This window comes from Aotus nancymaae, unplaced genomic scaffold, assembly GCF_030222135.1.
Source record: "Aotus nancymaae isolate 86718 unplaced genomic scaffold, 86718_ANA_hifiasm-v0.15.2.pri h1tg000032l_0, whole genome shotgun sequence".
Taxonomy (NCBI): domain Eukaryota; kingdom Metazoa; phylum Chordata; class Mammalia; order Primates; family Aotidae; genus Aotus; species Aotus nancymaae.
Window position 1 is genome coordinate 12,543,282 of NW_026988445.1, and position 114,227 is coordinate 12,657,508.

General features: G+C 39.7%; 2 protein-coding genes across 11 annotated transcripts; one reads left to right on the forward strand and one right to left on the reverse strand.

The window, feature by feature from the left end:
- Positions 1-2,122: 2,122 nt before the first annotated feature.
- DNAH14 (dynein axonemal heavy chain 14) lies at positions 2,123-69,173 on the forward strand. 7 transcript variants are annotated; one of them, XR_010345086.1, is made up of 11 exons: positions 21,616-21,685; positions 24,535-24,620; positions 29,549-29,705; positions 32,037-32,247; positions 33,598-33,700; positions 44,835-45,034; positions 47,496-47,659; positions 52,580-52,692; positions 53,952-54,091; positions 56,259-56,415; positions 65,614-69,173. XR_010345086.1 is itself a non-coding variant. In XM_064383552.1 (8 exons), the coding sequence occupies exons 1-8, from the start codon at positions 22,082-22,084 to the stop codon at positions 52,600-52,602; spliced, it is 972 nt and encodes a 323-aa protein (XP_064239622.1). In that variant the 5' UTR covers positions 22,068-22,081; the 3' UTR covers positions 52,603-52,733. The 7 variants fall into 7 exon arrangements, 2 of the variants coding, with proteins under 2 accessions (XP_064239622.1, XP_064239623.1); XR_010345083.1 differs by lacking the exon at positions 21,616-21,685 and adding an exon at positions 22,068-22,109 and having other exon boundaries at positions 68,385-69,173; XR_010345087.1 differs by lacking the exon at positions 21,616-21,685 and adding an exon at positions 26,007-26,104 and having other exon boundaries at positions 24,577-24,620.
- Positions 69,174-71,339: 2,166 nt separating this feature from the next.
- Positions 71,340-111,135, reverse strand: LBR (lamin B receptor). 4 transcript variants are annotated; one of them, XM_064383550.1, is made up of 14 exons: positions 111,120-111,135; positions 96,069-96,247; positions 94,279-94,488; positions 91,285-91,368; positions 90,539-90,728; positions 89,284-89,480; positions 86,313-86,367; positions 83,217-83,408; positions 81,802-81,905; positions 80,754-80,879; positions 77,180-77,348; positions 74,606-74,686; positions 74,383-74,505; positions 71,340-73,278 (listed from the first exon to the last, which is right to left on the reverse strand). In XM_064383550.1, exons 2-14 carry the CDS (start codon positions 96,231-96,233, stop codon positions 73,118-73,120), a joined length of 1,857 nt encoding a protein of 618 aa, XP_064239620.1. In that variant the 5' UTR covers positions 96,234-96,247; positions 111,120-111,135; the 3' UTR covers positions 71,340-73,117. The 4 variants fall into 4 exon arrangements, with proteins under 4 accessions (XP_064239620.1, XP_012315195.1, XP_012315194.1 ...); XM_012459772.2 differs by lacking the exon at positions 111,120-111,135 and adding an exon at positions 100,340-100,429 and having other exon boundaries at positions 94,279-94,335; XM_012459771.2 differs by lacking the exon at positions 111,120-111,135 and adding an exon at positions 100,340-100,429.
- Between the last annotated feature and the right edge of the window lie 3,092 nt (positions 111,136-114,227).

The following is a 114,227-nucleotide window of genomic DNA, read 5'->3' on the forward strand; positions in this document are numbered from 1 at the left end:
AAAACATAACACAATGTATGAAATGAAATAAGGTGAAGGATGAATGTAAGGGGGATATACAGTTTATAATATAATTAGACAAAATATGTTTTAACTAACTTCATATTCCTATAACAGAATGAGTTTAAAAGAAATCACATAACATTTTAGTCCTTCAGGTCTTATCCAGAGTGTTTTCAAGAACCTGGTGGTCTGGTTACATTTAAGATAACTAGTGTCACTAACCAGTACTGCTTTACTGTTTGAAGGTGCTTTTATTTCTAGCAAATGAAATCTGATAGAAATGAGTATTATGAACAGCTGAAAAACATTGCTTGCGTTTTAAGGCATGAAAGAAGCTTTATTTAGTGATTAATATTTCTTACTGATCTTCTCTGTTTTGCATTCATTAGACACTCTATTAAGAGCAAATAATTATTTGACACCAGTCAGGGTACAGAAGAGACAAGCCCATTAAAACAAAGTCCTCATTAACCCCACTGCCCATGCTGTACAATATACCTGATTCCATGACATTTCAATAGCTGCTTTTTCTAACACCACTCTTCACAGAAATAAAGACAAAGATGAAGCCCTACAATGTGCTGTAGATGCTTTAATTAATTATTAAAAGAGGTGCCTTATCTCCTGGGTATAATTATTTTTGCACTGGCTCTTTGGCATTCTTGCAGATTTTTATACCTGGGCAAAGCACAATAGTAGAATTCCAGAGGGGTGAGAGCTTGTCTTTCTCTTGTAAAGTGAGTGAAGGGAGATTTTCAAAGAGGGGTTAGGAAAGGTAAATCTTCATGATCTTAGGAAAGAATATATATGAAGACCTGGATCTGTAATAGGATTCCTTTAAAACCATTAGTACCCTCACATCCATGAAAGTCTGGGCTCTGTCCAGAGGTACTGGGTACTGCACCCCGGTTTGAAGACCACTGCTTTGCCTACAGCGGAAACAGTAGAAATGGAACAAAGTGGCAGACTAAATAAATAATTTGTGAATGGACTCCAAAGGACCTGGCAATAGATTGAATTGGGGTAGATAAGGGAATGGGAAATGTCAAGGATGACTCCAGTGATTTTTGGTTTAAGCAAATAGAATTGCTATTTGCTGAGGTAAGGAACACTGGATGTGAAGGTGGCCTTGGGTGGTCCTTCATATTCTGTCTTTTTTGTTGATTTCATTTGTTTTAGACAATCTATTGACTGACATTTTATTAAGTTACCACTCTCAACTTTTTGGCCAATTTTATTCAAATGGCAATGATTATTGGCATATAAAAACATTATTTCCAAAATGATTTTCCTTTTTAATGTGACATATTTCCTTATCCCCGATACCTTAACATTCTTAGATTTTATTGTAATACACTGAATGGTTATATGTTCAAGCTTATTAATATAATAGAAACGGGAAGATGATTTTTAAAATATTAATCACAGCCTTAGATACAGTAGGCCTCAACAAATCTCTACATTTTTTTTTTCTGTGGATTCCACTAAGAAATATGAAGTCACCCAGGTGTTTTGTGTGCCTAGCTCAGTGCCTGGCACACAGTAAGTGCTCAAAAAATACTGTAGTTGTTGAGTGAGTGAAATATAGGGCATTAACTTACCAAATTTTTATAAGGCGTTTAAAAAGAAATAGGGATATTTTAATGTATATGTAATTATTTTTCTTAGAATTTTATACCTCTTAGAGCTGTTTTATTGCATATATACGATCCTTTACTAATAAGTGAGGTTTTTTGATGAAAGATCACGCTCACTTGTTGTGAAAATCTTAATTAAGTAATCTCTTTCAGAGATCTCAGAGTCACCTGTTCTGCAGAAGCACACATTTCTCCCATTAGGCCATACCCAGGTGGTAGAAAGGTAAGACTAGAGTCTTTAACTTGGGCACCGTATCTGATCTGCCTTTAGCGCACACTTCTGGGCCACACGCTGCACCTCCAACAACCCACCTCGCCCCCGACCCCCACCCCCAGCACCGTCGGGGTCACGTCGCGGGCCACCGCGTACCCGCAGTGGAATCTCGCAGGAGCCGGGGCCTCTCTTCACCTGCCCGGAACCCAGCATCCCTTGCGCCGGGCTCGGGACCCCACCCCCATTCTGGACTCTTCACCGGAGCTCAGGCAGGACGCTTGGTCAGGCGGTTACGGCAAGGAGGCGTCGCAGCCCGGCGTGGTAGGGCTCTGCTGCGGGGTTCTTCCCAGTCGCTCTTGCCTGGCGCTGTCTGGCATGGGCAGGCCGCACCTTCGCCACTTCCAGGATGGGCCACGACTGCCGTCGGACCACAGCGCGGCGGGTAAGGGTGTCGGCGCGTCCGGTAAGGGCGTCCGCGCGTCCTCCTGCCAGCGGTCGGCGGCCGGGCGAGGGGTCGGCGGCCGGGCGAGGGGTCGCCGGTGTCGGGCTGGGGGGTGCATGGGCAGGGAGGGCCTGGGCGCTCCCTAGCTTCCGTGGGAACGCCTCCGAGTCCCCGCGCGGAACCCTCGCCAGGCAGAGCTGGCGCACCCTCCAGGCGCCAGGCGCCGGCCACGCCGGGAGCGCCGCCCGCAGGAGCTCTCAATGCTGAGGTCTCCTTAGTTTGCTCTCTGTCAGGCAGGCCGCGTTCTCTTCTATCCTGTATTTCTGAAGGTTTTTTTTTTTTTTCCATTTATAAATGAATAATGAGCTCTTTGAAAAACCTTGCCATCACTTATTGTATAATATATACATATATACACTCAACAAAAATATATATGGATGATAATAAGTGATTTCGTATGTAGAGATGTAACTTTTCTAAGAAGTTGAGAAATTACATTAATGACACTAATGGATATTTTACTCGCATTTGTGGGATAGACTACGCTAGGAAATATATGTACATGTACAGTCATGTGCCTCCTAACAGCGGCAGTCCCATAAAATTATAATGGAGCTGAGAAGTTCCTGTCGCCTAGCGATGTGATAGTCAAGGCATTACTCACGTGTTTGTGGTGATGCTATTATAAACTGTGCTTCCAGTCATAAAAATGTAGCACATACAGCTATGTACAGTACATAGTACTTGATAGCAATAATAGATGAGTATGTTACTTGCTTGTGTATTTACTATGCCATACTTTTAAATAATTATTTTAGTGTACTCCTCTTTAAGAAAATGTTACCTGTAAAATAGCCTTAGGCAGGTCCTTTAAGAGGTATTCCAGAAGAAGGCATTGCTGTCATAGGAGATGACAGCTCCATGTGTGTTATTACGCCAGAGATGTGGTGGGACAAGATGCGGAGGTGAAAGACAGTAATATTGGTGATACTGATCCTGTCTAGGCCTACACTAATGTGTGTGTCTGTGTCATAGATTATAATTTAAAAGTTTAAAAAGTAAAATAAAATTTTAAAATAGAAAAATGCTTATGTTAATAGAATAAAAATATAAAGAAAGGAAATATTTCTGTACAGCTGTACAATGTGTGTTTTAAGCTAGCTTATAAAGTAAAAAAGTTATAAGGCTAAGATTTATTGAAAAAATTATTTTTTTCTTAAATTTTTTTTATTTGCACAAAATTTTGAGGTACATGAGAAATTTTGGTACATGTATCTAAAGTGTAGTGACCAAATTGGGGCACTTAGGGCGTCCATGACCTGAGTACAATATATTTTTGTTAAGTATAGTCATTTTACTCCACTATCAGACACTGAATTTATTCTTTATATCTTACGGAATCTTTGTACCCTTAAATGCACTTCTGTTCATCCTCCCCCTTCTTGCCATTCACTCTTCTCAGTCTCTATTAACTATTTTTGCACTCTCAACCTCCATATATTATTCAAATTTTTAGCTCCCACATATAAGTGAGAACATGGTATTTATCTTTTCGTGCCTGGCTTATTTCACATATGGAGGAAATATTCAGTAATTTAAACTAGAGTTGGAAAACTCTTCTTGTGGCAGAGTACATGTACTCATTTTTGCTATTATCAGAACTTGTTATTTGGTAATACTTAATATTGGTGCCATATAAAATATAGGATGCCCAGTAAAATTTGAATTTCACATAAGCAATATTCAAGTATTACCTATATTAAAAGTTATTGTTTATGTGAAACTCAGATTTCTCTGATAATTTAGCAAATATATTTTTATTTGCTAAATCTGGCAATTCTGTGCCTAGAAGACAGGTATACTCTGTCTTCCAAGTTCAGAGTTAGTTTTTAAAGATATGTGAGAATGCTGGAAGGAGTCAGTTCCAGGAAATATCTGTTGAATATTTTCCCAATGAAAAAACTATTTGAAAAACATTTTTACCTTCTAGTTAAACACTACTGTTAAAAACAAAGCATTTTTCTTATTTTCCACAACTGGATATATCTACTGTAACTAGTGAAACAGGAATATTAATTGAAATGATGGCATACTTTGTAACTGGTGAAACAGGAATATTAATTAAAATGATGGTATACTTTAATTTGTATTAACTATCAAAATTTAATTATATCATTTTAGGCTAATTACAGTTTTATTATAACTAGGTAACTAAAATATATCAATTCAAAAAATTTTGAAAATTATTCCAAATAATGTATTGTTTTTCTAATTATTACTGAATCTACAGAGCTAACATCACTTATCTAAGGCCGTATAACTGGTTTGAGTGAGTGACTGGATTTTAATCTATATAAGAACACAACTATTTAATGATAATGCATTATAATTTGTTTCCTTTAAAACAATATGTGTGTGTGTTTAGGAATGGTCTTTATATTCTGAACATAGTTCTTTTTTAAAAATATTATTATAAATAATTCATATAATAGAAAATTTAGAAAACAAATATCACTGTTAATTTCTTCACTTAATTACAATGTCTTAATATTTTTATGTAATTTTTATAGTCTTTTCCTTTATGTTTTTCCATTGTTGTAATCCTAGTATGCTATTTTATAGCTCATTTTTTAAACACAATGTCTCCTGTATGCATTTTTTATGTTACAGGAAGCATGTGTATAGGTGAGGCACAGTGGCACACTTTGGAAGGCCTAGCAAGATGGATTGCTTGAGCCCAGGAGTTCAAGACTAGTCTAGGCAACATAGCGAGACCCTGTCTCCACAAAAAATACAAAAATTAGCTGTGCACAGTGGCACACGCCTGTGGTCCCAGCTACTTGGGAGGCTGATAAGGGAGGATTACATGAGCCTCGGAGGCTGAGGCTTCAGTGAGCTGTGATTATGCTACTGTACTCCAGCCTGGGCAACAGAGTGAGATCCTATCTCAAAAAGAAAAAAAAAAAGGAAAAAAAGCAGCATATGTAGGTTTAAGTCAATCTTTTTGTGGAGTCAGATCACCTGGTTTCTAATTTCTGATTTGTCTCTGGCTAGTTTAACTTAATTGAGCTATCAACCCAACAGAGGTTGAATAAATTTGGCATGGTGGCTCACACCTGTAATCCCAACACTTTGGGAGGCTGAGGTGGGAGGATCACTTGAGTACAGCAGTTCAAGACCAGTCTGGGCAACAAAGTGAGACCCTGAATATACAAAAAAAATTTAAGAAAATTAGCCAGGCATGATGCTGCATACCTGTAGTCCCAGCTACTCGGGAGGCTGAGGTGGGAGGATCGCTTGAACCCAGGAGGTCAAGGCTGCAATGAACCGTGATCACCAAATAAATAAATAAATACTTTAGACTTCAATTTCCTCATCTATATAACAAAGATAACAGTAATACCTACACCATAATGTTGTTTGAGAATAAACACAGTCAATGCCTGATAAAAATCATCAATCATTATTGGATCTGTTTCCATTGACCTCTTAACAATATTGATTGGTATAATATTTCCATAATGATTAATGGTGTTGAGCATCTTTGTATGTGCTTTTTGGCCATTTGTATATATTCCTTAAGGAAATATCTATTCAAAATCTTTGTTAATTTTTAAATTGTATTAATTAATTAATTAATTAATTTAGATGGGGTCTTGTTGTGTTTCTCATACTGGTCTTGAACTCCTGGGCTGAAGTGATACTCTCACCTCAGCCTCTCACATAGGTGGGACTACAGGTTCATGCCATCATGCTCAGCTAAGTTATTTGTCTTTAGATTGCTGAGTTGTAAGAGTTCTTTATTAGATTCTGTGGGTCATCTTTTCTTTTTTAATTTATTAGATTCTGTGGGTTATCTTTTCTTTTTTATCCTGTGGAGTAAAAAAGTTTTAATTTATAACTTTTTAATTTTTAATTTTATTTTTATTTAACTTTTGTTTGGTTGATTGTGCTTTAAGTATATCTAAGAAATCATTGCCTAATCCAAAGTCTTGAAGATTTGCTCTTGTTTTCATCTAAGATCTTATAACTTTAGCCTTTGCATTTAAGTCTTTGAAGCATTTTGAGTTAATTTTTGTATATGGTATGACATAGGGGTCCAAATTCCTTCTTTTGCATGTGAATATCTAATTGTTCTAGAACAATTTATTGAAAAGAATAACACTATTTCTTTTTCCATTGAATTTTTGTGACACCCGAGTTGACAATCAGCTGACCAAAAATGTATGGGTTTCTTTTCAGACTCTCAATTTTATTTTATTGTTCCATGTCTGTCATTATGCCAGTACCATACTGTCTTGATTACTGTAGCTTTGTAGTAAGTTTTGAAATGGGAATTGGGAATTTTCTAACATTGCTCTTCTTTTTCAATGTTTTATTGGCTATTCTGGGTTTTTTGCATTTTTATATGAATTTTAGAATCAGCTTGACAATTTCTGCAAAAAAAAATTCAGCATAGAATTTTGATAGAGACAGATAAATATGGGGAGTATTTCCATTCTAATAGTATAATCTTCCAATCCATGAACATGGCTGTCTTTCCATTTATGTAGGCATTCTTTAATTTCTTTCAATATTTTGTGGTTTTAAGTGTATGAGTTATGCATTTCTTTCGTTAAAATTATTTGTAAATTTTTTTTATGCTATTATGAATGGAATTATTTTTAAAATTTTATTTTTTGGTTGTTCATTGCCAGTGTATTGAAATACAAATGATTTTTGTATATTGATCTTACATCCAGCTACTTTGTTGAACTTTTTTTGTTATCCCTTATAGATTTTTAAAACTAATTGTTTAGGATTTTCTATGTGCAAAATCATCTCATCTGCAAATAGAGATAATTTTACTTCTTTACCAGTCTGATACCTTTTTATTTCTTTTTATTGCCTAGTAAGTACTTCAGTACATTGTTGATTAGGAACGGTGAAAGCAAACATCCCTGTCTTGTTCCAGAGCTCAGGAGGAAAACTTACAGTCTTCCATCATTAAGTATGATGTGCCTATGGGTCTTTCACAGATGCTTCCTATCTGGTTGAGGAAGTTCCTGTTTTTGTTTGTTATCACATTGTCATAAAGAACTACCAGAGACTATGTAATTTATAATGAGAAGAGGTTTAATTGGCTTATGGTTACACAGTCTGTATAGGAAGCATGTCTGGGAGGCCTCAGGAAGCTTATAATCATGGCAGAAGGTGAAGGGGAAGCAGGTATGTTTTACATGGCTGGAGCAGGAGGAAGAAAAGTAGGGGGAAGTGCTACACACTCTTTAAAACAACCAGGTCTCATGAGAACTTACTACCATGAGAACAGCAATGAGGAAATCTTTCCCCTTGATCCAGTCACCTTCCACCAGACCCCTCCTTCAACACGGGGGATTACAATTTGACATAAGATTTGGGTGGGGACACAAATCCAAACCATATCACCATCTGTCTTTGTTGAATATTTTCATCATGAAATACTGTTGGATTTTGTCAAATGTGTTTTTTTCTGTGTCTGTTGGGATGACCATATGTCTTTTACTTTATTCTATTAATGTGGTATATTACATTGCATACATACATTTTCATAAGTGGAACCAATCTTACATTCTTGGAAGACATCCCATTTAATTTTAGTGTATTATCTTTTGTATATGCTGCTGGATCCAGTTTGGTATTATTTTGTTGAAAATTTTCACATCTATATTCATAAAGGACATTGGTCTGTAGTTTTCTTGTGATGTGTTTGTCTGGTTTTGGATTCAAGATAATAATCACCTCAGAATGAATTGGGTGGGGTTATTACTACCTGTCTTCTGAAAAATGTGTGAAGGATTGGTGTTAATTCTTCCTACAGTTTATTTTATTTTTAATTTTTTTTTATTTAGATTTTGGGGTATTTTTAATTTTTTTATTATACTTTAAGTTCTGTGGTACATGTGCAGAACGTGCAGGTTTGTTACATAGGTAAACACGTGCCATGGTGGTTTGCTGCATCCATCACCCCATCATTTACATTTTGTATTTCTCCTAATGCTATCCTTCCCCTGGTACCCCTACCTCTTAAGAGGCCCCGTTGTGTAATGTTCCCCTTCCTGTGTCCATGTGTTCTCATTGTTCAATACCCACTTATGAATGAGAACATGCGGTGTTTCATTTTCTGTTCTTGTGTCAGTTTGCTGAGAATTACGGTTTTCAGCTTTATCCATGTCCCTGCAAAGGACATGGATAAACTCGTCCTTTTTTTGTGGCTACATAGTATTCCATGGTGTGTATGTGCCACATTTTCTTTATCCAATCTATCATTGATGGGCATTTGGGTTGGTTCCAAGTCTTTGCTATTGTGAACAGTGCCTCAATAAATGTATGTGTGCATGTGTCTTTTTATAATAGAACGATTTATAATTCTTTGAGTTTATACCCAGTAATGATATTGCTGGGTCAAATGGTATTTCTATTTCTAGATTCTTGAGGAATTGCCACACTTCCACAATTTGAACTAATTTACACTCCCACCAACAGTGTAAAAGCCCTCCTATTTCTTCACATCCTCTCCAGCATCTGTTGTCTCCTGATTTTTTAATGATTGCCATTATAACTGGCATGAGATGGTATCTCATTGTGGTTTTGATTTGCATTTTTCTAATGACCAGTGATGATAAGCAATTTTTCATATGTTTCTTGGCTGCATAAATGTCTTATTTTGAGAAGTGTCTGTTCACATTCTTCACCCACTGTTCAATGGGGTTGTTTGTTTTTTCTTGTATATTTGTTTTAGTTCTTTGTAGATTCTGGATATTAGCTCTCTTTCAGATGGGCAGATTGCAAAAATTTTTTCCCATTCTGTTGGTTGCCAGTTCACTCTAATGATTGTATCTTTTGCTGTGCAGAAGCTCTTTAGTTTAATTAGATCCTGTTTGTCTATTTTGGCTTTCATTGTCACTGCTTTTGGTGTTTTAGTCATGAAGTCCTTGCCTATGCCTATGTCCTGAATGGTTTTGCCTAGGTTTTCTTCTAGGGCTTTTATGGTGTTAGGTTTTATGTTTAAATATTTGATCCATCTGGAGTTAATTTTTGTATAAGGTGTAAGGAAGGGGTCCAGTTTCAGCTTCCTGAATACGGCTAGCCAGTTTTCCCAACACCATTTATTAAATAGGGAATCCTTTTCCCACTGCTTGTTTTTGTCAGGTGTGTCAAAGATCAGATGGTTATAGATGTGTGGTGTTATTTCTGAGGCCTCTGTTCTGTTCCATTGGTCTATATGTCTGTTTTGGTACCAGAACTATGCTGTTTTGATTATTGTAGCCTTGTGTTATAGTTTGAAGTCAGGGAGTGTGCTCCCTACAACTTTTTTTTTTTTTTTGCTTATGATTGTCTTGGCTATGCGGGCTTTTTTTTGGTTCCATATGAAGTTTAAGGTGGTTATTTCCAATTCTGTGAAGAAAGTCAATCGTAGCTTCATGGGAAGAGCATTGAATCTATAAATTACCTTGGGCAGTATGGCCATTTTCACAATATTGATTCTTCCTAACCGTGAACATGGAATGTTTTTCCATCTGTTTGTGTCCTCTCTTATTTCCTTGAGCAGTGGTTTGTAGTTCTCCTTGAAGAGGTCCTTCACATCCCTTATTAGTTGTATTCCTAGGTATTTTATTCTTTTTGTAACAATTGTGAATGGAGTTCACTCATGATTTGACTATTACTAGTGTAAAGGAATGCTTGTGATTTTTGCACATTGATTTTGTATCCAGAGATTTTGCTGAAGTTACTTATCATCTTAAGGAGATTTTGGGCTGAAACGATGAGGTCTTCTAAATATAGAGTCATATCGTCTGCAAATAGATCGAGTTCCTGTTTTCCTAATTGAATGCGCTTTATTTCTTTTTCTTCCCTGATTGCCCTGGCCAGAACGTCCAATCCTATGTTGAATAGGAGTGTTAAGAGAGGGCACCCTTGTCTTGTGCAGTTTTCAAAGAGAATGCTTCCAGTTTTTGTCTATTCAGTATGATATTGACTTCGGGTTTGTCATAAATAGCTCTTATTATTTTGAAATACAAACCATTGATACCTAGTTTATTGATAGTTTAGCATAAAGGCTGTTGAATTTTGTTGAGGGTCTTCTGCATCTGTTGAGATAATCATGTGGTTTTTGTCTTTGGTTCTGTTTGTGTGATGGATTACATTTATAGATTTGTGTATGTTGAACCAGCCTTGCATCCCAGGGATGAAGATGACTTAATCATAATGGATAAACTTTTTGATGTGCTATTGCATTTAGTTTGCCAGTATTTTATTGAGGATTTTTATATCAATGTTCATCATGGATATTGGCCTGCAGTTTTCTTTTTTAGTTGTGTCTCTGCCAGGTTTTGGTATCAGGATGATGTTGGTCTCATAAAATGAGTTAAGGATGATTCCCTCTTTTTCTGTTGTTTGGAATAGTTTCAGGAGGAGTGGTACCAGCTCTTCTTTATACATCTGGTAGAAGGTCTACTCCTGGACTTTTTTTGTTTGGTAGGCTATTAATTGCTACCTCATTTTCGGACCTTGTTATTGGTCTATTCAGGGATTCAACTTCTTCCTAGTTTAATCTTGGGAGGATATAAGTGTCCAAGAATTTATCAATTTTTTTTCTAGATTTACTGGTTTATTTGTGTAGAGGTGTTGGTAGTACTCTCTGATGGTAGTTTGTAATCTTCCTGAACTATCTAAAAGATTCATCTGTGAAGTCTAGGCCTCACCTTTTTTTTTTGTGGGATGTATTAAAATTACTAATTAAATCTCTTTACTAGAGATTTATTTAGATTTTCTATTCTTGATAAAATTTTGGTAATTTATGTCTTTTTAGGATTTTGTTCATTTTATCTAACTTATTTAAACTATTGGTATACAGTTGTTTATAGTATTCACTTCTAATTGTTTTAATTTTTGTAAGGTCAATAGCGATATCTTCTCTTTTATTAAAGATTTCAGTAATTTGAAGCTTTTTAAAAATTTTCTTAGTCTAGTTAAACATTTGTTAATTTTGTTAAACTTTTTAAAAACCCAACTTTCGGTTTTATTGATTTTCTTGTCAATTAAAAAAAAAAACCCTAACAAGTTAATTTTAAAATGGGTAAAAGATATAAGCAGATATTTCACCAAAAAAGAAACAGATTACAAATAAGTGCTTTAAAGATGCTATAAATCATTAGAGGTAAGAGAAATGCAAATTAAAATCACAATGAGACAATTGAGCAATTTTTTATAAAGATAAACTTATACTTACCCTGTAATCTAGCAAGCATACTCCTAGGCATTTACCCCCCAAAACCAGAAAACATTTTTCTGATTTTTCTATGCAAAAAACCATGCATAAATGTTTAGAATGGCTCTATTCACAATTGTTCCAAACTGGAAGTGATCTAAATATCTATAAATGGATATCCATGAAATTGAGTACTTCTCAGTAATAAAAATGAGTGAAGTATTATACTTACATATGCAACATGAATGAATCTCAAATGTTAAGTGGAGGAAGCCAGACTCAAAAGACTACATAAGGCCGGGCGCGGTGGCTCAAGCCTGTAATCCCAGCACTTTGGGAGGCCGAGGCGGGTGGATCACGAGGTCAAGAGATCGAGACCGTCCAGGTCAACATGGTGAAACCCCGTCTCTACTAATACAAAAAATTAGCTGGGCACGGTGGCGCGTGCCTGTAATCCCAGCTACTCAGGAGGCTGAGGCAGGAGAATTGCCTGAACCCAGGAGGCGGAGATTGCGGTGAGCCGAGATCGCGCCATTGCACTCCAGCCTGGGTATCAAGAGCAAAACTCCGTCTCAAAAAAAAAAAAAAAAAAAAAAAAAAAAAAAAAAAAAAAGACTACATATTATATGATTCCATTTGTATGATATTTTGACAAACTAAAACTAGAAGGACAGAAATCATGTAAGTGATTGCTATGTGCTAGGTGGGGGTGAGGGGAAGTTTCTTTAAAGGAGGCTGATAGAATTTTTTAGATGATAGAAATAAAGCACTTATCACTTGTCAGATGCTTTGTTAGATCCTGGACATACAATGCTGAAGAAAACAGACAGTTTGCTTTAATGTAGTTTACAGTGTGGAGGAAAGAAGAGATATTAATCTACTGATCACACGAATATATTTAACATTACAATAAATGCTGCAAAGGAAATGTTTAGGGTACTGAATCTGGTCTGGGCAAATATTTATTGATAGGAGTTAATGAGGAAATCAGGAGGAAAGGATGGTCAAGTAATCCCTAAAAAATACATTATATACCCTACAGAACAATAAGCATGTTTGAAAAGTGAGAACAAGATAGTATGACAAGAATAAAGTGATAAGAAAAATAGCATAAGATATGATGTGATTGGCCAAACCTACAAATAATAAATGTCTTTTCTATCATCCTAAAAGTTTCTGGAGAATTTTATTATAAAATCAACTAATACTAAATCATCTTTGCAACCTATGGATGCCAAGTGGACAGTGTTTCAAAAAGTAAAAGTCTGTATATGTTAGGTGATAAAACAGATCTCAATACATTTAAAATGATTAAAATCATACAAAGTATGTTCTCTGACCAACATAAATTAGAATTAGAAATCAATAACAGAAGAAAGTTTGGGAAAGGTCAAAAATATATGGAAATTAAATAACAAACTCTTAAATAACCAATGAGTCAAAGCAGAAATCATAAGGGAAATTAGAATAAAATTAGGTTTTAGTAAATGAATAAAAATGAAAACACAGCATACCAAAACTTACTAAAGGCAGCAAAGGCAGTGCTTAGAGAGAATGTATACATGTAAAAACTACATGATATCTGCGTTCTACAAATATTTTCTCCCAGTCCATAAGTTGTCTTAATTTTCTTAAGTGTCTTTTGATAAACAAGAGTTTTTAATTTTGATGAAGTCCATCTTATCTATTTTTTCTTTTAAAGGTTTGGGCTTTTGCTTTCCAATCTAAAGATTGTTTCCTAATTCTGCAGCATGATGAATTTTTCCAGTATTTTCTTTTAGAAGTTTTATATTCTAGATTTTACATTATATCTGTGATCCTTTTTGAGTTAATCTTTGCAAATGGTATAAGGTATGGTTTGAGGTGTATATTGTTATATATAGGTATTTAATTACTCAAATAGTTTGTTGAAAAGACTAATATTCCTCCAGACAATTACCCTAACATCTTGTAGAAAATTTGTTAGATATATTTGCAAGTCTATTTCTGAATGCTCTTTTCTAGTCCAGTGATCTGTGAATCTGTCCTTTCATCAATACCTCACAGTCTTTATAATTATAATTTTATAATAAGTCTTGAAATCAGGTGGTCTGTGTTCTTCAACTTTGTTCCTGTTTTTCAAAATTGTTTTGACTATTTTAATTCATTTACCTTTTCATATATGATTAGCTAGCAGATTTCTTCAAAAGGCCTACTGAGATTTTGATTGAGATTGCATTGAATACATAGATCAATTTGGGGAGAATCCATGTCTTAACAATATTCAGTCTTTTAGGCCCTGAACATGGTATACTTTGTTTGTTTAGGTCTTCTTTGATTTGTCTCATCAGTGTTTTATAGAACTCAGTGTGCAAATATTGCATATTATTGTTTTAAACTACCAATTTCCTATTTTTTGATGGTATTAAAAATGGTGCCCTATTTTAAATACAGTTTCTAATATTCATTGCTAGTATAAAGAAATATGATTGATTTTGTATGTTGATCTTGTATCTGTAATCTTACTAAGCTCACTTATCAGTTGTAATAACTTTTCTTTGGTAGAAAATTTAAGAATTTCTACTTAGACCAAGTGTCAACAAAATATAACCCATAGGCCAAATCTTGTGGCAGTCAGTTTTTATGAGGTAGTTTTGTTGGACTATAGCCACACCCATTTGTTTACCTATTGTCTGTGGCTACTTTTGCACTACAAAGGCAGAATTGAGTTGTAATAAAGATCACCATATATGGTCCACAAAAATGTAAACTATCTCCTATCTGGCCCCTTACAGAAAAGGTTTGCTAACCCATGCTCTAGAGTAACCACTAAAAGATAGTGATAGAAAGTCTGCCAAACTAATAGAAGGAAAAATATTAAAAGAATAGCAAATTTGATTAATCTAAAAGCAGGTATTCTTACAGGCTAGTACAAATTATTTTTGTTACTTTTATTACTTCCATGATACTGCTAAAACTTTAGAACTCTTTAACTCCGTTTTTCTCTTGCTTTTTACAGCATTCTTTCACTATATTTTAAATAGATTTTTAGTTGTTCATATATTTTAACTCCAGAAGACATTAAAAGTATTGTTTTAAATAAATGGTAAATATCCATTTCTGTTTACCCATATAATTACCATTTCTTGTGTTGTTTCTTTTTATTTGTTTCTGTTTGTGTGGGATTATTTTCTTTCTTCCTGAAAAACAATCTAGTATTTCTTTCAGTTCAGGAATGCTGGGAAACAGTTCCCTCAGTTTTTAATTGTTGAAAAACGTCTTTATGTCACCATCATTTATAAAGGATATTTTCACTGGCTGTAGAGTTCTAGGTAATGTGAGACTCTTTTGAAAGATTTCTCAGTTTAATTTTTTTTTAATTTTTATTTTGGGTTTGAGGGTACCTGTGAAGCTTTCTTACATAGATAAACATGCATCATGGGGTTTGTTGTACATATTATATTATCCAGGTATTAAGCTCAGTACCCAGTAGTGATCTTTTCTTCCCCTCTTTTTCCTTCCACATTCCCTGCTCAAGTAGAACTCAGTGTCTGTTGTTTCCTTCTTTGTGTTCATAAGTTCTTATTATTTAGCTCCCACTTAGAAGTGAAAACATGCAGTATTTTTTTTTATTTCTGCATTAGTTTGCTAAGGATGATCACCTCCAGTTCCATCCGTGTTCCTGCAAAAGACATGATCTTGTTCTTTTTTATGGCTACATTGTATTACATGGTGTATACATACCACATTTTCTTTATCCAGTCTGTCATTAATGGGCATTTAGGTTGATTCCATGTCTTTGCTATTGTGAACAGTGCTTCAGTGAACATTGGTGTTCATGTGTCTTTATGGTAAAATGCTTTATATTCCTTTGGGTACAGGATTGCTGGGTCGAATGGTAGTTCTGTTTTTAGCTCTTTGAGGAATCGCCATACTGTTTTCCACAGTGGTTGAACTAATTTACATTCCCGGCAACAGTGTTTAAGGGTTCCCTTTTCTCTACAACCTCACCAGCATCCATTAATTTTTTTACTCTTTAATAATAGCCGTTTTGATTGGTGTGAGATGGTATCTTATTGTCATTTTGATTTGCATTATTCTAATGATCACTGATATTCAACTTTTTTTTCATATGCATATTGACTGCTGTATGTCTTCTTTTGTGAAGTGTTTGATTATATTCTTTGCTCACTTTTTAATGGAGTTGTTTTTCTCTTGTAAATTTGTTTAAGTTCCTTGTAGATGCTGGATATTAGACCTTTGTCAGATGCAAAGTTTGCAAATATTTTCTCCCATTCTGTAGGTTGTCTGATTACTCTGTTGATAGTTTCTTTTCCTGTGCATAAGCTCTTAAGTTTAATTAGACCCTGTTTGTCAATTTTTGCTTTTGTTGCAATGACTTTTTGTATCTTCATCATTAAATCTTTACCCATTCCTGTGTCCAAAATGGTACTGCCTAGATTGTCTTCCAGGGTTTTTATAGTTTTGGGTTTTACATTTAAATCTTTAATCCATCTTGAGTTGATTTTATATATGGTGTAAGAAAGGGATCGAGCTTTACTTTTGCATTTGGCTAGCCAGTTATCTCAGCACCATTTATTGAATAGGGAGTGTTTCCCCCATTGCTTGTTTTTGTCAGCTTTGTCAAAGATCAGATGGTCATAGATATTGGGCCTTATTTCTGGGATCTCTATTGTGTTCCATTGGTCTATGTGCCTGTTTTTGCACCAGTACCATTCTCTTTTGGTCACTGTAGCCTTGTAGTATAGTTTGAAGTTGGGTAATGTGATTCATCCAGCTTTGTTTTTCTTTAGGATTGCCTGGGCTATTCACGCTCTTTTTGGGATCCATATAAATTTTTTTTTTTTTTTTTTTTTGAGACGGAGTTTCGCTCTTGTTGCCCAGGCTGGAGTGCAATGGCGCGATCTCGGCTCATCGCAACCTCCGCCTCCTGGGTTCAGGCAATTCTCCTGCCTCAGCCTCCCGAGTAGCTGGGATTACAGGCACGCGCCACCATGCCCAGCTAATTTTTTTTATTTTTAGTAGAGACGGGGTTTCACCATGTTGACCAGGATGGTCTCGATCTCTTGACCTCGTGATCCACCCGCCTCGGCCTCCCTAAGTGCTGGGATTACAGGCGTGAGCCACCGCACCCAGCCCCATATAAATTTTTAAATAATTTTTTTCTAATTATGTGAAGAATGCCGTTGGTAGTTTGATAGGAATAGCATTGAATCTGTAAATTGCTTTGGGCGGTATAGCCATTTTAATGATATTTATTCTTTTATCCATGAGCATGGGATGTTTTTTCATTTCTTTGTATCCTTTCTGATTTTTTGAGCAGTGTTTCGTAATTCTCTCATTGTAGAGATCTTTTATTCCCTGGTTAGCTGTATTTCTAGGTATTTTATTCTTTTTGTGGCAACTGAACAGGAGTTCATTCATGATTTGGCTCTTGGCTTGAATGTTGTTGGTATATAGGAATGCTAGTGATTCTCATACATTGATTTTGTATCCTGCAACTTTGCTGAAGTTGTTTATCAGCTGAAGGAGCAGCTTTGGGGCTGAAACTATAGACATAGAATCATGTTGTCTGCAAACAGTGATAGTTTGACTTCCTCTCTTCCTATTTGGATGCACTTTATTTCTTTCTCTTGCCTGATTCCTCTGGTCAGGACTTCCAATACCATGTTGAATAATAGTGGTGAGAGAGGACATCCTTGTCTTTTGCTGGTTTCGTGGGGAATGCGTCCAGCTTTTGCCCCTTGAGTGTAATGTTGGCTCTGAGTTTGTCATGGATAGCTCTTTATTATTTTGAGGTACGTTCCTTCAATATCTAGCTTATTGAGAGTTTTTAACATGAAGGATATTGAATTTTATTGAAAGCCTTTTTATCATCTGTTGAGATAATCATGTGGTTTTTGTCTTTAGTTCTGTTTATGTGATGAATCACATTTATTGATTTGTGTATGTTGAGCCAACCTTGGATCCTAGGGATGAAGCCTACTTGATCATATTGTATTAGTTTTTGATGTGCTACTGGATTCAGTTTGCAGGTATTTTGTTGAGGATTTTTGCATCAATATTCATTAAGGATATTGGCTTGAAGGTTTGGTTTTTACTGTGTGTGTGTGTCTGTGTGTGTGTGCACGCGTGTACGTGCGCGCACATCTGCCTGCCAGGTTTTGGTATCAAGATGACACTGGCCTCATAGAATGATTTGGAGAAAGAAGTTCTTCCTCCTCATTTTTTTTTATCATAGTTTCTGTAGGAATGGTACCAGCTCTTCTTTGTACATCTGCTAGAATTTGGCTGCAATTCCGTTAGGTCCTGGGCTTTTTTGCTTGGTAGGCTATTATTACTGATTCAATTTGAGAGCTCATTATTGGTCTGTTCAGGGAATCAATTTCTTCCTGGCACAGTCTTGTGAGGGTTTATGTGTCCAAGAATTTATCCATCTCTTTTAAGTTTTCTAGTTTGTGTGCAGAAGTGTTTGTAGTAGTTTCTGATGGTTGTTTTTATTTCTGTGGGGTCAGTAGTAACATTCCCTTCATTGTTTCTAGTGATGTTTATTTGGATCTTCTTTTATTCTTAGTTAGTGTAGCTGGTGGCCTATTTTATTAATTTTTTCAAAAACAGCTCCTGGATTCTTTGATCTTTAAAAAAAATTTTTGTGTGTATGTATGTCTCAGTTTCCTTCATTTTGGCTCTGATTTTGGTTATTTCTTATCTTCTGCTAGCTAAGTGGCAGGTAGGTTGTATGTGTCTAGCAATTGATCCCTTTTTTCTAGGATTTCCAATTTATTGCATATAGTTGCTCATAGTAGCCGCTATGATCCTTTGAATTTCTGCAGTATCAATTGTAATGTCTCCTTTTTAATCTCTGATTTTATTTATTTGGGTCTTTGCTCTTTTTGTTCTTTTAGTTAGTTTGGCTCAAGTTTGTCAGTTTTCTTTATCTTTTCAAAAACCAACTTTTTGTTTCATTGATCTTTTCTGTAGTTTTATTGCTCTGATCTTTATTGTTTCTTTTCTTCTACTAACTTTGGATTTGGTTTGCTCTTGCTTTTCTCACTCTTTAAGATGTATCATTAGGTTGTTTATTTTGAAGGATTTTTTTTTTTTCTTTGAAGTAGAAACTTACCTCTATACACTTCCCTTTTAGTTATGCTTTTGCAGTATCCCATAGTTTTGGGTATGTTATGTTTTCATTATCCTTTGTTTCAATAAATGCTTCCATTTCCTTCTTAATCTCTTCATTGAGCCACTATAGGAGCATGGCCATGTAGGGACATATTGATTAAATTCCATGTGTTTGTATAATTCCCAGAATTCCCTCTGTGATTGATTTGTAGGGTTTTTTTTGTTTGTTTGTTTGTTTTTGTTTTGTGGTCAGAGAAGATTCTTGGTATTATTTGATGTTACTGAACGTTTTAAGACTTGTTTTGTGACCTGATGTATGTTCTATCCTTGAGAATTATCGTGTGCTAAGGAGAAGAGTGTGTGTTTTGTAGCCATTGGATGAAATGTTCTGTAAGTATCTGTTAGGTCCATTTTGTTTTTCCTGCATATTAAGTCTGATGTTTCTTTGTTGATTTTCTGTCTGGATGATCTGTCCAAGGCTGAAAATGTGGTGTTGAAGTCTCCAGCTATTATTGTAATTGGGATTTATCTCTCTCTTAAGAGATAATAATTGTAAGAATTAAAGAGAAAGAGACATGAAAGGTGACTTGCCAGTCTAGACAGGTTTCTTTTAGAGAAAACAAACCTGAGAGGAGCCTTCTGGCTGAGTTAGGTCAGAGACCTACTCTCTTACAGACTAAGAGTATTTGTTTTTTTGTTGTTGTTGTTTTTTTTAAGATGGAGTCTGACACTGTTGCCTGGGCTCGAGTACAATGGCATGATGTTGGCCCACTGCATCCTCTGCCTCCCGGGTTCACTTGATTCTCCTGCCTCAGCCTCCCAAGTAGCTGAGATAACAGGCGCATACCACCACACCCAGCTAATTTTTTTGTATTTTTAGTAGAGCCAGGATTTCACTATGTTGGCCAGACTGGTCTTGAACTCCTGACTTCGTGATCCACCCACTTCAGCCTCCCAAAGTGCTGGAATTACAGGCGTGAGCCACCACGCCTGGCCCAAACTAAGAGTTTTTAACAATTCAGGGTGGGAGACTTTATTAGAGGCTTGGACTGTTTCTGTGTCTCTTTGTTGTGCTTATCTAGGAGGGAGAGTTTTGTGTCTGTTCCCATACATCTTTCTGCAGCTGCAGTCATACCCCCGAGTTTTCTTTTAGCTTCCCTATCTTAGTGCATCTGAAGGGAAAGGAATGGGCTTATTAAGGCTCACTACAGGGCCCCATTCTATAAGGGTGAAGTTTGGCAGTTACCCAAGAGACTTTCCTGGCATCTCCCTCTGTAGCCCAGCTGTCTTATCTGTCTTTTACTGTTTGTTCTTTCTGGCTGATTGTAGTTAGTAGAGAAGTGATTTCCTTGAAATTCATGAGGCTAGAAAGGGAGCTGGAACTTAAGTGGTGGTGTTTATTTGAGGTCAGGGTGCTTCTGCTCTGTCAATAATACTTGCTTTTTTTATCTGTATGCTCCAGTGATGGGTATTTTACAAATGTTCTGTCCTCTTGCTGAATTGACCACTTTATCATTATATAATAACCCTCTTTGTCTCTTTTTATACTTTCTGTTGTGTAATCTATGTTGTCTGAAGTATGTATAACTACTCCTCTTTTATGGTTTCCATTTGTGTGGAATGTCTTTTTTTGTAGCTTTATTTTCAGTCTATGTTTGTTGAGGTAAAGTGTGTTTCTTGTAGGCAACAGAAGGTTGATTCTTGGTTTTTCATTCATTTTGCCACTCTATATCTTTTGATTAGAGAATTTAGTCCATTTACATTCAGTCTTAATTAAGTAAGGACTTACTCCTGCCATTTTGTTATTTGTTTTTTGGCCCTTTTGTGGTGGCCCTTTCCTTCTTTTCTTCCTTCCTGTCTTCCTTTTAGTGAAGGTGATTTTCTTGGGTAGTATGTTTTCATTTCTATTTTCTTATTTTTTGTGTATCTGTTGTATGTTTATAGATTTTAGGTTACCATGAGTCTTGCAAATAATATCTTATAACCCATTATTTTAACCTGATGACAACTTAACATCGATTGCATAAACAAACATACAAACAAGAAAAGGAGAGTTATGAAATCTCTATACTTTAACTTCATCTCCCTGCTTCTTAACTTTTATTGTTTCTTTTAATATCTTGTACAGTGTCTTGAAAAATTATTGTAGTTATTTTTGATTTGTTCATCTTTCTACTTAAAATATGAGTAGTTTACACACCACAATTAGTGTTATCATATTCTGTGTTTTTATATATGTACTTACTGTTACCAGTGAATTTTGTACCTTCAGATGATTTCTTATTGCTCATTAGTGTTCTTTTATTTCAGATTGAAGCAGTTCCTTTATCATTTCTTGTAGGATAGATCTGGCATTGATAATAAGCATCTGGCAAAACCCTGAGGTTTTGTTGGTCTGGGAAGGTTTTTATTTTTCCTTTGTGTTTGAAGGATATTTTTGCCAGATGTACCATTCTAGGGTAGAAGGGTTTTTTCTTTTGTACTGTCTGTCTGTCTGTCTGTGTATCACTCTGTCTTGATCTTTGGGAGTTTGATTATTAAATACCTTGGGGTAGTCTTCTTTAGGTTAAATCTGCTTGGTGTTCTATAATCTTCTTGTACTTCCAACCTAGCCAACATTTATTATTATTTTCTATTTTTTTTAAATGATAATAGCCATTGTAATGGGTGTGAGGTAATACAGTATCTCATTGTGTTTTGGATTGCATTTCTCTAGTGATTAGTGATATTAAGCATTTTTTTCTTGTGCTTATTGTCCTTTCTGGTATCTTCTTTGGAGAAAGGCCTGGTCAAATCCTTTGCCTGTTTTTTAATTGGGTTGCTTTTTGTTGTTGAGTTTTAGGTGTTCTTTATATGTGTAGATATAAATGATTTTAAATGATTTTTTTCTTCCCATTTCTTAATACAGAACATTCAAGGTCAACTCTTTTCCTACTGGAAAGATAACAAATGATTGTGAAGAACTTGCTGATAATGTAAAGTCACATGCTATTTCTGTTAAAAAGTCAGAAGTAAAAACAAACTCTGATATTAATGAGGTAAAAAGATTTTTGAAAAAATATAAACATAGTTTTTTTGCTATAAAATGAATACATTTTGAAATTTCAAATGTGATTTATGATTAATACACACAACCTCTTAACCAACATACCCTCCCCTGCCACCCCCACACTCACTTACCTCCTCCGACTATAAAAAGCTATAATGACATTTAGCTCATTTAGTTCATTCATTCATTCACCACATGGTTATTGAGTACTTACTATGTTTCAGGCACTGAACTACGTAGGCACTACCTACCTAGTTCAAATAACAGCAGTGGACATAACAAATTCTCTGACCTCATGGAGCTTATATTTTACCAGGAGAGATAGATAAATGAAGTGATGAGTACTATGAAGAAAAATGATGGAAAAAAAGGTTATGTAGGAGTGATGTTGTATGCTATTTTTCATAGAAATGGTAAGGGAAGACCACCTTATCTAAAGTAGCATCTACCCCTCTTTCTCCCACCACTATACTATTCTGTCTTCGCTTTTGTTTAAAGGAGTTTTGTTGTGTTCTTAACTTAAAAATGGCAGAAGTAAAATAGGAAACCTTTAAAGAATCTTTGGTAAACTTTCATTAAGAAATCTTTTCTTGACAGAATTGTTTTTCTCTTCATTGGTATTTTGTTTTGAGATTTAAACTTTATATATTAAGTTCTTGTCCAATTTGGTAAAAGTATCCTTGTATAATATAGCCTGTATATGTATCTTTTCTTTCTAAAGTATTTAGGTATATTTGATAACAAGGAAAAATAGTCGCATGTGTTAGTGTAAACCAGCATACATACATATACACCATATAGTTTGAATTCTGAAAATATATGCACTGAAATATTAATAATGGTTATCTGTGGGTGGTAGGAATCTTGAGTAATTTTACTTTCATAGTCTAAATAGTCTAAATTTTATACAATGCATATGTATTATTTTTATAATGTTTTTATTAAGTATACGATACCTGCAAAAATAAGCAAACACTTATATAGGCTTTACCCAACTTAAAAACATTCAGTGTCTCCTATTCATCCTTTACTGATAAAACAATTTACTTACCATTCTATTGTTGATGGACGTCTGGGTTATTTCCAGTTTTTGTTTTTGCTGTTATATATAATTCTGCTATGCACATTCCAGTATATTTCTCCTTTGGTGTATATGAACAAGAATTATTTGTTTTTTAACTTAATGCTAAGGAGTGAAATTTCTGGGTGAAAGCATATGTTATTTTCAACTGTATTGAGTAATATAAAATTGTTTTTCTAAAATACTTGTACCAATTTCAGTGACCTTTAGCAATTCATAATTTTTTATTGCTCCATAAGCTTAACCAATCCTCATCAGTATTTAATATCAATAAGGTAGGTATGAAATGGCATTTTGCTGAAGTTTTAATTTGAATTTCCCTTATTACTAGTTTGGTTGAGCGTTTTTTCATGTAACTTGTATTAGTCAGGGTTCTCCTGAGGGACAGAACCAATAAGATTCACACATCTATTTTATACATGTATATATACACATATGTGCTCAATGCAGGCTGATAGAGTGGCGATTGGGACACAGTCTGCATGAATGAGCAGACTGCCACTAAGGTAGCCTAAATTTATATCCACTTTTTTCCCATAGCCCAAGTTTATACTTCCACTAGCAATATGAATGCCCATTTTCCATAGGAATATTTTTTTTTTAACTTTTGCCCATCTGAAAAGTTTAAAATCCTGTTAGTGTTATAGATAATTAGCTTTTTGTATTATTATATGTATTAACATCTGTATTCAAATGTTTTTCCAAATTTTTCATTGTCTATTGAATTTGTTTATAGTACCTATGCTATATGTATTTAAATGTTTGCATAGTCAATTATGTCATTTTTTTCTTTTGTAATTTCTTGATTTCAAGTTCTTATTAAGAAGTTCTCCTCCCCTAGAGTTTTCTCTCTGAGTAATTATCATTTTATTTTGTTGCATTTATCACTAATATATTAGGACCCATAATTTATTATACTACAAGAGTTAGTAACTTTTATTTAAAAGAATTCTTTATTGACACTTTTCGTAAAGATCTTTTTATTTTGCAAATAACCCCAAATTATCCATTTATAGTTAGATCTTCATGTGTCTTGTTTTAAGATTAACACATCAATATTGTCTACATTCAAAAAAGTCATTTCTATAAACTAATTTGTATTTAAAGGTAGACATTGGGAAAATACCGTAGAAACAAGAGGTAAGTATAAATGATAACTGTATCTGGGACAGCTGGAAATGAGGACTAGAAGGCTTCCCACCTTGTAAAAAATTGTAATCCAGTAGGACTATTGTGGTGGTAAGGCGGTCAGTATGAAATATATGTAGATAGATATAATATTTAATTTTTCAAAAATTTAATAATCTGGTTGCATTTCCATTTGATTCTCATTTCCTGTATCTGTTATAGCTGGATTATGAGTAGAAATCTCCAACCTCTAGACTTATTAGTTTACATTCATCAGAAAAACATCACATATACAGGAATAGGTTATACTGCGTTGACTGGCTATGCCTTTTGCTTCTCATTTTATTTCTTCATCTGTCCATCATCTTGTTATATCACTATTCATCCACCACTTCAGCTGGACCAAATTGAAACTTAAATCTATCTTAATGTCTTACCTCTTTTGAAGTGTGAAGGATAGCCAGTGATGCCTCAAATCTTATGGAAATAAAGCTCACTTTAAAAGTCAGCCATGTTTAGAAAAAAAAAAAAAACTTTACAATTGTATAACAAATTTTCATTGTGATATCTTTCAATGGTATAAAGTATTTGACTGTTAAGCCAAGTTTCTTTCTCTAAATTATATCTAGCTGAACTTTTGAATGAAAATAAAGACGTGTGTAATCCTGTATATTTTCCTTGGGAGAAACTCACTTCATTTCAAAGACTTATTTTGGTAAGATATATTATGAGAAAATATTAATATTCTAAATGTTTTAAGTGCTTTATTAGTAACTTAAACCCTTCAAAATTAAAATTTTATAAGCAAAATATGTTTTTAAAAAAACATTTTGTGAATGTTAACGTTAGAGGGAAGCACTTACACTTCACCTTAGTGTTTCTTTCATGCAGAGAGTCCCATGTGAGTAACATTCCTGGAGTCCCTCTGTCCCCTCATTTATTCTTCCCTAGAGAGGAGGACTCATAGCCATTTTGACCCTGTCCCTTTTGGGATTTGTCTGCCTATGAAGAGCATACTTTCTGCTCTGCTTCTCCATGTCATAAACCATACAGAAACAGACCTTGGTCCTGTAGGGAGAGGCCAGTGGCTGACCAGCACTGCTTGTGACAGGTAATCTGTCTAATTCTAGGTTCCATATCAGGGAGCATATTGTTGCTTCACACCTAAACCACATCCACCAACATGACCATTAATATTAATAAAATGATATTTTTGCCCAACACCTCTATTTCTCAGTTGTTCAGAATCTGGCTGAGGTTAGAGTTTGGTGAGTTATGGGTATACATGGGTGTCATTTATGAGCACCCCAACACATGAAAAGTTTAATATGTGTTAAGCACTTTACATATATTATTCTATTTAATCCTTACAATAGTCTTGGAAAGTAGGCATAATTATTTCCCTCATTTTACAGATTAGGAAACCAAGGCTTATAAATTGCCTAATAGGGCCAGGTTGCATCTCAGACAGCGTGGTTCTCATAGCTGTGCTCTTGGTAGTCATACTATATTATACTTTCCAGGGTAGATCATCCTAAATTCATCCTTATTGCCTTAAAAAAGTCTTTATTTTGACATTTATTCCCTAGTTTAGTGAGAGGAAGATCTCTCATGTCATTTAAATTCCTTAAATTCTTAAATTCCTGAAATTCCTGAAAATGCTAACCTGGACAACCAGTAATCCTTTGATTTCTGCCTTAAACTTTATTTTTGCAACACTTTAAAATTCTCTCTAGGTAGAGATTGCAAAATATGACTGCATCTGGCTTATAAACATGTTTTATTTGACCTGAAGTTTTGTGGGTTTTTTCAACTTTTCAAGTACAATTTATTACTAATCAAATGGATTTGAACTCATGATCTTGCCTGGAAGATTTTTGTCTTAATTCATTTGGGTTGCTGTAACAAAACAGATTGCTAAAACCCACTAGATTGGGCAATTTATAAACATTAGAAATGTACTGTTCACAGCTCTGGAGGCTAGGAGTCTAAGATCAAAGACCCAGCAGATTCAGTGTCCGGTCGATTGCTTCATGGGTGGCATCGTCTTGCTGTGTCTTCACAACAAGAAAGTCTTTCTCTTTTTTCTTTTTGAAATTAGGTCTCACTCTGGCATCCAGGCTGTAGTGTAGTGATGTGATTATAGCTCACTGAAGCTTGAAACTCCTGCCTCAGCCACCTGAGTAGCTGAGACTACAGGTATGCATCGCCATGACAGGCTAATGTTTTAAGAGATCAGATCTCACTATGTTGCCCGGGTCCTCAAGACTTCTTTATAAGGGAACTAATTCCAACCCGAGGGCAGAGCCCTCATGACCTAATTCTCTCCTAAGGCTCTACCTCTTAATACTAACACATTGGAGATTAGGTTTCACCATGTAAATTTTGGGGACACACCAGCATTCAGACCATGGCAACTTCCAAGTCTTTAAGTAAAAATAACTAAAATAAATATCATATACTTTTTAAAAGTTCTATATATACATATCTTAAAGTGAGTTTTTCCTGGGTTTTATTGTGATAAAATATAGATATATTATTTCATCTTCATAATAATTCATTTTAACCCTTTAAGTGTGCAGTTCAGTGACATTTAGTATATCTACAATGTTGTGTAACTATCATCCTTATCCATTTCCAAAACTTTGTCATCATCTTAAATAGAAATTCTATGCCTGTTAAATAATAACTCCCTTGGCTCTCCTCCTGACAGTTGCTGGCAACCACCATTCTAACTTCTGTCTCCCGTCATGCTTATGTCTGGCTTATTTCATATAGCATGATGTTTTCAAAGTTCATCCATGTTGTAGCATGTGTCAGAAGTTCCTTCCATTTTAAGGCTAAGTAACATCCCATTGTATGTATATATCATGTTTCATTTAGCCATTTATTCATTGATCGACAACAAAGGTTTGCTTCTGCCTTTTGGCTATTGTGAATAATGCTACTACGAACATTGATACACACATTTGTTTTTTGTTTTGGTTTGAGTTTGGGTAATTTTTTACTTTTGAGCCAAAATTTGAAAGTTGAGAGATTTCAAATAAAAATCCAGATTTCTGGTCTTAATCAGGCAACACTGAGCCCACATTCCTCAATGGCAACAATAGCCAGAGCTGAGTAGTGTCTATCCCTTAGGCCAGTGCACTACAGTCTTCACTGCTCCCTGCTACTTCCTGACACTGCATTTGAATGTTAGTTGCCATCTGCCATCATATTCGCATCTTTATTTTTCTTTTAGAAGGGGATTTTCTTCTTCTATCTAGCCTACTTCTCTAATTTTTTGTTATCTGCCTGACAACTTTAGAAAGACTGATACCTCTACTCTGCATGTGGATTAGTCATAGTCTATGACATGAAAATATCTATTAGTCATAGTCATGACATGAAAATATATTTAGTATTAATAAAAATATGTTTAAGCTATATTAATTAACAAATACAAAATATTGAACAATCTATAGAACAACTTCATTTGTGGAGAAAGGGTGGGGGATAGAGAGATACCTGTATAAGTGCTAAAAATATCTAGAAGGAGCAACAAGAAACAATATATCTGGGGAGTAAGACCTTTATCTGTTCATTTTTACCTTTTTGCATTGCTTGAATTTTATGTAGCAAGTATGAATTACCTGAACAACAAAATAATTAGGTTTTAAAACCATGCCACATTACCTTCCCCCAATAAGTTCCCAGTGATTTTAGTTTATGAACTAGAAATGTTATGAATGTAGTGATCCTATTTTCCAAACCAGAAGTTAGAAGACCTGCTCTGATAAAGTGTTGAATGTACATATAGGAAAACTAAGTTAGATATTTAAAACTGAGCCTGACCTGTAAGAGCTAGAAATTGAGATTGTCACATAAAAGATTAAGTTAAAATATATTAGAAAGAATCTTGCCCTAGAGAAGGAGACTATCTCAGAGTTCCATGAGGACAAGGACTTTGCCTAGCTTTTTCACCCCTCGCCATTGCTATAGCCTATTAAACTCAAAAGGGGGAGAAAGAGGACAATGAGGGATATAGACATGCAGAAAATTTTCAGAACTATTTGTGATTGCTTAGAAAGCAGCTAGTGAAATTGAATTCAACAGAACTCTATTTCTTCTTTTTATTTATTTATTTATTTTGAGATGGAGTCTTGTTCTGTCGCCCAGGCTGGAGTGCAATGGCACAATCTCTGCTCACTGCAACCTCTACCTCCTGGATTCAAGTGATTCTCCTGCCTAAGCCTCCCAAGTAGCTGGGATTACAGGTGTGCACCACCACACCTGGCTAATTTTTTGTATTTTTAGTGAAGACGGGGTTTCACCACATTAGTCAGTCTGGTCTCAAACTCCTGACCTCATGATCCACCTGCCTCAGCCTCCCAAAGTGCTGAGATTACAAATGCGAGCCAACACAACTGGCCTCTATTTCTTCTATCTTCCCTTTCTCTCCTACCTCTCCAAAAACAAAACAAAACAAAAAGCCCTCAAGGGTTAAAATTTACAACAGTAGAGAAATGTAATAAAATCTTGATTGATCAATAGAGTAAAAGAGGAATGTTGGTGACAAAAAATCATGATGGCCATTTGGGGGCATAAATTCTCCACAGTGACGGTATCAGGGAAACATCTAATCATTTGTTTCACTCAAGGATTCTAACACTGTTTCATTAACTGGTTATACTGAGTGAACTCTGCTGTTAGACCTACAGTCTTTGTGTGCTGCCTATTTTCATTTTTAAAAATATATGATGCATATAATTAAAAGAAAATTGTAATAATTTTTCCAAAGCATAACAGAAAAGAGCAGAATTCAGCATAATGATTAAATGTATCATGTTAAACATATAAAATTGCCAATATTTGATAGTTTTTGATAGGTTATAATGGCAACTTCCCATGGTCCAACGTAGTACATCCACACAGACTCATAGATATGTGTAGCTTCAGTTTTGCTTTAAATGATGGAGTCCCAGATGTTGAATATATTCAGGACATATTTTATGGTCATTATGTAGAGAAATATCATATAAGTGATTTGTATAAAATAGTTTTTATGGAAAAGGTCGAAATTTGCAATGATTTCCAGTAGGCCCTGACCCTATAATATGTTTATCACACGTTTATACTGTTTCCAAAATCTCTTAGTCCATCTAGCATTCTTTTCAGATTTGTATTCTAATTGCTTAAACATATAAAGATGTACCACTTTTCATTTTATTTCATTTCATTTTATTAATGGAAGAATTAATACTCTTCCAATTGTGTTATCCTGGATTTTTATCTCTCCAACACCATGGGGTTTTCTTGCTCTAGACATGGATAGCAGAGCAGGAAAAAACCTGAGAAGAAAAAAATTTATTTTTGCAGATTGGAAAGTAAAACATGGATCTTTACAAAGAAAGAAAGAGCTCACTCAGCGTGTGAAAGACATAGAGGCACAAGGTAGCCCTGGTATCTAAAAAGGGCCACATGATGGTCAGGAACATGGTGGCAGCTTCCCCTCCATGCATAGACTCTCATTAAGCTTCTCCAGCAGGAAAACTCTGGCTGAAAAGCTAAAAAATGAATACTTCTTATTTTCATTTCATTTTACTATAGGGAATATTCCCCTGGTTAGTTTTTAATTTTACCTTATCTTCCATTTTTTTTTAGATAAGAATTCTTAGACCAGAACATTTAAAGAATTCAGTGAGAAAGTTTATAACTGAAAAAATGGGATATGAGTATCTTCAAAGAACTGGAGCTAATTTGAAAGATGCATATAAAGAATCCAATGCCAGAACTCCGCTGATACTTATTCAGTCTCATGGTAAGCTATTTGTGAATAGTTAAGATGACTGAGGCCAGGCGCAGTGGCTCATGCCTGTAATCCCAACACTTTGGGAGGCCAAGGCAGGCGGATCACGAGGTCAAGAGATCGAGACCATCCTGACCAACATGGTGTAACCCCTTCTCTACTGAAAATACAAAAATTAGTTGGGTGTGGTGGCAGATGCCTGTAGTCCCAGTTACTCAGGAGGCTGCGGAAGGAGAATCACATGAACCCGGGAGGTGGAGGTTGCAGTGAGCCAAGATTGAGGCACTGCACTCCAGCCTGGTGGCAGAGCGAGACTCCATCTAAAAAAAAAAAAGATGATTGATATGGTTTGACTGTGCCCCATCCAAATCTCACCTTGGATTGTAATCCCCATAATCCCCACATGTCAAGGGCAAGACCAGGTGGAGGTAATTGGACCATGGGGGTGGGTTCCCCCATGCTGTTCTCATAATGAGTGAGTCTCCCGAGATCTGGTTGTTTTATAAGCACCTGGCATTTCCCTTCCTGGCACTCACTCCATCCTGCCACCCTGTGAAGAAGGTGCCTGCTTCTCCTTTGCCTTCCACCATGATTGTAAGTTTCCTGAGGCCTTCCCAGCAATGCAGAACTGTAAGTGAATTAAACCTATTTACTTTATAAATTATCCAGTTTTGGGTATTTCTTCATAGCAGTGTGAGAACAGACTAATATAATGATGATAAAATATCAGCCAAGAAATATGGAGAAGTAGAATCTGTGTCAGACTATTCTGTGTTTAAAATATTTTCCTAGTCTTATTTAAAATTTTTAGGAAAAGAGCTGATTACAATTTTAAACTATATTAAGAATAAATCTCTCTAAAAATATAAAATAACAAAGAGGAATAAAACCTTTCAGATTCACAAACATGGAAAAATTTATCAAGGGTGATTTTTTGCACAGAAAATACCTTGCAACCACGTACTATTGCTCTGAAAGCTGGAATTGCCCTTATGTCTATTCACATTTTTAATAAATACTGGCTTCTGCAAAAATACATATTACAAAATAAACTATCAGAAATTGGCCCTGCCTGCCAGCCCTTGTATTCCTCAAAACTCCAGTTGCTGTGTTGTAGTTGTTGTTTTTCTCATCTTTTGCACCACAGATCCAAAGTAAAATATTTACTCCCAAGCAGAGTATTTTCTTCATTTATCTTCTGTTCCAAAAATCAAATGTATCTTTAGAATTGATCATTTCAAACCTTGATTTTATGACACAAAACCTTGTCCAGAGTGCCTCCACCTGGAGGATTCTTACCTGGAACATTTCCATGTAAAGCACTTGGCTACATGCCTGACACACTCATAATAGGTACTGTCCATTTTGTGAAGACTTACCCCATGATGTTGGTTAGGTCTCCAACCATCATGTTCATGTTCCAAACAACAGAATGGAAGCAAGGAAGAAAGGCACACATCCTCCCTTTAAGGAGATATCCAAAGTATTACACACCACTTTTATTTTTATTTAATTTTCTTTTATTTTAAGTTCTAGGATACATGTGCAAGACATGCAGATTTCTCACATAGGTAAACATGTGTCATGGTGATTTGCTGCACTTATCAACCCTTCACCTAGGCATTAAGCCCCACATGCATTAGCATTTATCCTAATGCTCTCCTTCCCTCAACCCCCAACAGGCCCCAGTGTGTGTTGTTCCCCCCACATTTGTCCATGTGTTCTCATTGTTCAGTTCCCACTTATAGGTGAGAACATACAGTGTTTGGTTTTCTGTTCCTCTGTTAGTTTGCTGAGATAAAGGCTTCCAGCACATCCATGTCTCTGCAGAGGAAATTATCTTATTCCTTTCTGTGGCTACATAGTATTTCATGGTGTATATGTACACATTTTCTTTATCCAGTCTATCATTGATAGCCATTTGAGTTGATTCCATGTCTTTGCTATTGGGTATTACACAACACTTTTGCTAACAAAATTTTGCTGCCAAAATCTATCACAAAACTTAGATGCCCACAGAAGCTAAAAATGTAGTATTTTATCTGGGTACACGGCCATCTCAAACAACACTGGGGTACAGCTGCGGAGGAGGAAAGGAAAGGTAGACGTTGGAGTAGACAACCAGCAGGTGCTGCTATCATTAGATATTATTATCATCCTCATGTGTTAGGCTAGTAAGTGGCAGGGCCAAAATTTAAACTCTGGCTCTAATTTCAAAACTTGTAGTCTTTCCACCATGGCTATACCTTTTGCCACCACTACTCAGTAAATACTGGATTGTGAATTTTAAGAGGGAATTAAATGAGCTCACAGTTTTATGTACCTCTCCACCTTCTTATACAGGGACCGACCTTACCAATATCCTCCTGAGATTTGCACAAGAGTTGAAAGGAACAACCCATCATGTGACCATGGTTTCTCTGGGCCGTGATCAGGCAGCTAAAGCTGAAGACCTCACTTTAAAGGCACTAACGAAAACACAACAATGGGTCTTCCTCCAGAACTGCCATCTTGCAGCATCATTTATGCCAAGGCTTTGCACACTTGTAGAATTGTAAGAGTTTTACATTTACATTTATTTGTGAGGGATCAGATTGATTACCAAAACTATAAAGTAAAACTAGAAATGGCAATTTATTCTGTGTGTAAACAATGACAAAATAATGTGTTGAGCCACTCAGATGAAACGTAAACTATCTTATGTAGGTTTTCTTTTTTCCAGGAACTTGAAAACTACACTAAGAATACTTCAGTTTTTATTCATAGTATAAGTATTTCCTATATAATACAGTATAACTATTTACACAGCATTTACTATGTATTAGGTATTATAAATAATCTAGGCATGATTTAAATTATACAGGAGGATGTGTGTAGGTTATAGACAAATACTATACCATTTGATATAAGAGACTTGAATGTGCAAGAATTTTAGTATCCACAGGGTGTCCCGGAACCAATCCCTTGCGGATAGTCTGGAACCACTGTAACCAGCTTGTACTTTTCAAAAACATCGACATTATGAAAAGCAAAGGTAGAATGAGGAACTATTATAGATTAAAGGAGATTTAGGGTATGGTGGCATACAACAATAGTTCGAGCTACCTGGGTGGCTAGGCTGACTGTGTAAAGTGTCTGTCATTTGGGATTTATCTAATATTCTCTTATGGTTAGATTAAGGCTATGCAGTATTGCAGTAATATCATAGAAGTAATGTTATATCGTTCTTAGTACATCATATCAAGAGACCTGTGATAGCAATCTGTCTCATTACTGTTGATATTAACTCTGGTCACTTGGTTAAAGTGGTATCTGCCACTTGTGGGAACTTTCAGACCATATACATACTTTAAACTTTCACCCACTAGTTTTTAAAGTTCATTAATAATTTTTGACTGAATTTCTACTGTATTATTTACCAAATGGTAGCTTTCTAACTCCACAACTTCTTCTGAATTTATTTAATGATGTTCTTCTATAAAGGAAGAGCTTGTCTTTCTTTTCTGTTATTTATCTATTTATGTCATTATGGCATCATTGATTTCTATTTTATTCAAAAATTATAATGGTTACTGTCATCACTTATTTTGTCATTCAATTGTCCCAAATTCGATCAGTGGAACTCTTCATTTTGTTCTTAATTTGTAATTTTTTCCAGATTTTTTGCAATGAGTATATGATCACTTTTTGTACTTACAGGAAAGAAAGCTACTTTTTTGAAATGGTAACTGATGGGTCTTGTACAAATTCTTGTGCAGTATGGAAGCTCTGATGGTATTATAGCAAGATCTTTGATATTAAAATGATTCATAAGGCTGCTTCAAACATTGAAATGCTGTAATTCTAAGAACGTGTTGCTTTACATTTTTCACATTAAAATATTTTTTTTTTTTTTATTTTGCAGTTTTAATAGTCCAGACATGACAATAGACCCTGAGTTTTTGCTATGGTTAAGCTCAAAATCATACAGTTCTTTTCCAATTCCTATTCTTCAAAAGGGTTTAAAGGTAAGAACAAAATATAACAGATTTAATATTGACTAAGGATCCCTGTTTGAATGTAACTCTGAATTTAAAAGAGAGAGCTAATTCTGATAAATTCTGAAATGCTAAATTTCTGCTTTGTGCTCAGCACTATACTGGGGATCAGGAAGAACACTAAAGTAGATTCCTATTTTCAAGGAATTCACAATTTATGTTATTTTCTCAAACAAGGATGTTAGACCTCCAATTATTATAAACCAAAATTTACAATTTGTGTCCTTTTCCTGACCTTCACTTCTCTAGCATTTCTTATTTCTGCCCTTCTTAAACATTTTACAGTTCATCAATTCTCTAGAAAGAGTCTGACAGAAAGCAGGCTAAAACTATTTACTAAAAAGTCCTCATTAAAGATTATCTGGGACTTCTCATATCCACCATTGAAGTTAAATAAATAGTAAGATAGTCAATTCTGTTAGATTAGGGTCCAGCTGACCAAAAGGCAGAGTCTTAATAGCAAAGAAAACTGACCGATGGCATGGACATAAGGGGTGTACCCAGACTCCCAAGCATGTGCTCACTGCCAGCTTTCACAGAAGTGGGGTGGGCATGGAGAAAATCGGGTAGATGGGGTACTTTGCAGATAGAGCCCCAATCCAGCCCAAGAAACTTCCTGCCATACTGCTTCCCAGCTCTGCCTGGAGGCTCACTTGCCATTTGCTCACATGCTAAGGGTGACAGACTCAGAGAAGCTTGTCTTCCATCTCCTGGAGCCACTTACCTTCTAAGGGTGATGAAACTAAGAGCCATTTGCTTACACTCCAGGGGTTTTAAAAACATAGAGACCTCCTCTTGCCCAGAGAGGATTTGTGTACATTCCAAAGCAAAAGTCTCTCTCTCTCTATCTTTGAGAAGAGGAAAGGTTGCTATGCCAGTCATTCTATAAGCTCCAAGTTTCATAATTTGAATCCCCCTCTTAAGGTACAAATTCCACTATACACACAGAGGACATGGGAATCTGATCCCTGATCCAGAAGTCTCATGTTCATACACACAGACACACACACACACAACTATAGACCGTATATACATACATTAATATATATATATATCCACACAACGTATGTTTGTGTATGTGTGTGTGTGTGTTTATATATGTAAACTGTGCAAGGAGGGTAACATTTCATACCCTTCACAGTGTCAGACTTAACAGCCACACTCTCAAAAATGCCCTCCAATTGATTCTTTCCCCACCTCACCCTCAATTTCAAATCATTTCCATTGTTCTGGTTCCTAAAATCCCAAGCCCTATGCTCAGAGCAAATTAAGAGTGCTTTTAGTCACAGCATTGTACTTCCCATTTCAAACTATGAATTAGAACAATAGAAAATCTGGGACAATCCTTTTAGAGGTGTTTTTACATGGAAAAAGAATAACACAAGATTCTGGATTTGCCGGTGAGTCTTGAAAATAGCTACATTCTTGCCCAGTTCTTTTACCAGTGTTGTAGAAAGAAAAGTGCCCTGGAGACCAGTGCCTCCATCTGTCCTCACATGCCATTTTACTCACATCTGTTTTCAAGATTGCTGTGTAATCTCCCCAGGGATTGAAAAGTAATTTACTTCAGACATTTGGATGTACTGGGAGTGGAAAGGTAACAGAAGAGATATTTGAAAATCCTGACTGTGGACAATGGGGGAAAAAAACTTTTATTTAGCCTATGTTTTTTCAATGCTGTGATCAATGAAAGAAAAAATTATGGAATATTGGGCTGGAATATTGCTTATAAATTTACTTGTTCAGACTTGGGGGTAAGTGTAGTCTCTTCCAAACTAACAAATAACAATAAGATACAAATTGAGAGGCTACTAGATGCCTACACAAATGCTAGTAAGTGTTTTACATGGTGGTAAGAAAATGAACTCTTTAACTAGGCAATCAGGGTTAATGTTTAGAAATATGGACTTTGATGCCAGCTTTTCTGGAATCAAATTGCAGCTCCACCTCTTATAGCTGTACAAGTATGTAATCTATTGGGCAAACTAATTAACCTCTCAGAGTCTTAGTTTACTTGGCCAAAGAAAGCAAACTGGGGCAGACCAAATGTCCATACTGACTCCAGAGGATCAGTATGTAATTATAGGCAAACTTGTTAATATAAGTAAACCACTTAGAAGAGTGCCTAACAGATATAAATTACTATGGAAATGTTTGTTTGTTGGTATGACTTATTCATTTAAAGCAAAAGAGATTCCATTGACCCATTGTGTGGGGAAAAGGTTAGCTCAATTGTCTTTTTTTACTATTCTCTATATGGAACCTTCTATTGGTGCTTTATTGCAAGGTGTTTTCTTTATTGCTAAAATAAACACATGGTAGAATCTGCTTAAATTTTTCCCAGGTTAACTTTCTTGCAATTGTGCTTCCAGCGTACAACATTACACCCTTGATTACCCATTCATTTATATATTAGAGCAAATTGAAAAAAAAAACTTTCTGAGGAAAATCTTGATTCTGCTTCTGGGTATCTATAACCTAGACCCACTCTAGATGGGTAGCCTTCTATGTCTTCTGTATGTCTCCATTAGGCTTTTCAGTTTTGAAGAAAGGCTCTCATACTTACTGCAAGCTCAACTACCTATCAGACTTAATACTTCTGCACCTAACCAGGAACAAAACATAAAACAACTGCATTTGGGATATTTATTAAGTATAAACTCAAGCACACTTCTGTCAAGGCCTTATTCAAAGCTCAATCAAAAGGCAAATATTAGGGGGAAATATTTGAACCATATATTAGACATGTCAGAGTCTAATGGAAATAATTGATACCTTTTTATTTGAATATGGAAATGAATTCAAAGAAAAGAAAAGTCACATTTAATAGAAACAATGTAATGTCTAAATTGACCAAAAAAAGGAAAATAAATAACAATTTGATCAAGATATCAAAATAAAAGAGAAAAAAACAAAGTAAAATAAATAATAAATAATAACATAAAGCAATATGAAAGGAAATCAGTCATTATATTAAGTGTAAATGGACTGCATTCTCTCAATAAAAGACAAGACTATTAAATTGGGTTACAAGGCCGGGCGCGGTGGCTCACGCTTATAATCCCAGCACTTTGGGAGGCTGAGGCGGGTGGATCACGAGGTCGAGAGATCGAGACCATCCTGGTAAACAAGGTGAAACCCCGTCTCTACTAAAAATACAAAAATTAGCTGGGCATGGTGGCGCGTGCCTGTAGTCCCAGCTACTCGGGAGGCTGAGGCAGGAGAATTGCTTGAACCCAGGAGACGGAGGTTGCGGTGAGCCGAGATTGCGCCATTGAGCTCCAGCCTGGGTAACAAGAGCGAAACTCCATCTAAAAAAAAAAAAAAAAATTGGGTTACAAACAAAACCCAGAAATATGCAATTTATAAGAAAAAGAGTAAAATTAATGAAGAAATTTTGAAACTTATCAAGAAAATAAAAACAAGAAAGCAGAAATGGCAATATTAATATCAGTCAAAATGTAATGTGCTATATTCTTCAGACAACAGCAAATACAATAGAAGCATATATATACATACACATATGTATATATACATGTATACATGTACATATAGATGTATATATGTATATGCAATTATTGTGGGAAATTAAAAAAAACTTCATCAGGATTGGACAGCTCTAATACACAAAAATAAGACAAAAAGTAGAATCATATAGTCAACAAACTTGATGAACAGATGAATTAAGAGCCTAACATCCCTCTAATAAAGAGCACATGTTTTTGCAGGTATCCAAGGAACTGTTACAAAGCTCAATCATGAGCATGGCCACAAAGAAAAACCTTTAATGATTTTATAGGCCACATTATCTGAATACCATTTAATAATAAAATTTGATCCCTAAAAATCTTAACAACTTAGATATTAAGAAACATAACTCTAGAAAACCTTTTATTAAAGAGGATATTATAAGAGTAATCTCAGCATTTTGGGAGGCTCAGGTGGGCGGATCACCTGAGATCAGGAATTTGAGACCAGCCTGGCGAACATGATGAAACCCTGTCTCTGCTAAAAAAAAAAAAAAAAAATAGCCAGGTGTTGTGGCCCATGCCTGTAATCCCAGCTACTCAGGAGGCAGGAAAATCACTTGAATCTAGAAGGTGGAGGTTTCAGTGAGCAGGGATTGCAGCATGACACTCCAGCCTGGGCAACAGAGTGTAACTCCATCTCAAAAAAAAAAAGGAAATTATAGCCATAGCAAGCCCCATCTAAAAAAGTAAAAAAAAAAAAAAAAAAGCCTACACTCTCAGCTACTCAAGAGGCTGAGGCTGGAGGATTACTTGAGCCTAGGAGATTGAGGCTGCAGTAAGTTGTGTTTGGGCCACTGCACTCCAGCCTGGGTAACAGAGCAACACCCTGTCTCAAAAAATAAATAAATAAAATCACAAATATCTCAAACACAATGGAAATGAGACTACTTCATACCAAAAATGACATGACAGAACAAAAGCTGTACTTAGGGAAAAAAAAAAATGTATGGCCTTAAATGTCTCCACTATTAGAAATACAGGAAATAAATAATATCTTGAGAAATTAGAAGACAAAAGAAAATAAAGGCTAATAATGGATTTCTTTATTAGCTAGAGTAATAATGCAAAAGCTAATAGTAATTAAATATGCAGGAAACAGTAAAAGCAAAAATAAATTTTTTAATTGAATTTTAAAAATTCTTTATATATTTTTAAAGTTTACAGCTATAAAGTGTTGGATTTTAATAAGACAAAATTTGAAAATCTAGATGAAGCCAATGGTTTCCTAGAAAATATGAATTATCAAAATTGACTCAAAGAGAAATAGAAATTTTGGTTAGGCCAATTGCCACAAAAGACATTGCAAATGACACCAGAATGAGATGGTTTTACAGCTTAATTCACTCTGAATGTTAACAAACCCGATAGTATTAATATTATATAGAGAGTATTCTAGACCTTAGGAAAAGATGGCAGTCTCCCTAGTTTATTTTATAAAACCAACATAATTTTAATATGAATAACTGATAAAGATATTAATAACATACATAAGAACTGTAGATTAATTTCACTTAAGACTCAAGATGTAAAAATTCTACATAAAATATAAATCAATTTCAGCAATGAATCAAAAGAATAATGCATTGTAAACAAGTTGGGTTTATTCCAGTCATGCAAGGATGACCCAATAACTGGAAATTTATAATCCTAATTTATATGATCATCTCAAGAGATGTAGAGGAGGCATTTGTTATGAATTTTAGAGCCATTTCTAGTAAAGTAATAAACTTAAAACAAACTTCTAGTAAAGTAATAAAACCTAAAGTAATAAAATTAAAACAAACCACTTAAATATGAAGAAAGAAGAAAACTATCAAAAAACAACGAGTATTATTCTACATAGTCAAACACTGAAATTGTTTCAAATAAAGTCAAGAATCAGATAAGGATGCCGATTATTACCACTGTGATTCAACAGTGTCTTAGAAGTTCTAGTAAATGAAATGAGTTAAGAAAATTACAATAATTCATATTAACATTGTAAAAAGAGAGAAAACTATCTTTTTGTTGATTATATAATTGTACATCTAGAAAACCTAAGATACTAGTAAAACAAAGTCTATTAATTAGGGAATTTGGTAAAGTAGCTGGATAAAAATGTAAAGATGTAAAGATCAATAACATCTCCCTGGTAATAAACACTCAGGAATGGAAGTAGGCAAAACCATACTTTCACAGTAGTGATGAAAAAATTTAAATACTCAGGAACAAATTTAACAAGAAATGTATGTGTCCTAAATAAAGAATGTATAAATTAGGGAGAAAAAAGAGGCATAACATTTGTTGAGAGCTTAAAATTTTCTAATTGCTTTATATAAATTGTTTAATTCCCACAACAACATTACAGGGTAAGGACACTAATTATCCTCATTTGCGAATAGGAACATAGAGGCACACTACACCTAAGAAACCTGCCCAAGTTACATAGGTAATAAGTGGAAGTCTGATTCCACAGTTTATTTTTTTAATCCTGCCTCCCCTGAATAAATGCATCCATGTTCTTTATGGGTAGACTTCCCATATAACTACCAATTCTTCCAAAATTAATAATATAATGCTGTTCCAACTAAAATCCTATTAGAGAAGTTTTGGAATTAATAAAATTCATAGAGAAGAACAGATGCTGAAGAATAAGCTAGAAATGTACAAAAAAAAAAAAATCCCAAAGGGGTCTTACTTAACCAGATAAGAAAACATAGTAAAAATCCACCATGTTGGGCTGGGCGCGGTGGCTCACGCCTGTAATCCCAGCACTTTGGGAGGCCGAGGCGGGTGGATCACGAGGTCAACAGATCGAGACCATCCTGGTCAACGTGGTGAAACGCTGTCTCTACTAAAAATACAAAAAATTAGCAGGGCATGGTGGCGCGTGCCTGTAATCCCAGGTACTCGGGACGCTGAGGCAGGAGAATTGCCTGAACCCAGGAGGCGGAGGTTGCGGTGAGCTGAGATCGCACCATTGCACTCCAGCCTGGGTAACAAGAGCGAAACTCCGTCTCAAAAAAAAAAAAAAAAAATCCACCATGTTGTTTGACAGATAAGTAGACAATAAATCAGTGGGACATCGTTGGGAGTGTAGAAACAGATCCAAGATCCAAGTTTTTATGAAATTTTAATATTTGACACAGGTAATATTTCAACTCAGGAAAAGGGGATTTTTAAAAAGTAAATGATACTGGCACTACTAGCCATTCAGCTGGAAGAAAATTACTGGTTCTTTTATCTTATATCCTATATAAAAATAAATTCCAGAATGGAATAAAATTTATATCTATAACAATACAAATAACCAAAATCTAGGAGATTACATGTACAATCTTGGAGTTGGGAACAAATATTCTGAATTGAAAACCCAGAATCATTAAAAAAAAAAGATAGATATATCTGATTACAAAAACCTTTTATATAACAAATGGTGGCAAAATAAACAGAAAAGTAACAGATTTAAGATAATGCAAATGACTGACAGAGTTAGTATCTGTGATATACAAAGACCTCTTATCTATTAACAAGAAAAAGACAAACCAAAGGAAAAATAGGCATTATACAGAAGATTGTATTTAAATGACCAATGGACATAAGAAAAGATGCTCAAAATAGCCAGTACTAGGTGAAATACAAATTAACAGTAAGGTACTGCCCATGAGGCTGGAAAAAATTAAATAAACCAACATTTCCTGTTAGTGGCAGGGATGAGAGAACAGTGACGAAAAATTCCTTCACACACTCTTAGTGGAAATAGGAATTGTTACAGCCACTGAATAATGATAGCCAAAATGCATTGTCCAATTGCGGCACCGTGTGTATGCTAAACTGGCATTTGTGGGAATAAAGAAGACAGGAAAGCGGAAAGATAGGGAGAGAGAAGGAGGGAGGGGGAGATGAGAAATAGTTGAAGAGCACAGGGGGGATAGAAAGAAGAGAGAGGGGAAGCGAAGGAAGGAGAGAGAAGAAAAGAAGTCTACCGAAATGCAAATGGAATGTCTCTGTAAGGATACCTAAGAATTGCTGTCAATGGTGGTCTCAAGGGAGAAGATCTCATGGCCAGTCGGGAGTGGGAGAAAACTCGCTTTCTCTTGTTTATCTTGTTGTGCTTTTTGAATTCAATACCACATGCCTGCTTTGCCTATTCAAACAAATAACAGCAATTAAATACCTCAGTGCCTGTTCAACAATAACAAAAAAGAACTAGTGGATTAAAGTGTATGTCGCAGGGTGGGCACAGTGCCTAATGCCTGTAATCTCAGCACTTTGGGAGGCCAAGGCAGGCAAATCACTTGAGCCCAGAAGTTCAAGACTAGCCTGGACAACATGGCGAAAGCCCATCTCTACAAAAAAATACAAAACTTAGCCAGATAGGGAGGCTGAGGGAAAAAGGCTGAGGTGGGAGGATCGCTTTAGCTGGAGAGCTCAAGACTGCAGTGAGCTGAGATCGTTCCATGCACTCCAACCTGGGCCACAGAGTGAGACACTGTCTCAAAAAAAAAAGGTGTATGTCCCAATATTTTTATTTGTGTGTGTGTGTATATAATTTTTTTTTTTTTTGAGACAGAGTCTTGCACTGTCACCCAGGCTGGAGTGCAGTGGCACGATCTCGGCTCAGTGCAACCCCCACGTCCTGGGTTCAAGTGATTCTCCTCCCTCAGTCTCCCAAGTAGCTGAGATTACAGCTACTTGGGAGAGTGTCACCATGCCCAACTAATTTTTGTATTTTTAGTAGAGACAGGGTTTCACCATGTTGGTCAGGCTAGTCTCGAACTCCTGACCTCAAATGGTCTGCCTGCCTCGGCCTCCCAAAGTGCTGGGATTACAGCCACCAGTCACTGAGCCTGGCCTATTTCTATATATTTTTTAAAGAGAAAATATATATGTAGCTGTTTGAGAGTTAAAAAGCCAAAGTAGGTAAGCTGAAAACACATATCGAAATAATAAAGACTCATGGGTTTTCTAAAGGTTGCCATTAAGGTGTTGAAAAATTGCCTGAGAGGACAGCCCAATATTTCGTGGCAAGCACTGCGCTACCTGATCGGAGAAGTGATTTATGGTGGCCAGGTGATTGATAACTGGGACAAGCAATGCTTGAAGACTCTGCTCTACAAATTTCAACTCCTGAAGTGCTGAAAGATGACTTCAGTTTCTCCAGTGATGGAGTAGGAAAATAATTTATCTTCTTGCATTTCTTGGTAATTTTAAAGTAAACATTGTTGCATTATTTAAAATACGTCTTTAAATAAATTTTGATGTTCATTTTTAAAGGCTTTTATTAGCTTTCAGTGTTATAAAATTAATTTACCCGTGACTCTATTAAGTACAACATTATGTAGGGCAGTAAACAAAAAGAATTATTTAAAAATAGTCCATGTCCTTTGAGAATCTATCGTGTAAGATATGAAGCACAAGGAAGCTAACATTTATAAATCAACGATTCCATGCCAGTCACTTGATATATGTTTCTCATTTAATGTTCAAAACAAACAACCATGGGGAATAGATGCTGTTATCAGAAATCCCACATCTTCTCTTGTTCTTTATCCCTTCTCCTCCCCCTCAGTTTCTATCCTCTATCCAAGCCTTCATATTTGTGGAGCAGAAAACTCCAGGTTAGACACCAACAGCTGTGTGTCCCTGTTGAGTGGCTGCTAGCAGAGGAAAGAATTGTACAGACCTCTAACCTTAGACTGTGGAGGGTAGGACTTGATATAAACTTTGATAGGTGGGAATTTGTACAAGAGAGGTGAATGGAAGATGAAAAGGAAGATGACAGCTGCAGGTGATCATCCTGAGCCAGGAGTGGGCCTGGTATAATCAAAAGAAAGAGAGGTCATATCCAGGTTGTCTGTCTGGAGTCTTGAGAATATGGATAGATCAACAAAATAGTAAAAATGATATTTTAGGGAGATACATTTGTAAGGCTTCTATAGAATGGATAGTGATCGTCTATGTTGATGACCCTGAGTCAATAAGAAGGCATTAAATTATATCCTTTATGCACTATTTGTTAAGGCAGAAAAAGCTATGAGGTTTTCTTTTCTTTCTTTTTTTTTTTTTTTTTAAGATTTCCATCTTAAAAAAAAAAAAAGGAAAAGAAAACTATCCTAAGGCCGGATGCAGTGGCTCATGCCTGTAATCCCAGCACTTTGGGAGGCCAAGGCAGGCAGATCACCTGAGGTCAGAAGTCCAAGACCAGCCTGGCCAACATAGCAAAACCCTCATCTCTATTAAAAATACAAAAATTAGCTAGGCGTGATGGTGCATGCCTGTAGTCCCAGCTACTCAAAAGGCTAAGGATGGAGAATCACTTGAACCCGTGAGGTGGAGGTTGCAGTGAGCCAAGATCACACCACTGGATTCCATCCTGGGCAACAGAGCAAGACCCTGTCTCAAAAAAAAAAAAAAAAAAAAAACTGTTTAAAATAACATTTTAGTTAAGTTTAGGGTTCTTTGGCCAACTGCAGTGGCTCACGCTTGTAATCCTGGCACTTTAGAAGGCTGAGGTGGGTAGATCACTTGAGGTCAAGAGTTCGAGACCAGCATGGCCAACATGGTGAGATCCCATCTCTACTAAAAATACAAAAATTAACCAGACATGGTGACACATGTCTGTAGTCCCAGTTACTCAGGAGGCTGAGGCTTAAGAATCACTTGAACCTGGGAAGCAGAGGTTAAAGTCAACTGAGATCGCACCACTGCATTCAAGCCTGGGAGACAGAGTGAGACTCCATCTCAAAAAAAAAAAAAAAAAAAAAAGTGTAGGGTTCTTTAAATTGCCCAAAGAAGACAATATGCATGGTTTTTTATACAGACTATTACATTAAGTATGCACTAAGAAAATAAGCTATACTGTAACATACTGCATACAATTGCATTGGCAGAATTAGATGACAGAAATGTATTCTGAAATTTATATTTCAATTGTTTAGTTGCTTTAAAACACTGGGAATTTTATGACAGTTTCAGCTTACCAGCTCTTCCTGTTCTTTGTCATAATCTTAGCTGCTTCTGCAGGTAGTTTTTGGTGTTTGTTTGTTTGTTTGCCAGTGACTGTTACTTGATTTTTCCCTCTGATCTTCATTAATTCTTTGACATTTTCCTTAATTGTATCAAGAAAGCTACCATCTCCCATTTTCCTGACCACATGAACAATGCATTTCTCTTCTGGTTCAGTGGTCAATTATTCTTAAGATTTCTCACATTCCTTCTATAGTTTTTACTAAAGTAAAATGATTTGTTCAAGCCTTATTGCATTCATTATCTAAGGGTATATTTCACTGAGGTAATGGGTGATCAGAATCACCCTCGCCTTTATAGTGTTTTTTTCTTTCTCTCTTTTCCCAACAAGAAAGTTGTACATGCATATCATATGTACATTACAATACAGTAGTCCCAAGATGTTGCTTTTGACAGTGTCTAAAATATACCACATGCAAATAAAAAAACTTCGGTATGAAATTTCATGGGAAAATACTGTCTTCAAGCATTACTGAAAGTAGGTATCTTAGTCTGGCAAAAACTAACAAAGTGTTCAGAAGTAGCAGAATTGAAGAAAAAAACTAACAAAATGGTTAAATTTTCAGATATGTCAGCCAGTGCCAGGATCTGCAAGCATAAAGGACTGCATACACATTATCCAGTCCTTACCTGATGATGACCCTCCTGAGGTCTTAGGAGTACACCCAGAGGCCATCAGGAGCTGCAGTGAGACCCAGGGCCAGAAGTTTATTGAAAATCTCATTGCCTTGCAACCAAAAACAACCACTGCCAACCTCATGATCAGGTAAGAACTCACTAGGAAAAACTGTCCATCAAAAATTACCAGGCTGGGTGTGGTGGCTCATGCCTGTAATCCCGGCATTTTGGGAGGCCAAGAGGGGTGGATCACGAGTCCAGGAGTTCAAGACCAGCCTGAGCAACATGGTGAAACCCCGTCTCTACAAATAACACAAAAATTAGACAAGTGTGGTGGTAAGCACCTGTAGTCCCAGTAACTTGGGAGATTAAGACCCTATTTCAAAATGAAAAAAAAATTTGTTTGAAAGGATATATAGAAAAGTATAGTCTACATGGCCGAGAAACTAAATTCTACTCCAGTGAGTTCCTTATGTATTTAAGTTCTAAGTTTTCAATTTGTACGTCTAACAAATTTTAACAATTAACTTTTAAAAGATATTTGAATAATATTTGATCTCATTTATAAACTTAAACATTTTCAAATATATTAATATTCATTATAAAGTTAATGTACTTCAATTTGCCTGCCTGCCAGAACTTCTCAAATCTTTGAATAACTTTTATAAAACTAATAATTAAAATATGGTGAATCTTAAATTCTCTTATTTTCTAACATTTTATATCAATTTAATGAGATTTCAACTTAAAATAATAAATCAGTTTCTCAATTATATCTTTTAATTTGGGTCACAAGACTGACCCCAATCTAATACATGGTATTAAAAGGCCCAATTCTCTTAAACATCATAAATATTTAAGATACCAACATATTATAAGGAAATGCTTTTAATAAACATACTGGATATGTTTATTAATGTCCCTTTGGTCACTTTGGGAGGCTATAATTAACCCAGTCTTGCTGCCTTTGCTTATCTTGTTTGTGGGGCTTGATTCAAAAATCTATCATAGTCAATGTAATTTCCTTAGTGGTAGCAAATCTTTGCCCTCTGAAGGTAAGCTTGACTTTTGACACCTTTTGACCTTTTGAATTATTTGAAGCCACCTGGAATGAATTCTACAGAGAAAACCAACTTTAAAGTCAGAACAGTGTGATGACAAAGTAAGGAGCCATGTGACCTCTCAGGCAACCTGTAAACTGGTTCAGAAGCAGCACTGTAGGACTAAATACTTCGTGGCAGCTTTAATGTTATCGCTTACTTTGAAGGATGACATTCATTTGACTGTGAAACCTGGAGTGTTTGTTGAAAAATCAGTCCCTACTAGCAAACAGAACAGAGAGAGGGAACTCAAAAGAGATATGCCCCATTCCCTACTCATCCAATAACTGTCTAAGGAGGTTCTCCCACCTCCCTGGGCCCTAGTTTCATCATCTCTAAAAGGATTCCAAAGAACTCTTCCAGCTATAGTGTTTAGTGGTTCTGCGTAGTATCGCAGCCTCACCTAGGCCTGGACACGCACTCCTCCAGTCACCCCCGCAATGGAGTGTGAGATTAGGAAGCCCTTCCTGTAAACACAGAACGGAACAAGCAGTGGAATGCTGCATGCCGCCGCTTCAGTGTGCTCTGTTTAGTTGCCTCCTCTTTTTCATTGTCTTACAAATGCATTCAGATGATTATTTTACAAAGAAATTCTAAAAAAACTTTTATAATACATGTTTCCTTGCAAATGTCTAAAGTACATTGGACAGTTTCTCATCTGTAAAATGAAATGAATTCCATGGTCTCTGTAAGATCATCCATAGTATGGTTTTGTGGTTCTGTTTATCTTCAGATGGAACTTAAGCAGAGGGCCCTCTAACATTAGATAGATACCTGTAGCTCATTTTTCTTATTTCTTTTTTTTAATTTTTATTTTCCTTTTCTTTTTTCCTTGATTTTTCTTCCTTTTTTTAGTTTTTTTATCTGTTTATTTTTCTTTTTTCTTTTTTTTGAGACAGAGTCTCGCTCTGTTACCCAGGCTGGAGTGCAGTGGTGCCGTCTCTGGTCACTGCAACCTCCACCTTCCAGGATCAAGTGATTCTCGTGCCTCAGCCTCCTGAGTAGCTGGGATTACAGGGACCCACCGCGCCTGGCTAATTTTTTTATTTTTGGTGGAGAAGGGGTTTCACCACATTGGCCAGGCTGATCTCGAACTCCTGACCTCAAGTGATCTGCCCACCTCGGTCTCTCAAAGTGCAGGAATTACAGGTGTGAAGCATCACGCCCAGTCAATTTTTATTTTTTTAATTGACATAATAATTGTACATATTTCTGTGGTACCTAGTGATGTTTTAATACATACAATGTATAATGATCAGATCAGGAAAATTTACATGTCTATCATCTCAAACATTTATCATTTCTTTGTGTTGGAAACTTTCAGTATCCTCTCTTCTAGCTATCTGAAGGTGTGTAATCTATTTGTGTTAACTATAGTCATCCTACAGTGGTGTAGAACACTAAAACTTATTCCTCTGGTCTCCTGGTAATCTTGAATCCTTTAACAAATCTCTCCCCATCTCCCTCTTCCCATTCCATGTCTCAATCTTCTCTTGGTTTCTTTTGCAGACCTGAGCAGAGTAATGAGGAACTGGTGATGGAAATTCTCTCCGATTTGCTGAAGCGGCTGCCACTGACAGTGGAGAAAGAAGAACATGCTGTGGGAATGCCAACCACATTGAAGAGCATGATGTCAAGCTCCATTTGGGAGTCTCTTTCTAAAAATCTCAAAGGTGAGCGTGGGACATGAGCTTTTTCCCTTTACCTCACCCTCCTCAGGAAAGGACTCTGGCATCAGGAGTGAGGTAAAGGTCGGACAAAAATTCCACAGAAGTGGAAAGACTGAGATAAGTAGGAAAACTCGGTCTCTGCCTCCTCTCTCCAAGCTGAAAGACAGAGAGCAGGGAAGAAAATCACACTTTAGTTTGGGGGTTGGTAGCATGTGGCACTGAGATCAAAAGTGAAGAAATAATAAGTATAGCAAACCAGAAAGCAGCAACTCTGCTTGGAAGATTCTAAAGAGCTCCTAGATGCCTGTTCTCTCTGCCTCTCTGTCTTCTGGAGCAGCAGAGGTTTAGATGGACCTTCTGCTGGAAGACCACTTGGCTCTGAGAAGCTAAGGGGAATCAGGACAGGCCCAGGAAAACAGAGGAAGCCTGGTTGCCCAGAAATGGCTCCAAACCCATCTCTAAGGGGCTAAATTGCTGGACTATGATAATTTTCCCAGTTAAATTTTAATATCCATATTCTATGCCTTTCAAGAAGTTTATTTGGGAACCAAATATTGAGCAATAGTCTATCAAAACAGTATTATTGTTGAGTCTCAATCAAGTCAGTAAATTAGGGCTCACAGGCCAAATCCAGCCCACCATTTGTTTTTGTACAGCCTGTGAACTAAAATGGCTTTTGCATTTTTTAATGGCTGAAAAAAATTCAAGGAAGAAATACAGTTTGTAACACATTAATGTTATATGAAATTCAAATTTGAGTGCCCATAAATAAAGCTTTATTGGAACACAGCCATACTTACTCATGACATATTGTTCATGCATCTATACATAGTAGATAGTGTGGCTATACAAGTACATAGTGTGGCCACACCCACACTGCAAGCGGAGAGCCGAGTAGCTTTCACAGAGACGGTGTGATCCCCACACCCTAAAATGTTTGCTATCTGACCTTCTACAGAAAATGTTTATCAGCCCCTTGTCAAGACACACGAAATTCCCTTAACTTTCAAAGCCTAAGTCCCTCCATGTAAAGCCTCTTTTTAATCTGTAAAATATTAAAATTTTATCTCTTTTTAAAATCTAGATCACGACCCCCTTATCCATTGTCTTGCTAACCTTTTTGAAGCAAGAAATTACACGATTTGATAAGTTATTATTTTTCATACATAAATCCTTAAAAGATCTTCAACTTGCTATAAAAGGAGAGATCATCCTCACCCAAGAATTGGAGGAAATATTTAACTCTTTTCTTTTTCTTTTTTTTTTTTTTTTGAGACGGAGTTTCGCTCTTGTTACCCAGGCTGGAGTGCAATGGCGCGATCTCGGCTCACCGCAACCTCCGCCTCCTGGGTTCAGGCAATTCTCCTGCCTCAGCCTCCTGAGTAGCTGGGATTACAGGCACGCGCCACTATGCCCAGCTAATTTTTTTTATTTTTAGTAGAGACGGGGTTTCACCATGTTGACCAGGATGGTCTCAATCTCTTGACCTCGTGATCCACCCGCCTCGGCCTCCCAAAGTGCTGGGATTACAGGCTTGAGCCACTGCGCCCGGCCTAACTCTTTTCTTAATATGAGAGTGCCTACATTGTGGAAGGTAAGCAGTTATTCTTATTTCCTATTTTCTTGCTTGCTTGAAATAAATGTCCAGGTTCAAGGGAATGGTGAAGTTAACTGGTGCATCTGCATGATGAAACATGTAACTATTAAAAGATGCTGATGTACTTTTTCATATTTTCTTTTTTTGTGTGTGTGTTCTTTTTTTTTAATTTTTTTAAATTGCATTTTAGGTTTTGGGGTACATGTGAAAAACATGCAAGATTGTTGCATAGGTGCATACGTGGCAGTGTGATTTGCTGCCTTCCTCCCCACCCCCCGCTGTCCCCACTTTTTCATATTTTCGTATCTCTGAAGTTGGAATGCCTTTTAACAGTCACTGTTAGCCACATGGCACCATCACTTAGTTATCACTATGTGTGTGTCTATGCGTTACGGCAGTTCATGTCCTAGTAGGTGCACTGTTGGTACTACTATAAGTGTTGAATTTAATTGCTTTTAAAATAAAAACAAAGCTAAACAAGATAATGAACAAATTGCTGGGTTGTGGTCTTAAACAGAAAGCCAAATTGTAAAAACACAAAATTTATTAGAGCAGGAATAAAATAAGCCATAGAAGACCTGGCAGCACAGAGTAGGAAATTAACAAGCTCAATGCTGGACACAAACACTATTTCCCTAGAAATGAACTTCTCCCCTTACAGTTAGCACTGGCCTTTTCCAGAACCCTGAAACCTATACCAGATTAAAAACCTGTGTAGACATGTGAAAAGATGTTCAACATCATTTGTTTTCAGGGAAATGCAAATCAAAACCACAATGAGATACAACTTCACACCTAATAGGATGGAGAGAATTAAAAAGACATTAAAAACAAGCGTTGGTGAGGAGGTGGAGACATTGAAACCCTCACACACCACTCATGGGAATGAAAAACAATACGGCCACTTTGAAAATAGTGCAGAAGTTTCTCAAAAAGTTAAACAGATTTACCAATTTACTCAGCAATTTCACTCCTAAGAATATACCCAAGAGAAATTAAAACGTGTCCAGGCCAGGCACGGGGGCTCACGCCTGTAATTCCAGCGCTTTGGAAGGTCAAGGCAGCAGATCACCAGAGTTCAGGAGTTCAAGACCAGCCTGCCCAACATGGTGAAACCCTGTCTCTACTAAAAATAAAAATTAAAAAATTAACCAGGTATGGTGGCAGGCACCTGCAATCCCAGCTACTTGTGAGGCTAAAGCAGGAGAATTGCTTGAACCCAGGAGGTGAAGGTTTCAGTGAGCCAAGATCATGTCATTGCACTCCAGCCTGGGTGACAGAGGGAGACTCCATCTCCAAAAAAAAAAAAATCCACACAAAACTTGCACATGAATGTTCATGGCAACATTATGTATAATACCCAAAAGGTGGAAACAACTCAAATGTCCACTGACTGATGAATGGATAAGATATGGTATGCTCCTGTAATGAAATAATATTCAGCCAGCAAAATGAATGAAGTACTGATACATGCTACAACATGGATAAAGCTTAAAAACAATAGGTTTTCTGTGCTATGTGTAAGAAAGCCATCACAAAGACCATATATTGTATGATTTCATTTACAGGAAATGTCCAGAACAGACAAATCCACAGTGGCAGAGAGTAGATTATTGGTTGCCTTGGTTTGTGGGTGACAGGGAATTGGAGATTGGATGCTAAGAGGGTTTTCTTTTGGAGTCAAGAAAATGTCCTACAATCGACTACAATAGTGATTGCACAACTCAGTGAATATACGAAAACCATTAATTTGTACACTTTAAATAAGTAACTTCTATGGCATTTGAATTATATCTCAATAAAGTTATTTTTTAAACCTATGTAGAAAACATGAAGACAGGCAAGAGGAAATAATGACAATTATAATTCTTTAAAATTGAATACAAGCCATGATGAAAAATTGAAATACAGAGACACATCTAGAATCATAGGACTTCAGAGCTTAAAAGGGTCTTAGGGATCCTCCACTCCAATGACCTTATTTTACAGATATGAAAACTAAAAAGCAGAGAGGCCTTATTACATGCTTAGCAAGCCCAGTGGTGAAATAGCTAGGACTCTACAAGTGCAAAGTAAGGCTAAAGGAACATGGCTGAGTTGGTACACTCTGAATACAGTCACATGTGGCTGAGGCCATTGCTCACTTGACAGAGTGACGAGAGCTGAGATTAGTCAGGTACAAATGTCCAGCTTGGACCAATGGGTAGGAAGACGTGCTTTCAGAGACGGGGTGGGCAGAAAGACGTGCTGTTTGAGGAACAGATGACGGCATCCTGTTTTAGACATGGAAAGTGTGAGGAGCTACAGGGGCTCTCACGTAGAGCTATTAAAAAGCAATGGGACAAAAGCACAGGCTACAAAGCGAGCACTTGGTGTCATCAGCCTAGACAGAGCCATGGATTAAATCAGGGAGAGGGAATGTAAAGTAGCAAGAGAAGAGGGCTAAAGGGACTCTGGGCAACACCAGCCTCGAGGGAGGGAAGAAGAGGAGCCAGTGAATGAGACCTAAAAAGTAGTAGTCGGAGAATTCGAGAGAAAGCCAGGGTGGAGTCTAGTCACAGAAGCCAAAGTGAGGGAGCAGGAGGAAGCAATGAGCTCCGTCAAAAGCTGCAGAGGATATAGGTGCAGGGAGTGAGGCTTGAATATGCAAAATAGGTCACTTGCGGTTTCTAAGGAAGACTCCAGAAGAGAGTACAGTAAACAAAAGGAGAAAGAGGCTATTGGGCTGCAAGAGTCTCCTCCTCCCCACTTGAATCGAACAGGTAGGATTGAGTGTTGGATGGTTTGTGTAGTTAAGATGGAAGGGTGCACTAATAAACAGGGATGGAGGATGGAAAGCGGAATCCACAGAAGGGAGAGGAGGTATGTCAGAAGGCTGTGCAGAGCACAGGGGCAAGGGCAACTTGGCTCAGAACTGGAAGGCAAAGCGGGGAAAGGGATTAGACAGTGGGTGGGATGTAGAGAACTTTGTATGGGGAAGGCCAGAAAGCTGAAATTGCTCATGCCTAATAGCATGTGACGGTGATCTCCCCAGAGAGGAGGAAAGAGGATGAGGAAATGAAAAGATTTGAAAAGAGTGATAAAAGCCTTCAGCCAGGATAGAAGCTTCCAAGCGTTTTATCCAAAGCACTGTTAAGATAATGTTGTTTTGCCCTGGTAATAAGGTCTAGACTTTTCATTGTGTGCTTTCAGTTGGAAAATGACATCCTCCTGCCAAGGTATTTCTCCCTGGCAATTGAGTCTTATTACCAAGGTTTGTAGAAATGTTCATGATGACCCCAAAGACAAGGGAAAAAAATGATGTGACTGTCTTTAAATCCCAACAGAAACATGCCTACACGCCATGTAAGCCACTGAGTTCCTGGATTGATGATCTCATCCAGCCACTGAATTTCTTCAATACTTGGGCCAAAGTGGCTTACACTGCGATACAGCGTCGGTATGGGTGAAAGCTGCTTTACATTCCTTCCTCATTTTTGCTTAAAGCCTAAAGGTTTATGACGTTTCCTTGTGTTCTCACAGTAATGTGTGAATTAAGCAAGGGAGGGATTCTTATCTACCCTTTGAGCTGAGAAAGTGACAACCTAAGGTGTTGAGTCTTGTGTAAGCTCCCTCCACTCAAGAGACAGAGTTATGACTACAACATAGTACATTTCTCTTTCCTAAGAAATGCACAGGATGAAATGTGAAAGGAAAGAATTAGTTACATGTAACTTTTATTTTTATTTATTTTTTTCTGAAACAGAGTCTCGCTCTGTCATCCAGGCTGGGGTACAATGGCACGATCTCAGTTCACTACAACCTCGCCTCTTGGTTCAAGTGATTCTTCTGCCTCAGCCTCCCAAGTAGCTGGGATTACAGGCACCTGCCACCACGCCCAGCTAATTTTTTGTATTTTTAGTAGAAGCAGGATTTCACCATGTTGGCCAGGCTGGTTTCGAACTCCTGACCTCAAGTGATCCACCTGCCTCGGCCTCTCAAAGTGCAGGGATTACAGGCATGAGCCATAGTGCCCAGCCACATTTAATTTTCAAATGTGTTTTTAGTTATATAAATACCTTGAGATGCATTAGAGTAGCTGGCATCTAACAAGTGCCTCACAGGATGTGGAATATTTCTCTAGGAGCTTTACTCACAGTAGCCCACTCAGTTCTCACAGCAGCCCTTTATGTGAAGTAGGTGCTATCATTATCATCATCCCCATTTTAGAGATGAGGAAACTGTCCAAGGACGTGAAGTGCCCAAGGTCACACAACTAGAACATGGAAGTGTTGAGATTTGAACTCAGAATTCATTCCAAAGTCTGTGCCAAGCTGCCTCCTGTATTTATATTTGCTACTGTAAGTGTAGCAACAGAACAAATTCAAATGTCTTTATATCCTTTGTGAGATGTCTGTGACTCAAAAACAATGGACAAGATTCCAAAAGGCACAGGCAGGATTCCCACTATAATAATGAAATCTCATTACCCAAATCTGTTGCCTTCCGGCCTTTGTGCTCCCTCTTTTCCTTCACGACCTTAAAATCATAGTGGCTTCTATTCAAGGACTGGATAAGAGTCCTGCACTGGGGAAGTTGAAATGAAAAGTAAAAAGAGGGCCCTGGGAGGGGAGGAACTGGAGGAAATGGCCCACATCACCCAAAGGTGTGCAATTATTATGCCCTTAATCCTCCAACCTGTGGTCTGCCTTCCACTAGGTATATGAGATTCGTCACAATTTGGAAGCAGTCTGTTCCATCATCTAGCCAAAAATGCAAATACCATGATGATTCAGAGAACAATCTCTTTGAAGGGGTTCCTTCAAGATACTGGCTCCCAGCTTTCTTCTTTCCACAAGGTGAGCATTAGAACCAAGGTCAGCTCCAGACCTGGCCCAACCAAGTTTGCATTCAGTCCCTCTGTCACTCACCTTATTCTCCTCCCCTTTAGGATGACAGCACCTGCACCCCCACAAGTGCCTGGGTCTCTCATGTGCACCAGAGCAGTCTCTTCCTCTCCACCCACTTCCTTCCCTCACCCCAACCTCCTCACATGCCAAATCCACCCACCCCTATCAGATTTTACCTCAGCACAAATGTCCAGCAGGAGAGGCAGGCATGAACCAGAGCACGTTCCAACGATGTGTGGTTGAGGGGTGTAAAGAGAGTTGTAAAGGGGCGACACTGCGCCGTGAACTCCATGAAGGCAGGAACCAGGACTGTTTTAATTTCTGTGGTGTCCCTAGCCCCTGATACAGCCCCCAGCATACACATACAAAGCTCTCACTAAAATTTGAAGAATGAATGAATGGCTTTCTCAATAGAATATAGGAATAGATCAGTACTTGTGGAGCATAAAACGGAGACCTTCACTAAGAGCCAGGGAAGCCCACTAAGGAAATAAACATCTAGGATGAGTCTTGAAGCTTGCTACCAATTAAGTATTATCCAGGTGCAGACAGAGGAAGAAGAGAAGAATTTGTAGCGCTTTCATAGTACTTATTGGGTGCCATGCACTGTTCTGAAGACTTTGTATAAATTAAGTCATTTAATTCTCATGACAATCTTGTGAGGTTTTTACTAGAACTATACCTGTTTGCAGACAGAAAACCTTGGCACAGAGAAATTAAGGAATTTGCCCCAAGTCATATCACTAGCAAGAAGTTGAGAGTTCCCTCCAAGGTCACTCCACTACTTAGTGGAATGATTCTGGGGGGAAAAAAACTAGTGACTGAGCCAAGATTTGAACTCAGCCTGACTTAAAATGTTGGGTGTTTAGATGACTGCACTAAGTGGGGACAGCATTCTTACTAGAGAAAACACCATTTAGACTAGGAGAAACCAAATACTCATTATGGCCAGAAGAAAAGACCCCCAGAGGGAGAATGGTTGCAGCTGCAAAGGTAGACACGGCTGGCCCCTGGGGCTGTGTAACACACACCAAGGGAGTCTACTCCATCCTGTAGCAGCAGAAACCACTGAAGTGTTTCAGGCCAGAGAGGTCATGATCCAGCAGCTGTAGGAAGGAAGAACAGCAGGAGTACATTGGAGAAGAACAAGACTGGGTCCTGGTCATTTAAGGAGTCTTTAAATTAGCCAGGTGTAGTGGTGCACACCTGTAGTCCCAGCTACTCAAGAGGCTGAGGTAGGAGAATTGCTTGAGTCCAGGAGGTCGAGGCTGCAGTGAGTCCCATGCCACTGTTCTCCAGCCTGGGCAACAGGACAAGACCCTGTCTCATCCATCAATCAATCAATAAAATAAGGAATCTGCTTTATTATCCAGGCAAGAGCTGATGGTGATCACAGTAGGGCAGTGGTAATGGGGCAGAAGTGGGGAGTAGGGGGCATTTAGGAACCACAACAAACTGGACTCCCGTGTTTGGAAGGATAGAGGTAGCACAGAGAAGGAGGTTAAGCATGACTCCTGGGTCTCTGGCTTGGAAAGCTGGGTGGCTGCTGGCATCATTGACTGAAATATGGAGCACAGGGAGAGGAGCAGGCTGATGGGGATCATAGTGACAGGCATGGCAAGTTTGAGAGGCTCTCATTTTTTTCCTACTGCACGTAGCCTTTCTTCATGCACCCAGGGGAAACATGGCCACAAGCAGCCCAGCAACCCTAGAGGCAAACAGAACCTTCCTTTTCCCAGTGTCCATATGATATTTATGAGGAAGACTCTGACACACTTGTTTCCAAAAGGATGAGGTATGATTATCAGCCAAGATTGGCTCAGAAATGGAGAGGGTCTCAGAATTTACAGCCCCTCTATCCCCACAATGAATACAGGAGGGGTGCTGGCCTTGAAAAACAACCCATATTCACCAGGAGGCTCCCACAGCTGGCCAGACCAAAGTCACCAAGGCCTGAGAGGGTGGGTGAACTAGTGCTCTGCTCCTGCCTAGCCCATCTCTTTGTCCTTTTTCCTCCACTCTTCCCTTCATTCTCCATGAGACATCATTGCTGCTAACCCCAGCAGGAAGCCCTGAGACTCACAAGGAACCTGATGGTGTGTGTTCTTCTCCAAAGCTTTTTTTGCTGCTGTGCTTCAAGACTGTGGGAGGTCCCGAGGAATCTCTGTGGAAACCCTCACCTTCACCCACCATGTGATTTCCGACACCACTGACAAAGATGAGAAGTTCTCCGTATTTATGCAAAAGAAACTCAACATAGGAGAGCCTTTAAGGTACTGGAATACTTAAAAGATTAGAAAGAGTAATCATTCATTCATTTAATCAATTATGCCCTCAACAAACCTTTATTCAGCACTTACTATGTGCCAGGCACTAGAGAGGCAAAACAACAAGGCACAGCCCTGCTTCAAGTCCAAATGCCCTCAGACTTCATCTTTCCCACTCCCTTTCTGGGGGAAAAATATTATAAATCATGAATAAAAAATTTAAGTCAATAACAATAAACAAAGTATCCCCTATTATAAATGAAGACAATGCTACTGAGGTCAGGATCGAAAGGCGATATTTTAAATCAGTGGGCAAACCTCTCCTGGCAACTCTTGGCTGAAATGCCTGCCCCCAGCAACTGGCTCATTCCAGAGCTCAGCCAGGTGCCAAGTGGAAACCCGCACCCACCCAGTCCTCAGCAGTGCAGTGAGGGGGACCCATGGAGGCAGCTTGGGCTGGAGCAGGGCACAGAGCACTAGCAAGTCAGATGCACTGTGCGCCCCAGCCCTGCCACTCCCCCACCACTGTCCCCACTGATTTGAAGGGCCACAGTTGTCATTTACTAAATTCCAATTTCTTCTGGGAATCTATTTTTCTGTTCCAGGACCAATGCTGGGGAGGAAGCAGGAACAGGGTTGGGAGAGGTTAAAGATTTAAAAAAAAAAAAAAAAAAAAAAAAAGAATGTGAAATAGTACTCAGTATCTTTAGTCAGAGAAATGCAAATCAAAGTAATAAAATACTATCTTACACCTGGTAGGTTGGCTGTAACCAAAAGAATTAAAAAAATGATAATACCATCACGTACCACTTAATGATGGGGATACATTCTGAGAAAGGCATCGTTAAGAGTGTACTTCCACAAACCTACACGGCATAGCCTACTACACACCTAGGCTAGATGGGATAGCCTATTGCTTGCTAGGCTACAAACCTGTACAGCATGTTATTGTATTGAATACTGCAGGCAATGTAACACAATGGTAAGTATTTGTGTACCCAGACACACGTATACATAGAAATGCATAGATGCATTGTTCTGTATCACTAGGTAATAGGAATTTTTCAGCTCTGTCATGTCATAATCTTACAGGACCACTTTGGCATATGCAGTCTGTCATTGACACAAATGTTGCTATGCAGCTCATGATTAAATTGAGGGTCATACCATAGCCATATGTTTAGCTTTGGTGTAGATACTGCCAGTTGGTTTTTCAATGTGGTTGTGCCAATCCACAGGCCTACCAGTAGTGTAGAAGATTGCTCCACATCCCTGCCAATGCTCAATATATTTAGTGTTTTCATTTTAGTCATTCTAGTGGACGTGCAGTGATATATCTCTATGATTTTAATTTGCATTTCCTTGATAATGAAGTTGGGCACCTTTTAAAATGATTGACATTTGGATTGTTTCTGTACAAGACTTTGGTCTGTTTTTGTCTTATTGATTTATAGAAGTTTTTGTATATTCTTGATATAAGTCATCTGTCAGATTCATTTATTGAAAGCATCTTCTCCCAGTATCTGACTTTCCAAATCACTTTCTTAATGGTGTCTTTTTTTTTTTTTGACCACACATAATGCACTAAAATGGTATCTTTTGATGAACAAAAGTTGTTTTGTTGTAACAAAGTCCAGTATATCTATCTTTTATTTAAGGTTAATGCTTTTTTATGTTAAGAAATCTGTGCATACCCTAAACTAAGTTCATGAAAATATTCTCCTGTAATCTTCTAGAAATTCTTTTGCTTTACCTTTCATTTTCTATGATCTATATAGAAATGAAAGCTGGACACAGTGGCTCACACCTGTAATCCCAGCACTTTGGGAGGCTGAGGTAGGCAGGTCACCTGAGGTCAAGAGTTCGAGACTAGCCTGGCCAAAGTAGCAAAACCTCATCTTTACTAAAACTACAAAAAATTAGCCAGGCATGGTGGTGCGCACCTATAATCCCAGCAACGTGGGAGGCTCAGGCAGGAGAATCAATTTGACCTGGGAGGTGGAGGTTGCAGTGAGCTGAGATTGTGCCACTGCACTCCAGCCTGGGCTACAGAGCAAGACTCTGACTCAAAAGAAAAAAAAAAAAAGAATTGAGTTGTGTATGGTGTGAGGTGAGATCAAGTTCTTTTGGTTCCATATGGGTACCCAACTGAATCATCACCATTTCTTTTTTATTGAAATGGCCACCCTTATCCTACTTCAATTTTGTCATAGATCAAATAATTCTACATGCCTGGGTCTGTTTCTATTGAAATAATCAGATAGTTTTTATCCTTTATCTCATTAACATGGTGGATTAACTATCTGGAGTATACTTTGTAATAAGGTAGGTCCCTATATTAGAAAAATTTTTTTTTTTTTGAGACAAGAGTCTCGCTCCATCACCCAAGCTGGAGTGCAGTGGTGTGATCTTGGCTCACTGCAACCTCCACCTCCCTGGTTCAAGCAATTCCCCTGCCTGAGCCCCCCAAGTAGCTGGGATTGCAGGCACACATCACCATGCCCAGCTAATTTTTTTGCATTTTTAGTAGAGATGGGGTTTCACCATGTTGGTCAGGCTGGTCTCAAACTCCTGACCTCATGATCCGCCCACTTCAGCCTACCAAAGTGCTGGGATTACAGGCATGAGCCACCGTGCCCAGCCAGGAATTTTTTCATGAAGAGTGGAAGCTAAATGTGATGAGAGATCTTTTCAGAGTTTATATGACTATCACATATGATTTATGATTTTAATAAGTTTTTATCAAAATGATTTATTAAAAGATCCTAAGTTGAATCATCTTAATTATATTTTATTCAAGATTCTTGCATCAATATTTTATTTGATATTATTCTGTAGGATCGGGGGGGTTTGGAAAGGGTGATGTTTTTAGCTTTTATTGTGCATATTATTAACTGTGGTTTCCTTAATCTAATCCTGTCTTTAGGGCTCTCACAGTTTCTGTCCACTGGGCATACTTCATTTTCCAGTGGTTTTTTTAAGTAATTCATTTATTTTACTTTAGGTGCATACTATATCTGGCATTTCTCCCCGTTATCCCTCCCCTCCCTCCCCATCCCCCATTCTCTCTCCCCTACCACCCCCCCAACTGTCCACTGTGTGTGATGCTCCTCTCCCTGAGTCCACGTGTTCTCTTTGTTCAACACACACCTATGAATGAGAACATATGGTGCTTGGCTTTCTGTTCTTGGGTCAGTTTGCTGAGAATGATGGTTTCCAGATTCATCCAAGTCCCTACAAAGGACATGAACTGATCGTTTTTTATGGCTGCATAATATTCCATGGTGTATATGTACCACATTTTCTTTGTCCAGTCTATCATTGATGGGCATTTGGGTTGGTTCCACGTCTTTGCTATTGTACACAGGGCTGCAATGAACATACGTGTGCATGTATCTTTATAGTAGAATGATTTAGAGTTCTTTGGGTATACACCCAATAGTGGGATTGCTGGGTCAAATGGAATTTCTATTTCTAGGTCCTTGAGAAATCGCCACACTGTCTTCCACAATGGTTGAACTAATTTACACTCCCACCAACTGTGCAAGAGTGTTCCTATTTCTCCACATCCTCTCCAGCATCTGTTGTCTCCCGACTTTTTTAATGATTGTCATTCTAACTGGAGTGAGATATCTCAGTGAGGTTTTGATTTGCATTTCTCTACTGACCAGTGATGATGAGCATTTTTTCATGTTTGTTGGCCTCATATATGTCCTCATTTGAAAAGTGTCTGTTCATATCCTTCGCCCACTTTTGAATGGGGTTGTTTTTTTCTTGTATATCTGTTTTAGTTCCTTGTAGATTCTGGATATTAGCCCTTTGTCAGATAAGTAGATTGCAAAAAATTTTTCCCATTCTGTTGGTTGCCGATTCACTCTAATGGTGGTTTCTTTTGCTGTACAGAAGCTCTAATTAGATCCCATTTGTCTATCCTGGCTTTTACTGCCATTGCTTTTGGTGTTTTAGTCATGAAGTCCTTGCCTATGCCTATGTCCTGGATAGTTTTGCCTATGTTTTCTTCTAGTGTTTTTATGGTGTTAGGTTTTATGTTTAAATCTTTGATCCATCTGGAGTTAATTTTAGTGTAAGGTGACAGGTAGGGGCCAGTTTCTGCTTTCTGCACATTGCTAGCCAGTTTTCCCAACACCATTTATTAAACATGGAGTCCTTTCCCCATTGCTTGTTTTTGCTGGCTTTGTCAAAAATCAGATGGTTGTAGATGTGTGGTGTTTCTTCTCGGGTCTCTGTTCTGTTTCATTGGTCTATGTCTCTGTTTTGGTACCAGTACCATGCTGTTTTGATTACTATAGCCTTGCAGTATAGTTTGAAGTCTGGCAGTGTGATGCCTCCGGCTTTGTTCTTTTTGCTTAGGATTGTGTTGGCTATGCAGGGTCTTTTGTGATTCCATATGAAATTTAAAATGGTTTTTTCCAGTTCTGTGAAGAAGGTCATTGGTAGCTTGATGGGCATAGCGTTGAATCTACAGATTACTTTGGGCAGTATGGCCATTTTCATAATATTGATTCTTCCTAACCATGAGCATGGAATGTTTCTCCAACTGTTTGTGCCCTCTCTTATTTCGTTGAGCAGTGGTTTGTAGTTCTCCTTGAAGAGGTCCTTTACATCCTTTGTTAGTTGTATTCCTAGGTATTTCATTCTCTTTGTGGCAATTGTGAATGAGAGTTTGCTCTTGATTTGGCTTTCTGTTTGTCTGTTATTGGTTTATAGGAATGCTTGTGATTTTTGCACATTGATTTTGTATCCTGAGACTTTGCTGAAGTTGCTTATCAGTTTGAGAAGATTTTGGGCTGAGATGATGGGGTCTTCTAGATATACAATCATGTCATCTGCAAATAGAGACAGTTTGACTTCCTCCTTTCCTAATCAAATACCCTTTCTTTTTCTTGCCTGATTGCTCTGGCTAGAACTTCCAATACTATGTTGAATAGGAGTGATGAGAGAGGGCATCCTTGTCTAGTGCCTGATTTCAAAGAGAATTCTTCCAGCTTATGCCTGTTCAGTATGATATTGGCTGTAGGTCTGTCATATATAGCTTTTATCATTTTATGATACGTTCCATCAATACCTAGTTTATTGAGAGTTTTTAGCATGAAGGGCTGTTGAATTTTATCGAAGGCCTTCTCTGCATCTATTGAGATAATCGTGGTTTTTGTCTTTGGTTCTGTTTATGTGATAGATTACATTTATGGATTCGCATATGTTGAACCAGCCTTGCATCCCCGGGATGAAGCTTACTTGGTTGTGATGGATAAGCTTCTTGATGTGCTGTTGCAATCTGATTGCCAGTAGATTTCTGCATCAATGTTCATCATGGATATTGGCCTGAAGTTTTCTTTTTTAGTTGAGTCTCTGCCGGTTTTGGTATCAGGATGATGTTGGTCTCATAAGATGAGTTAGGGAGGATTCCTTCCTTTTGTATTGTTTGATACAGTTTCAGAAGGAGTGGAACCAGCTCCTCTTTGTATGTCTGGTAGAATTCGGCCGTCAACCCGTCTGGACCTGGACTTTTTTTGGTTGGTAGGCTATTGATTGCTGCCTCTACTTCAGCCCTTGTTATTGGTCTATTCAGGGTTTCAGCTTCCTCCTGGTTTAGTTTTAGGGTAGAGTACAAGTGTCTAGGAATTATCCATTTCTTACTGGTTTACTGGTTTATGTGAGTAGAGCTGTTTGTAGTAATCTCTGATGGTAGTTTGTATTTCTGTGGGATCAGTGGTGATATACCCTTTATCGTTTTTTATTGCATCTATTTGATTCTTCTTCCTTTTCTTTATTAATCTGGCTAGCAGTCTATTTTGTTGATCTTTTCAAAAAACCAGCTCCTGGATTTATTGATTTTTTGAAGGGTTTTTTTGTGTCTCTGTCTCCTTCAGTTCTGTTCTGATCTTAGTTATCTCTTCTGCTAGCTTTTAAGTTTTTTTTGATCTTGCTCCTCTAGTTCTTTCAATTTTGATGATAGGGTGTCGATTTTAGATCTTTCCTCTCTTCTCTGGTGGGCATTTATTGCTATAAATTTCCCTCTCAATACTGCTTTAAAGGTGTCCCAGAGATTCTGGTAAGTTGTCTTCATTCTGGTTGGTTTCGAAGAATATCTTTATTTCTGCCTTCGATTGTTTATCCAGTCAACATTCAGAAGCAACTTGTTCAGTTTCCAAGTGGTTGTGCGGGTTTGAGTGTGTTTCTTGATCCTGAGTTCTAGTCTGATTGCGCTGTGGTCTGATAGACTGTTATGATTTCTGTTCTTTTGTATTTGCTGAGGAGTGATTTGTTTCCAGTGATGTGGTCAATTTTAGAGTAAGTGCAATGTGGTGCTGAGAAAAAATGTATATTCTGTGGATTTGGGATGGAGCGTTCTGTATATGTCTATTAGATCTGCTTGGTCCAGCTCTGCATTCAAGTCCTGGATATCCTTGTTAATTTTCTGTCTCATTGATCTGTCTAATATTGACAGTGGAGTATTGAAGTCTCCCACTATTATTGTGTGGGAGTCTAAATCTCGTTTTAGGTCATTAAGAACTTGCTTTATGTATCTGGGTACTCCTGTGTTGGGGGGCATATATATTTAGGATAGTTAACTCTTCCTGTTGGACTGATCCTTTTACCATCATGTAATGTCCTTCTTTGTGTCTTTTGATCTTTGCTGGTTTGAAGTCCATTTTATCAGAGACTAGGATTGTAACCCCTGCTTTTTTTTGTTCTCCATTTGCTTGGTAAATCTTCTATCCCTTTATTTTGAGTCTATGTGTGTCTTTGTATGTGAGATGGGTTTCTTGAATACAGCACACTGATGGGTTGTGACTTTTTATCCAGTTTGCCAGTCTGTGTCTTTTGATTGGGGCATTTAGGCCATTTACATTCAATGTTAATATTATGTGTGAATCTGATCCTGCCATTTTGTTGCTGGCTTGTTTTCTTTCTCGTCAGTTGACTCATTATTTTCTTCATTGCATTTTTGGGCTTTGCCAACTGGTTTGCTTTTGCAGTGACTGGTACTTGTTTCTTTCCATGCTTAGTGTTTCTTTCAGGAGCTCTTGTAGGGCAGGTCTGGTGGTGACAAAATCTCTCAATAATTGCTTGTCTGTAAGGGATTTTATTTCTCCTTCATTTATGAAGCTTAGTTTGGCTGGATTTGAGATTCTGGGTTGAGAGTTCTTTTCTTTAAGGATGTTGAATATTGGCCCCGACTCTCTCCTGACTTGTAGGGTTTCTGCCAAGATATCTGCTGTGAGTCTGATTGGCTTCCCTCTGTGGGTGACCTGACCCTTCTCTCTGGCTGCCCTTAGCATTTTTTCCTTCATTTCGACCCTGGTGAATCTGACAATTATGTGCCTTAGGTTTGCTCTTCTTGAGGAATATATTTGTGGAGTTCCCTGTATTTCTTGAATTTGAAATTTGGACTGCCTTGCTAGGCTTGGGAAGTTCTCCTGGATATCCTGGAGTATGTTTTCCAGCTTGGATTCATTCTCCCCATCATATTCAGGTACACAGATCAAGTGTAATTAGGTTTTTTCACATAATCCCGTATTTCTTGGAGGCTTTGCTCATTTCTTTTCACTCTTCTTTCTCTTGTATTGCCTTTTTATTTCATTGAGTTGATCTTCAATCTCTGATATCCTTTCTTCTGCTTGATCGATTTGGCTATTAAAACTTGTGTTTGCTTCACATAGTTCTCATGCTGTGATTTTCAACTCCATCAAGTCATTTATGTTATTCTCTAAGCTGGTTATTCTAGTTAGCATTTCGTCTAACTTTTGATTTTTGGTTTCTTTGCATTGAATTAGAACGTGTTCCTTTAGCTCTGAAAAGTTTGTTATTATCCACCTTCTGAATCCTGTTTCCGTCAATTCTTCACACTCCTTCTCGGTCAAGTTGTGATCCTGTATCGTTGAGGAGTTGTGATCCCTTGAAGAAGAGGTGTTCTGGTCTTTGATGGTTTCACCTTTTTTCGCTGTTTTTTTCCCATCTTTATGGATTTACCTGGCTGTGGTGTCATAGAGCTGCTTGAGGAGGTCGCTTGTCTGCCTGTGGGGGCACTACTGGGTTTCTAGGGACTCCTTCAGGTTACTAGGGAAGCTTCTTGTGTCTTTTTTTTGGTGGGAGATTAGACCTGCTTCTTCCGCTGACCTGTAGGCGCTGCTGGGTTGTCAAGAACGCTATCCCGTTGCTACATAGGCTTCCTGTGTTTTTTGTTAAAACATGTAGCCCAGTCCCATCCCTCTAGTGGTGGGTTGTGCCCTAACTCCACTGGGCTGGATCATTCAGGGTTCATCTCAGACTGTGGCACTGTCTACGCAACCCACTAGAGTCAGAGCTTCAGCCCTCTGGGGTTTGTGGGGGAGGGTAAGGACCCACCGAGCTGCACTCAGCAGTCTCCCCCTTTCAGCTTTGTCTCTCTCCAGTCATGGGGTAGGGGCCACCCAGCTGCTCCCCCTTACAGCTCCCTCTCTCCTGGTGGGGGGAGTGGGCGATAGCTCAGTCTGCAGACTCTTATTCAACTCCGCACTTGTAATTCCCAGCGCTTGACTGGCAAAGATCCCCTGTTCTGTGTATTGCTGAGGCTTTGGGGGAAGCCCTGTATCTGGACTGGAGTGCCAGAGGTGGAGCCTCCGACTTGCCAGTCAGATGCACTTTCTGGGTGAAGCAACACCCCTTCCCGCCTCTGTATGCCCTAAGTGGGCTTTGCTCATCCTCGGATCAGACCCGTTGAAATGCACCTGGTACCTCAGTTGAAGCTAGGAGATCTCTGGGTTTCTGCATCTCTCTCGCTGGGTGTTGTGCGCTGGAGTTGTGTCTAATCCACCATCTTGGATCCTCTTTCCAGTGCTTTTATAGTTGCATCCTGGGATTTGTGGTGGGAAGAGGTGATGGACACTCATGCTGTTTGACCTCTTGGTCCAGTCCTGGTCTTGCTCTCCTCAGCACTCATCAGATTGCACTGACGATGATTCTGAGACTACCCACAATTAGCGAATGTTAGAAACACATTAGAAGAAGGATAAAACTGGGAGAATTTGTCCTTCAAGGCAAAAGACTGAGGAGAAAAAGAAATATTGAACAGGGTGATACATGAAGATTAGACTCTAATTCTGCCAGAATTCTAGTGAGGAGGAGCTCCAAGGGAAAGACGCGTCATCTAAACTGATGATGATGGTACAGTATCTTTTTTTTTTTTTTTTTTGGAGACAGAGTTTCGCTCTTGTTGCCCAGGCTGAAGTGCAATGGCACGATCTCAGCTCTTGCTGACCAGGCTGAAGTGCAATGGCACAATCTCGGCTCACCACAACCTCCGCCTCCCGGGTTCAAGTGGTCCACTTGATCTTCTAAAGGGTAGGAGCCTTATTTTGTTCATCTCAATATTTCCAACAGCCAGGGACACATATTTTCAAGTGAGTGAATTAATAAACAGTTGAACAAACACCTCAAGTCGAAAACACATCTGAACCTGAACTTTCTTCCATGTCAGTACTCTTGCCAAGTGGTCACCTGATTTGGGGTGTCACCCGCCACCACGTCTGGCTAATTTTTGTAATTTTTTTTTTTTTGGTAGAGACAAGTTTTCACCATGTTAGCCAGGATGGTCTCAATCTCCTCACCTCAGGTGATCTGCCCACCTTGGCCTCCCAAAGTGCTGGGATTACAGGCATGAACCACTGCACCCAGCCTACCTGCATTATTTAATCCTCACAGCCTCCCAAAGTAGCTGGGATTACAGGCATAAGCCACAAGCCACCACACCCAGCTAATTTTTTATATTTTTAGTAGGGATGGAGTTTCTCCATGTTGGTAATGCTGGTCTTGAACCCCCAACCTCAGGTGATCCACCCGCCTCGGTCTCCCAAAGCGCTGGGATTACAGGTGTAAGCACTGCATCTGGCCCTTGAGTGTCCTTTTATAGACAGGGAATGCCCTGTCACTGGAGCTTTAGGAGAAATCAGGTGACCACTTGGCAAGAGTAGTGACGTGGAAGAAAGTTCAGGTTCAGATATGTTTTTGACTTGAGGTTTACTCAACTGTTTATTAATTCACTCACTTGAAAATACGTGTCCAAAACTGCTCTGGCTGTTGGAAATATCAAGAACTCCAGACCTCAGGTGATCTGACGGCCTTGGCCCCTCAAAGTGCTGGGATTACAGGCGTGAGCCACTGCACCCGGCCTACCTGCATTATTTAATCCTCACAAATTACCCTCATTCTGTAGGTCAGGAAATGAAGGTTCAAAGAGGCAGATCATAAGCTCTGAACCCAAGTCTAGATGACTCTACACCCGTAGCCCAACCTCTTCCTACATAACCCATTAGACACGAAAAGGCTACCTAGAGGCAGAGGTGCACAAAGGCCTTATGACTCACAGAGGGAGAGCAAGGGTATGGACTGCCCGCTTAACTTTGCTTTTTGACTCTATCCGTCTAATCAGATGATGTTCTCAAGTTATTTCTGCTTTATACAAAGAAGCAGCTTCCACTTAGTTGAATTAAGATTACTTCCATTTGTTCTGAGTGGCTCTTTGGAGAGTCAAATCATTCCAAAAGGGGCTGTTTAAAAATTACCTACAATTTAGGTTTTTCAGAGGAAAAACCCATGTATGCTATGACCAAGTTATACAAATATAAATGGATGTCACACTGTCAAATGCATTATATTAACTTCTTCCGGGATTGTCAGGAAAGGACAACACTACAACAAATGCAGTAAAGGAAACTTTGCAATTATGTAAGTAAGTTAAGAGAAAGAGAAGTAAAAATATTTTACAAACCAATTCCCATAAAAGTCTTTTATAGAGTAAGCCCAAATAGGAAGTGCTTAATATGAGTTCACCTTGCAATTCCAAGTAGTCACATTCCACAGAGTGAACAGCACAGAAGGTGCCACCAGGCACAGCACAGGCTGTTCCACACTGCTGCCCTTGTCAACAAGCTAGCCCAGACTGCATCGAGGGGAAGCTCAGGACAGCAGTGCCCATACCTCCTCTTGGCTGCCAGCTCCTCCAGGCTGGGCATCCCTACAGCACACCTGCAGGAGACATTGTGATTTCACAGACCTGCCTCAGGCACACCTGGAATTGGAGCTGCAGGCAACTAAATTATTTTCTACTTCACAGATCTCATCAGAAACTCATTTTACTTAACCTTCTATCGTTAAAATTTAATCATCTATTTAACCTGTATCATTCAAAAATATATGGAACCTGGCCAGGTGCGGTGGCTCATGCCTGTAATCCCAACACTTTGGGAGGCCGAGGGGAACAGATCACTTGAGGTCAGGAATTCAAGACCAGCCTGCCCAACATGGTGAAACCCCATCTCTACTAAAAATACAAAAAATTAGGCAGGCATGGTGGTGCACACCTGTAATCCCAGTTACTCAGGTGGCTTAGGCAGGAGAATCACTGTAACCCAGGAAGCAGAGGGTGCAGTGAGCCACGATCACACCACTGTACTCCAGCCTGGATGACAGATCAAGTCAGTCTCTCTCTCTCTGATAGCTGGATAATGTGTGTATGTGTGTGTATACATATAGATATGTAAAACCCTTCTCAGCCTTTTTAAAATTTCTAGAGCCTAAAACAATAGCTGTAAGTGATAACATTTGAGCACAGTGTACTCTGTCTCCTTTTGTAACTGTTCTTGCTGTCTCCTAGAAAGCTCAGTTACAAGATGACAGTTGTAGAACTTTGCATCTTTATTGTGTTTGAAAGTATTTGTCTTCATGCTGAGGAGGGGCATGATAAAAAAAAATACATATATTTCAGTTCAGGTTGATTCTATAGATAGAAAGCCTACACTTTTTAAAGCACTCAGAATAGGAAAAAAAAAATTAAGTATTCACCTTAGAGCTTCGGGCAACATGCCTGAGACAGGACAAGCCCCTCCGGATGGGTCGTCTCAGCTCCAGATGGAGTCTCCGGTTGGTCACTGCTTCTCCTGGGAACCCCTGACACCACCTCTCTTCCATCATAGGGTTTAGACTCCTCTCACACTGGAGTTTACATTTTTGGTTTATTCATTGAGGGGGCAAGATGGAATCGCAAACAAAAAATACTGGAAGACTCGCTGCCTCTGGAGATGTGCTGTGATTTTCCCGACATACACTTTTTGCCAACAAAGGTAACCACCCTACTGTTACTATGAAGTCCTAAACCTGAGCTCAGTAATATACAAACCACCCTCAGTAATATACAAACCACTCTTATTCCCACTCCCTACAACTTCACAAGGGAGATGTGATAATATACTCAAAGATTTTAGATCTCCCAAAATACTACTACAATTTAAAGTAGATGCCTACTTACATCCCATGTTCTCAAGAATAGGTACTATAAAGCCATCCTAATTACTCTTTATATTATCCAGGTATAATTTCCGCATGCTGTTACATTAATCATTTAACCTTTACTGTATCTAATTCATAACAAATTGCCCAAGCCTAGCATATAGAAAATGTGAGCCACTGATTCATTTCAACTATGCAATTTGACTACTGCATTTTTATTTATTTATTTATTTTTTAAGATTTCTACCAAAACACCAAATGCTTCTAAGCCAGACGACAGATTCAGAACTCTATACTTTTGAATGCCCAGTTTACCAGACACCTGAGAGGTCAAGAATTTTGGCAACTACTGGTTTGCCAACAAACTTTTTAACATCAGTGTACTTACCAACAAAGAAACCTCCTAGTCACTGGGTCACAATACGGGTTGCATTGCTTTGTGAAAAGAATGAAAAATAAATGTCCATACCAAACCATTTTGACTAGCCAGATTTACATGTTTCAAGACATTCATGTGTAGTCAACACCCTTTATAAAACATTTGTGTGTTCAGCCAGACTGGGCAGGTGCGGTATCTTTATTTCACTTGTACATGAAAACTTCAACACATAGGGGAATCTTACAGCTGCTTTTTATTTTAGGTACCTAAGACCTGACCGTGCAACATCCCTGTGGTTGGGCTCTAGTACAGGTCAGCACAACCTGGAATACAGCAAGTTTGACTCTCCTAACAGTAAAAACCACACCACCTGGCAAGGTATCAGGGCATGTCTTTATAAACGTTTTGATAAAATGATTTATAAAGTTATATACAATAAAATATACACATATAGAGTAGGTCTTTGGAATACTTCCCCTGGCTGCTCTAAGTAAACAAAGAATACTACACTGCTGACCTAGCTGCAGACTTCTGAAACAAAAGAGAAGGGCCTTCTTCTTTAAAGAAATGCAGTATGGGCCAGGCGCAGTGGCTCACGCCTGTAATCCCAACACTTTAGTTCAGGACTTCGAGATCAGCCTGGACAACATGGTGAAACCTCATCTCTGCTAAAAATACACAAATCAGCCAGGCATGGTGGCACATGTCTGTAATTCCAGCTCAGGGGGCAGAGGCATGAAAATCACTTGAGCCTGGGATGCAGAGGTTGCTGTGACCCGAGACTGCACCACTGCCCTCCAGTCTAGGTGACAGAGCAAGACTATCATCTATCTCAAAAAAATTAAAAAAAATTTTTTTTTAAATTGCAGTCTAGCAGGGTTCAGTGGCTCATGCTTATAATCCCAGCACTTTGTGAGGCCAAGGCAAGAGGATCACTTGAGGCCAGGAGTTCAAGACCAGCCTTGACAACATAACGAGACCCTATCTTTACAAAAAAGTGTTTAAAAACTTAGCCAGACATGATGAGGCACCTGTAGTCCCAGGTACTCAGGAGTCTGAGACAGAAAGATGGCTTGAGCCCCGGAGGTTGAGGCTGCATTGAGCTATGATCATGCCACTATACTCCAGCCTGGGTGACAAAGACCCATCTCTGGGGGAAAAAAAAAAGCAATATGGTTCTGACTTCACTAGACCTCTTTGCCTACTAAAAACCAAATCCTGAGAATTCGGTAAATTAAATGTTTCTGTAGGAAGAATTTTCTTACTTACTAAAAATGGCTATCATAACTCAGCACCATGTTGAGCACTAATGATCCCTGAATCATCCTCAGGGCCTTCTACACCTCTATACTATGTGGACACATCAGCCAGATTTTATACTTGAGGAAACCAGTGCTCAGAGATTGCCCAATCACACACTGCTGAGAGCAGAGCTAGCTTTTGAAGCCACATCTCACTGTTACTTTATCGTGGCAATGGTCCATGGGCAGAAAGCATAACCCATGTGTACACAAATGAAGATGCAACAGTCCCTTCTCTCTATAGTAAGGGGTGTAGAAAAGGTGGGACTTGTACCCAGCACTAGACTTTAACAGCCATGAACAAAACATGTATTTGTGTCTAGGAAACTGTACCATCTATATGCAAGTAAACTGCACCTAGAAACACTCCACCTTGTATCTTTTGTTAAAATCCAATACTTCATCATTTGCTCCGAACAGTGCAAAACTAAAGACAAAAATATAAATCATATACTTGGTACTGGTGCATCTTCTGACACATCTACCTTTTGCAATGTAATGTCCCAGCAGGACAAATTGAGAGGTGAAGCTGTCTGATCTCATCTCACAACTTAGGCTTAGAGTCAACTGGAAATCCAAATGAGCACTAAAGCATGGTCAGCAGGAACAGATGTCTCTCACACATGTGCTTTCTTTCAAATGCATAGATGCTTCTGTGATTCATACAAATTCATTTGAAAGTATGACTGAATCTACAATAGTTTTAGCATTTCTGTATTTTCTCAAACAGCAAACACTAAATACATGACCATTTTCTGGGAGTTATGACTCCCAACTAACCTCTTTGAGCTCCAACATTCTGAGAGTCTTGAAATAAACAGCAGTTGTCCAGGGGTCCCAAACAGATGATCCTAGGAAAAGAGGAGGCTAGGTGGGGGTGGGAATCTCAGGGCTCCTGTCTTGGTCCCAAAAATCCTAGAGTTTCAAGCAAAAAAAGGGGGGGAAAAAAAGCTCCAAAGTGATCAAAATGTTGCTACATTTTATTTCCAACTTAAAACTTCATTATAAAATTTGCCAAATAAACATGTCAAAAACAAAATTAAAAACAAATTGTAGTTGATATCCAGAAATTGCAGCACTGCATTGGTAATGGGTTCTTTTCATTATCGGGGAGAGAATTTAATGTCCTTCCTTCCTCCCCAAAAGCTTCCTTGGTGTAATCTAGTACAGAAAATGCTGGGAACCACTTTCTGATGCCAGGAGAAAAGCAAAATTTAAAAACTGCTTGCACACATCAGCACTGATAAAACAATGACAATTTCACTAAAAGAATGTTTAAAGACTACAAGATGTTAGAGCTAACCAACTTCACGATTGCATTAACATAAGCTAAGTTACATATACTTCAAATGCAGTGTAGAATGAACACTGCATATCTAAATGGCTCATATAAAATATGTATCATTAAAACCCAAACATACACACTATATTTATCACATTCCACTATATTTAAAGTACTGAGAACAATTTAACTTTGAACACAAACCTTTAGTGAATTTGCTACTGTTCTATTACAGGACAATTAAAAATGAAACTATATCAACTTCACTAGAATGTAATTGCTAAGGCTACCTTATACACATCTATTAAACTAAAAGAAATGACTTTACCCCTTAAGTTGTTTTTAGATAGCACTCCTTTACAGGGAGTAAAGTTTTGTAAATATAAAGGATATATAAAAAAATACAGTATAAACTGTGTAAGCTTAACAGTAGCAAAAACACTGATGAACTTTTAAAAAGTCAAAAATATATAAAAATATTAGCCTGGAATGGCAAATTTTCAAACACCAATCTGTGTAAAAATGTTTAAATACTGATGTTACTCAAAAAATATATATTTATTCTATTTTTTTTTCTATTTGCAACAGTTTATAAAGGCAAACACACACCTGCAATTGAGGTAGCAAAGCCAAATTCGCTAACTTTGGATCAAAAAATACCCTTCCTATATTTTAACAGTATCTTCTATACGATAGTAAATGAATTCTAATTGTTTCAAAATTTTTAGTTCACATCACTTTACAAAACTTTATTTAAAATACTGAAAATGTTTTGCTAAAAAGACAGTTAGTCCTGACAATCATCTCACATTCAAAATACTATACAGAAAAATCTGATATATTACATAAAACTAAGCTATGTATTTACATTTTCAAATAGTTTTAAAAGTTGAGGTTAAGCCAACTGCTACAAATGGTCTCCCTTTAACAGTGTCTACTAATAATCTCATCACTCTTCACTTTCAGCATTTAATATAGGCCCTTCTTTTTGCTTTCAAATGATATTAGTAAATGACTTACTTAAAGAAAAAATTGTATTCTCTTACTGAATAAAACATAAATGTACTTTAAATGTAACAGTGTTTTAAGAAAAACCAATGGGCAAAAAAAAATCAAAATTTGAAAAGTAATCAAAAACCATAAACATCAATAGCATTCTTCATAGTATATTTATATTAAGACTGTTTTGTTTTCAGATTTTTAAGGGCTGAAAATTTCCCATAAAAATGCAAAATCTCACATCCTTACTTGTATTTTTCCTGTGTTAATTATAATTTAATAAGAGTAAACAGCTATATTAAAAGACTACTTGGCTCTATAGTCCTGACTCAAAAAGAAAAAAAAAATTTACAGATCCTGTCAGTGCAACAAAAGAAAGAAAGTTTTGGATATTTTTCCTTGTTTTTGCAAATGGCAGCCAGAATTGCAGGAGCATTTTGTAGATGTGCCAGAAGAGCATTAGTAGATATATGGAAATATACGGTAGGGCACACGCTGACAGTACTTTTCCCAAGCCACACCGTATTTCTTCTTACACTGGTACTCGTCACGAGCTTCTCGGTGGACAAGCAACATGGTGAAATAAACCACGTAGAAATAAGGCAGAATGTGATTAAAACCTGTGGATAATCCCAGTACACAATATTAGATATTTTTATTATCACTACATTTTTCCTGCTTTCCCCCAAATTCTCTAAAAATGAACCACAAGGTTACTTCATTTTCTCTAATAAGGAAAACAATTAAATCAGTCTGTAAAATCCCACTGGGAAGTGGCAGGTCTTATCTAAATTAGAAGCTACTCAAAGAGTGATGAATCCATTCTAACAATCCATCACAATCAAAACATTGTCTTCATAGTTAATATAAATGGAGACATTATGCAAATATCTCCATTTCTCACCCTTCTTTCCCCAGTGAAGAAGTAAAACTGCCAAGAGCCACTGGGCCTCGGGCCACCGCACACAGGAGGTAGCAGGCACAGACCAGCTCCTCCCACCCCCATAGCTCCCCGAGCTTTCCCGAATCCCTCTGCTCCCCCAGCTCTCCCTGCTCCCCCATACCCCTGCTTCCCCGATAGCCCTGCTTCCCCAGCTCCCATAGCTCCCCCAGCTCCCAAAGTTCCCCCAGCTACCCCTGCTCCCATAGCTCCCCCAGCTACCCCTGCTCTCCCAGCTCCCTGTTCCCCCAGCTCCCTGTTCCCCCAGCTCCCCCAGCTTCCCCTCCTCCCTCAGCTCCCCCCACCCCCTGCACCCTGCTCCCCCAGCTCCCCCAGCTCCCATAGCTATCCCAGCTCCCCTGGATCCCCCAGTGCCCCTGCTCCCCCAGCTCCCATAGTTCCCCATGCTCCCCCAGCTCCCCACAAGGCCAGACACGCACAAAGAAAAACAATCTCTTTGCCTTCTTAAGAACCAAAGTTTTTCCCAATCTGTGTGCAATGAGTCATGAATTAAGAAGCTGAATTAATTTCTATATATTCTACTTAGAAAAAAAGCTATGAGGCACAGTTTAAAACTTAAAATTTTGCTTTTAGGCTTCCTTCAGGCTCTGTGAATTACCAATTACCCTCAAAAGCAAGAGGAGCTTCTACAGAGACCAACTTCACAGTAGAAAAGGGCAACCAAAGACTCACACCCACCTTGCCCACACTGTCCCACACAAAGGACACACACATCTTTCAGGCAGCTGAAAGGGTCAAACTAACACTCTTCTGAAATGCTTACCACATGGGAGGGACCATGCCAGGGCCATGATGAGATCACCCAAGTAATTGGGGTGGCGAACAAAGCCCCACCATCCAGAAACTAGAAGATTTTTTCCCGTTGAAGTATGAATGGTTTTTAAATCTATATAAATTAATAAAAGTATATTTTTAATGATGTCAAGATAAAAAGTGGCATAAAATCTTCATGTAATATATATATGTAAATAGAAATTAATACTTACGTGCAAGCTTTGGATCACTGGGATTTTTCCGGAATGCATTTTTCTGAGAATTTGCACCTCGGAAGATTACATAACCACAAACTGCAATTTTAAAATATTTTCCCATGTTAATAACTTAGTTATAATCTAATGCCTAATAGTATCTGTAATTTCACTTAAAAATGATTTCTATGCTCTGAGGAAATTTCCAAATCAGACTCCTAGGCTCAAGAGATCCTCCTGCCTCAGCCTCCCAAAGTGCTGGGATTATAGGCATGAGCCACCACACCTGGCTTGATTCTTAAGAACAACTCAGAAACTCTAAATGCCACTATGTAAAACGATGGTAACCCTTCCAAAATCTATCGCACTACTCTCATCATCCACCTAAGGAAGACTCTGAAGGCAAAATATAGTTATATCCATCCATGAAAGAGATAAAATCTAAGACAACTGAGATAAAATCAAATGCTAGGTTAGAATCAGCACCAGAACATCCTGCACTTTAAATACATGCTGAATCCCACTGTAAGTCCACAAGTTTCTATTGCTCAAATTTCAAAATGTCAAAAATCAATGTATCACTGATATTTAACTATTATATAGTCGATTATCAATAAACTAGTAAAAAATAATCATGCCAGGCATGGTAGCTCACACCTGTAATCCCAGCACTTTGGGAGGCTGAGTCAGGCAGGGATCACCTGAGGTCGGGAGTTTGAGACCAGCCTGACCAACATGGAGAAACCCTGTCTCTTCTAAAACCACAAAATTAGCTGGGCATGGTGGCACATGCCTGTAATCCCAGCTACTCAACAGGCTGAGGCAGGAAAACCACTTGAACCCAGGAGACAGAGGTTGCAATAAGCCAAGATTGCGCCATTGCACTCCAGCCTGGGCAACAAGAGCGAAACTCCATCTCAAAAAAAAAAAAAAAAAAAAAAAAAAAAACAGAGAGAGACAGACATTATGCCGGGCGTGGTGGCTCACACCTGTAATCCCAGCACTTTGGGAAGCCAAGGCAGGCAGATCACAAGGTCAGGAGTTTGAGACCAGCCTTGCCAACATGGTGAAACCCCGTCTCTACTAAAAATACAAAAAGTTAGCTGGGCGTGGTGGCGGGTGCCTGTAATCTCAACTACTCGGAAGGCTGAGGTAGGAGAATCACTTGAACCCAGGAGACAGAGGTGAGCGGAGATCACGCCATTGCACTCCATCCTGGGTGAGAGAGCAAGACTGTCTCAAAAAAAAAAAAGAAAAAGAAAAAGAAAAAGAAATAACTACTTCCTGCTTTGATTTGAATGTGTCCTCCAAAGTTTATGTGTTACAAACTTAATCCTCAATGCAACAGTGTGGAGAGGTAGCGCCTTTAAGAGATAATTAGGTCATGAGGGTTCTGCCCTCATGGACAGATTAATGTCACTAATAGAGGAGTGGGCTCAGTATCTTCAATGGGTTTGTTATAAAAGCACGTTCAGCCCCTCTTGCCCTCCCTCACTCTCTCTCTCGTCCTTCCACCTTCCACCATGGGATGCTCCAACAGGAGGCCCCTGCCAGATTCCAGCACCATGCTCTTTGATTTCCTGGCCTCCGGAACCATAAGCCAAATAAATTTCATGACAAATTACCCAGTCTCAGCTAGTCTGTTTGAGCAGCACAAAACAGACTAAGACACTCCCCATTTTTAGCTGAACTATAAAATATACTGTCTTGAATAATAAAATGGATGATATGGACAACCAAACCACTGGTGAAACGAAATCTTAATTTTAACCAATGGTTTGAATTTCTTCTTCTACCACAGATACTAACTAGTGTAGTAAAACTATCTATATTTGAGGTTCACTGCCAATTTTCCCTGCCCAACCTCTAGTAAAGTGTTTAATGAACAGTGTAAGAACAAAGAAATTTCGACCTGTAGTAAAATTTATGACTGACCCTGGTGGACCTCAGCTGCAGCCAAACTGGACTTCTCAGTCTTTCCCAATTTCATCTCATACTTCCCCACCACACACCTTTGCTGAGGTGTTCCCAGTGCCTGACTTTTGAATCTCCCCATCCCATTTTACCCTCTCAAACTCAGATCAAACACCATATCCTCCAATAAGTTCACACTGACATTCCCCAGAGAGAAGTTCTCTCTCTCTACCTTAAAAACCCATCACCTAAGCCCCTCTTAGTGCTCACTCACACACTTCACAGCAAGGTAGGAATGTCCTATTTCTCCTGTTAGAATGTGAGCTCTATGAAGGCAAGACGAATCTTCCCACTTTATAAGATGCCTACCAGAAAAAGCAGGCACTCAATGGAAAAGATGTATGGTTACTCAAACAAATTAAATCAACTTAAATTTATTAAATTTAAAAACAAGATGGTTTGTTTAAAATAATGTTTCGAGTACTACTGGGAACCCAAGTGTGAACCATCCATTCTCTTTGCAAAATGCAGACTTTTCATTATTCATCATAAATTACTTCAAATTGAGCTAATGCTGACCACTCAAGATGGCATGTTACAAGTATGTAGACATCAAAGCATAAAAGACTCAGTACCTAATATTTAATAAATTAAACTGAGACCGAAATTAATACTCACGTTTCAGAATAATCATTAGAGAAGCCATTGGCCAAGATACCTCATTTGGATGACTGACTAAGTAAAAGGCTTGGAAGCTGTAAATAAATGGAACCCACACTAAGTCTCCAAAAGCCAGCATGAATCCAAATCCATCGTGGATGATGTCCATGGTCGTCAACACTGCTTCCTATAAGGATAGAGAAAGTGGAAAGGAAGAGAGTTTCTAGTTTAAAGTATTCAAATAAAGTACTAGCTTAAAGGCAAATGTATGAAGTTCTATGGGTGGGTCTGTACCAACGTTTTTTTTTAAAGGGGAGAGAGATCTGGTTCCCTTGGCCTGCTAGGTCTTTCTGCCGTCACATCCTCCTATCACATCAGCCGTGCTCCTAAGATAACAGATCTCTAATGTTTCCCATGTCCCCATGCCCGGGCCCTCCCCTCTTCCAGTAACCCCTCCTCCAACCTCCACATAGGCCCTGCACCCTGTGCTGCCCTCCTGACCTGCCACTCAGACCTGGGCACGTCTCAGATGTCACCATCCACCAGTAAGCTGTAGCAATTGGGTTACTGTACTTGTCTAGTCATTCTCCAATACACTAAAAGCCTCTAAAAGACAGAGACCATGTGTTTTCACCTTTGCCACCTCAGTACCTAGCACAGTGCCCACCATGGAGAGAAGTGTTCAAAATATGTTTGCTGAAGGAATGGTAAGATCACCAACTCTTTTTCTTTCAATTCCACATGCACCAATCTAATTTCTGATCATAATCTGGCTTTTCATATAGATTTTCCACAGAAGAAATTAAGCTGCCTGGCAACATGGTGAACTGACAGCTTCACTTCTCATGTAAATTAATAAAAGTGCATTACTACCTGGTGATTTGGTTAGCATGAGCCAGACTGCCTCTGGACGTGGATACTTTTAGGCCAGACTCCAGAATACGGAGACACTGCCAAGGTCAACACTCTGAAGGTCTGTCTGAGGGAATCTCTAAACTACCTGTACATACCACTAATGCAGAAAAATTAGCTAGTATAAGCTCTGTAGAAGAATCAAAGTTCTAGGTTAAAGAAAAAGAGTGGTACCTCCAAATAGCATTTTTTTCTAGAGAGAAAGCAAATAGGCCATAGAACAGAAAAACAGATGTCACATGGAACAAAAACATCAATCTCACAAAATCTAGCTCCTTAGGCTTATATTCTTCAGTTAGCAGAGTTCTTTATTCTCTTTAAAAAAAAATTGACATGTAATAATTGTACATATTTACAGGTACACAGTGATGTTGCAATACACATGATATATCGTCATTTAATCAAGGTAATTAGCATATCCATCATCTCAAACACATTATTTCTTTGTGTTGGGAATATTCAATATCCCTCTAGCTATTTGAAACTATGTATCACTGTTAACTGTAGTCATCGTGCAGTGGTATAGAATACTAGAAATTAGAACTTACTCCTCCTATCTAGCGGTAAATCTGTATCCTTTAACAAACCTCTCCCTATCCCTCCCTTCCCACCCTCCCATATCCTCTGTTCTACCTTTTACTTCTATGACATCAACTTTTTTTAGCTTTCACATATAAGTGAAAACAAGTGGTCAACTTTCTCTTCCTGAGAGTGTCTTATTCTTACACATAAACTCTCAAGGCCTGTGATCTGATTCCTAGTCCAAAAGAGGAGAAAGGTGACAAAAAGGTGGGAGCAAATAAAAGCAGGTGCAGTAAGTGATAGTGAGAGGGCAAAGGATAAACACCCAGTGCCAGGTCAGGGGAAGACCTTAGCCTTACCAGCTCCTGAGCCCCAAGGCTTTCGAAGGATGGGCTCAGAGGAAGGGTCATACATATTTAAACTGGTAGTCTCAGTTTTCTTAAGGTAGAGCCCATCTTTTAATACGGAGGGATTTCTATCAAGTGACCTAACAAAAAAGTTATTAAGCATCTGCTAATTACCCAGTGACATGCCAGAATGCTAAATAAATCATAAAATCCAATACTTCCTCAAGAAGTTTATTATAATCCGGCTAAGACACTGAGAATAGACAGAAAACAATTTCCTAACTCTAGTTCTCTACCCCTGGGGCTATGTTAATATTGCCTCAAGAGTTTTGCCTTAGGATGCAAAAAGTTTTCTTTTAACACAAGTCAATGTTTGGCTAAATCTATACAAAATATGAACTTCTAAGCCAATTAAAAAGTGACGACCACAACATGGCAGAAAGCTATTAATGGAAGAAACCAGAAGAAATGATCACTGCAATGGAAAGCTACTGGAAAGGAAGGTTTAAAGAGGCCTCTGAGGTGATCAAAATAGTAAAATATCATTTGATTTGCAAACTGTAACCTATATGCTCTTTCAGCGATTCATTCTGTAACAGCAAACAAATCTACACTGGTAATAGTAAGTGCATTTACAAAAGAGCTGTTTTTTAATTTCAAAAACATGTTTAATTTTGGGTCGAGTTGGAATTTTTAAAGAACTTCAATGTGAAGTGCTACCACTACCTTCATAGCTTCCCAAGCTCAAAGCCAGGGTCTATGAAGTGGTAGGAGCACAACAGGAACCTGTAATTAGGGGAAAGCACTAATCCCAACACTTGCAATTGAGGCTTACCTCAAAGTGATCCTAATCTTCCTAAATAACAGGAAGATCATCGAAACACCAATATCAAACTTTCAAAGTTGTTCAGACTAAATATTCTCTGTGATTTTGCATAGAAGGCCAAAATTAAAGACTAGCTGGCAAAGGTTGGGGAGATATATAGTACTGATGGCCAAATAATACAATATTTTTAAATGTCCTAGACTCAAAGGAAAGAGGTTTTCTCTTGAAATGTCAGCAGATTGTCTCAACAGACTGTCATAAAAACTTGTTTTAGAACATTATGATGTACAGCTGCCAAAACTTTTTAACATGGAAAGAAATTGGAGATGATTACAAAGATAACCGTAAATATGACAAAATACTTGTAAAATAAGCCTGAGGAAGAAATAGTTTTTAAAAGGAACATGCTGGTTGAGACAGAAAAGAAACATTTACCAGTCTTCAACTAGTAGAAAGACTAATCAATATATGAAAAAAGACAGGAGATGGAAACTTAGCCTTGTTTCAACTGGTTTCCTCAATGCATCTTGATTTTCTGATTTTACATTCATCTGATTAGAGCTAGTCTTTGTATTTTAAAATACTAACAATAAAACATCTCCCCCATTATTTAAAAACTAAGTGACTCTTGACAATCCAAGAAACACCATTCTAATTTGGTAATAATCCGTCCATTTTCATGTGATACCATAATTACCACCACCCACAAAAACAAAATCAAGATCCACCAATCTTAAATATTTAATATTAAACACAAGAGCAGCTGATAAACACCAAAGCACTCCAAAATGCCTAGAAGCTTCCCACGTGTCAGCGCTCCCTCATCAGTTCAGCGCTTTGCATGGCCGGCCTCATGTCCTCTTTACAAGCAGCCTAGGAGGTAGGCTGTGCTCCCCTCACTTTGTATGCAAAAAGCCGAGGCTCTGACAGGTCACTCACCCACTCAAAGCCATCTGACAAGGCTTTGGCTCTTAAAATTAATTACCTCGTTCCAGAGAGCATCCACCACATACAGAAGCTGGAAACTGTTAACCAAAATCATGGCCAAGGACGGAACAGCACGGCTCTGTATTTCCATTTCAGCCAAAAGCATCACCAAGTTAATAAGCACCTGAAACAAAAGGGGAAAGTATATAGCCTCAAAGCACCTCCCCAGAGACCTTAGCACTACAAAGGCAAGAGTGAGCTTCACAGCTGAGACACCCGGCAGACACCACCTTAATACCTACCCGCCACCAGTAATAAGACATCTCAGCACCACGGGTCCCTGGGCCCAATGCACTGAGAAGGATGCAGTTATCATTTCTGTGTTCCTGTCACAGTGCATAACTTCACCCCAATCAAAGAGAACACTGGAATGACCCCAACTAAGAGACACTCTTACAAAATAACCAACCAGTACTTTCCTAAAAGTATCAAGGTCATGAGAGACAAGGAAAGCCTAAACAACTATTATGGACTAGAGAAGACGAAGAAACAACAACTAAATGCATCATGGAGTCCTGTCGAGGTTCCTGGAACAGAAAAAGGACAACAGCAGAAAAACTGGTGAACTCTACTGAGGCCTGTGGACTTGGTGACTAATGCTGTCGCTATGTTAATCTCCTGTTCTTCATCATTACACTAATGGTTTCCTCTGAAGGTAACACTGTGACAAGTAGGATGAAAGTTAGAAGGGAACTCTTTGCTCTGTATCTGCAACTCCAAGCCTAAAACTAGGTAAAAATGAGGCTTTAAAAAGGAGGAAAATGCATTTTTTCTTACAAGAATTCATCCACACTATCACTTTCCTACATAAATATAAACTGATATAATAAAGCAAAGAAATGTTATTTATTTGTTATAACCTGTAACGGGGCATCTTAAACCTCTGGAAGATATTTACAATAAGAAAATATTTTGAAAGATTTATGGAAAGCCATGATTATCCCTAAAAATATACCACTCAATGCTTATTTTTAAATGGCCTACATTTCCTTCTAGCAATTAATTAGACCTATTGAATTGAAATTTAGAAAGAAAAAAAGACATACCCATCCGATCAACCCGGGGCGCAATTCACAAAAGTATTTGAGATCAAAAGTACCAATTCGAGGGTTTAATTCACGGCCAATGAAGAAATCATAGAAAGCATTTCCTGAAAAGGGAAAAGTGTTTACCCAAAGTGTTCCAAACCCAGTCAGGAGGCTTTAAAATGGCACTGCTGCCCACTATCTAGGCTCACAGTTCAAATGCCTACAAGAGCCTGAGCAGAGCTCTGGTTGTGAGATAGACAGGACGGCACAGACTAAGGGAGCCAGGAGATGCCTACCCAACTGAAAGGGCAGTTGCTACAGCCTTTGGGGAGCTGGGACCCCAGATTTCCCAGGTTTCTTTAAAAAGTTAACCAAAATCAAGAGGGCCCCCCAAAGTACTTTACACTCACAAATTTTTTTAAATAGGCTAGTTTTACATTTAAATACTTTAGGTCAGAATCAACCAATGTGCAACCTCTAGTTTCTTTTGTTGGTTTTGTTTTTTTAGAGGGAACCTCGCTCTGTCACCCAGGCTGAAGTACAGTGGTGCAATCTCAGCTCACTGCAACCTCCACCTCCCGCATTCAAGCAATCCTCCCGCCTCAGCCTCCCGGGTAGCTGGGATTACAGGTGTACAGCACCATGCCCAGTTGATTTTTGTATTTTTTAGTAGAGACGGGGTTTTGTCACATTGGCAGGCTGGTCTTGAACTCCTGACCTCAGGTGAGCCACCCGCCTCAGTCTCTCAAAATGCTGGGATTACAGGCGTGAACCACCTCGCCTGGCCAGTAACCTCTGTTGTTTTACTTTTGTTTTTTTTTTGAGATGGAGTTTCATTCTTGTTACCCAGGCTGGAGTGCAATGGCGCGATCTCGGCTCACCGCAACCTCCGCCCCCTGGGTTCGAGCGATTCTCCTGCCTCAGCCTCCTGAGTAGCTGGGACTACAGGCACGCGCCACCATGCCCAGCTAATTTTTGTATTTTTAGTAGAGACGGGGTTTCACCATGTTGACCAGGATGGTCTCAATCTCTTGACCTTGTGATCCACCCGCCTCGGCCTCCCAAAGTGCTGGGATTACAGGCTTGAGCCACCGCGCCCGGCTACTTTTGTTTTTTAAAGAGTGTTTACTACTTTGGACAAAGAAATAATATTTGTCATAAGTCAAAATGCCTGTAAGTTTACTAAACGTTTTACTGTCATCAAGCAACTGCAAAAAAAGAAATGAATTAAAGTGTAAAAGAAAAACAAAAACATTTTCTTCCTTTAAATTCATTTCTCTTTAACTTTTTTCTTTCATCCTTTCATTTTTTTCTTATTTCTCTTCATTTCCCATAAAATGAAGTTAGAAAAAAAGCCATCTACTCAAATCTGGAAATGGCTGCTGGAGGGCTCTGGGACGCATTCATCCAACACGCGATTTATCACTGCTCACCAGAGCTGGCAGGTGACAGGTCTTTCCGGGGTGCTTTCAAAGAGCGCATGTGGAGATACACACTCAAGACCACACAAAACACAGTGGCCGCAAGTGCAAACTGAAGAAAATGTCTGTACACATAATGAAACTCTACGCCCTGGAAGAGACATGTTCCAACGACTGCAGATGTCAGGATAAAAGCATAGAATCCTTTTAAAAAAAAAAAAAAAGAAGGGGAAAATTAACATCAACCCAAGGCTCACAGGACTTAACACCACTATGAAACAATGCAATGTTCATTTTTAAAGTGTTCATTTTAAAGTTCATTCTTAATTTCATTATTCAGACTAAATACACACAAATATGCAAATAAGCCATGTACTAAGGTGTAATCTTCAATATATACACCATTATCTCTTGTAGAACTTTCCAAATAGTTTAATATATTGATTCTTTGTCAGTTCACATGATCTTTATTTGCTTTTAATTAAGGGAAAACTGACAAGAAGTACAACCTGAAAATTCCCAATCCAAACTCTCAGGCACAAAGTCAAATGGCTATTAACAGAGCTAGGCCAAACACACATTACCTAAGGGGAGGGTATTATGCACCCACCAGGGGTCAGGCAGTGAGCCAGGTTGATAGTTATAATATTATAAATATTTATACTTGAACCAACTTGTCAATAATGATTTCAAAAGATTCTAGTAATACTCTATCATCCAGAACAGAGATCTTAAGATGCCACCCCCGCAGAGAAGAGGCCATAACACAAATGCCAGAGGCCAGGCAGGGAACTTTGAGTACCACGTGGCAGGGACAGCAAGTGGGGATATTCACGTGCAATGCCAAGTTAAAAAGCGCCCACCCTGTGAGGCTCCACAGAACTCTCGCTCCGGACTAGTCCTGCTGCCACACAGAGAGGCTCATTGGACGATCCAATTTTTTCTTTTGGCTAAAGAAATAGTTTTGCTTTCAAGGGAGCTGAGTGCCTGAAAGAGCTGTGCTCCTAAAAAGTCGTCAAATCACATCTGGATAAATGGTCAAACGCAAAAAAGAGGTAGCTGTTATTTATATAAGAATTCTAAAACCAAATCTTGCATTAAGTAAAATAGTTGTCTCAAATCTATTATCTGATCCACATTTTCCACAAATACTCCAAACAGTAACTTTTCATTATAAATTTTGACTTTTAAAAATATTCATTTACCTTTCATAAAATGGATAATTGAAAAATAAAAATAAAAAGAATACTTAGATAAACCAGTCTTTTGCTCTCTAGCCTATGTGGATTAAAAATAATCATCCAAAAATGTCTTAGGAATCTCCTTAGTTAATAATGGTAAAATCTCATGAAGCGAAATCTCAATACTTGAACCAGAGTAATTAGATGAGGAAATTTTTAAAAAGGATCAAGCAACTTGGCCAGCCACTCCCCCACTGGCTCCAAGAGCTCTATGTCCAAGTACTGTACTCAGTCTCTGAATGTACCACACCCCTCAGAGCAAAGTGAGACTATAACACAAGACTACTTGAATCAGTGTGGCAGGGTGAGGTGGCTCACAGCTGTAATCCCAGCACTTTGGGAGGCTGAGGCAGGCGGTCAGGAGTTCAAGACCAGCCTGAACAACATGGAGAAACTCCATCTCTACTAAAATACAAAAATTAGCCGGTGTGGTGGCTCATGCCTGTAATCCCAGTAGGCTGAGGCACTCTAGCTGGGGCAACAAGAGCAAAACTCCGTCTCAAAAAAAAAGAAAAAGAAGAGAGAAAAGAAGGGAATGGGAAAGGAAAAGGAAAGGAAAAGAACTGGTGCCTACAGGGAAACACACAAAACGCTGAAATCAAAAGGACAAGACGGCAAAGTCAACAACCCACCTCGCCCCAGACTCACCTTCACCAGTGTGGCAAAGTGAACCACCAGAGGGAGGGAGGGTGCCAAAGGTTCTAAAACTTGCTCCGTCAGCAAAGAATTTGGTAAAAGCAACAAAAAGTCTGACAGTACCAACGACAAATATTAAGCACCCACCAGGGGTCAGGCACTGGAGCTAGGTGAGAGGCCTCATCACACGACTGGCACTAAAAGGCAGAAGGTGTTTAAATTATCTTTGGCTTCCCTTTTGGAACCCAGCAGAGTGATTGCAGACAGAGTAGATGCTGGATAAGTCTCTAAACAAAGTATCCAAAGTTAGAAAATGAAAGACTGAAAGGATAAAAAGTTCAAGCATTAAAATATATAATGTAATTCTCAAGAAAAGTAAAACACTCTACTCCATCTTGTCAAATGGAAAATCATTCAAAGATGATTACAAAATAGATCTGTACTTTGCCAAAATCTTCAGATGGCAAAGCCGGACTGATGAACTCAGCACATACTCTTATAGTGAGAGGTGCTGGACCCAGAGGAGGCAAGGTCTACCCACTTCTTGAGCTGCCCAGCTAGCCCACAACTCATCTATCCAGCACTCACATATGAATAAGCACCCACTCTATGCCCATTTTCCAGGCATGAAGGGCATCACAATGAACACAGCCAAGTCCCAGTCCATGAAGTTACATTCGTGGAGAGACTCAAATGAAGAAACAAATACATTGATATTGGGAGGCACAAATATAAGACAGAAAAATAAAAAAGAGCAGGGGAGAGAAAGGGACCTGAAGGCTTCTCTCAGCAGAGATGAGACAGAGGTGAAGATGCAAGTGTCAGACATTTGGGGGTAAGTTTTCCAGGCAAAGGCCCAGGAAAAGTGTGTGACGAATACTCAAGGGACAGCCTAGAGGACATGAGCAAGGACAGGAACAGCTGACACAGCGGAGTAGCCTGGATGCCTGCATCCGTGTAACACCTCAGGGTGATAAAATCCAAGACAAGTGCAATGATTTCTAACAGTGATGAATACTATTAAGAAAATAAAACTGCGACCAAGAGGCTATGTTACTTTACATGGCATAATTTATACATGTTATCTACAGGTATAAACAGTTGCCCTTCCAACTACTAAGAGATAATTTACTATTTACTGCTCTGGTCTAATCAGCTTTAACAAAGAGTGCAACACTTAGAAGTTTAAGCTATCGAATCATCAATTTGAGTTTTAAAAAAAGAAAATCACCATTTAATCTATACTTCAGTCTTCTTCCATCAATAAGAGGCGTTCCTTCTACAACCTTAAAAGAAAAAAAAAATTTACAAATTTACAAAGCACATCACCATCATATATAAATACACACACACACACACACACACACACACATACTAATAGTACTTAATTTTCAACATGCCCAAGAAGGTAAATATCTTTTAATAAGGAAATTTAGTAACGTTTCAAAAACCTTAATGGCAAGCCCTCTGATGAAGCAATTCCACCTTCAGGAATTTATCTTAAACACAAATCCAGTAATGACTTCCTAGGGTAGGACCAAACAACTGCAACAGCCACGCTCCCCCCCAGCACTCCCATGTACCACCTCAAGACTAAATGTGCTTAAATACCTTTATATCTAGTGGATCCCTAGCTCAAACATCTACCAATGGCTGCCCACTGCTTACAAAAGAACAGTATGATTCCACTGTCTTCCATTTGTGAGGTCCTTTTCAAATGGGCTCTACCTTGTTTATCCACTCTATGGCCCAAGTGCTATTTGATGACATGTACTCATGTGCTTACTTCCTCTGCTATTTATACATATTTTGCCCATCCAGTTATTTAACCATTTCATGTGATTCTTTTATCTGCATAAGAGACTGTGAGAGGCCAGGTGCGGTGACTCACGCCTGTAATCCCAGCACTTTAAGAGGGCAAGGTGGGGCCGGGCGCGGTGGCTCACGCCTGTAATGCCAGCACTTTGGGAGGCCGAGGCGGGTGGATCACGAGGTCAAGAGATCGAGACCATCCTGGTCAACATGGTGAAACCCCGTCTCTACTAAAAATACAAAAAATTAGCTGGGCATGGTGGTGCGTGCCTGTAATCCCAGCTACTCGGGAGGCTGAGGCAGGAGAATTGCCTGAACCCAGGAGGCGGAGGTTGCGGTGAGCCAAGATCGCGCCATTGCGCTCCAGCCTGGGTAACAAGAGCGAAACTCCGACTCAAAAAAAAAAAAAAAAAAAAAAAAAAAAAAAAGAGGGCAAGGTGGGAGGATCACTTGAATCCAGGAGCTGGAGACCGGCCTGGGCAACACGGTGAAACCCCCTCTCTACAAAAATACAAAATACAAAAATTAGCCAAGCCCGGTGGCATGCTAAAGTCCCAGCTACTCTGGAGGCTGAAGTGGCAGGATGACTTCAGCCCAGGAGGAGAAGACTGCAGATCCTGCCACTGTACTCCAGCCTGGGTGACAGAGCAAGACCCTATCTCAAGAAAAAAAAAAGAAAAAGAGTGACTGTGAACACACATCATGGATCAGAACCATCTCCTCTCTTCATACAGCATCACCCACAGCATTCAGCACAGGGATACCCACAGGTATGGTGCCCAACTGAACTGGCTGAGTAAAAAGCCCACTTGCCCAATGCAGCCACGTTAAACCAATATAAACCAGAATCATTTGTTCTAGGCTAAACTACTTTATCCTATCATTAGCTACAGATTTCATTAGCTAGCATTCCTCTTCTCCCAGGAGAAACGTAAAAACTGTTTGAGATCACAGGATTAGCAAAATCCCACATGGTAATTTCAGATGATCCTTATCTATTAAAGGTATCTAGTGAATGCCATGTTGGGCTTTAATCTGTGAATATATAGATCCAAATATACAGTCAGCCCTCTGTGTCTGTGGGATCCACATCCATGGATTCAATCAACCACAGATCCAAAATATTTGGGAAAAAATTGCATCTGTGCTGAACATGTACAGACTTCTTTTTCTTGTCATTATTCCCTAAGTAATACAGTTTAACATGACACTTACATTGTATTAGGTATTATAAGTAACCTAGAGGTAACAAAAGTATACAAGGAGTATGTACACAGCTTATATGCAAATACGACACTATTTCATATCAGGGACTTGAGCATCCCCAGATTTTGGTACCTACAGGAGGTCCTCGAAACACTCCCCAAGGATATCAAGGGATGACTGTATAATATTAATATATATTTATATGCATATGCTTTTAGTCACTTTAGTCTGTGAGTATATACATACATGACTTTAAACATCAAAACTGCTTTCCTTAATACTCTGGAATCACCTTACCCTAAACAAATCTGAATTTAACTGTAGAGCCTTACCATAAAAATGACTGAAGGTCTTTATCACAAAAATCCTTACTACAGCCACTAGTTACGGTCTCACTCCACAGTATTAAGCCTGCAGCTCTAAGCTCCTATTACTGGCATTCACCACTCCTAGTAAAACTGATCCTTTGGTTTACGACAGTTGGCAAACTTGCGAAGTCCTAAGAATAAGATCTTTAAATAAATTATTACTTAGGGAATCTCATGTTTCTTTAAATATATCCAAGTAAAGGATTCTACTGAAAGAAGAAAAAACTACATTTAGCTAGCAATGGAGAGCTTATCAAAATTTTTAAGATATTGCAAGAATCTGAAAACAACATACACTGTTCTTGACAACTAGCTACTGGAAGAGATGAAAATTAGAAACTTTTAATTTTTTTTTTTAAAAGATATAGACTAAAGTCCATTGAGCCCAGTAGCCTATCAATTAATCATTTAAAATGCTGCATCTGAAATGACACATACTGAGGGTGAATTTTTTTTTCACAGCAACTACCACTGAGAGTCAGGCTACTTTGCAAAATAGCCTATTCTTTTAACATTTGGTTTGAAAAGTTACACAAGAAATCTCGGATTTTTTTTAAGTTCCTCTTAATAAGCAAATGTTATACAGACAGCACAAGTATAATGGCTTCACAAAGTAAGTTTTGGGAATTATGACCAACAACAGCCTCTAATCTTTAAACTACTGTTAAGGCTGGGCAGCATGGCACACACCTGTGGTCCCAGCAACTCAGGAGGCTGTGGCAAGAAAATCACTTGAGCCCAGAAGGTGGAGACTTGCCTGGGCAATACAGCGAGACCTCATCTTATTAAAACAAAACAGAACTACCATAAACGTACCTTTCCAATTGGCAGTAGGTAGAACAGGGCTTGAATCAGAAACCACAGGAGGTAGACCCCAAATACTCTGGTTTCCCATAACTCATATAAAGCTGGCAAAGGAGGAGGGAAATTCAGAAGACTGGGATCTTTTTGTTTACACATCAACAGCAACAGGAAGAGGAATACAGGCAGGCCAAACATGATGAGAAACACACCTGCAAACGATTCATGAACAGTCGAGGCTCAAATTTCAATCTGGTGTATTTATTTAGGAATCATGTTAGCTTTTTAAAGGTCAGAACTCATATCTGGCTAGCTGTCTGAAACCAATTTCTAATGTACCGTCAAAAATTCCCATCTCTACCTGTCACCTCTGGTGGCTGGGCAACCATGGGCATCAAAGTAGTAAAAAAAACAGAGGTCCAACACTTAATAGCTACACCCACCTCAGAAACCAAGCTCTAAAACATTTGACTTCCAACCACTGAGAAGCAAAAGTGTACAGACTCCAGCAAACTGAAGAGCAGAACACCTAAAAATTATCAGCCTAATCTAAACAAAAAACTTTATATTCCTAAGTTTCTAACAATTAAAATAGTGTCACGCTCATGTAATATGCGCAGATTTTCAGTGATGCTGGACAGCCTCTGTAACAGACCAGCTAGCCAAAGGTTAGAACTAACAAAATACAAAGCAATTAAGCCATGCAGGATTTTGAGCCATTTAGACAAGAAATCTTTTACTAGCTCATAAAATTTCATCAGTTCCACCCACTTAATAAATCCAAGGCTCTGCACACTTCAGTCAGATCTTTGACCCTCACAACCAACCAACCTGTCTAGCAGGTAAGGCAGACTCTGGGATCCTACTTCATGCATGCAGCTGACTTCCATTGCTAGGCCTGCCACCTCAAATGTGATTATTAGCAGAGCTCCCTGGCCCTGACAGGTAACCATCCATGCTATGCACAACTCCCAGATCGACCTTCCTTTATCACTTCTTTGTACTTCTCTGCTCAAAACCTCTGAAGAGACTGCTAAAAGTTTTCAACACAGCAACAGTGGCATCCTTCCTACTCCATAATCCCCCCAAAAGCTCCCACCTCAGGCCTTTGTACCTACTGTTCCTTCTCTGGAAGGCTCTTCCACTGGTTCCCACTAGGCTCATTACCTTGCCTGCCTCAGATATCTTCAAAGGCCTTTCCAATTCACCTTGTGGCAATCTCCACTAGCCCACCCCACCTGCCCTCTCCGGGCCCAGCTCTGAGGCCTACCAGGTACTCCTCCGAACTCCAAGTCCTTTGCTCGGATAGGGGTCACTTCAAAGGTTCTCACTGCCAGTTCTTTTGTAACAAATTTTTCTTCCTTAGAATCCACTTCTTTTAATCTGATCTCTTCTCTTCTTGGATGAACGCTATACTGTGTAGATATGTAACTGCTTTCTTGTGACAAATTGAATTTTTCCTAAATGAAAAATTTAAAAATTAAGTATCTATAGTAACCAATTACCACTAATGCTATTGCATTAACTATTTCAGCAGCTCAATAGAGCTGTATACTAATAAGAATAAATTTGTGAAATTATATTGTCTTAATTTAAGAACAGAATTTTGGCCGGGCGCGGTGGCTCAAGCCTGTAATCCCAGCACTTTGGGAGGCCGAGGCGGGTGGATCACGAGGTCAAGAGATCGAGACCATCCTGGTCGACATGGTGAAACCCCGTCTCTACTAATACAAAAAATTAGCTGGGCACGGTGGCGCGTGCCTGTAATCCCAGCTACTCAGGAGGCTGAGGCAGGAGAATTGCCTGAACCCAGGAGGCGGAGGTTGCGGTGAGCCGAGATCGCGCCATTGCACTCCAGCCTGGGTATCAAGAGCGAAACTCCGTCTCAAAAAAAAAAAAAAAAAAAAAAGAACAGAATTTTAGAACAGGTTATAAAATACTATAATTTTCAATGTTTCTTGAGGGAGAGTCACTTTAAAAAAAAAAAAACCCACATGAAAGTGAATACTTTCCCACCTGTGTATTTTTATGAGGTACGTCATTCCTCTCAATGTGCTCGGGCTCCCCATTATATCTGCTGATGCTATTTCCAAATGGCTTCTAAATTGAATATGAACATTTAATCAAAAGAACTGTAACTTATTAAAAAGAAACATGATGGTAAAAACTTACTATTCTGAAATCAAGCAATAAAACAGATTTTCACAGCCTTAATTTCTAAGAATTTAAGCCTTGTTTTGTTAAAAATGAAAAATAATAAAACTGACTAGAATTTCCCAGTCTCAGAAATACTATATCTCATAATGTAGATTTCTACATAAAATCTTTCACCTGGCCAGGCATGGTGGCTCACGCCTGTAATCCCAGCACCGTGGGAGGCCGAGGGGGGCAAATCACCTGAGGTCAGGAGTTCAAGACCAGCCTGGCCAACACGGTGAAACCCTGTCTCTACTAAAAATACAAAAAAATTAGCTGGGCGTGGTGGTAGGTGCCTGTAATTCCAGCTACTTGGGAGGCTGAGGCAGGAGAATCACTTGAACCTGGAGATGATGGTTGCAGTGCACCGAGACCACACCATTGCACTCCAGCCTGGGCAACAAGAAAGAAACCACCTCAAAAACAAAAAAAAACTTTCATCTTTCACGTAATTAGACTAAATGTTATAATTTCATTGATAGACTATGGATATTTGCTATGAAAGGCATAGAAAGTAAAAATTGGTAAATTAGTTCATTAACTAGATAAAAAAAAAAAAAGAAGAGACGTTCACTGCCCCAAAATAGCCAATAATGGAAAATTAAGAAATAGTGGGTACTTATGCAATACATAGTAGGCCCAAGGCTCTGCTAGTAAGAAGCAAAGCCAGTCTGTGGTTCTTCTTGTGACACCAGGACTACAAGATTACACTGTAAAAATATAGCAGTCTCTAAATATTAAAAATGAAAAAATAAGTATCATACAGCATCTGTTCCCTGAGTCCCTGGCTGGTAAAGAGAGCCACTAATAGTAAAAATGTTCAAACTCAAAGTGTAAGTTAGAACAGTAAGTTAAAAATGTTTGACAACCACATTGGCAAAAAAAAAAAAATTATAATACTCAGAATGAGAAACTAGGCATTCATACACTGATACTACTATAAATTTTCTTGATGCAATCTGGCATTATGTACTAAAAGCCTCAAATCTGCAACATATAGCAGACCTAGCAGCTCCACTTGTCAGAATCTAACCTAAGGAAATAAGAAGATATTATATAAAAATACGTGTTTTTGCCGGGCGTGGTGGCTCAAGCCTGTAATCCCAGCACTTTGGGAGGCCGAGGCGGGTGGATCACGAGGTCAAGAGATCGAGACCATCCTGGTCAACATGGTGAAACCCCGTCTCTACTAAAAATACAAAAAATTAGCTGGGCATGGTGGCACGTGCCTGTAATCCCAGCTACTCGGGAGGCTGAGGCAGGAGAATTGCCTGAACCCAGGAGGCGGAGGTTGCGGTGAGCCGAGATCGTGCCATTGCACTCCAGCCTGGGTAACAAGAGCGAAACTCCATCTCAAAAAACAAAACAAAACAAAACAAAAATACGTGTTTTTAATAGTGAAAATATAGAAGAAAAACATTAAATGTCTATCAATGAGTGAGCTGACTTTAATGATTAAGTTACATCTATATAATTTATCGTATATCTATACTATAGAATACAACAAAAATTATGTAGAAAAATATGCCCTGAAAGATTATCCCCAATATTTAAAATCTCTTAAAGCTGACTACAGAATAGTATGTATATAATCTAGTTTTCAAAGATTATTAAACGTCTGCATACATTCTATCCAGAAGAGGTTAACATTAAGTGAATAAATAGCAGATGACTTTTATTCTAATTATTATTACTTAAAATACCTTTTCTTTAGAATACTATCTAAAATACTCTGTATAAGGTCTACAGGCTCCATGCATCCTGATATTTCAAAGCTTACACCTTCATCATCATCTTTGAATAGGTAAAGTAGTCAAGTATAATGATGCTAAGAGTAAGAATGTTTCTATAATACTGGTTTCTCTTATCATTTCATACATGATATGAACTTTCATACACTGTAAAAACTTAGTTCAACCTACAAGTTACATCTATTCCAAATGTGAACACTGCTTTTTTAAAAACTAAAATATTGCCACAGGGCACAGTGGCTCACGCCTGTAATCCCAGCACTTTGGGAGGCCGAGGCGGGTGGATCACCTGAGGTCGGGAGTTCAAGACCAGCCTGCCCAACATGGAGAAACCCCGTCTCTACTAAAAATACAAAATTAGCTGGGCATGGTGGCGCATGCCTGTAATCCCAGCTACTCAGGAGGCTGAGGCAGGAGAACTGCTTGAACCCAGGGGGCGGAGGTTGCAGTGAGCCAAGATTGCACCACTGCACTCCAGCCTGGGCAACAAAAGCGAAATTTCATCTAAAAAAAAATAAAATAAGCCGGGCGCGGTGGCTCACGCCTGTAATCCCTGCACTTTGGGAGGCCGAGGCGGGTGGATCACGAGGTCAAGAGATCGAGACCATCCTGGTCAACACGGTGAAACCCCATCTCTACTAAAAATACAAAAAAAAAATTAGCTGAGCATGGTGGCACGTGCCTGTAATCCCGGCTACTCAGGAGGCTGAGGCAGGAGAATTGCCTGAACCCAGGAGGTGGAGGTTGCGGTGAGCCGAGATCGCGCCATTGCACCCCAGCCTGGGTAACAAGAGCGAAACTCCGTCTCAAAAAAAAAAAAAATAAATAAAATAAAATAAAATAAAATAATATTAAATAGCATTTCTGGTAACTGAAGGACATTCTTTTCCATTGATATTTAAAACTTTCTATTCCAAACACTTGTTTTTGATGAAATTTTTGGAAGTCCTCACCGTAGATTTGATGTTTCACTGTCATTTTAATATTATTAACTGCAAGTAATTTGAGTAAATACATACATAAAGGGCAAGATAAAAGGCTGTATAAGGATAAACACAAGTACCAGAACCAGCGGAGTCAATTTAACTTCCACTTCCCTCCTTGCTTCCTTAATGTCAGCCTGGTGGGAAACAGAAGCAGAAGCAGATCGGTGGGCACCTTTAGGTGGTCGACGACCAGGGGATCGGGAGCGTGACCTTGATCGACTCCCTCGGCGTCTGGAAGGGGAACTGGAAGTTGAGCCACCTTTCCTTTGCCTAAAGGAAGTTAAAGGCTAGAAAGGGGGAAGAAAGCAAAGAGCTTTACCACAAATCATAATACATGCAGACAGACCCAAACTAGAAGAGGATAACAAAGGCAGGAACTGCTACCGTTAACCCTAAAGTCATCACAGGAAATCTTAGGATCTGAGAATGGATCAGATGAAGCCAACAGAAAATGCTTTCACAATGATCCATCTTGCATGAGACAGATACAGCCTTTCCATTCCTGTTCTTTGAAGGTATTTCCATGAAATCAATGTGTCAAAATCGATTAGCTGTACTAATTAACACTGATTAAAACTGAGACAATAAGACAAAAGAAATTAGCATACAGACAAAAAAAATTAGTATCACAGTTTCACTGAACAAAACACATAAGCAGATCTTGAAAATAAAACAGGAGCTTGGATGACTGGGAACTGTTTCACTGTGTCCTTGCCTACTCCAAATCTCCTTCTGTTGCTTCTAGGGATGTAGACAAATTATGCCCCAGGCCAAGTGCCCCACCCCAATTTTTGTGTGGCCTTCCTGCTAAAAATGGCTTTTACATTCTTAAATGATTACAAATAAAATAAAAAGAATAATATTTCCTGATGTGTGAAAATTATCCAAAATTCAAATTTCAGTGTCCATAAAGTTTTATTGGAATACTGCTATGTCTACTCCCTTCCACACTGCCTGGAGCTGCTCCCATAAAGCCTAAAATATTTACTACGGCTTTATTCCTGGTCTAGAGCACTCAAAGTGTCATCCTAGGCTATGGGTCCTAGAAATGCTTGTTACTAATCTGTGCAAGTACCAAAATTAAGAAATAGGTGCATGGAAATGTTAGTAGCATTTTGACAAAGTAATCTCCTATCTATCGAATCTGACAGTAAAACTGTGAGACTTTTATTTTGTATGCCTTTATTTTTCTAGGGATTCATTTTTATGGCATTTTACATAAATGTTTGTATACTATGGATCAGATCTTAAAACCCAGGCCCTCACCAGACAGGCTGAAAAGCCCTGGGCTAGATGCAAATCTAATTAATGTCACTCTCCTGGTTAAATCTTTGGTGTTCAGGATGAAGCCCAAACTCTTGGGCATGGAATATAAAAGTCCCTCCTGCTTAGCCCTCCCCCACCACCCGCTTCCAGCACTTGGCTGACTGTGTGCCCCAGCCCCAGACTTTGGCATACTGCCCTCTCTGCAGAAGCAGCCCCATCATCAACTGAGTTTTTCCTGTTTGTTCTTGGCACTTGGCTCAGGTGTCATTGCCTCTGAAAGCCTCCCCTGAAGCCCAGGGCTCTTCTCTACTCTGGATATACTCAATACCACCCACAGCAAACTCCAGGCACGGAATGTAGTAAACCCAGGGGACCAACAGATGCAAATGTCTGTCTTTCCCAGTAAGTGTGAGCTTCTTGGGAACAAATCACTATGCCTCATTCATACATTCCCAGAGCCAAAAACACTATGTAACCCAAAGCAAGAAAGAGCTCAACCCTCTGCCTCCAAACTGAGCTGAACTGACTATCCTGAGCTTAGAAACCATAGAGTTATTTTCCACTTACTATAAACATACTCTGATAAACCAAAGGAACTTACCTTAATATCATTCTCTTTCAATTCAAGTTCTGTTCCATCTTTATACTTTACAGTGTAAAGCTGGGAGGTGCTGTCGTGGCTCAGAATTTCTACTTCATAATACAGAGAACTCCCAGGCCATCGGCCTCTTACCACTTCACCATCGGCAAATTTCCTACTTGGCATTTTCTAAAATTAGCCTGAATAGTTTTAAAGAAAAAAATTTGAGTCAATATATACACACTTATGTACATCTTTTTCCACAGGCTGATCACTAAAATACAACTTTCCAGAACTGAATGGTCAGGATTTTGGGGACAGAAAGGCTACATTAGATCTCATTTGGAATCAAGAGAGACTTTTATAAAAGATGTTAAATCAAAGATGTACAATTGACATGACTATAACCCACCAACAGGTGGAAAAATAATTCCAAGTCTATAACGAACAGCAAATTTGGGGGTTATTTCACTGAGCTTTCAACTCTTAACGGCTGAAGTACAAATGCATACCAAGTAACTGTCAACCACCCACCTAAGCCAGAGTATACCTTGCCTTCATCCAAGCTCACCTCTCTCAAGCCTACAGCAGACATCTACCCCCAATTATAATATTCTTTTCCTGACTCAAAACATGGCCCACACAGCCCCACAACCCTCCAAGAATCCACAAGCAATCCGCAAGAACTGCCACTTAAGTGAGGCCTGTTTGCCACCCTTTTTGAAGTATCAATTGATAACTGGGTGCTTTCACCTGCCAGATAGTAATGCTGCTCCGTCCGCTCACCAGCAGATTCACATTTCCACACAACAAAACCAGGGCTGCCGACCTTCCCCAGTACCACATGAACTAGCTGGGGCCAAGTCCAAGAGGCAGACAGTAGGACAGATGTGAGCTCTCCCCCAAATCACCTTCATTTAACCAACTAAGTACTTCCTGATGTATTGTCCACGCATATTAAAAGTACATCCCTCACTGGCTCCTGTTAAGAGCTGACGATATAATAAAAGCAACATGCCGGGCGCGGTGGCGTGTGCCTGTAGTCACAGCTACTCGGGAGGCTGAGGTGGGAGGATCGCTTGAGCCCAGGAGTTCTGGGTTGCAGTGCGCTATGCTGATCGGGTGTCCGCACTAAGTTCAGCATCAATATGGTGACCTCCCGAGAGCGGGGGACTACCAGGTTGCCTAAGGAGGGGTGAACGGGTCCAGGTCGGAAACGGAGCAGGTCAAAACTCCCGTGCTGATCAGTAGTGGGATCGCGCCTGTGAATAGCCACTGCACTCCAGCCTGGGCAACATAGCAAGACCCCGTCTCTTTTGTCCCCCTCCCTCATTAATGTAATTGGACAATGTCTTTGAAGTTAAGAAGTTTGCCTCCTTTCAGGTTCATACGTATTCAGAAACTTACTAATGTGTGCATTAAAAGAGGAGCCCTCTTTTTCTCTAAAGGAAAAAAAATAAAATAAAAAAATAAAAGCAACATTTAGGAACCTTGAAGACTCTGGAATTAAGGAGAAAGTTGAATTACCTACCCCAGGGGAGTGGGGGGGGATGGGGGGGAACCTTTCCTAAGCACTACATTTTTTCACTGCTAATCCCGAGGAAAAAACTTAACAAGCTCTACTAGTTTACATAGATGACAGCTAGGTTGGTAGATAAAAGAAAACACAAGTACTAGTAATTAGAGGATGTCAGTCAATTAACACAATAAGTAAGAGAGCCAGTTTTCTTCCCTACACCTACCTGAGATGGCATCACTGGGCTAATGAATGGGTTTGGGCTTGGAGTAGTGGAGAGAAGCCCACAAGTTTTCAGGATAAGTCAGGCCTGGCTGAGTCACCTGAGGGGCATTCAGAAAGCGGGGAGGCAGTGGACACCTCTGCATGAGGAGGGGCACAAAAAGGGAAGGTGACAACATCCAACTTTGCCTATTTCAACATTTAGCTCAGAGCCTCCATGTACAAAGAAAGAGGAAGGAAATGTGCCCTCCTCCTCTCTTCTCTTGAGCCACCTCCTCCTCCCTAGACCCCCCAAAAATCAAACCACTCTTACTAGTACTAGCTCTCCTACCCTGGTCAGCCAGGGTTTAAAGAAGGCAATTATGCCTTCCTACAGGAAGACGCTTACGTTGCAGACAACTCTTTATAAACTTTTGAAACACAAGCCCTTCAGGACGCAGGGGCTACCTGCGGTTTTAAAACACCCTTGAACAATTTCTGCATGTTCTTAAAAACTTATTTACTGGCATCTTACTAGTGCACTATTACACAGGACATACACAGTATCTGTAAAATATAAACACAGACCAGTGCCAAAAAGATTCTTGTTATCAATTAAATACCCTGGGTTAAACAAATTAACGCATATGATGGATATGTTAGGTCTCTAAAGCGTAATTTAAAAAAAAAAAAAAGAATTAAGATTTGCTTGAAAAACAAAATAAACCAGGATTCTTCTTAGAAGACCATTATCTTATACACAAATGTTCCAAAAGATGAAGCCAGCAACATGATGTGCACCCCCACTTTAAACAGATCCACACACAATTGTCAAACGTGAGGAAACAGTGCAATCACATCCTAACATACTCTCCCACGAGTGAAATAGCCAGGGTAGCACACGAAAGCCTCACAACATCTGTGCATGTCACTATGCCCTCACGTACAAGAGTCAAGATACACAGAGGCTTTTCCTACAAGAGACGTTTTAGCCAAGTGTGTTTGTAAAAAAAAATGTTGTTCACTGAACACAATATCCTCATTTCCCAGAAACAGGAAAAAACACGGAGATCCTGAGGCTTTTCTCTATTAAGCTAGATGCCCGCTAACTTCAGAGTCAACTGGCACTGCAATCCTCACACATTTCAGCTCCAGTGGGTTACTATTTATCAACATGACAATTCTCTGCTCTTCTCTGCTCATTAGCGTTACACTGGTCTCTAGCTATCTTTCCTTTACTTCTCCAAATTAATCTAAACGTGGCACTGAGCAAGACGCTCGAATGAAGCTTGACAGCTTCCTTTTCACACCTGAGCCGTCGGTAGGCCTACTAGGCAAAATGCAAACAGGAACCCCGGGCCTTGCTCCGCGCCCTTTGCTTGGTGAAGCAACAGAAAGGCCGCCTTCCTGGCTGTAAAGGCAGAAGCGCCTTCTTCGCTATAAACACCCTTGGGCAGCTCATCATTCTCCTTCTGCTCGTTCTTCTCCCTCTTCCCAGGCAGCCCTGAAAAACTAAACTTATACTGGACTTGTTGCCTAGTCTAAATTAGGATCCCTCTGCTCTTCTCCGTAGCTCCATCCTCTCCTACAGAGTAGTTACTACACTGCGTAACTACAGATCTACACGTGTTTCTGTGCAAGGTCCCCGGGGGCCTGGGTCTACCCTGGCTCTGCCCAAGCACCGCGCCTCGCGCTGCAGGTGTCCACGCGCGGGCCACGGTATCTACCGCGCCCTCCTCCGAACTCCGGCAGGGCCAGGTAACTCGGGGAAAGCGCCTGCAACAAAGCCCTCCGCAAACAAGTGCTCACCAGGCGCCCCGTCAAGCTGCTGGAAATGCTAGGCTGGCCTGTCATTAGGAGAACATTTTTCTGAATCCTCAAAAAGGGGAAAAAGCAGGACCGCTCACACTCGCCTAAATACCAGCTGAGACTGTCCGGGCGAGAGAATTCAAAGCATCGGAGCGAGCAGCCCTGCAGTACGCCTGGAGTCACCAAACTGCGCCGACCAACACCCTCAAAGCCAGTGACAAGCAGCGCGAAATCTAAGCCCACCTCGGCCGCAGCCCCGTCGCAGCCCCGTCCCCGTCCCGCCAGGCCGCCGCGCCCCGCCCGCCTCAAACTGCGGGACGGCGGGGCCGCCCGCTCATCTGTCAGACGGGCGCTCGGAGGGGCCGGGAACCGAGGCAGGGCGGGACAAAGGCGCCCACGAACCCTCCCTGCCGCCGCCGCCGCCGCGCCGCCAACATGGAGGGAAACGTCCGCAGTTTAAAACCCGCAGCTCTATTTCCGCAGCGGGCCCAGCTCGGGCCGGCTCTAGCCTCGTCAGCCGCCTCCCCGACCGCCCGACCGGGCCAGGAGAGGCAAGGGAGCAAGGAGGGGAGGAGGCGAGGAGGGAAGGAAAGCAGGAGGGGAGGAGGCGAGGAGGGGAGGAGGCGAGGGGAAGGCCGCCGCGCCAGGCCCCGCGCCCAGGAACCCCGGCCCTTTCGCGGCGCCCGCTTGGGGCTTCCTTCCCCGGCTCCTTCTCGGAGGCCGCACCGCGGAGAGCTCGGAGCCGGGCGGGGGTGGAAGCGCTCACCTGCGCCAGGCTCCGGCTGGAACACCGACGGCTCAAGGAAAACAGGCGGCGGCAGTCCCCGCGCACGACGCTGCCTGGTCGCGCTCTCGCGCCCCCGCGGTCCCGCAAGCCGGGCGCGCGCCTGCCAGGCCCGGCCCCGCCCCGCTTCGCCCCTCCTTCTCCTCCGACGAGGCCGCCCGGGGCTTCCATTGGCTCCTCGGCCTTTTGAATCGTCCCCGGCGCTGTCGATTGGTCGTGCGCCGTGGCGCGTCTGCCCCGCCCCGGCCCCAGGCGAGACCTGCGAGCTGGGAAAACACAACCTGACGGGTTCGCGCCCGGCGCGACCCTGAGGCTGACTTTTGCCAGCTGCGTTATCACAGACGTCCAGGCGCCCTCGCAGCCCACGGAGCCCGTGCTCTCCCGCCCTTTCCCTCCCAGCGCTCGCTGCAGTGTTTGGGATGCCAGGTGGCTTAGCGAACGAGATTTTCTTTTTAAGCTACAAGGAAAACTAATAAATTCTGAAAGTGTTCACCAAAGATCCGAGCTCGAAAGCGTTTCTTGGTAAAATGCTGTGAGTGCCCTCAGCGTGTTAAAATCCTGCAGAAGTCCCTGGACCAAGCAGCGGCTTCGAAGGCGAGCAGGGGCGCTTTTGTCTCGGAGGCCGCTGAGCCTGCGTAGTAGTGGACCCGGACGGGAGGGGGAGGGAGGGAGAGGGAGGAACGTTCGAGGGCTCCTACGACCCACCGTGTGAGGAGGGGCTCGGTTGTTACCCGAGATGCTGTCGAGATGCAGTAGAAAATCCCCAGCACGGCGGAGCGTGGAACAAGAAGTTCTATGCGTTACACACTCAAACACCACTTTACCTGCAACTTGCAAGCCTGATTTTAATCGAACCCCAAATTGCTGAATCATATCATTGTTGACTTTGAATCTGTTACAGATCCTAAACTTTTTTTTTTTCCTGCTAGTTTCCATTATCTGTTAGTTTATTTCCTTTCTTTGAGGTCGAGAGTTTAAAGCAGTCCATTGAAGTTCCCTATTTTGCAGTGTGGTTTTAATCAAAGTATTTCTTAATACCCTAGCTAGGTATATTTAAGTGAATTACTATTTTGGAAGCACTATCTGTTAAATTGTAGTAATGCAAAGAACTCTTCTACAGCCTAGCTTCAGGTGCACAGTGCTTTCATTTCCTCATAGTCACAACTACAAAACACCCAGGTTTACTTCTTAAAAAAAAAATACATTGAGTTTTCTCAGTCATTCACGTGCAGTGAATGAATTCATCAGAGCCTTTCCTGAGAACAAGTTCTGGCATCAGATTGTTGTCCTTGTCTTCGAATTTGCCTTGGTGGAGATCTGTGCAACGGAAATGCACATTGCACTCCAAAATCAGAAAATCTTTGATTTTTGACAAGCCCCAAAGCCTCAGTTTTCTTAAACCTTGACTTAAGATAATACTAGTCCTACCTCATACAGTTTTTCAGTAATGGACACAGAAATGAAATGAAAGCGTTTATGGGGACCTAAGACAGATCCTATCCCAAATAGCCAAGCAGTGCTACGCTATTTTTTTCTCATATGTTCTACCCAGAATCAAGATTTCATTAGATTTCCCTTGAAGTACACATTTACTGGATGATTTCCACTTGTGAAATAAAAGAAGATTCATTTAAAAAACAAAAAAATACCTGGCCGATCTCGGTGGCCCACACCTGTAATCCCAACACTTTGGGAGGCCAAGGCAGGTGGATCACCTGAGATCAGGAGTTCAAGACCAGCCTGGCCAACATTGTGAAACCCCATCTCTACTAAAAATACAAAAATTAGCCTGGCGTGGTGGCAAGCACTTGTAGTCTCAGCTACTCAGGACATTGAGGCAAGAGAATCGCTTGAACCTGGGAGGTGAAGGTTGCAATGAGCTGAGATCGCACCACTGCAGTCCAGCCTGGGCAAGAAGAGCAAAACTCCGTCTCAAAAAAATAAATTAATTAAATAAATTTTCAAAAATAAAAAAAAAACCGACCAGGCACGGTGGCTCACACCTGTAATCCCAGCCCTTTGGGAGGCCTACGCTGGCGAATCACGAGGTCAAGAGATCAAGACCATCCTGGCCAACATAGTGAAACCCCGTCTCTACTAAAATACAAAAATTAACTGGGTGTAGTGGGGCACGGCTGTAGTCCCAGCTTCTTGGGAGGCTGAGGCAGGAGAATCGCTTGAACCAGGGAGCCAGAGGTTGCAGTGAGCCGAGATCATGCCACTACACTCCAGCCTGGCGACAGAATGAGACTCTGTCTCAGAATAAAAAATTAAACAAATTTTAAAAACATTATCTTAAAAATCAGGTTTATAAAGTCTCATCATAACAAAATGAAGTCAAAACTTGGTAAATTAACTAGAGTCAGTTTAGTTAACATCTTACCTAATAAATTACTAAAGAAAAAAACTGATTCGACACCAGGGAAACTAAACAATAATTTTTGTTCATTTCTACTTCGTGGATTCAAACATGTGATGAAAAATAGATCTATATGTAGGCTGCTTTCTCAACCAAGGAACTGTTGGTGTTTTCTTTTTTAAGACTACTAAAGGCTGTGTAAACTTGGAAGTGGGGAATTTTTAGAAAGTTCTTGGTTCTCAGAAAGATGCTTGTCAATCACAATTAGCAAGTTGTGGGTTTTCAAAAGTCACTTAAAGGTCCACATCTTGGCACCACTGTTGTTAATGAAAGTTTGAGTGTCGAAGTCCCTTTCTCCATTTACATGACAAAAGCAAAGCAAAACCCTTCAGTACTGCCACTAAAGCCAACCAAAAACACACAAGGGGCCACAAAGCCTTTATAAATGAAATACAGGAACCCCCAGTGGAATGCATTCCAATGTGGCAATTATTTGGCTGTGGTCCCCAGAGGATCTTGGCTCTCAGGATTGAAACATCTCTTTTAGGAAAGAGGACTAGGTAAAATTGCACATGGCATGAGATCTAGTTGGATTCCTTTGGTACTGTTACATAAGGAACAAACTTCTGTATGCTGCAAACTACAGAAAACCTTTATTCATAAAGTAGAGGTACCTCAAAAGCTGATAAAAACATATTTCTACTGATGATGTTTGATATGGTTTCTATTCACACAGAAATGGAGTTCACAATTAACATGATGCATTAATTATGTCCATCTCAATAGCGATTTTAAAATTTTCCTTTCGAACCTCTACATACTATATGCATATTTGCATATAGGTGACTATTTGTTGAATTAATTGATTGATTTGGTGATCGACTGATTGATTAGGTGGAGAGAATAAGAGAGAGAATTCTAAGATTGTTCCATCACTCTGTACAAGGAGAAATTAGTGACCAGATCAGCCTGGCTGGGGTGGAGTAACAGCTCATAATAGGAAAAAACTGTGAGAATGTTAATATCATTCAATGTAGCAAAAGATCTTCCTGCTTTAACTAAACGGCACAGAATGACTGTGAAAATGACACTGGGCCAGGAATGCAGTGTCTGAAGCTCCAGTGCTGGCACTCAGCCCTTATCTAGCAAGTTCTCTAGGTCCTGATTTCCTCAACTGTAAAATGGGGATTAAAAAGTACCCATTGTGGCCAGGCATGGTGGCTCATGCCTGTAATCCCAGCACTTTGGGAGGCCAAGGTGTGCAGATTACTTTAGGTCAGGAGTTTGGCCAGACTGGCTAACATGGTGAAACCCTGTCTCTACTAAAAATACAAAAATTAGCGGGGCGTGGTGGCATGAGCCTGTAATCCCAGCTACTCTGGAGACTGAGGCAAGAGAATTGCCTGAACCTGGGAGTCAGAGATTGCAGTGAGCCCAGATCCCGCCACTGCACTCCAGCCTAGATGACAAGAGTGAAACTCTCTCTCAAAAAAAAAAAGTGTGCCCATTCTGCACAAGGTACACTAGGTAATCGTGAGAATTAAACGCAATATACGTTAGAAGGTATATCAAGCAATCATAACACTTAGTATAATCATTTTATTTCAAGTTCATTAAGTCACCATTTTTAGTCAATTATGAATAGATGAGTGTCTTCAATAGATGTATCAATAATTTTTAATGCATTTGTTTTTTCTCTAATCACCTAAATCCTTCGAATCATCCTATAGTGCACATATAAAATAAAAGACGTATCTTCAGTTTTTTCATCCATGCTATTCTAACTGAAAAGTCTAACCTACTGGATTAATCTTAAAACTTAAAGGTCCTTGGATTGTTCAGGAAGTGATTATTATTCACAGTTACTTTAATGTTTGCTAACTAATAACTGTTCTTTAAAAATAGCCTAAAATGTGTGGGGAGTCCTGAAATACGTATCCGCAGGAAAAAAATCAAACTTAGTAACATGACACAGACAAGGCCTTCAAAAACTTGCTCTAATTGATTTCTGGCAGGCTCAGCACCCTTTTCTCTTTCCTACACCTGCCTTCTCTTTCCCAACCCCTCCACCCTCAGTTCTACTAAATTCCTGATGGGTCCTCAGACAAGCTTTTTCCTCTCTTGTTGCTTGGAATGCCTTCCCCTTCTTTTGAGAGTGACCTGTTCTTGCTCATCCCCAGCAAAAGTTCTAGGGCAGTCCCCACTTACATCTGCCACTGTGTTCCCATGTTCCTGGCATCCACACTCCTGGAAGGCAGAAAGTGTATTTAATTTCTCCTTGTGTCTCTCCTCGTTACATAAATGAATGCGTTAATCATGAAACTGTGTCGTATGTTTTCTCCTAAAGGTCAGGAGGTAGTAAACTCTCTTGTTCTAGTTACCGAGCTGCCGAAAGGCCCAACTGAGGCAAGAAGCGATAAAGCCTCTGCTGGCACTGACTGTTCCCACCGGCTGGAGGGGTGCAGAAGCCTGCCTTCAGTGTCTCTCTTGCTGTCTGCCGCAGGCTCAAAGCCCCATGGCGGGGACTCTGCTGTGCTTGAATACCCTTCTCTCCACCTGAGTTGCCACTATCTCTCTTAATTCAGATATGTAACTAAATGTTTTTTTAAAAAAAAAAACCTACAGGGAACACAGGTGCATGGCTTGTTTGGACATGGTTGCTAAAACTGCCAGTCCCGGGGGGCAGCTTTCTTCCCCACCTCCCACCCAAAGTCTACGCTCAGAGGCAGACAGGGGGCTCAATTATGGAACAGAAACCATCTAGGTAATATGTGATTACCATGTTGCTTCCCTTCTGGACGAGGTAAGTCTCAGCCCATTAGTGTTAATGTTTATTTAGCAATTGCTCCCACTCTATCAACAAAACTACACCCTACCCTTTAGGAAAAGTGTGTAGCAGCCGCAGTTGGCATCAGAGCGGCGGAGGAGAAGGATAGGGAAGGGGACTCAGTTCTAATGAGGCCCTGTTGTGTGTCACTTACCAGTCCTTACCTTATTTATGGCTCAAATCAACTCAACGAAATAGGCATCACCCCCTCTTTCAGGATAAGGAAACTGAGACTCAGAGAGGTCAGCAAACTTGCACTAGGGCACACCCACCAAATAAGGGCTGGAGCAGAAATTCTAACCCAGGTCTATGGATTCCAAAGCATATGTTATTTCCACCCTCCAAACCCATTAGGGTCCCCAAGCAGCCTCTTAGTTCCCTTAGCCATTGACTTCTGGTTGCCACACACAATTCATATTACATGATTTCACTGTCATTGTCAGCTGGAGACATCCCAGACTAATGAGAAACACAGCTCACGGACAATTTGTCTACATTTCTGGGGCAAAGAACACCCATCCCTGCTCTCCCTAATCACACCATGCCTGTGACCTTGACCTTGTCTCTCACCCTTTGATTCTTTCTTCCATGGCTGGTCTATTTTAATTCTGATACCTATTCTGGATTCTGTAGAACTGTCTGTATGGCTTCCTTTCCAGGGACTGTCTTAGAATATTCGCTTGTAGGCCGGGCACATTTGCTCATTGCCTGTAATCCCAGCACTTTGGGAGGCCGAGGTCGGTGGATCACGAGGTCAGGAGTTCAAGACCAGCCTGGCCAACATGGTGAAAACCTGTCTCTACTGAAAATACAAAAAATTAGCCAGGCATGGTGGTGGGCACCTGTAATCCCAGCTACTCGGGACACTGAGGCAGAGAATTGCTTGAACTAGGGAGGCGGAGGTTGCAGTGAGCTGAGATCGCACCACTGCACTCCAGGCTGGGCAACAAAGTGAGACTCCACCTCAAAAAAAAAAGAGAGAATATTTGCTTGTAGGTGTTATATCAAGGGCAGGATCACTGTAATCTTTGTAGTACACTTAATACAGTACCCAATGCGATTAAATCTGTTTAAATCACGTTTGAAGGAGATAAAATATAAAATATTTGAGATGAATATTTAAAAACAAATTTGCATAGCTGTTTTAAATTTTTTCATTTTACTTGAGCAAGAGCATCCTAACTGATGGTACAACATAAAACCTATTTGGAGCACAGTAGTTCGTATATTGAATCATTTTAGTCATAACACGCACCTACATAAATGACTAAAAATATATATCAATATTATATCCTTTTAAACAGATGACATCTAATTGCAACATAGATTTATTTGAAAGTTGCACAGAGTTGGCTTGATAGTTACTCAACAACTCTAAGTATTAATTGGCATGAGTATTTCAGCAGAAAAAAACTACATATTCATACTAACTTGCAGAAGATATTTTGCTTGCTTACTTTAGATACAAGAGGCTAGGATCCCAGAAATTTCACTGCTATAGCAAAGCAAGTCATGTTACTCTGAATTGGCAGTTCCCAGTCCTTCTCCAGGGTAAGTCATATTGCCAAATACAATGTCATTTTTAGATCTACTTTAATCTTATTTGACTATACTGGTAAGGTTTTTATATATTTAGTCTTATGGTTTGAATGCTTGTCTTTGCCAAAATTCATTTGAAATTTAGTTGGCACTGTAACAGTGTTGAGAGGTGGGACTTTTAAGAGGCGATTGGGCCATGAGGGCTCCACCCTGATGGGTGCCATTACTGCCATTATAAAAGGGCAATTCGGCCCCCTTTTATCTCTTGGCCCTTCTACCTTCTGCCCTTGGAGTGACACAGCAAGAAGGCCCTCACAAGATACAGGCACCTAGATACTGAACCTCCCAGCCTCCAGAACTGTGAGCCAGTATAGTGCTGTTCATTATAGATTACCTGGTCAGTGTTATTCTGTTATTCAAAAATGTCATTTCTGCAAATATATAGTTTCTCCCCTTTTAAAAAAAGTTCTACTTATTTTTTTCTATTTTATTTTTTCTGATGTTCTGTGTGTTCATCTTCCTGGTCCTATAGAGAACGCCTATTGCTCCATAAATCAAGGCCAGGTCTCCCATCCTGACCAGAATAATGATGCCCAGTTCTCACATCTCCTTTGCTAGGCCTGCTAGAAAAGGGCTCCTCCCCCTGGCCAAGGCAGGCTACTCACATCCCCTTGTGTTCATTTTTAAAAAGAAGTGCCATATCTTTAAACACACTTGGGCCGTCCTTATGCCTCTGGATAATGCATGAGCTTGTGGAAAAATTCTGCAGCACTGCTCATGAATTTAACAGGATATTGCTCCCTTCTTAATGTTTTCAAATCATAAAGTCAGATTAGGGAGTCCCATTCATAATTAGTCTTCTTTATTACATTCTAAAGGACAACATAAATTCCTGTCAGTTACTTTGAAAATACTTTGCTCATTAATAACCTACTTAACCCAACAATAAATATTACTGACAAAAATTCTCTCCTTGACCAAACTCCAGCCAGGCTCCTCTTAGCCCTCTTCTCAACTAAGCGCCATCCTTGGTCTATAAAGACTTGATCAGGCTGGGGGTGATGGCTCACGCTTGTAATCCCAAAACTTTGGGAAGCCAAGGCAGGCAGATCACCTGAGGTCAGGAGTTCGAGACCAGCCTGGCCAACATGGCAAAACCCTGTCTCTACTAAAAATACAAAAATTAGCTGGGCATGGTGGCACGCACCTGTAGTCCCAGCTATTCAGGAGGCTGAGGCAGAAAATCTTTTGAACTTGGGAGGGGGAGGTTGCCTTGAGCAGAGATTGTGCTATTGCATTCCAGCCTGGGCTACAAGATAGAAACTCTGTCTCAAAAAAAAAAAAAAGTCTAACTCTACTTTTGATCAAATTGTATCCTTGCAAACACTCTTCTGATTGTCTCATTTTGATGCCATGATTACATTTGGGGAAATATTTCCAAATTGTTATAGTTTTACTAGCTGCCAGGACCTGGGTGCTTCCTGTGGCAAAGGGTGACTCCCCTCCTAGGGTGCCAACAGGAGGGCTCCATTCCATTCTGAACTTTTACATATCAGCCTCCTGCAAGATAAGCTTCCTGGTTTTCATATTACAACATAAACCAAACCACAGAGGTTATGACTCCTCTGTTTCTTCTTTCATGAACCACCAAGCAGTGCAGCAAGCCTCGCCCACTTCCTGCTCACGTGCCCGGTCTGCAACAACCATTTACTTCAGGATGTGAAGCCAAAAGCAAAGCCCAAACAATAGTGAAGCGGTTCCCTGAGCCAACCTCGCCAGCCCTGCTCACCCACTCAGAATTGCCCCATCTGCAACACGAACAAGTGCTTCTGGAACATGTACCAGCCAATTTCACACACTCCAGGCCTTTGACATTAAATATGGATCAACTCTACATTTATGCACAACAATGTTGATTTGTTATCTGTTGGAGTTATTGTGTTAGTTATTGTGTTTCTTTGGTGGTAGAGCTGAGGTTCCCAGGGAAGCTATTAAGAAAAAACTTTTCTGGGCCAGGCACAGTGGCTCATGCCTGTAATTCCAGTACTTTGGGAGGCCAAGGTGGGCAGATCACCTGAGGTCAGGAGTTTGAGACCAGCCTGACCAACATGGTGAAACCCCGTCTCTACTAAAAATACAAAAATTAGCTAGGCATGGTGGCATGCGCCTGTAGTCCCAGCTACTTGGGAGGCTGAGGCAGGAGAATCACTTGAACCTGGGAGGTGGAGGTTGCAGTGAGCTGAGATTGCGCCACTGCACTCCAGCCTGGCGACAGAGCAAGACTCCGTCTCAAAAGCAACCAAACAAACAAAGAAACAAAGAAAAAGCAAACAAACGAACAAAAAGCTTTTCTGGCTGGGTGTGGTGGCTCACGCCTGTAGTCTTAGCTACTTGGGAGGCTGAGGTGGCAGGATTGCTTGAGCTGGGGAGTTTGAGGCTACAGTGAGCTGAGATCACACCGCTGCACTCCAGCATGGGTGACAGAGCAAGACCCTGTCTCAGAAAAAAAAAAAATGCAAATGCTTTTCTGATAGAACTAAGAGAGTTTGGAACTAGGTTTTTATAAAGTCAGCCCTGGAATGGGACTTCTGTTATTATAAAGAGTACAAAAAGTGTCCTAAAAGAACAGCTGGCTGGCCAGGCACAGTGGCTCATGCCTGTAATCCCAGCACTTTAGGAGGCCGAAGCAGGCGGATCACCTGAGGTCAGGAGTTCGAGACCAGCCTGGCCAATATGGTAAAACCCTGTCTCTACTAAAAATACAAAATTAGCCTGGTATGGTGGCGCCTGCCTGTAATCCTAGCTACTTGGGAGGCTTAGGCAGAAGAATTGCCTGAACCTGGGAAGTGGAGGTTGCAGTGAGCCGAGATCACATCACTGCACTCCAGCCTGGGCAACAAGAGTGAAACTCTGTCTCAAAAAAAAAAAAAAAAAAAGATAGCTGGCCAAACAGCAATAGGCTAATAATGTACATTTAGCGCACCATGGGCGTAGCCCATGGCATCAAGGGGAACATCAAGGTCACATACGACAAGACTTGCTCTCGTAGTGCTTACAGTTTATGAGCCAACAGCCACGGTAAGCAACCACCATCACTGGGTATATAATTAGGGGTAGGGTAGACACTTTCCACACCAAAGACAACTCTCTGGGCTCCAGATGGCATTCTGGCTGCTCCTGGCTGGTCTCTTAGTCCTTCATACATCACACACTGTGGCTCTGAGTTACATGCCCTTGGTCTCTCTTCCCAGCTCAGCTGCACACTCCCTGTGTCAACTGGAGCAGGTCAATGAACCATTCTTTCAGTTTCTTCACCTGCAGAATGGGGATAAATGGACCTACCTCACAGGGGCATTGGAAGGATTAATAGAGAGATTGCATACAAAATGCTGGCAGCCAGTGGAGTTGTAACCAGGGTAGAAAGGCACTATCGTGCATCTCTGTATTCCCAGATCCTGGCTGGCCTGCAGCGAACCACAGCGTTACCATGGGCAGGGGCAAGCATTGACCTAACTCCTCACATTTCCTTATTTTTCTCTCCTCTCCGTTATATCCTTTCTAAATAGTCATTCCAGGATATACAACTCTCTGCCCCTGAACACGTCTGTGGGGTGGCCTGGCTGAGAACCCAGCTTCCCAGGGGAGCCCTGTGCTCAGCCAGCTCTCTGTCACCTCCCCCTCAGGAGAAGCTGGCGGGCAGACCCTGAAACCTGACAGCGCTGGAACATGCTGAGCATGTCCACGTTACCATAGCAGCCAGGTCACCTCTCCAGGGTGGCATCTCTTCTGCCTCCATTCTTCTCCTTCTTTCTTACCTTTTATTTTTGTCCCCCCATGTGTTTGTTTTATGCATCCAACACATCACGACAAGGACAAAAAGACCCATTAAGGTGGGGAAATAGTGCCTGTCTTCAGTTAGCCGTGAGAGGCCAGCAGGTAGGTCACACAGACATGTGGCACTAGTTTTAAAGGGGGACCTGCCACACAGGTCTTTGTTAGCCAGGATAAGTCCTTCTGCTGGCTGCGCCAGGCCTCACCTGCACCGGGAAGCCCTCACAGGGCTCTGGCATCCTGGCGGGGCACTGGTGTGGGTGTTCCGGAGAGCATCGTGGTGGAAGGCATACCTCCTTCTCCAGAGGTGCCTCAGGATGAAGGTAGTGCCTCCTGATCCTGTCGTGCCTGGAGTGATTCCCATGCAAATCAGTTTTTTTGTTGTTGTTCTTTCTGTTTAGCAACTTGAAACAAACAAACAAATAAGGCCCAGATATTGTTGTATTCTCTCAGAACTCCTTCAGGTGCAGAACAAACTGAAAGCGTTCCAGCCTCTTTGCTTTCGGTTTTATCTGCACATAGTGATGACATTCTAGAAGGGCTCCTGAGCTGTGCAGCATCTGCCCAGGCCAAGAGCAGGACAGGCAACGCAGACTTCCGCCTTGGAAGTATAAAGCCTGCCCGGGAGTGTCCACCAACTTCCAGCTGCTTTAAAAAAAAAAAAATCCTTTGTTCTTTAAGTCTTTGCCTTATCATCTCTGATTGTGGATTATAAATTAGTCTTTTCTTGAAAGAAATATAAACAGAAATACTCCCTACGGTAGCCGGCTGAGGCAGAGCCAGTAGAGGTGTAAGGCCGGTTGCCTTGCCGGGAGCTCAGACGCACACACACTCCCCTTTCTTTCGAAAGCTCGGACAAGGCTGGACGAGCTCGGGCAAGCTCAGACATGTTCGAGCATGTTTCCTTCTCCCATGCTCGCACAGCCTGGCCTTCCCTTAAAGAACCCAGTATGCAAACAAGGTCTTGTAACACTAGCCTCTTGCCAACCAATAGCAGTCAAGTCTTATTGACCAATAGCAGTTGAGTCTTAATAGCCAATAGCAGCCAAGTCTTTCCAGCCAATAGCAGCCGAGTCTTTCCAGCCAATAGCAGCCGAGTAATTCCAACCAACAACAAGCCAAGTCCTAGATGAAGGCTTGTAACTCTACCCAATAGCAGTCCTGCTCTCCCACAACCAATCGAAAACCTCCACTCCCTATAAAACCCCATGTCTGAGAGGAGTCCGTGCGACTTCTCCAGCGCCTCCTGTCGGACCGCAGAACCTTACCCGGGAGCCTGAATAAATTCCTTCGCATTGGAACATTGGACCTTCTTGTGCCGGCCTCAGTTTCTTCGTTTTAAACTCGGCGAGAACAAACCTTACAAGAGGGAGCTCAGGGATGTCATCAATTAATTCATGGTATTCAGAGTTTCTAATGTTTGCAAACATTCAAAAATGAGGCAGGTCTTACCAACAGGGAGCGAAATTGTCATGAAACATGCCTGAGCCCATGGCCTGACAAAACAAGTTGATTTCAACATGGACATGGGTGGCAATGGGACCCTCAGGAGCCATAAGTCCAATTCCTGAATGTGGATGCACCTATCCCCATCCCCTCGCTATCTGAGGTGGGCACTTTCTTCCCATAGCCTCAGACCCATCATCAGTTGATACCAACCTGTGGGTGAGGTCTTAAGGACCCTGGTGTGAATTCGGTAAGTTCTTAGTGCAAACTATTTAAAAGGTGGGACAGAGAGGAGGCCAGTGTGTGTACATGGAAGGGCAAAGAGCATGTTCAAGTAGTCCAAGAGACTTCCTGCCAACTGGTCCCTTATGTTTTACAATAACACTTGGTCAAGCACTACAAATAGATTTAGGGGAAATGGTATTTTGGTTCTGAGCTATTTCCAAACTCTAGGAAAGACATTTTTCTAATCTAGGGATGTCAAAGAACTCATCTAGCTATAAAGTACTTGGTCCATTGCCCCTGGGATCAGGCATAGGGTGTCATTTTCCAGCCAAAGTATTAGTTCCAAGAACTGGGAAATGGTCTCTTGCTGTGGGAGGCCGTGTTCTGAGCAACACACCGAGCTGGCTTACCGGCCTTTCTAGGCATCTAAACGTCCTACAGCCACATGGATCCTCTTGGAAAAGCCTTTTAAATAATTCCTCAAAAACACTGTACTTCATTTCTTCCTTCTCCCTCATTAACCTGAATGCCACTCGATAAACATAAAAATCCCAGCCACTCCTGGAATTTATTTTAAATTTCTGTCACTATAAGAGTTTGATGTATATTTGCCAAATAAATGAATGGTTAAAGCAATGAATCAGAACGATTTATTGATTGCTTATTATTAAATTTAAGCCCCACAATAGCCCTGTGAAAGGTAGGTATTATTAGTTTTCCCATTTTACAGATAAGGAAACAATCTGAAAATAAAATGTAAGTACCTTGCCTAAGATCTCAAGTGCAGGCGCAGAAGCCAGGATTCAAAGGCAGGTGTTTCTGACTCCAAAGTCCATGCGCTTTCTATTACTCAGTTCTGCTAGTTAGGATTCCTCCACTTCTTTCAATCATGGGCTCTCCAAATTAGAAAAACACCATCCTCCACCTGAGTTATTTTCCTGCAGATGTAGCAATATACTTTTTTTTTTTTTTTTTTTGAGATGGAGTCTCACTCTGTCGCCAGGCTGGAGTGCAAGTGGCACGATCTCTGCTCACTGCAACCTCCGCCTCCCAGGTTCAAGCGATTTTCCTGCCTCAGCCTCCAGAGTAGCCGGGACTACAGGCTGTCAGAAACAAGGCTAGCATTTGATCAAGTCTTTTTTTTGAGACAGAGTCTCTCTCTGGCAGTCAGCCTTAGGCTCCAAGTAGCTGGGAATACAGGCACGCACCACCACACCTGGCTAATTTTTGTATTTTTAGTAGAGACGGGGTTTCACCATGTTGGCCAGGCTGGTCTCGAACTCCTGACCTCAGGTGATCCACCCACCTCAGCCTCCCAAAGTGTTGAGATTACAGGTGTGAGCCACCACGACTGGCCAAGTTAGACTTTCTCTAGGAACAGCCCCTCTGTGTGTTTTAACTTGAGTGAGGAGCAACCTGAGTGAGTCGGTGGTTGAAGGCAGGAGAGACGCAGGAGAGACGCTGATGCCCTGCGCATCCTTTCTCTGGGCCTCAGGGCATTCCAGCAGGTAGAGAGGTTTGCCCTCCTACCTGCCTGTTAGTCTGCGTGGTCTTGAAAGTCTGCTGCACAGAGTGAGTAGTGGTCATCTGAATCAGTGCTAACACAAAAGCTAGACAGTAACGCTTATGGGCTAGCCAGGAAA

What these genes read in the sequence shown, in the direction of transcription:
- DNAH14 (XM_064383552.1), top strand. Translation starts at nt 22,082, where the DNA reads ATGTTGTATGCTATTTTTCATAGAAATG. An exon ending in CTTTGCACACTTGTAGAATT is followed by an intron (nt 32,248 to 33,597) that starts GTAAGAGTTTTA and finishes TTTATTTTGCAG; the next exon opens with TTTTAATAGTCCAGACATGA. An exon ending in TCTTTCTAAAAATCTCAAAG is followed by an intron (nt 47,660 to 52,579) that starts GTGAGCGTGGGA and finishes AAATCCCAACAG; the next exon opens with AAACATGCCTACACGCCATG.
- LBR (XM_064383550.1), bottom strand. Translation starts at nt 96,233, where the DNA reads ATGCCAAGTAGGAAATTTGCCGATGGTGAAGTGGTAAGAGGCCGATGG. An exon ending in ACTGAAGTATAGATTAAATG is followed by an intron (nt 83,409 to 86,312) that starts GTGATTTTCTTT and finishes TTTTTTTAAAAG; the next exon opens with GATTCTATGCTTTTATCCTG. An exon ending in CCTGTCACCTGCCAGCTCTG is followed by an intron (nt 81,906 to 83,216) that starts GTGAGCAGTGAT and finishes TTCCCTTTTCAG; the next exon opens with GAAATGCTTTCTATGATTTC.